We start from the raw sequence: 144,179 nt of genomic DNA on the forward strand, positions 1-144,179 counted from the left end.
CATCCAGTTTATGATCATTTGCCCTTTTAAGAAACCGTAGGAATTAAGGGAATAAGACTTAACCTTAACAGAAAATTCTCAGCACTCACACCAACCACATTTCCCAGAATTCTTGGAAATATAAAACTCTCTATCAAGTTGGTAAACTAGTCTCCTTGATTAGGTGTTGCGTACTTTCCATCCACACAGAATAGGCTATGCTCTAAAAGGCAATCCATCAGTACTAAGACCGTGGAGGGAAAAAAAACCTTGCATTTTTTTCTCTACTAGCTCCTATCCAATTTGGTGAAAGAGAAATTGCTTTTAAAATTGAATGGATTCTCACAGATGGAGAATGGTGGTCTCGCACTTATGACCAGCTGACAAGAGGTGAATGAAAACATCCTGTCTTCTACTGTACCATTATCTCTCCAGCAGTTTGTAGGTCTTCTGACTTCCCATTCTATTATATTCCATAGGAAGACATAATGAGGAGGTCCCTTCAATGGGATATTTCCCCACTGAGAAATGAGCCCAGCCAGGGAAGCTTCAGAGCAGTGGAAAAATACATTACAGAAAACACCTGCCACATCAGTAGCGTTCCTTCCCGTTCCAACAAAAAAGCACAACGTTGCTAAGATAAATCTTGAAGGAATCCTCATGCACCCAGAGAGTAGGATGGAAAGGCAAGATGCCTCTTTTTCAAGGGAAGAAAAGGAAAAGAAAAATGGCCAAACAGATATCTGCATAGCATTAATAAATACTTGACCACAAAACCAAACACCAAGGCTCAAAATCAGTCCCAATCCATTCAGTTTGGAAGACAGATTTTCCAAGATGATTTAAATTCCCACATTTCCTTTTGCACATTATACCATCATATCCATATATTATATATTATAGATGTGTGTGTGTGTATGTGCAGAAATAACACCCACACCCACATCTATGACTTTTGCAGAAATTTATCGTGAGCAAACCGGTTGCGGGATGTACCTCCAGATGCCTTAATATAAGCACGATAGGCTTCCCATGGAATCGAACCTTCTGCCTTCTCTTCATTTTGAACAAGTTGGTGTGTAGAAGCTGTCGCAGAAACCATCAAGCATTTATTCATACCACAATGTTACCCGGGGCTGACAAATCTCATGCATTTCAAGCAAAACTGGATGTCAGTTGAGCCTATCTACTACAAAAAATAGAATAAAAACATTTGAAACGTCATGGGGGCCTCAGCACAATGCACTCCCGCTGCCAGTCCCCCTGGATGAAGCCATATGGAAAATGTTCCTTTTGTTTTCCTAATGGCTGCTGAATGAATTGAAGTCCGTGACAAGAATGAAATTGAAGAGGACGTTGATTTACCTGAAGTGATCAATACTGCCAAGCACTGGGATGTGAAACCCAATTGATTTTCTTATTCTCCCTTTTGATTATGAACAAAGTATATGCAGGTCAGAAGGAAAACTGCCCAAGGGGTTGATTTAGCTTGGGGTTGAGTTGTTTCATTTCTTCCCTCTGAATTGTTTATGCATAGAATTCACTAGGTCTCTCTGTTGTATTTCATTTAATTTTTAATTCTGTTTCTTTTTTCTTTTTTTAATTCCTGAATTTCGTGCCATTCCCATCACTTCAGTCCAGTTTGGAAAGCGTATCTGGCATGCCTTTTCCTTAACCGTATTTGAGGAAATATGACAAGCCTTAAAGATGATTTGTTTCTAGCCCCCTGGAGCCTCTTAGCTGGCTCATGGCATTCTTTTCTTATAGTCCCAGAAAAAGGTCGGATAAGTTCCATCCAGGTGGATAAAGGACCCCTGAAGGAGAGTAGAGGAAGTGGCTTCTGGAAAGGGAAGGGGACTCCCCTCCTTATATCCGATTCCCTGGTAATCACTTTGATTCTGGGAAATAGATTCCAGTCCACATTTTTAGTTCCTCATCCCTACCATGGGCAGTAATGGGCTAGATTAACTTGAATAGGGAAGGGTTCTGTCTAGACTCCATCCACATTGTTATATCAGATAATAACATCTAACAGAAGAAAGAAACACCATGGAAGACCAACTGGTCAAGGATACAGAGCAAGTGAGGAATCTGTCATACAAATTTCTCCTGCAGAGAACATCCTACAGCCCTACCTTCTACTTTAACGCAATTGAACCAAGTGGCATTTCTTTGTCAGACAGTGTGAGACAGTGTGGGAAGCACACAGGGGGAAAGGGAGGAGTTCATGTGAGAAAAGGTCACACAGCCCAGGTATGGGTGGGTGAGTGGGAAGGAAACTCTACCTTAATATGCTCACTAATTGGCCAATTAAGGGAATTTACTCTTGGGAATATATTCTTATGGTTTTTGAGATTAGTTTTTTTTAACCTCAAACTAGCATTAAATATATTTTTCTGAAATCTGTGGGGTTCTCGCTTCTTCGACTTGCCAGCTACAGGGGCTGTGTTTATATATCATGTTACATTAAGCTAAAATGGGGTTGAATCGCTTGCATTCAGCATGTTCCGTGATCCAGAAGCTGTAATATTTTTCATTTGTTTGAACATCCATGACATGCTAACCCAGCAACTGTTCTGCTAAACCAAGTGTAGAACCCAGCTATAAGGTTCCCAGGCTAGAACACCCTTAGCATGAATAATGATGTCTACCAAGGAGAGGTTGTCCAGCCAAAATAAGTTACAGTAATTTGTTTCTAGGATTATAACACAGATGGATATGAAATAGGTTCTTCTTCTACTCCTTCTTCAGCATCCTAAATCTCTTGCTTAAGCAAATAGACTATTTAGTGTGTAATAACATTCTGATGAGGGAAAAAAAGTCTTCTTATTTAACATTGACTTTACAACATTACTTTCACCACAAAAGTAGCAAGGCCACCTTGAAGCAGTTATCTAAGCAAGGCTGGGTGCTTCTGCACTGAGGTTGACAGTGAGATTTTGTGATTTAATCATGCATGGACACAAAATGAAATATACCTCTGATCATTCCTATTTCAAGGTCTTTCATGGTCCCTGTCTCATCAGGCTTATCAAATGCTAGGGATATGGAAAGGAAAAAATAAAGGTCAAGCTAATACTTGTGGTCATTAAAAATGAATAAATAAATAAATAAATGAGGATATGAATTGATTTTACCAGGTATTTCTACTCCTTTGAAAGAAACATCTGAACTGTGGTCCTGAACTTCCGCCCCAGCCTTATCAAATGCTAGGGATATGGAAGGGAAAAAATAAAGGTCAAGCTAATACTTGTGGTCATTAAAAAAAAAAAAAATAAATAAAGGAGGATATGAATTGATTTTACCAGGTTTTACAACTCCTTTGAAAGAAACATCTGAACCATAGTCTTGAACTTCTGCCCCAGCCTTATCAAATGCTAGGGATATGGAAAGGAAAAAAAAAGTCAAGCTAATACTTGTGGTCATTAAAAAAATAAATAAACAAAGGGGGATATGAATTGATTTTACCAGGATTTTCTACTCCTTTGAAAGAAACATCTGAACCGTGGTCCTGAACTTCCGCCCCAGCCTTATCAAATGCTAGGGATATGGAAGGGAAAAAATAAAGGTCAAGCTAATACTTGTGGTCATTAAAAAAATAAATAAAGGAGGATATGAATTGATTTTACCAGGATTTTCCACTCCTTTGAAAGAGACATCTGAACCACGGTCCTGAACTTGTGCCCTTTTCATTGATTCATTTGAATAAAGAACTTTTTTGTCAGGAATCTAAAGTAAACAAATTCAGAATTTTTCATTTGAGAATGAAAAAGCCCAGCTAGATCAACTACAACATCTGTCTATCCCATAGGACAGCCCATAAACAGGTCATGAGGATAATAACCTTCCAACCTTCCTTCCTTCCTTCCTTCCTTCCTTCCTTCCTTCCTTCCTTCCTTCCTTCCTTCCTTCCTTCCTTCCTTCCTTCCTCATATTTATATAGCTGCCCGTCACACGTAAAAGTGACTCTTGCTTTTCCCCAGCATCTGATACTGGAAGGAACAGTGTCCCTGACCAAGGGACGTTATTTTAGCTATTGCTTCTAAAGACCATTGACTGTTCTGAGTTCTGAGTTCATCTGTTAAGAACCTAAAAATACCCTTGCTTGTTCAGCCCCAAGCTGGTTTAGTTCAGCAGCTTTCTTCCTACAGTGCCTAAGCAGATGTCTCCTGGAAGCCCATAAGCTCAGCATGGCTGTTACTTCCTGATATTGTTCTCCAGCCATTGTTCTCATTGCCTTTTTCATCCAGGGTCTACCCTAAAACTATCATGATCACTGTGCCATAAATGCCATGAATTCGACTGCAGCAGAGATGGGCAACATATAGCCATCCAGATATTGTTAAGATTACAATTCCTATCACACATTGCTATTAGCCGTACTAGCTAGGGCTTCTGGAAGTTGGGATTAAACAGTAAGTGGACTTGTTACTCACATTACTATGTGCACTTCTTTTGCACATGATTATCTCTAAAGCCATGCCTTTCTGCACACACTTCTCTTTTTGTCATTTCTGCATGCACCAGAGGTGTCTGCAATATCTTGAAGCATTGTGGTGTTGTGCCATAAACTGTCCTTTTGGGACATGCCTGGGATATCACAATGCATGCAGAAGAGAGTTGGGGCTTGCATCGCAATGCTGTGATACTGGCTGCATCAGTCTGACCCCCCTTGCCTACACGCAGATGCTGCTGCTGCTGTGAACTTTCTCCTCATCTATGTTTGCATACTTTGTGAGATGCAGATTGAATTAGAAATCTCAGAAAAGTGCCAATGTTGGTGCATAAACCACATTCTTAAATGCACGCATGTTTGGGAAGTATGAATTACACATTAAAATATGAACCCTACCAATGAATTTCTATATCCTACAGAATGGGTTGTTAGAAATCACAGAGCTTCAGTTATATGCTGGATCAGACCAAAGTTCTTCTTAGAACCAGCTTCCAGTAGTGCAGGATCCAAGAGAACTAATTTTGGGATGGTAATGGGCAGCAACACTACATAAGGACTAAGGACTAAAACCCACAATTGTGTCTTCTGTGTGCGGACTATGAAAGAGGTGAGCGTAACGGCCCTGGGCTTCCATCAGCTCTGCATGGGTACCACTTTCACGTATCTCCCCATCTTCTAGTAAGACGATGTTATCACAAAACCGTAGATACTGTTGGTATTAAGGAAAGAGAAAAGAATCAGTAAACTAATTAGCAGGTTGTGGGATTTATATTTCAGGCCCTTGCAAAGGATTCCACGTTTACATGTTCTTGTTTGGTGGATAACAGTTTAGAGCTTATTATAGGCAAATTATGAATCTGTGCAAGAGGCTAAGGAAGAAAAGGAACACGTCTTCCTTTGGCCACCCTTGTTAAATCAGAGATATCTCAAGACAGCAATGTTTGGGGAACGCTAAAATTAAAACGATTCTTTGAATCTGATACAAACTAAGAGGTGTCAGCAGGTCATCTCTCTCAAATTAGTGCTGCTTCTATATGCAGTCCAAAAACATGGATGGATTCACTTCATCCTTTGGAAACCCCCCCCCCCCACCCTTTCATCATCCCTGCAGAGGGTCTATGGACTCAGTCTTTCCTTTCTCTTTTGAAATGAGGCAAAAACCTATGTCTTTATACTCCTGGATTTGATGTGCATGTTAAGCAAGCCATTTTTAAAACTCTTGTTCTGCTTATTCTCATACACACTTTCAGTTGTCTTGCTGCTCCTAGTTGGAGAGTTTGTTCAGATTGTTGGTTCTGAAATATATATATGGATTCAGACAGCAATTAAAAAATAGAAATAGATGGATAGATATAGCGTGTGTGTGTATGTTGTATCATAGCAGCATAGGAGTATTCAGTTTAGAAATTTGATTTGAATTTCAGTTCAGAGAATTGCATCTCTGAATCGAACCAGATTTCTGAACTGAATCAGCAAGTCAAGTTGCAATCATCCAATCAAGTCGATACCACTGAATTGATCTGGATCAGTTGAAAGACTTCTGTGTATGCACAGAAGCCTTTAGTCTAATCAAATTTGGAAGTTTGAATCAAACTGGCTGAATCACTTAGACATTCAAAGTGAACTGAAACAATTTTTGAAATCAAATTGGAAGCCTGAACTGAATCGGATCACAAATTTCAATCAAATCAACAAAATGGATTTTGCTTGATTTATACGTACTTCAGTCTTTCTTTCTCTCACACACACAATGGGAAAGAGACAGAGACAGACAGACAGACAGTGTTGGTTATATAAAGATATAGAGACAGAGAAGAGTCCTGTTCAACAGAAAAAGGGAGTGAACTTTAGGAAACATGTTTATACGGCATAGTCTGATTTCTTAGATCTGGCTGAAACAGCAGCACTATTGTAGAAAGAGATCTCAACAAATTGCTATCACTTTGGGAAGAGCATAAAATTTCTAAGCCCCAAAGGCTGTGTTTAGGTCAAACAATACAATTTCTCCCCGTTCTTTAGAATGAGTATCTTTGTTTCTGTTCTTCTGTGCTATATATCGGTATTAAATGGATCAATGACTCTAAAGAGAATTTCATGCCTTCTGTGCCCCCTGCTGGTGCGGTGATGTTATTTTATTTTTCAAGAGGGGAGGAGGAAAGAACCAAAGGGAAAGAGCCAAAAAGACCTACAGGAACAGTTTTGGAGAAGTCTTTTCACAATGAAAAATATGATCTGGGCAATGCAAACTCAGAACAGACCTGCCAACATTGCATCTACTATGAATAGGATGGATCATCATTGACCTCAATTCTCCAACCAACAATCACTGCCTGAGAACCAAACCATGCTGCCCCCACTGTTATAATACATTGCCAAATGCTCTGATTCATTTTCTGTATGTTAGACTTACTGTGCAATTGCCTCTCTCCAGAGGCATAAAAACCAGAATGCTTGTTACTTCTAAAGTAATAGCACACTTACTCTCCAAGTGTAGGTCATTATGGAGTGAATGTTCTCACACAAGAGGAAAATACTAGCAGCTCTGAAGAGTCTCTAATGGTTTGCAAGAATTAAAAAAAAAATGGGGGGGAGATTGAGGGGGTGGTGGAAAACTGCTCAGTGATGAGTAACACTGAACAGGGTCAGTATTCAAGAAATACTGACTGAGAAAGAGGAAAAAATTAGGGTGGGGGGAGAGAGAATGGAATGGAATATTCTGGGGAAAAAATGAGAGACTGTCTGCAATAATACTAAAAATGTATTATAGGCCCCAGTGCAATAAAGGCTTTAAAATTATTTTTAAAAAACCCAAAAGCATCTTATAAACCATAAAAAGGTTTTTAAAAAAACGTTTAAAAACTTCTAAAAAAAATCAGAATCCATCTTGTAAAACTGATTATTGAAGGTGTTTCACCCCAAACAGGCCAATCCTAGGTGTGTTTCTGATTTATGGCTCCATTCCTCATAGTTGTTTCCTATTCAAATTGTTTCCCACCACTTTCAGCTCTTCGTTACCTGCAGCTGATGAGTTACAAGGAGTATGGTTTTCTCTCTAAGAGCTTCTTTAATGCATTCTTCAAAAATATACTTTCCAACTTGAGCATCGACCGCTGACAAAGGATCATCCAATAAATAAATATCTCTGTTAGCATACACAGCACGAGCTAAGCTGATTCTCTGCTTCTGACCTCCAGAAAGGTTCACACCCCTTTCTCCTATCTTTAAAAGACAGAAGTGATTCATGAGTCAAAGGATAACCCAAATATATCATGTTTATAATAACAGCTATATAAGTTGTATATAAACCCAAATATATTTTTATATAATAGCTTCCTGTTTAATAAAAGCTTTACATCCTTATTAGAATGTAAAAATTGTGTTACATTCCATTGTCGGATCATGAAATCTTCCTGCTTTTATGAAAAACGTTCATATCACTGATTCTTTATCCCATAGACCGTAATGTCCTTTTTAGTTAAAACAGATATGGCGGCTACAGTGTTCATCCCAGGGAACTGTAGATTCAATCTAATTTTCTGAAAAACATTTTGGCCAACTATTCAGCAGAAAGAAACAGACATCTCAGAATGCAAAAAGAAGAATGTTAGGCCCCAAGTACTGATAAATTATGAAGAGAACAAGGGCATTCATGCGTGTGAGGGGGAGGGTGTCATCTATCACACAACCGTGACTGCCTTGTTGATGATGGGGCTTTAATCACACAGTGATGGCTTTTTAAAAGCCCATCCTGTCTTTTTAGACCTCTCCTCATGGGTGCCTCTGGAAGAAAGGTTTATTTGTAAGACCTACATCAGCCTTCCCCAAACTGGCACCCTGCAGCTGCACGGAGGCTGTGGAATTCTGGGAAATGTCATACCTGCACACCAGGAAATCAACATTTGGGGGAATGCTTTTGCCAACAAAAGGCCTACCCCAGGGCAGTTTTCACAAACCTGTCATAAAGGTGTCATAAAATAACCACATATTAATCAGGCGACATAGACAATCAACAAAGCTCCACGCTGTTGGTTTTTGTGTCTGTTTGTGTGTACAAATATTCAAGGGCCTCCATGAATGTTAACAAATGAAGTTCTTGGACCAACATGCGTATCACACTACACCGATAATGCCATCAGCCTATCTAAGCCAGCCTGCTGACTTCAAAGATGTGATCTCAGTTGGATGTTCTGTTAGGATATTCTCATGGGAAGAAGAACAAATCGCTTATCTCCAAACATATTGTTATGGCTGCAAAAGTCAGGCCACCTGCATTTGTTTTTTTAGTTTGCATGTATACTATTTATTGCCACCTATTGGCATCTGTATGCTAGTTACCCAAGGGGAGGTGCATAGTGTCAATAAACTGTGGGTGATTATATGCCTCACTGCTTAGTAGGATTTTAGTCATCATGTAATCAGTTTTATAGGTTATGTAGTTGTAACTAATAACTAAGTAGTGTACCTCTTCTCTGAGAGTTTTTTGGCTAGAGACTTTGTTAAACTTGTGTATTGGATAAGTCTTGGATGCCACATATATAAGAAGAAGTGATTTTTTCTATGTTTTGCATGAAACTTGTATTTTATGTAGTTTTTTATTTTTCTCAATAAACAACCAGATATGTTCTATAACTTCTGGCTGGATTTCTTTGGAGAACAAGATAAAGACATTGCATTCTTTAAATCTCTCTAATGCTGGTGTGTATTTTTTGGCATGAACTGTGGTTATATCTGCACTCTGCCTAACATGTTCAACTAAGATGTGCCCTGATCAGTAGGGTTCTGTTACATGGAAGATAGGTCTAACCCTTTGCATCAGCCAATAGTACCTGACTGGTCAACACTTCCAAGGTCCCCTTTCAGCCATTGTTTTTAGAATTGCTCAGGAGAGCAAGTTTTTGCTTAAAATTGGGAATTGAAAGCGGATGGAATAAATCCAAGGAGGATCAAGTTAGGGAGGCTTACTAATCATGATACTAAATATTACTAGCAATATCAGAGGTATTAAGTCTTTGGCAGTAGTTGCTGGAGAAAGTTCTACTGTCCTTTGCATGGCTTTTTGCTTTGTGAAGCCATCTGGTTGACCACTGGGGAACTAGAATGTCACCTTGAAATGCCTTTGTTCTGATTCAAAAGGATTTTCTATGGAAGCTTCCCAGTTTGACCAACCACCAAACTGCAGGTAGCAGTTGCTTAGTGAGGTATCTTCACACCCATGGATAACTCTACCCATCCTTCCTATCGCTTCCTCCAAAGGGAGGGATATGAGTTGTGGCTGACCCCTGCTTGAATTACATGGAAGAGTATGGAGATGGCCTTGAAGAAGGCCACAGCCCTCAGGCAAACACCATCTTAGCCTTGGAAGAGAGGAGAGACTGAGAAAGAAACTCAAGATTGCCCTGCCATGATTCTCTTTGGTATAAGATGAGGGAGAGAATCTCAGTCAGGCTTTCAAGTTCTGTTATTTTACCCTGCAACAGTAGTTTACAGCAGTCCTGGTGGTGTCTGTTTCCTGACTTGGTTGACCTCAAAGGGCGGACAAATTACGAGATTTTCCTGACCTCTGATCTTTTCATCCTTTCTTAGTTATTTTTTATTTATTATTAAATTTGTATGCTATTTTGTATGAGTTATTGATCCGAGCATCTGGCCAGCTCTTCAAACTTGCCTTGTGGTTAGCCCTCTGATTCTGATTTGCTTTCTGGTCCTAGCTCTTGTGTGGTCCCACGATAATTGGCTCACGAGGGTTCCTTTGATATGTCTCATATTTCAAGCCCAGCATGTTTGGGTCTCTCTTTTTCACTTTTCCTAAGAACAGCTGCAGAGTGGCTGATTTGACATAGATTTGATGTAAAAGTAGAAGAGTCTAATTCTTTCCCTTTGGGAATATTTTATGGTGAACTACTATTAGTTCCAGGGATGGGGTTGTGGATTATGTAGGAACTCTTGTTTCCACGTGGTTCCCCCTCCTTCCGTAACTAACGGTAATCCTGTCCCCTCGCCATGTATGTTATTTACAATAGCAATCCAATTATATGGCATATGTGTTTACAGGGAATTCCTAAAATATATGTTCAGATTTTTCTCCTGGGGATCTATCAATGTGTCAGAAACTCAGAAATCATCTGCAGATATATGAATTCCAGTGAGGCAACTAGTGCCATTTTCACAACATCCACAGATGTTGAGCAGGATAGTCAGGGCAAAAGTACTTTGCAACTATGAGTCCCAAGCTAGATCATGTTGCAAGCTATAGCGCCTAGAATGAAAATGTAAGCTGACAAGATAGCTTAGAGGGACAAACTGCCAAATCTTGTTATAATAGATTTTTTCCCCTAGAGCTCACACTTGCCTGTATTCCAGCCATTCCCAGGAAAATACAGCCCGTAAGTCAGATAATAAAATAGGAATATTTAAAGCATTTTTTTTCCCTTTCAGATCCACTAATCCTTTAGTGATAAAAATGGACTGTGGCCTAGTTCAGGCTCAACACATTAAGGCAAATGCTGGGTTTATACAACGCATCAAAACTAAATTAGCATAACATGATTGACCTAACATCTTGGCCTAGCTCTTACTATAGGCTGAAAGAAAATGAGTTGCCACAACAAGTTGGATCCAGTCCCATTTTACCTTAGCTTACTGTGCTATTTGAAGCCAGCAGTGTATTAGCCATGCTTTATGGCTTAGTATATTGTGCACAACACATTGTGGTTTATTCAATAACCCATCGCTAAGCCAAGTATAGCTTATTGTTCTAGAAACTCAGTCTAATTCTGAAGCAGCCCTGAAATCAGAATCATAGCACCCCTAAATCTTCCCTGCAAAGTACAGGAAACCCATTTGTATCACTAGTTCACAAGTCTGATGTAACATCAGAAGATGCTTAACATGAAGTAACATTATGGTTCAGGTTTTGTACTCTTCATACAAGGAAGAATGTCCAGGGCTAGTTTGGCCAATGGGTTTCAGGCCCACTCATGTATTTTCCTGTGAAATAAGAGCAAATGTAATGTTGTAGTTGGAGAACTGATTAACCAATTGATCAAGGAACTCAGTGGGTGATTTGGGGTCAGTCATTCTCTCTCCATCCAATGTACCTCACAGGGTTGTTGTGTATATAAAATCAGGGGAGATCTCCACATATGTTCCCCTGACTTCTGAGGTGAGATATAAATGCACTAAATAAGCAACAGGAAGTTGGCAGCTTAATTTAGCTGCCTTAAATTAAGTAAATTGTACTTACTTCAGTCATATCTCCATATGATAAGAGTTCCAGATCTGATTTGAGACTGCAAACATCGATGGTATGATTGTACCTAAAATATTAAAACTGAACTGAACTCCAAGCAAAGATCCTCAGCAAATTTCTTTCATTTCTATGAATGAGCCCTATATAATTACTGTGACTGTTACTGGAGAAGCCTCCTTGAATGTATAGTATTGCCAGCTGTCTGGTCTTCGCTTTCTCATGACCTACACTTAAAATGAAATTGAAAACTTATCATTTATCATACAATTTCAGACTTCATTGGATCTGCCATTACAAAAACCTAAGTTATTGTGTTCAAACAGGTTAACAACCACGGAAGGGTTTCCTGAAAAACACCTGTGCTGCGTCCTCCTCCATCACAAATTCAGGCATATGACGACTTAGCCATGATGATAAGATGTAACAAAGGTAGAACCTCTCCGGGTAAGGAGAGGACGGAAGATTGCCCATTCATGCTTTGGATGGCTTCTCCTCATGAGGAGACCACAGGACACCGGTTTCCTGTGGGTTGGAGTGCCTGGAGAAGGGATCAACATGCTCTCAACCACTGCGCAGCTTTTTAAAGCACTGTGATGGAATGGAATTATGAAGGCCACACTCAGGGAGGCAAGCATCCTCTTTCGTCTCCTGAAGGGTGAGGAAGAGATAAGAGGATGAGGCTGGCACATCCCTGAGGAATTCACTCTGTTTTCACAGCTACTGTGGGAACAGAGTTTCAGTCTGGGAAGATTCCTGATAGAGGTTGTAGCTAATAAACATTGCTGAACAGAATTTGCATGGTCTCCTGGAGTTCCTCGGGCTAGGCCTGACAAGCACATTGAATTCGCTAACCTCACTTTCTAATCACTTTTGGAAATTATCTACTTAACCTATTTAAAGGATATTAGACATCTTCAAAATGACAAGTTTGAAAAGCTACCTGGTGGGTTTACCTTTGTTTTTGAATAAAAGAAAAATTAACTATAAGCTTAAGAACTTAAAGAATTAGAAATAAGTTGGGGAGGGAAGAGAAAACAGTTTAACTCAGACACTACTTTTTAAAGCTGTAAAGCTCTTACAATAACCAGCTGAGATGGAAATAAGTCAGACAAGAAGGAACCCAATAACTGGGCCTTGTCAATTATTTTGGCCTTAGATAGTTTATGCAATATTTGGGCTGAAGTTTCCTTTTCCATTTCATATCATTTCAGCAAAGCTTAATGCCTCCCTGCCACATCCAATGGCTCATGACGTACTAGTAATACTCCCTGAAGCCATTTTGAAGATGTGATAAATCGAGCTCCTGGGAGATTTGCTTGCTTGTTTGTTTGCTCCTGCTAAGCTGGAATGGAAAACACCTTCCTTCCTTCCTTCCTTCCTTCCTTCCTTCCTTCCTTCCTTCCTTCCTTCCTTCCTTCCTTCCTTCCCTCCCTCCCTCTCTCTTTCTTTCCTTCTCTCTCTCTCTCTGATCCACTCTGATATAATTTGAGGAAATGACAGAAGTGATATTTAGCAACCATTTACTCTCACAGCTGAGTACACTGGTAGAGTATAATATTCAGTAAACTAATAAGAAAAAGCAGCTTCCTTGGTTTCATTAAAAGCAAAGGACTTGCTGGGGAATATATAAACTCTAGAGAAGATGAGAAGCTAAGACATTTCCTGCCTTTCCTGCATTATTATAATGCAGACTATGCAACTGAGGCCCCTGAGCTACCTGTGGCCCTCAGAATCCTTGGGTGAAGCCCCCAAAGACCTTCAAAAGTGGCCAAACCAATTGTAATTTTTGATTTGACACATTTTAAAAAAGCACTAAATATATGAGGAGTATTTAGATTAACTGTATTTAATTAGCTTGATCTTACTAAAATTTCAACTACATTTCAATTCATTTCAATTCTTTTGTCTTGGCACCACCTCTTTGTTGGAGTGCAGCCTCTGACATGCTACTGAAAGGCTAAGGTCGACCTTAATTTTCGCAGAATGAAGACCCAGCAACTGTTTTCTCTTAACGTAGGGTCTGTCATGGAGGAGCTATAGGTAACTGAAGTGAATCAGTAGCTGAGTCACTCAAGAAAGCTCAGCCTAGAGAATTAGAGATGAGAATCACTTCAACACCAGGAAGGTTAAATTTGTTCTGGAAAGGACTTCTTCTAAAGAGAAGGACTTATATAGCCCTTTCAGTCTAGGAGAAATGGATAGAAGCTGCCATTTGCCAGTAACTACTGAGAATATTGGGCAATATCCATCTTCCCCAATCCATTACACTAAGCTATAATTCCCAATATATGCCACTGGCTATTTGGAAATGATGGGGTTGTGGTCCCACTAAACAAACCAGTGAAGCAATCCACTGTAAGACAGCTTCCTGTTTACCAAAGCAGGGCTTCATTCATGTGCCTTAGCTATAGGAAGCTGAAAGAAAGCAATAATTGGGACACAAGGACTGTAGACTGGCTCTCCAGAGATAAAAAACACCACTTGAGAAGGCCGCCATTAAGAAGCATTAGAAATGTGTTCTCCAAGCAAATTTCCTCCCTCCCAAGATTCTTTCAACTAATAACTAAGTACTGAATAAATTATAAAGGAAAAGAATGAAGTTCCTTTTTGACCTATTTCCCAGCACAACCTACACATTTCTTCCAGGCCAGTAGCTGTAGACAGATAGATAGACAGATGATAGATAGATAGATTCATATTCTTCATTTTCCCTCAACTTTGCCAGACAGAGTCATTTTAGAGAGTATGCATCTCATGCAACTGTAAATGGGAGTACCCCTGCATTGCTTCCATGAAGCTACAACATCAGTTTGGAAGCTGTTCAGTCAGATAAGATCATCCAGTACTGTTTGTGCTGATCCACACTGGCTCTCCAAGTTTCAGGCCTGGATTCTTCCAGCCCTGCCAGGAGACGCTAGGAATTGATCTAGGACCTTCTAGATGCAATGTTACTTTGCTATAGGCTTTTGGAAGAACCACAATATAAATGGAGAAGGCCTGATGCTCTCTGTCCTCAAATGAACTTCTTCAAACATTCAGGCAACTTCTGAAGCCTTACTTCAGTTCCCATCACTCACTCAGGTAAGATGGCTACAGAAATGGTCTTTGGTTTATGACACCTTGCCTGCAGAACTCTTCCTGCAATGTCAGAATCTGAAAACCTTAAAGTAGCTGATATTTTATGCCACCATTGCATTTCACATTGCAGAGTTATGTTTTGATTTAATGTGTTTTTTATTTGATTTACAGTTTTGAAAATTTCATTTTGTTATTTTCATTTTCTGTCCCCAGAGCATTTCTCATAAATATGCTAAGAGAAGTAAGTAGTTGTTTCCATAAATAAGTACGATAACAGTTATTTAACTGTACAACATCCTAGCATTTGAGTAGAATTTTTACCCTTTTGTTTATATATCTAAAAATAAAAGGATTAAAGACTGAATTCCTTTTTTAAAAACAGAGCCAAGGATCAGTAAAGGGAATGTGATAATTCTGAAAGACGGAGCAGCCTCCCTACCAGTGCTATAATCTTATTCTCTTTTATTACTTATTTTTATAGTTACCTTTGTTCATCATAGACTTCTCCAAACAGTATATTTTCCCTGACACTTCCATGAAATATCCATGCTTGCTGTGACACATATGCCAAAGTGCCATCCACAGTGACTGTCCCATGATACAGATACATCTGAAGTGGGTAGAAGGAATGGTTGGATATCAAATCTGCTTCACTTGGTTTCCCTGTTATCTGTTAATCCATGCATAGTAAATCACAAATTATTAGATACATATTTTGCTTCTAATGGAGAACTTGAAAATGATGGAAAGTTAGGGAAGGGAAGAGAAAACTAGGCATGCCAAGACCAGCCCTCCCATCAGGGCCAAATGAGACATCAACTCCAGCCTCTAATTCTGGGTATTACGTAATGTTGTATTTTTATTGTATTTTTAGTATCATAATTGGGGAAGAGTTCACTGTGTCTCATACACCAAGAATTATTTGATTGCCTGAATATTCTGCACCTTGACTTAGTCTGTGCAGTGCAGATGAATCCAGTTCCTCCCACAATTCATAATTAAACAAACATTTAATTCTACAAACTTTCCTACATCTTCTCAGCGAAGCTTAAGGAATCTGATCTTTGTCAACACTGTCTGATCAGGACCTATTACACTTATATGCAAAAGAAATTTACTATCCATTGGATTAGCCATTCTTCCAAATGTTCCAAGGCTCCATCGTGGACATTTTAATGTATCTAAATGCAATTTATATACAGATTTGGAAATTTGTATTTTTGAGATCTGCTTCCTCTATTTAAATAAATAATAAAACTCCTGCAAACAAAGATACTGTTGATATGCATTAACCATATGAGTTGAGAGGGTCAACGTATTAGCAGAATGGTGTATGGTTCATGCAGCATAGGCCTATCTCTGGCAAGCACGAGTTTGGACTTGTCGAAGTTTGGACTTGATCAGCATAGCCATAGTTAGGAAAAAAAACATTTTGTTGTAAAGTATTGTAAAACATTACATTAGAGCTGAACTGAGAAAAGTGTAAACATTTATGTACCTGTCCTAATATTGCTGTGATGACCGAGGTCTTTCCACTTCCAACATTTCCACAAATCCCCAAAACCTTGCCCTAGGAAGGAAATCTATTCTGAATATAATGTATACAAAGCAGTAAGGGATCTTTCCCATCAGTGTGCTGGCTATTTAAACCCAGAGTAAATCTTAAATCTTAACATGAGTTAGCACCAGGTTGACTTTGGTTTAAATATTATTCTTCCCATATACTTACTTTCTCTACTATAAAACTTATATTCTGCAGGATAAAGCTACTGTAGCTGTCATTCCCAGCAGTTGATAACTGAGAGAGAGAAATGGCTGAATCTACCCTCGGTGGGTATTTGCAGTCACTTTTCCTATTCAGAAGAGTTTCCTTGCTATTTTTGGTGTGGTGTTCACCCGAAGCACATTCCCAAGACAATGTGGCGTCTTTCAGCACCACAGCATTTTTGGAGTCCTTCAGGGTCGTCACATATGCAGGAGGAATTTTCGTAGTGAGAATTTTCTACAAGACAAAAAGCAGGATCTAAGATGATGCCAAATACTGTGAGAATGAGATAGGCCCAGCAGAACAGTCTTAACTGTTTATACAGAAGGTCCTGGATTCAGTTTCAAGTATCACCTCTCAAGAGAACTGTTTTGGAGCTGGAAAGAAGCATGAAGGACTAATAGTCTCTCTTCGTACAGAGCTATGAAGATGTTCCTGAAGGGCATGTTCAGAAGTTGTTACGCAAACAAGGGCAGAAGCAGGAAAAGCACAATCAGACTTGCAAGATTGATGTCATTCCTATGAAGTAGACCAGATCAGGAAATTGACTCCACAGGACGACTAGAACTAAGCTTTACTGAGATAGGCTATAGTAACAGAATCTTGCAAGTCTACTTGTGTTTTACCTTCCCTACCTCTTATACCCCACTGAATCAGGGAAGAACCACCCTGAGCCTCTTCCTAATATTTTCCCAGAGCTTAAGGAATGCTTCTGGCCTTCTTGTTTTTGTAACTGCTTCTAAATCTTCCCTTCCAGGCCATCTCCATGGCTCTTTACAGTCTGACAGGATTAATCAGGTTCCTATTTTCATAAGACAGTTGGGCTGTGAAGCTGCCACAGTAAATTGCCTTGGAAATCTAAGACTGAAAGGTGACCAAGGAATTCTTTTGAGAAAATAATGTAGTAGTTGGTCTCCATTCTACAGCCACAGAACACTGAACTAGAGTCTTTAGTCCAGTGTGGCTCCAGTTGAAGCCACAGAGGTGTGGACTTCAACTCCCAGAATTCCCCAGCCAGCTTGCTTGTTAAAGTTGCTAAGGTTGAGAAACACTGCTTTAGTCTGATCTTGAAGGATTCTTCTTAGGCTTTGATACTGTGAGTTTATGTTCAAATTTGTTTTATTCCTTTTTTATATATGTTACTTAATATATATTTGACATATCAATGTACAGTAGCTGTGTGCGCACCTGAATTTGTGTGTATATACATATATATACTGGCTATCTTGTGTATGACTACTCAAAAATCACTCATGTACATTTAGAAATAATCATGGTTAAAATAGATATTGGAAAATGAATTTTATTGCAGAGTCAAGTGAAAATAGCTTCAGAGCCATTCCCTGTTGTTGCAAAGGCAAATAACAAAATATGATTGATAGTATAATACTATAGAGAGCCAGTTTGGTGTAGTGGTTAAGGTAGCATGAGAATGTGAGTTCTAGTCCCACCTTAGGCACAAAGCCAGCTGGGTGACCTTGGGCCAGTCCCTCCCTCTCAGGCCTAGGAAGATGGCAAGGGCAAACCACTTTTGAAATCTTGCCAAGAAAACTACAGGGACTAGTCCAGGCAGTCATCAGGAGTCAACACTGACTCGAAGGCACAAAATAATGATGATGATGATGATGATGATGATGATGATGATGATGATGATGATGCAGATCACCTAGTTAGCTGCTGCAAGAAGGTCACACAGACTGATTACAAACAATGGCATGACAAAGTAGCAAAAATGGTGCATTGGAATATCTGCAAGAAATACCAGTTGCTTGCAAGCAAGAACTGGTGGGACCATAAAACAGACAATGTCATAGAAAATGAAGAAGCTAAACTGCTCTGGGACTTTAGAATTCAAACAAACAAGCATCTGCTACACAACACCCCAGACTTAAAAATCGTTGATATGAAAGACAAAAAAATCTGGATAGTGGACATTGCAATACCTGGAGACAGCAGAATAGAAGAGAAAGAACTGGAGAAAATCATAAAATATGAAGACCTGCAAATAGAAGTAGAACGACTATGGCAAAAGAAAGCAAAGAGTAACAAAAGTAATAGGCACCTTGGGTGCAATCCCAAAACATCTGGAGGACCACTTGAACACCATCAGCATTGACAAAATCACCCTAAGTCAATTGCAAAAGGCAGCTTTACTTGGAACAGCTTACATCCTACGACGATACGTTTAATATTATTAAACAACATCTGCCTATCCCAGGTCCTTGGGAAGTACTTGATAGGTAGACAAAAATGCCACATCCAGTCTAAACATATGGTTGACTGTGTGACTAACCGTAATAATATAATGCATGGATGATTTCTACAAAAGACTGAGGGGAAAGTGGATAAAGATAAAACCTGGCAATGGCTTACAACTGGAACATTAAAAAAAGAAACTGAAGGCTTGATTTTGGCTGCTCAGGAGCAAGCTATTCGAACAAATGCAATCAAGGTCAGAATTGAAATACCATCAAATGATTCAAAGTGTAAATTGTGCAAAGAAGCAGAAGAAACAATAGATCATATACTCAGCTCGTGCAAGATCGCACAAACTGACTATAAACAATGACAGTACACAGTCACCAAAATGATTCACTGGAACATCTGTAAAAATGATCATTTGCAAGTAATGAAAAATTGGTGGGAACATATAGTTGAAAATGTAGTTGAAAATGAGCAGGTTAAAATATTGTGGAATTTCTGAATACAAGCTGATAAAGCCTTGGTGCATAACACACCAGATATAACTGTGGTTGAGAAGAAGAAAGTGTGGATAGTTGATGTGACAATACCAGGGGATAGCAGAATAGAAGAAAAAGAACTGGAGAAGATCATAAAGTATCAAGATCTGAAAATTGAAGTAGAAAAGTTACGGCATAAACTGGCAGTGGTGGTCCCAGTGGTTATCGTCACACTGGGTGCGATTCCAAAAAACCTTGGATGCCACTTAGAAAATATGCGCATTGACAACATTTCCATCTGTCAATTACAGAAGGTTACATTGCTTGGATCCATACATACAGTATACTACGCTGATACTTTAGGACATCCTAATTCTTGGGAAGAACTCGATGCGAATGAAGACCAACACCAGCTAAAGAACTGCCAGCTGTGATTTCATGTCGTGTATAATAATAATATAATTTTACAATAATATATTAGGGGACATTGACAGTAAAACAGATACGACGTAATATAGGAATCTGGTTGTATTGTACCTAACACAGGATATTCTTTTTTATGCATTTGGTTAATAAGCCCAAAATATCTGCAATGGATTCCCCCCCCCCCCAAAACTAATTTCTACCTTCAGTCTTTTTAAGGAGACACTGGCTTCTGCAGCTGATTTCACCGCAAATGGCAAAATGGCAATTGAAAACCTCATTATATTAAATACTGAAATCACACTGAAGGCCTGTAAAAGAGAAGGACTTAAAGGATTCTTAGTATCAAATGGGGGAGGGGGGTACATGCAAGTGAGGCATGTCTTTCAAGGGTTTCTAACTTTCAAGCCCCGGCTTTCTATTTACTATTTTGGTGTAATAGACTAACCCAACCTGATGCCCCTAAATGTGTTGGGCAATGACTCTCCATATTGCAAGCTATTCAGTCTTAAAGTAGTCTCAGAAGTCATCTGGAATTTGCAAAACAACTGAGACATTATCTCTTTTACAGACTACTTGTCTGTATGTGTAACAGTATGTGGGAACGATTCCCAAAACTCCAAGCAGGGTCTCCTACTCTCTTCCTAAGAGAGGTGGAAGATCCTGGTTGGAGTTTTAGGAATGGCCTCCTGTCTCCCAAGGTCATTCCCACATACCATTACAGTATTCCCATATTCCCATATTCCAGTGTGGACTCTGACTATGATATTTCTCTGGTGAAAAGGCAGTCATCCCTGGATCTCAGCTAAGTCCTTTGATCCATCCTGCATTTCTAACTGCTGCCTGGTGCACCAAAAATTTAGCTCACCACCAAAGGTGGGTGGATCAAAGGTCTGGAGAAGAAAAGAAGAAGCTGCTGCCATTGTGCCTCTTGCCTCTGGAAGCTGGACAATAGCTTGAAGTATTTTAAAGCACATAGGCCACTTACATACTTGCATGCCGTTATGGCGATACAAGCAACAAAGGATGGAGCTTGCATGCTGACGCTGATTCTGTCATTTTGGCATCATCTTGATTAGGAATTGATGGCTATGACAAAGACAATGGGGCAACTAAGAAACAGAAATATCATCTTACGACAGCAGCTGTTAGTTCATGCTTTAAGAGGGTATGGAAGGAAAATAGCATAACAATTGCCAGCGTGGAAACAACTGGGGTAAGAGCAGAATTCACACTCTGGACATAGCCTGCTTTTTCCAGTGTTTTTCTTTCTGCTTTCCTGATGCCTGCAAAGGGTAAAAAACATCATCCTATTATGATGTGGAGCAAAGTGATAAATCATACATCTTTCTAGACAACGGTATATAATTTTGCAAATTATACCCTAGCATCTTCAATTAAAGGTGAATCATAGATTGGGTAGAGAATGATCTAGTTAAAGCATTCCATTGAAATATGAAAGAACAATTCTTCTTCCCACTCCAGATACCTGTGATAACGTTTGCAAATGATTTTTCCCAGGCATACATTTTGATCAGCTTAATGCACGTCAAAATCTCACTCATTATTCGCACACGTTTGTCAGTCATCAAAAGAGCCGTTCTTCGGAAAACAGAAGTTAATTTGGCCATGAGCATCTGTAGGGAATGGGCAAAATGTCATAAACAGCACAGACTTCATGCAGGGATGAATGCTAAACCCATGTTTAAAAAAACAGTCTTCCTAATCATAGCTATCCCCTCTGTTGCTCAAATTCAGGCTGTGAGTGTTATTGCTTAAATATTCACAACAGCATTGCTCACATATTGGAAGAGGGAGGTATCAACAAATTTGGACTATAAAGTTTGCAGAAGTACAAGGGATTTAGAAAAATCTCGATAGGAAGTAACCTGCAGTGAGATCTATAGGAGGAAGAAAAAGCATTAAAACCAAGACAGAGTGGGAACAGACTAGAATATCCTCTATACTCCCCACTCTCCATATTTAATCGCATGTCCAGGTTGCCAATAACTTACTTTCTTAAAATGGGGGTCGGGGGGAGGGAATCCCTTATTTTAATAACAAAGAGAGAGAGAGAGTAAGAGAGATCTTCTGGTATAAATATATATGATTTTTTAGAAAAGGATAACATTTTACCTGTAAGGGTATGAACATAACATAAATGAATGTTCCTATGAGTGCTGTGGGACCAAGGAGAATGCAAGAATAGATGGTGCAAACAACAATCAACAGAGGTGTAGTCATGGGCATTGGGCCGAACAAGGCAGCTTCAAATATTCGATAACTATCATTGGCTAAGAAATTAATCATCTGAAAGACAATGAAGAAACTGGTCAGAAGTGATCTTGCATTGAAAGATTTCCAAATCATTGTCAATCAATGTTTAATGTCAGGATCAGATGGCTGATTCATACCTCTAGGATGCCAACCTTAAAGACAAGAGATGAAGATCTCCATTAATCATCCCTTGGATAACAAGAATGATGGTTAAAGCTGTAAGTATCGGAGTGTCTCCAGATTGTTGGGCTTTGGTTCCATTGAAATCAATGGAATATGTCATTAATGACTTAGCTCTATGTTGATTTCAATGGGAAAAGTTCAGTTGGTAACCTGGATTTGGTTTGCTCTACTTACAAAAATGAGGTGACCATGGGTTTACAGATATTGTTAACATGTCAAAGAGGATATGAAAGCCCACATAATAAACAGTTGCTGGTTTTCTATTTCATCCTTATCCACTGACTGGGGTCAAAGCGGGTCTAAGTTGAAAAAGAGATTTGCCATGCATGCTTCAGTTTTGCTTGAGATGTTGTTGGTTCAAACAAGCAAAACACCACAATTTCACATTTTATTTTTGGCATTCTTGGTTTGTTTTTTTAATGCTTGGATCATGGGATGGCAAAAATATCCTATATTAATACATAAATCAATATGTTATTACTTATAACATATAAGTAATATGCCCTTGACTGTGTGAAGTACAGGTCACTCATATTTATTTCTGTTCTCTTGGCTTGGGTTTCATGACTTGGAGTCATGCTTTATTTGCTGTCAGCCCCAGTAGTTAGACCAGACCAGGAAATAAACTCCAGAGGATGGCTAAAATTACTCTTATTGAGATAGGCTATAACAACAAAATCTTGCAAGTCTGGTTGTGCTGGACTTCCTCCTCCTTCTTATAGTTTAGTGAATTAGGGAGGCATCTGCCTCAGCCACTTCTGAACGTTCTCTCATTTTTCTGGACTTAAAAAATGCTTTAGCCCCCTTTGCCTAGGTTCTTGCATGTTTGTCTCAAGCTCATCTTCCTTATACTCTATATATGTCACAAGTCACTTGCAAACTCCAATATGCTAATATTCCACGTAACTGTGTGTGTGAATGCTACATCTAATAGACAGGGACAACTCAATGGGTCTTTCCATCTGATCAGTACCTTTTCTATAACCTGCTGAGGTGGTCAATCAGATGGGAATCCTTATAGTTGTCCCTCTCTGTGAGTTTGTAGTATTCAGAAATATATATGGCTACTTAGAGAAGGGCTCCAAAACAGCTTAATGTCAGACTGGATACCATGAGAACACAAGAATCCGGGAGAATCAGAACAAAGGGCTTTCTGGTCCATCATTTTTTCAGTTCTGCACAATGGCCAAGAAGATGACTCTTGGGAGGTTCTGAAGGAGGACATGAAATCCATTGCATTGTCCTCTTGCAGCTGTTATTTCTTATGTCAGATTCTAGAGATACCATATTGCATCATGATTAACAGCCATTAATGACTTTACCCATTAATCAGAAGTTCACAATATCCCTTTTGGGGAAAAAAACAAAACCTGAAGACATTTGCAAATTAAATATTTCTAGGAAATCAGATGAGGATATGATCCTGAAGACTTACTTCGCCCAAAGATGTCTGTGTCAAAGACTTAAAGGACAGCAGGTTCTCAAAAGCAACAGTTGTTACTGCAACTTTTACCCTGATAGCAGTGCGGTAGTTGACAGCCCATGTCAATGACCAGAACACAACTTTTGAAAATTCAGTGAAAAAAAGGGCTACACAGAGGCCAATTCCCTTCATCGAGTCTCTTGAGCCCCTTTCACTGTACTGAAGAATGTTGTGGATGATCACTGTCTGCCAAAAACAAAAAACCCAAAATCTAAATTATTTGGGGGAAGGAAAAGTGTATTGTTGATATATTTTTGAAGTAGTCAATATTATTCAATACAGCCTCATTTATTTGACCCCCATACTTTACAATCTGTGTGAAAAATTTATAGGCTACTCAGGCAGTAGAGATGAAAAAACCACTTGGCCAGCACAAAATAATCTTCAGACTATTGGATCATCTAGTCTAGTATTATTTACAACATAAATTCTTCAACTTCATTTTTTGTAGATCCCTTTTGAGTGTTTTTCTATAAATCAAAGCATTTGGAGAAGACATGTTTTAGTAATATTTGTGTCACTGGCATTGTTATCATCATCGAAACAGTACTTTGTTATGAAAATCACAAGCTCCAGTTGTTGTTCTAGATCACTCATTACTTCGGGATTATGATGCCAACGTCAATGTGCTTCTTAGCCTAAGAAAAGATTCATATCTTGTTCATGCCAAGAATGAAACTGGGATCTTTTGCATGTAGTATGAGTGTTTCTCCACTGAAATAAGACCTCTCTTTTTAAATTTGTTTATAAATGCAATAGCAGTAGGCAGAGAAGTTCTCCAGTGGTTTGTCTATTGATTCTCATTCAATTTGGTGAAAGAGAATTTGCTTTTGAAATTTCTTTCAGAGCAGATCTCAGTTGCAATGAATGTCTTAAAAGTGGAGTGGGTTTCTGTCTGTCTATCTCTCTCTCTGTGCTCTTAGTGACAAAGCAACCAGGGAGATAGGTCTACAGCCAGGTCTACAGTCTTTCTGGCTTCCCACATTTTCTTTCAATCCCAAAGAAAAACATCAGAAACTACTCCCATGAAGCCTTTTCAGTGGGGGTGGGTTTTATCAAAGGTTCTGCCTTGAGCAATTGATGGAAATGTTCTCCTTCCCCTGGAGAAATTTTGAGAAATCACCCAATCAAATTTTCTATCCAAAATATTTTGAAAGGTTATTTGTGCTCAGCTCTCAAAGTATTGTTCCAGGTTACTCACTGGCCCTAAAGCACTGAAAATGACATAAAAGGTATTAGCTATTAGGTCGATCAAAATTCTTGTCCTTTGAAATTTAAAGACCACTTTGCCTAAAGAAGCTTTCTCAGGTCCAACTTTGGCCACCTCAGCTTCCCAAAGGAATCGAAATCTGTAAAAAAGCAAACAACTCACATTACATATTTCTTCCATGTGCATGCCTGTTAAAGGAAACTTGGCTGCTGTCAATTAATTATTACAGAGGATAGAGAGAAAATTGAGGAGATGGAATGGGGTATCTTGCTTTCAGCAGACATTCAGTCTAGAGTTGCATAAACGTGAATCAAGGCTTTGCCAATGCCTTATCTGAAAGTTACTATCTCACTCCATTGTTTGCTTCACTTGTCTTGCGTTCTCCTTCCCATCCTTGGTGTTACTCGGAGTTTTAAGTAGCACCAAGAATTTTCACCAGCAAGAATTTTCATAGGGACAGGAATTGTGTGTCCCCGCTTTTTTTTCCAGAGAATTTTCTGCTTAAAATGACTGCCTTATATTAATTCCCCAAAATGCTAACCCTCTGCTACATGCTCTGCTTTCCCCAAGCAAAGGTGGCAAATTGTAATGGGCAGTAAAAATAACCTTGAAGAAGAGCTGCAACTGAGACAATGGTCAGGCAAAAGAAATTTGAGTCCAAGGCAGAAATGTAATTTCAGAAAGTGTCTGAGGCTTGACCCTCCCTAGTTGTCTTGAACATAAACGGGAGGAAGGGGGAAGTGCATTTAGACGTGCAAGACTCTGTAACTGTAACCTTATAATAAAATTAGTATTAGCATTCATAGCATTGGTTTCCTAGTCTGGTCTACCTCAAAGGGCTGCCACAAATACATAGGGTTGATTCCAAGTTTCAGGACGCCCAGACAGAATGAGCTCTGCTGGCGTTCATCTTCTATCAATGGGCAGTGGCTGCTGAGAAGTGCTACAGGCCCTTTTTGGCATCTGAGCTTACTGAATTGTAATTCAAAACGAGCACAGAAAATTGGTTGGATTTGGACAGGGGATCTGGTTGGATCTGGACAGGGGAGATTCACCTGTAGGTACAAGGAGGCCATGTAGGGCATTATAGGTTAAAACCAGCAACTCAAGCTGCACCTAGAACGCTATCAGCAGCCAATACAGTGACTAAACTGCTGGTGTGATGCTCTAAACTGACCTCTCTCTGTTAGTAGCCAATTGCCAACTTTGTGTCAAGTGCCACTTCCAAATAGCTTTCAAAAGTAGCCCTACGCGAAGTGTGTTGAGTAGTCTGACCACAGGGTGATCAGGGCTGGTTGTTTTTGCATAAATGTAAGATTTTTTAACAGTTGCAGGAAAATGCATATGTATTTTTCTGCTAGCATGTCCTAAGATGCAGAATTTGCACACCTGCGTATTTTAGCAAGCAGGTCCCTAATATGATCTATTTGCATATTATTTTCAGTATTATATCCATTTCTGGTGCCCTTTTCTCCACTGAATGCATATTGTTCACTTTTAAAAAAAAATTGGAGTACTGTAACACCAAATTTGGAGATGGAGACGTTTAAGGAGAACAAAGCTTCGCCTGGGTATACTGTTCCAAAAGTTCAACATTTAAATGCAAACCAATTTCTCTATCACTTTCAAACCAAGTTATAGCATTGCTGGGATGCTGACATGCCCAGGAGCACCAGGTGCTGCTATCAACCCTGTTAATGCACACCTTCCCCAAAGAATTTCTGTGAAGAAGACTTAAATCAGGATGATAGCGTTCCATGTGCAGCCCAAATTATCTAGAAATTACAGTGCTACACTTGGCCTACCGCCCTGCTTTCCTTCTCCTTTCAGGAATGGAACAGCAGGATGCCACATGCACTATTATTTTCTTACGAACAACTGCCTATTAGGTTTGTTATCCTCAAGGTCCAGTGAATGCAGATGAGTGCAACCTTCCTGTTCCCACGTTGGTTCTTGCAGAGAGGTTGGGGTGGGTAGAGAGAGATTTTAAAATAATAGCTGTGTCACCACAGCTGTACCTTTTGGCATTTGGCTTGGCACTATCATGGTAAGAGAGAGGGGGCAAGGTAGCCGAACTGACATTGTGCCTGTATCCCTGGAGCATTATATAGGATAACCAAGAAAACGTTGCAAATGAGAAAAGTCCAGCATTGTCCAGTGGATTCTCTGAAGATCTGCAAATGGGAGAGAAAGAGGGAATAAACAATTGAGGGAGGGGGAAGATCTTACAGGAATCAAAAGCTGCTTTCCACATTGGACTGTTGCCCATTCAATCCCCCTAATCATCTCTTTGATTGACAGTTGTTCATCAGCAAGACCTTTTACTCATCCCTGGCAACCACTGCCTTTTAGCAAGAGTTCTCTAATCTTTTCACTAGATATTGAATAGCTGTCTCAAAGAAGTCAGCCGACTTGGTTGTCTTTTCAGCAGCAGGCAAAGTACGTTTTTATTCTCTCCAGCCTTTATTTCTCACAGTTCTCCTGTGTTTGCCAATCATTTAATTTCCATGATAAATGTAAATCGGGCTGTGTGTGTGTGTGTGTGTGAAGGAATGTAAAGCTGGCGTTGGGAATGGGGAAGGCATGAGCAAACAAGGAGGAATTTTCTGAAAAGATTACTTAGTCCCAAGAAAGAGGAAAGCATCAGAAAGAAACTCAAAATAGCCCCACTTTGATTTTGTTTAATATAAAATGGGTCAGATTCTGTATTCTCTCTTACAACAGTAATTATTCCTGAAATCCTGGCCATGCCTGTTTCTTGATTACCTTGAAGGCTAACAACAATCTTGAAAGTCTATCAGTTTCTCTCTGCCCCATCTCATACCAAATAAAATCAAAGTGGAGATATTTTGAGTTTCTTTCTCATGCTTTTTCCTTTCCCAGGACTGAGTTGTTTTTTTTTTAAAGTCCCCTCCTTAATGGTTCAGCCATGCTTTCCCCATTCCGAAGACCAGCTGTATATTCTTTCACAGGGTGGCACAACCCAGGAGCCCAGACCAACGTGCTAGTCTGTTTCCCCCAAAAAGTTTGAGGAGGCACCAAAAGCTTATCAGTTAACAGGAAATCATAATTTTTAATGGAAACAAAGGGGAAAGCTATCCATAAGGCTACTTTTTAGAATGCATCTTCCTTGTGTAACACTCAGAATTAAGGTGTGGCCAGCAGCCAGAAAAATGCTGCGTGCCAAAGGTTTAGAATGGGGTGAGTAATCTTCTTACTGTTAAGGGAAATCAGTTGAAGACCTCATGCTCATGATGGGTGGAGACAATGCAAACAGAAGGTAGGGACTGAAAGTGAGGAAGACCTCCCTTTCCATCTTTGATATCCTTCTTTCTTCCTTTCTATCATCTCTTCCTTCTGCCTCGTAGGTTCCCAAGGAAGAGGCAGATTGCCCTTCTTACAAATCTAAATTTGAAGCATGTAGAGACCTTTGGAAATTAGGTCAAGGGTCAATTAAATTAAGTTCAGAACTTGTGACCCCTTGTCTGCAGGTTGACCACCTATGATGTTTTTAAAGAATTGTCTGTCAATTTATGAGGCTAATTTAAGGACTCTACCCATCCACTACATCTCAGCATATGAGGATAAGTAAAATCAGGCCTCTGATGGTCATAAATGAGATGATTGACTCATTCAGGAGTTGTGGTGCCAATCATAGACATCTTATTCAATGCTATATTCTGAGTATGAGAACATGCAACTTGCCTTTCTCTTAAGCGGATGGGAATCATAGTTTTTAAGCTTGATGAATATTTCTGGTAGAAGGTCTTTTCACTATTCCTTTGGTTGAGATCAGGAGGAGACAGATAATGCTTCATCATCATCCTGTCAGTCTGAAGGTACCACAGCTTGCTGTCCTCAGCCATATTTCTCTTCGATGGTGAAAAGAGAAGGTGGTTAATTTGAATGACCATTTCTTTTCATTTGCTTTTTTGTAAAAAAAATTAAAAGCTGGAAGTTTTGGAGTCAGAAGACTAACAGAAATCTCTGGCAGTCAATGATAAAGGCAAATATGCCTGCACAGACCATTTTTACAAAGCCATTTTAATTCTGGAGGCATTAAGAGGGGTCAATTTTTCAGCAGGTTAAGAAGGATAACCAAATACTTATTAATAGGGCATAGCTGATTGACTCTGTTTGGCAACCATCCTCTTCTTCTCAAGAACACAGCAACTAGGTACCCAGGAGTTCATAGCTTAATGAAAGCCCAAACAAGCCTGTCCTCTTATTCGGTATGGCCTTGTCTTTCTTAGTCATCTCCTCCCCTCCCCAACTCTGCATATGTTCCTCTTCTAAAGAACAGCTTAGATCAAAATGCACTAGATTTTGAGGTAAGGAGGAGAAGCCTCAAAATTATGCCTCAGTTTGTGTTGATTCTTTCACCAACAAAGTTTGATGGGGCTTTATTCAGGCATTAACTCATGTTTTGCATGCATATCTAGTGTCAGACAAAAGAACCTGCATTTTATCCTGCCAATTCTCATTCTTTGAGATGAAGGAGAATATGCTTAAGGTTGGGATATGTAAAACTTATTATTCTTTTGTTGCTGGATCATATTGATTCACTCATTCTGGGGGAGATCTGGCCATTTTCTGGAGGCAAAATGATGGTACCTGGTCTTCTGGACATGATCTAGCCCCACTACTGTTCCAAAAGGAAGAGAAGGAAACGGAAAATAGTGATAAGCACTGAAGGCTGGAGAAGGCCTTCAAAGCTGGCGCTAACGCTGTGTAAAAAGAATGGATTTTCAGCTGAACCATTTGTTACCCTGCCCAATTTACTGAGATGAAAGAAATATGAAATGGAAGGGAGAGCATATGGATGTGGAGGGGAGGTTTAACATGCACGTTATAGGTAATGAACCCTTATCTCACATTGAAACATTATCTTTTGCAAATTTCCCCTCTTCTGAAATGAGTTCCCCTCCACAAGCTGAACTCAGATGAAAGAAAATCTGTCATTAGCCTTGTGTGGCCATTTACTGTAATGGATTGGCCAGCAGGAGAAAAGTTTAGCAGAAAGATATGAAAATGCTCCAAAACTCCTGAGTTAACATTACAAATCTGAGAACTTCATTCCTCCTCTTGATAAGCCTGTTTTTGCCCTTCTATATAGTGGCTACACTGCTTAATTCTTTCTTCCATGTGCCACTGCTTTCAGAAATTACCGACAGACTGGATATATAATGTCCCCTTCTCCCTTCATGATGCTACTCCTTCAGTTTGCTTCTACCTGGGAGTTTTTTGTCTGATTTTCCAAATTGGCACAGCTTCCACCTCTCTGCAACTGCCTGACTCAACTGTCACTCCGGACTCGTAAAGAACATTCTGGAATCCTTCCTGCTTTCCCTCCTGACGTCTGTTGAACTTTCTAAAGGTTCTGACCAGTGAGTGGATTACAAGAGGGATGGGAAGAATTCAGGCTTCTGAGATCTGTTTCATTTTGTAGTAGAACCCTGAGACTCATCAGCTTGTGATGGATGTACAAGATTCTGGCATTATTTAAAGAGATGCAAGGCTAGCCATGTGGCACATGGCTTTCTCCTCCAGCATCTAGCTGTTACTTCCCAAGTACCAGTAGAAATAGAGAATAAAGAAGATGGCCTTGACAGAGATGTGCAGGATCTGTTGCCTAGGCAAAAGGGCTGAAATTTTTTTTTTGAAGTCCAGAACAAGATACACATTCAGAAATGGCTCAGGCAGATGGCTTCCTAATTCACTGAACTATAAGAAGATGGAGGAGATACAGTATAATCAGACCGGCAAGATTCTGTTATTATAGCCAATCTCAATCAAAGTAGTTTTAGCCATCCTCTGGAGTTGATTTCCTGGCCTGGTTTGTTTAATGGGGCTGACATCACGATTCATTCATTAAGAGCATAAGCGGTGTCCTGCTGGATTGGACCTCTGGCCCATCTAGCCCAGCAGTCTGTTCTCACAGTGGCCAACCAACTGCACAAGGAAGCCCATGAGATGACCATCCCAGCAGATGACCTTCAGAGGCAGTCACACTGCTTCCATATGCAGAAGGAATTACAGCAAGTTTTCATAGCAAGGAAGCAAAGTATGGTTTCTCCACTTCTTTTCTCTGGAGAAGTGTCACACTGCAATTTCATGACCATCATCTAATTTCCCCTGGATGCACAGAAGAACAATCCTAGAACAGGATTTAATGCTCATATCCCTATAATTCTTGACAAATATGTCGACATCAATTCAAAATGCCCACCTTTGGAATTGGAACGACACATTTATACAAAAGACAGGCAAAGGTGGATAAATTGTACTGATTATCCCAACTGAAATGAAGTGTGTTTTTTGACAATGGGTGTATGGTGTGCCGATCAGCAAACGAGCATGAAATTAGCATTATTAGTCATTCTTTCTTATTATTGATTTGGGAAATTATACACTGTCTTCTTCATTCTGGTCATTAACGTGGAGGATATTTATCTAAAGTATCTTGAAGGCAAGTAATAAAGAAGAGTGGAAGAAAGAAGCAAGCAGCTTCAGGAGGCTTGAGTTATGTATGGTCCACTGAGAATTACAACACTATGTGCAGATGTGTTCATGAAATTGGCAATTTAACTCTTGACCGTACACTTTTTCTAAATATCAAGGAATCTAACTTACACCCCAGTCTGTGAACAGTGGGAACTGCAATTGCTGATGTGTAGTGAACATCTGTTGTGTAATCCCCACTGCCATGAATGGATGCAGTGCAACTCTAGAGTGTATCCTAGATACTATAGGTGAAATGATTACCTTTTATTGCCAAAATTGCACTATCCCCCAACTCAAGAATAATATTTACAGGCTCAAGGGGCCCTTAACGTCTGCAGAAATGGAAAAACAAAATGAAACGCCTTGGGGAAGAGGGAAAACTGAATGTAGACTGCCCATTTTTAACAGATACAGTATGCTGGCTGTAAGATGTGCAGGGAAATGAAAAAGAACATGGGAACAGCTAGGATTCTGAACGTGAACAGCATGTGACATTGTGATGCAAGATTCCACTGCCACAAAACCCTGCTAATCAGAGCCAAAAATGGGACAAATACACCTACTTGTAGAAGGTAAGGAAGATGGTCTTGATGGAGATGTGCAGCTGTTACCTAGGCAAAAGGGGCTGAAGCAATTTTTAAGTCCAGAATGGCCAGATAACATTCAGAAGTGGCTCAGAGAGATACCTCCCTAATTCACTGAAGGAGAAGGAGGAGGTACAGCACAATCAGACTGTCAAGATAGCCAATCTCAGTAAAAGTAGGTTTAGCCTTCCTGTGGAGTTATTTCCTGGTCTAGTCTGCCTAATGGGGCTGACAAGACTTCATGAAATCATAGAATCAGTTGAAAGAGACAGTTTAGAACATCAATTTCTTGCTTGTACAGGAATCTAAATTAAGTTATTCCCATCAGATGGTTGTCAGCTTCTGTTTAGACACATCTTTGAAAAGGTACCCATCAGCCCCTAAGGAACTGGTTTCATTGTTGAACTACTGCATTGCTATACAAACATTTCATGCAGTCTCAGTTGAAGAAGTTTTAAGCTCTATGTAGAATGGCAGTTCATCACAATACTCCAGCTTCATGGTTGATTAATGTATTTCAGATCAAATTATCAATGAGAAAGTTAACTGCTGTATTTTTTGCTGCCTTTTTTTTTTTAGTGACCTCATTCTATCAATTCTAATGGGAAACCTTTGTAATTATTGACCTCACGTTTTGCAGTGTCAGAACCAAAGAATACGTTTGGTAATAGTAAAATGGAAGATGTTTCCTTAGGAAACGTATTTGTGGAAGTGGAGTTTCCCTGATTCCAAAGCACTTTTGAGAGTTGCAAGTAGGTGAGGGTGGAACCAGTAATGCTGTGGTGGTCAGTTAATTTGTGGTCATTTAAGAGAATTCTAGAGTTTGGTTCTTAAGATAAAATACCACAGAATCTTCAGCTGCTTCAAGTTACTCATTCAGCCTTCTTCAATCTGGGGAGTTCCAGGTACATTGAGATTGCAAACATTTCCAGCCCCATGGCCTTTAGAAAGGGCTTTGATGATTGGGAAGGAATTGCCGTGGTGGCTGACCAGTCCCAATGCTAATGTTTTTAGAAAGGTTGCATGGGTAGAGCACATTCCTTCATTTCAAGTACATTTCTAAAGTTGGCTTCACGTAATTAGTTAAACCACAGTGTGGATTGTTCCATTTTGGCTTAGCATGTTGTACAAACCTGCCATGATCTATAAAACATGGTTTATGGAGTTTTATGAACCCTAATTGTGGTTTATGCAATAAACCATGATTAAACAAACCCTAGTTTAGCACAATATATGAAACCAGTAAGTGATTAGGCTGGTGATAAAATTACATAAAACCACCATCTTTAAGTAATTAGTTACTGCCTTCCATAAAATAATGAAAACAACTTGATCCTAGGACTTCACTTTTATACAAGCTACAATTTGTTGTTTTTTAAATCTTAATGAATGCATTCAGTTGTACACAGAGTTTGTACTAGAAGTGCAAAATACCAATGAATTTAGAGAGCAAGGGAGGTGTCACTCACAGAACAGGTCTGGGCCAAAGCCTTGCACAGTGAGATGCCTAGAAAATTCTTTTTTTTTTTTTTTTAAAGATTTATACTCCACCAGGAGCATCCAATGCAAAAACAAACATAAAACAAAACAGGGTTTCGACATCTCAATCACCAACTTAATTTAGATACACTGCTGTAATGTTTATTTTAAACACACACGTGTATAATTTAATATCTTTTATTTTCTTGAGCTAGTTTTATATTAATATTTTATGGATATACTTTTAGTTTCTACAAATGTTACTCATTTATTCATTATCCTAGATATCTTTTTCTGATTACTAGCGTTGCTATATGAGTCTTAACATAGGCATAATGAAATCAATGGAACGCAAATTGATTTCAGTGGGCCTCCATAAAATATTTAAAATATTTATTTAAATGACTAAGTCATAGGACTGGTAACCCTTGTGCCATGTGCTGATAGTGTTTCTTAAATATCTCATTTATTAGAGCTCAGGAAATTAAATAATGTGTGATGCCCTGACATCTTGTGGACATAATTGATATACGCAAGAGGAGGGAGCCAGGAGTTGTTTCACAGTACAGTATATAGAATTGTTTCCAAATTAAAATAATTTCTTCCGTAAGAATACAGCTGTGTCTATTTCCTTCTGCAATTTGGAAGCCCAAACTTCATACATGGTTGTCAACTTTTTAATTGCTCCTTGCTACTCTGCATTTAGCAGTCACTTGACTGAAAGTCCTAAAATAGTGATCTTTCTCAGATCATGCAGGTTATTTTTTTTTCAGATGAAGTTACTATAGTACAGTCCCCAGTTTAAGAACAAGTTCCGTTCCCAAGGTCTGTCCTTAAGTTGAATTTATATATAAGCCGGAACAGTATTAGCATATGATACTGTACAAGTAGTATTGTGTAATGAACTCAAACCATTGTGTGTTTAACTCGAATTTTGCTACAATAGGCTCTGCTCTTCACTATGGGTCGTTTGTAAACCAGGCAACTTTGTAACCCGGGGACTACCTGTACCTTAAAGGCAGACAATCAGACCAAATAATTTATTTTCCCTGACTAATTAGCAATTATATTCTGCAATGAACAGGCCACTGAAAAGTTTTTCCTATGCAGTCCTTCCAGACATGAATAAGAAAAATGCAAGGTTCATCTAGGGACAACCCCTATTCATTTCATTAGGTAGTAGACAATCATAATGAAGCCAAAGAGGGTGGATCTGTCTCACCTCTCCTTCCATTAGCCCCAACAGTGTTCAGGATCTACCATTTGAAGTAGGTCTCTCTTCCATAGGGCCCCCTTTGTTTTCCTGCCACCTGATCCAAGCTCCAAAAGGAGAAGGATGTGAGAATGACCTAGTGTACGAAAGCTGGTTTCTAAAGACAAATGTTGAATTTTTCATTTCACTTCTGTTGTACTCCTGCAGGTGCGAGATTTTAGGGGAAATGAACAAGTAGATCATACTGTACCGAGTAGGTATTCCAGTGTTTTTTATCTCCTTTGGAGACCAAATACAAACTTAAATTGGGAGGTGGGAAGGAGAGTTTATTCCTTTGGTCCTCATCTGACTGAATTTCAGGGTTTCTGTAACAGTCAGAGCCAGGTGAAACAAGCACTTAACATTTAGGAAGACTCTCCTGAGAATCAGAATGGATCTAATGGGAGTGTATGATGCTTGTGAAGTGGAAAAAAATCACTGATCACATCTTTGGGGACTGGGTTATGATAATGGCACGGGCAGGGGTAAACTGGCAGGGACTCATTTGGGCAGCTAAGTATCTTGAGAACTTTTAGTGACACAGAAGTTCAAAAAGCTTGCTTTTGTAACCCTGGCAAGCTTCCTCGGAAATTCTTCCATCTTTTATTTTAACAGAAGGGGGAAAAGGGACATAGATAAAACATCTTTTAAGTCATGGTCCTAGGAGCTGCCTATCTCAAAGTATTGTTAAAACTATTCTTGCATAACTAACATTTCTTTAACTTGTAACTCATACAGTTAGATGCAAAGGGTCCAGCTTTCGGCAGTATGAGTCCCTCTAAACTGGGTTTTCTATCTCACCCTTTAGGAGTGTTGGTATGCAAACACACAACTTTCTTCAGCCAGATGTTCCTCCTAAGTTGGATGAAGGGGACGCTTTTGACGTAAAAGGCATCGGTTGTCGGCGGGAATAGCAGGGCCTTTGTTTGCAACAGGTCCCAAGATAAAGCAAGCTTGGTTCCACCTCAGCCCTTTCTCCCTTAAAATTTCAACCACCCTGTGAAGTAGCATCGGTGGCTGATTCGAGAGCATCCATTTGTTTGCACCAGGGCCTCTAAGTCAGAAAATCCTTGTCTTCCCTAACTTGACGAGGCCAAAAACTCTGGGAACTGCAGTCACTCAACAGCACAGGTGAGGGAGCAGCACTTCTAGCCCTCTGAGAACAGCTACTGCACCTTCCTGTGGAATCTAGCCTGGACCCTGGAGGGACCAACCAAAACACACCGGTTATATAGTGCTTCCCAAACCTTTGCCTTCATTACCCAAAACCCTAACTTCAAACTGTCGCTGAACAAAAGTCGTAACTCGAGGACTACCTGTATTACAAAAACAGTTTCACCGAATGATCTTTATGTCATTTCCACAAATTACCACTGGTAGTTTGATCAATTTTTGCCTTAATAGGAATACTCTGGGAGATTTTCCAATATATTTCAGTACACGTGGCAATCTTGAAGCCAACTTAAATGTCCCTGTCGTGATTGGGTAATGGGTTCATGTGTCATTACCCCCCCCCCCAAAAAACACTTTTACCCAATTTTGGGTAACTTACTCAGGTTTGGAAAGCACTGAATTAGAGGGCGAGTGAAGCTGTTGCTGTGTCTTAACCTGCCAAAGAAAAGGAGAGCTTGCTTCAATGTTGACTCTTGTTGGTGTTGTAACTAATAAAGCTGCAAATCCTGCCTGCACTTACAGGGGAGTAAGCCCCACTGAAAACAAGAGGAATTTACTTGTACAGCAAATACCGTTTTTAATGCTTCGGCTGGCTTAAACTCCCCTCATTCCTTTCCACGAAGCAAAGGCACTCAACGACATTGTTGCTTTTTTAAAAAAATAACTATTCTGGCGGTGTTCTTCCCGCTTCCACCAGGCCACGCAATGCTCTCCGCGGCCAGAGGGGGCGGTGGCGGGCACGCGCGCCTTGCGGTGTTTGGACCTCGCCGCCCGCCGTAGCGCGGCCTGCCCGCGACGCGCGGACTTTACCCGACACGCGCCGCAGCGGGCCTTGCGCCGGAGCCGAGCCCGAAGCCGCCAGTCTCCCGCCCCCAGCATGGCGTCGTCGGGCAGCGCCATCCAAATCCCGACCCGCCTGCCGCTGCTGCTGACGCCCGAAGCCGTGCTGCTGCCGGGCTCCACCATGCGGGCCAGCGTGGACTCTCCGCGGAACATGCAGCTGGTGCGGAGCCGGCTGCTGAAGGGCACGTCACTCAAGAGCACCATCCTCGGCGTCATTCCTGACACTAACGACCCGGCCAGCGACCTCGACGCGCTGCCGTCGCTTCACAGGTCCGGGACCCGGCCTTCCCCGCCACCGTCGCTATGGCAACCGGCGCCCCTGCCCCTTGCTCCCCCGTTGCCGTGACAGCAGCCCCTTTCGCGAGTCATGGCGCCTCGCCCCTCCCAACATGGCGGCCGTTACGTAAGGAAGCCACGCCCCTTCGTTTCCCCCGGCCGCCTGTCTTAGTCCCGAGCCATTTTCGCAGAGACCTTCCGTTGTGTTGCCATGGTCACCGTCCCTCTGGTCACCTAGGTCACACCTAGGTTCACGGTTGCCATGGCGACTGTAGCCCCTCGTTCCTGTCATTTCTTTCTGGCTGGGGATGTGCTTTGCTCCTCTGCTAATTGGAGCAAAGTAATTATTGCCTTATTATTGTTAAGACATTGAGCTTTATTCTTGATTTAAGCAATTTCTATAGCTGCCTATCTCATGGCAATAATTCTGGATTATCCCTTTATTTTTCTGTTGGCCAGCAACATGGATCAAAGGTCGCATTGCCTTGTGTATAGACGGTCCCATGTGTGAGATGGGCGGCTGTATAAATTTAATAAATAAATAAAATAGGTTATAAATTTGCCTGACAGTCCAATTCCATCCCATTCTTTTCTTTTTTCCCCTCTCTGTTTAACGTGGAGCACAATATGGATGAGGAGTTCCAGTTTCCTCTTCATTCAGTGATAGTAACTAGTAAAGGTTATAGAATTAGGTGTTAAAAAGGTTTGCTTGCTAGTTTTAGAAACATAGTTTTTGGAAATGGATCTAGATCAGGGTTCCTCAACCTTGGCGACTTGAAGATGTGTGGACTTCAACTCCCAGAATTCCCCAGCCAGGCTGGCTGGGGAAATCTGGGAGTTGAAGTCCACACATCTTCAAGTCGCCAAGGTTGAGGAACCCTGATCTAAACGAAATGGTGTGGGAAAACGAGTGTGGGAGAGTCACGTGTTCTGTGCCTGAAAGTGGCTTGAGAAGATGGGTGTGGGCATTTATCTAGGCCAGGCTCTTAAGGAGCAACATATGGATGTAAGGAGAACACTCCATACAACTAAAGTTGCCACTGATGAGAAGGCAACTAATTGATGGGTTTAAAAAACAGCTTTCTTCTTCAGCAAAAAGGTGGCTGTAGAAACACAGTGAAGAAAGGCTTCCCTACTTTGAATTCTTCCCTGCACGTTTGTGTTGCTTCTTTTGATGCTTGAGTTTTGGCTTATAAATGGTCAAGTGCCTCATCTGTTCAAATGGTTGAAAGAATTCTCTGTGCAAAATGTTCCATGCTCCGTCCCAGGCATCTCTAAGTAGGGATAAGCAAAAATGCCTGCCTGAAACAGGAATCCAGTCATCTGGTTCTCTTTTTCAAAGGATTTTGGTCTTTCCTTAGGTCTTTCCTAAGGTTAGGACTAACTTTGCTAACGTAATAATGTTAGCCCCATTACCAAGGACAACATCTTACAGAACAGCTCCATGGATATTTAACTCCTGTTCAAGCAGTTCCCTATTGTGGTGTGGCAAATAACACCTGCTTTCTTGGTACTTTCAGGATTGGCACAGCTGCACTGGCTATACAGGTGGTTGGCAGCAACTGGCCCAAGCCCCATTATACTTTGCTGTTAACTGGCCTCTGCAGGTTCCAGATTTTGCAGCTGGTGAAGGAGAAACCTTATCCCGTTGCTGATGTTGAACAGTTGGATCGGCTAGAACAATTTACCAACAAGTCTTCATCTGAGGAGGAGCTGGGAGAGCTGTCGGAGCAATTCTATAAATATGCAGTGCAGGTTAAGTGCCTTGAAATGGGAGTTATAGATCTAAATATCTGTTGGGGAAATTACCATGATCGCTGCATCTAAAGGAATTGTGGCTCAGTAGCAAAGCCCGTGCTTTGTTGCTGACGCAGTGTTAGTTGTTCACTTTTCCCGTTGAAATATTCTCATGCATTTGGGCTGAGGAGGACACGTTCGTCTGAGCTGCAGAAAGAGGTCAGGTCATGCCAGAGTGGTTGGGTCCAAAACAAATGTTGACTTAAACTAATTAATTATTATTTCTGTTGATTAAATAATTTTGACAAGTATACCCACAACCCTATTGTAGTGATAATCATCTCATTCCAGTTTTAGAACAATAAGTATACAAGGAAAGAATTCAACAGTCCTATCATACATGCATTCTTCCATACATTCACATTAAAATACATAGCACACATGCAAAGGGAGTTTCATGTTTGTATGCACAGATGCACAATTTTATGCCAGCTTACTCAGAATCTCATGTAAACATACACATTCTTATATGCCTTCAGAGCACCTGTAGGGTATATAGAATAATGGTCTAGGTCAGCATGTTAGCTCTAGTATGTGTGTGTCTACTTTCCAACTGCAAAGCACCCTTCAAATGATCATTTTGTGGATGTCAAAAATCAACTGTTGTTTAATGTGTGCATATTTGACCTTTGCAAAATTTATTAGAAAAAAACTTGACCTGATAATGCATTATAAAATGATCTAGTTAGGCATGATTGCAAAATTCAGTACACAGTTTTTTCACTGTGTGTTCTGTATATGGAAAGAAGGCGTAGAGGTTCTCATAACTTTATGTTGACAGCCCTCTGGGCATTCAACTGCTTGCTTTTCTGACTAATGGCATAAGAGGTTTATCTCTTTATTTTGCTGATAAAGCTGTTTGAAGATGTGGTTTCGATCATCATGCTCAAACAGCTGCTGCTTGCCCTTAGGAGGAAGATGTTTACTGATGCAAAGAGCATGAATTCTGCGGATAGTTGTGTCTGAAAGGTGTTCAAACGATGTAGAAAGAAGTCCTTCAGATCTTGAGACAGCAGAGCTTACAGACTTCTTGACCATTCTTCTCTTGGTTAGGGCAGATCCCTTCAGAACAAATGACCTTGGCACAACTAAAATTCAGGAAACAGATGGGTCCTTTGGTGTCCTACCCAGTAGTTTTGGTTTATAGTGCTGAGTGATCTGAATGAATACCAGTATTAAAATGTTGCTATATATTCTTTTTCCCACCCTTGACAAAGCTGGTTGAGATGCTGGATATGTCGATCCCTGCAGTGGCAAAACTGAGACGCTTGTTGGACAATCTACCCAGGGAAGCTCTACCAGATATAGTCACTTCGATCATCCGTACCAGCAATCAGGAGAAGCTTCAGGTATCAAGCACTGCTTTCATTCAGGCTTCACAAAGGAAAGGGGGCCTCCCTTTTCAGCTAGCCATTTAAATTTTGAATGTTTATATCTACCAAAACACTAAGAACTGCCAAGCTGGAACAAAAACAGTCTTCTTGTCAGCCCTTCAACACTTGTGATTCCCTGAAAGATTAAAAAATATATTATCCAAGCATTTGGCGTAAGTGGTCCTTCATCCATGAAAGTTTATATGACGATAAATATATGAGCAGTTAAGGGATCACAGCATTGCTTTTGTTGCAAGCTATATCTCTGGTAATGGTTTCCACTTTATCATTTTCCAGTGATGTCATATGCTATGTTCTGTATGGTGACAGTGTGCTTCCATTCTAATCTTTGTATCTTCAACACCCACGCCCTTTATCTCTAAAAGTGGTGCAGTTAACCACAGCACGCTTTCCCTGATGTCAGAGATTATTCTTTGCTTGCCTAAAGGAAACCCCACTGGCGTTTGTCTAGAATACCTAACAAATGATTAAGAATTCTCAGGGCGCCATGACCAACCTTCAGTAAAAGCATCTTGGTGGCTTGATCGGGGGTGGGGGTGCCATACCAAGGGCCTGGAAGTAATGCTGCAGTCCTGGCTTCTGTCATCTTCCAGAATGATGGAAACTGTCCTCCAGCACATCTTGGTGGCACCAGATTAAGGAAAATTTGGTACAGAACAAGATAGGCCATATCAGACAGGCTTTTCTCTTGTCTTAAACCTGATTTCTTGTACTTGTCTGGTTTCCATTAATACCTTTTTCCAACCCCTGCACTTTTATTCTTCCTCTCCAGTTCCACATCTGGAGACAAAAGGTTCCCCTGCTATCAGGGACTTGCAATCTTTTCCAACCTTCCTAAGGAGGAATAGTATTGTTATTTATTTTTCAATGTTTGTGTCCCATTTTCCTTTCACTACAGCCTAACAATGCACATACACAGGTATCAATAACACTATAAAATACTGCGAAAACAGCAGACAGAACAGATTATTTGTTCAGCAAATCCCTATTATGGGACATCTCCAGTTTGCTCTTTTTTTCCTCATGAATAGAGATGCAGCAAAAGCTCAGACAGGATGGATTCTGATAGCTTATGATATCTTAATTTTCTCAGACGCATTTCAGATTAGGCAAGTATATTTTGTGGTGAGACATGGGGTATTCTAGAAATCTGAGAAAAACTCAAAGAATACCCACTTAATATTTTTGTACTTTTCTATTAGATCTTGGATGCTGTTGGTTTGGAGGAACGATTCAAAATGACCATACCCTTGCTGGTTAGACAGATTGAAGGTTTGAAGCTTCTACAGAAGACCAGAAAACACAAGCAGGATGATGACAAAAGGGTATTTTTGTAATTAAGCTATTTACTTCAAGGCGTATGTATATACTTGTGTGGGTATATTTATTCGGCATAGGATAAGTATTAGCAACAGGACTGATTTAACAATAACAAAAGGCAATAAGGAGGTGAATTAAATTTGGGCTGTAACTCAGCAGTAAAATACATGCTTTGTTGGCAAAAGGTCCTAAATTCAGCTTCCTGCATCATCAAACAAGGCTAGGGAAGACTCTGGCTGAAACTGAAGAACTGCAAGCAGGCAGTAGAGACGTGATTGGGCTAGATGGATGATGGTCTGACATGATATAAGGAACTTGTTTTCCACTTTTTAATATAGGATGTGGGTTTTAGATTTCCAGTATTTTGTATTCTGTAGCAATTTTTAGAGGATTGTGAGCTCATTTGATACCTAGTTGCCTGAAGGTTTTATTCTCCCACCTTTCAATTACTTAGATTGTAGCAATACGTCCTGTGCGACGGATTGGCCACATTCCAGGTGCTATGGAAGAGGAGGAGGAGGATGAAGATCATGATGATATTATTATTCTTGAAAAAAAAATCCGAGCCTCTCGCATGCCCGAGCAAGCTCTCAAAGTGTGTGTCAAGGAAGTTAAAAGGTCCAGTGAGTTCTTTCATCGCTTTCTTGTGAATCCCCTTCTGCTATGAAGCATGTGTTATTTACTGATGGCAAAAACCATACCTTTTTAGTTTATGGATGTTTTCATCTTTGGTTTTTCTATTTGCTCAGAAGATAATTCCACTTTGTTCCATGTGATATTTTAAAGAGGTAGTCCTTGAGTTACGACCATTTGTTCAGTAACTGTTCGAACTTATGATGGTGCTGAAAATAATTGACTTATGACTGGTCTTGGAAGTTACAGCTGTTGCAGAGCCCCTGTGGTCACATGACTGTGATTTGGGTGCTTGGCAACCCGTTCGAATTAAAGAGGGAAGGAGGGCACGGTGCGTGCATGTGTGTGAAAGGGTAAGGAGGGTGCGGTGCATGCAAGCGAGTGAAGGGGGAAGGAAGGCCAAGAAGTCTCTGAGCTGCAGCATGCAAGCAGCCCGAGAGCTGCATGGGTCTGGGGCTACTTGCCGCCCTGCAAGGCAGGGTGCAGGGCAGTCAAAAGGGCAGAGATGGTGGGGAGATAGGTGGGTGGGGGGAGTTGGAGGCAGCCTCTTACCTTACTGAGGCTCAAGGCTAGGAGGGACCAAGCCCGTAATGGCTTGGATTGGGGTGGGTCCTCGACTAACGACCAGTGGAATTTGCTTAACGATGGTGATGGAGAGTGCAGGGATTGCCATTGCTAAGCAATGAGGCCACATGATATCTTGCTTTATGACTGCATTGCTTAGTGATGGAAATTCTGGTCCCAATTGTGGTCCTAAGTCTGGGACTACCTGTATAATCTGGAGCTCCTGAAGGATGGGTGGGATAAAAATCTAATGAATAACAAATAAGCATGCATCAAAGGGCAGCTCTGCTCAGAAGACATTCCCATTAAGTTCAATAAAGCTTTTTTCCAAATATGCACTCTTAGGATTATAGTCTTAGTTGCGTAATACTGCTCCTGAGTTGTGGTTTTTATGCTATGGTTTCACATACATTATACGTACAAGAACTGGGTATTGTGAATAAATTAAATGTTTCTAATTTATTTGTTTAAGTATAGAAGAGGCCTCCTGTTCAGATACGTTAAAGACCTGTGCCTGTTTAGCAGGGTTAGGAGCCCTTAGATTGTAACCTTTGACCATCATTCTGAACGTTGAGCCAGATTGAATATCAACCTAATATTGGTGCCAGCTAGGATGCTATCAAGTGTTCCAGTATTGTGCTGGTTGTATTTTCATTTCTTTGCAGTTACATCTATAGACCTGGATTTGGATTCTTCAGTTAACAGGTTTATCTGCTTTTCTAGGTTAAAGAAGATGCCTCAATCCATGCCAGAATATGCCTTAACCCGAAATTATTTGGAACTGATGGTGGAACTACCATGGAGCAAAAGTACAAAAGGTCAACGGATATTTTCTTAAGATGAGAATGTCGTTAAAAAAAAAGAACACAGAGACATCCTCTGTTTAAATAGTGGTATTCTTGTGGTTGTCTGAAGAACTGTTTTAGCTCAGTCTGTAAAAAGATGTTATGTTTGGGTTAATAGATTGCCTGGATATTCGTGCAGCCAGAATTCTTCTGGACAATGACCACTATGCTATGGAGAAACTGAAGAAGAGAGTGTTGGAGTATTTGGCTGTCCGGCAACTAAAGAACAATTTAAAGGGGCCCATCCTTTGCTTCGTAGGCCCCCCTGGAGTTGGCAAAACAAGCGTGGGCCGATCTGTGGCAAAGACTTTGGGCCGAGAGTTCCACCGGATCGCGCTAGGTGGAGTGTGTGACCAGTCTGACATCCGAGGTCACAGGTATTTTAAGTCTTTTTTTCTTTTTTTGGTTACCTGGTGAATTACAGGCTGTGGAAGAACACTCACCTTGTTTTCCCACTTCCATCCCAGCTTCTTCACACTGATGTATGGATTGTCCTTACAGAGAAAGATACCCAATTGTTTATACACATGCACATTTTTTTTCTGCCGTGGAGAGCAGGCTTCAGAAGGAAGATGCAGAAAAAAGTGCAATAGCTTTCAGTCTCTTTTCAGAATTTATTTATGTTGTTGCTGTACTAGGAAGTACAGCCTACTGAGTACGGTCATGTACTCCCTCTTAAGTGTGTTTATAATTACAGCTTAGGTTTACACATCTTAAACCTATATAGAGAAGAATACGTTGTATTGAACTTCATAAAACTTTAATGTAAGTATGTAAATTATTTTCATTTATCAGCTTTGAGCATAATTCTGAAATCTATTAGTTTGTGTGTGGTCAGATCAGACCCTTGCATTGAAGTGAGGCTCTCTCTAGGGGCAGATTGGCGCCACTGAGATGCCTCACAAGGCCTACCATGCTGCCTTCAATCCTCTTTGAGTGCTGATTAGAAAGCGGATTTATTTGGATGCCTAAATAAAAGGTTGCATTCTTGTTCATCATGTCAGTAGTGTTGTTTTAAAGGATCAGTTGCAAGAATTATCTGTAGGGGCATTTTACAGGGTCTTATATAACTAACCCCATACATGGGGACATGTCATAAAGTAACACCTGCCTCTGTCTGCTCTGACAGCTAAAGCGAAGGTGGGCTGTATATACCATTCTGATATATAGATTTTATGTATCCCATCCTGCCACTTCTGAGTGCCAGGACCTAGATACTTCTAAAGCTGAATGTAGTCTGTACGTAGTCATGTAGAGCACAAATGTCGATGAATTCAATTTATGGTAGAGGGTTTCAACCACATAGAATAACTTCTGGCAAGTAGGTCTGACAGATGTCCCCAGTAGGAAAAACTGGTCCCTGAGTCACTGGTGTAAATGTAGTGAAAGCAAAAGGTTATTATTTAAAGGAATACTATAGAGGAAGTCTAAGGAGTACATGTAGTACCCAGGATCAAGTCATAGTTGGAGCAATCACAGTGGAATGGACTTTGGAGCTGTTTAAGTGAGGGACATTAAAAAGATCAGTTGGAATCACCATTAAAAAGACTAATTACAGAAGCTCTGAAGGGGATGAAATACAGCAGTAAGAGGCTGAGCTAGTTTTGACAGTTGCCATTTTGTGCTTAGCTGGAATAGGATGTGCTGACTGGGGAAGAAGTAAATGTGTTGCCAAAATTATCTGGTACATTGAAATTTATGAAATTTACAGCAAGTTGGAAGAGCATAAATCAAAGTGCAGGCTTCCTATGTAAGGCAATATATAAGGACTTATTAGGGTGATGTAAAGATTTGAATTTAGTACATGTGATCCCTTGGGAAAAGAAATGTGTGTTTATGCAAGGAGAGATGGCAACTTTGGCCAAGTGAAGCAAGGTTTTGCTCTTCTCTGTGCAAGGAGGCCCCTTCTGTTTACATTTCGTGCAGCTTTAATTTGCATTGCTTATCATAACCTGGGTGAAAGTCTCCTTTTCATGTTGTTGTATGAAACTACTGTGTCTTAGTAATGATTGTATATCAGTCTGTTTCAGGTTAGTTTGTTAGAACTCTTGCGCTGCTTCTATTAACTATTCTAATCACATGAATGTTACATACTTGTTCAGGCCAATGCTTCTTTATCAGGTTTCCCAATGTGTGCATTTTATCAAAGACACATATAATTCCTCTACAGATTCCTGTACCCAGTGCAGGAAAGTTGGGATCTGGGACAATGAGGCTGACAGCACTACAGACTTTTGTTGCCACCTGAAACCTGCTGGAATTTATGGGAAGGACTTCCAAGTGTTGATGTTCCTAGTGTCCCTATAATAGACGTCAGATATATTATAAATACAGTACATGCCCCATCACCATTTGCTCAGTTCAAATTGTGTCGCATTCTAACATATGCTGATGACTGGTGTAGGGTGTAAGCAGGTAAGTTTGTTTACCCATCCTTCATCTGTTGACTGGGCTTCTGAAAAGTAGAACATGCCTTGCTGTTCAAATGGGAACCACTAGAGGTTGTTATATGCCTTTCATTGAAGAACCTGAAGAGAAGCGTTTTTTTGAAGAGAGCAACTGTTTGGTAAATCTTGGTAGAATGTAATGTCTCAGAGAATGGCTAGGGCACAGTATTTTGCCAGTGCAACTAGTTTAGGGCTAATGTAATGCTAGCTCTATAGCCACAGCTTTTTTTTTTCCCTTTCTTTGCTTTTTGCTTTTTGCTTTTTCTTTCTTTTTCCTTTGTAAAGTTTTGTTCAAAGATCTTGTGTCTGTCTGTGAGCGCATTAAGGGAAAATAAACCATTAGAATACCTTTTGACAATAAAACTTCCAAAGATTTTAAGGGGTGCAGCAGTGTCTCCTCACCACCGCTCATAAAGTAACAGGAGACATATGCTGTGGAGATGTATACAGAAACTTAGGAGAGCGGGCAGGGCCTCTTGAGATCAGCAAAGGGTAGCAGAACTAACTGAGACACCTTTCTCCAGTTCTCTAAAGGCCAGAGAGAAAACTGGCTTCTGCTTCCTACCTGGCTATGGGACCAACTAAGTGGCATGAGAGCTGATCCCCAGATGTGCTTTTTCCTTGGAAAGAACTACTGGCCCCATAAGAACAAACAGGACTGGCACGAGGAGCAGTAGTGAAGGATGAGGTGTTGTGTCAGAAGGCCAGCATATTGTTCTTTACAATTTCAGAAGCCCTTTGCTACTTAACAAGTCCTCACCTGCTTTTTTTGATCCCTACCTTCATTTGCTGCTCTACACATCTTTGCTTTCTCTTTTGCTCACACCGTTCAGTGAAAAGCTGCTTGGATCTTTATGTTGTTGATACATCGAAACGGTGGCATGGCAAGTAGAAATACACTCTAAACCAGTGTTTCTCAACCTTGGCAGCTTGAAGATGGGTGGACTTCTGGGCTGGCTGGGAATTCTGGGAGTTGAGGTCCACCCAGCTTCAAGTTGCCAAGGTTGAGAAACCCTGCTCTAAACGAAAGCATCAGTGAATGCTGGAGGGGATTTTGATGTATTATTCAGGTATGAGAAGAGAGCAACACCAGGGCAGGGAAGGGCAGCTCATGTGCTTGGAGTTGCTGGTCTGTGTGGATCCGACCCAGGTTTCAGTTTGGAGAAGTCACTGCTGGTTCCCAGCCTGCAAATCCAGAATGTTGAACGCAAGCTTTGCTGTTTCCAGCTGTCTTCTCCTTTCGCTGAGCAATTGCTCCCTTTGTAAAAAAAAAAATGGTCTTATTTCAATTTAGGGCAGACTTCTTTAGAAAAATAATACTGCTTCAGGATTTCAGCTCCATTCTTCATATTTAGGTTCTCTATAAAAAGAGGCATTTTGTGGGCAAATCCTGGCTCTTTGGAAGAAGAAAACAGTTCACTTGAACCAACCTCTTATTTGAACTGTGAAAAGTGACATCCTCATGTTGTGTATATCTGTTTTACAGATACACAGATATTCTGTTTTGTCATGCTTTTGACACATTTTGTTTATGTGTATCAAGCAGGATGTGCTTTGGATTTAATTAGAGGTTAACCTTGCCACAGTTTAAAGTCTCTGACTCTGTAAGTGAGATTTGCAGAAATGTTATTAATAATTCATTTACTATCCTCTTCCAAGGAGCTCCAAGTGTTATACATTGAGGTGAACTCTTTCCCCTCCTCCATGGCGAAATTTCTCTCACCACAATAACTCTGAGCTAAATTAGAGAGAGGGAGAGAAGCGCAGAGTGGTTTTGTGGCTTAGCGGGACTTTGAACGTTGCTCTCCCCAGTCCAAATGCAATGTATATCTGCTGCATCAGGCTAACTTCCTAGGAATGTTAAAATTAATCACTTTAAAGTCTTGTTGATTTGTTTCAGTGAGATAGATTTAAAGGAATGTTTGTCTTTGAACTCCAGGCAGCTTTGCAATGTCCACTGTTCTCTTGTGCCCTTCCCTAAAAATCCTTTTATCCACACCAAGACTTAATAGGTGTGGGTTTGGGTATGTGAAAAGTAGGGGAAGTCTTTCAGGGCATGTACATTTATAATAATTTCCTCCTCCTGACTTTCCCAGGCCCAATAATTGTCTGATTTCTTGTGCACTCAGTTTGAACTGCTTACAGATTTTCAGAGAAGTATCTGTTTTAGCTGGAAAAGATTGGTTGGGTTCAGATATCACAGCTAAGCCAGAATTCTGTTTGTTTAATTCTGTTTTAGCGTGATGTGTGAGCCCAAACATTGCAAATTAGAATCCGTGCTTTACGTCCTAGCTTCATTTTGTGATCTCAGGCTCTTTGGCTTGTTCAACAAACCATGGCTTGAAAATGGCGACTTAGCACAATGCCTCCTGTCCTTTTTAAGACTCCTGACATCTTTAAACAAACTGTAAGTGCTGGGATCCAGTGCCAGTTAAGTCTGGGCTTAGCACATTCTATTCTTCTATGATCCCACTGCTTACGGTGCTTTTGTTTATTAATGTCATGCTTCTGATGAAAACATAGTAATGTTTAGCTCCCTATAGTAGCTTTGGTTTTACTCCTTTCTCTTTTTTACCAGATATAAATTAGACTAATGGAAGGAGGAGGAGGACTTTGCTCTTGGTCTCTGAGCTCGGCCCTAGATTAGCCAATTTCTGGTTGTTGGCCAGTGGAATGTTATATACCTTTGTAACCACCAGAACATAATTATTCTTGTACACATCCCAGGCAGCAGTCAAAAAGACCCTTTGCAACTAGTCACATACTTGCAGAGTTTCTGGGGTTTTATTCGTTTTATGAAAAGCTGATTGGTTCCATTGACATGAATGACTGATCACCCTCAAGTAGTAGTTGAGGCTGAGCCAGTTTTTTAAGGTGTTTTGTACAGAGAATTGCTGCTAAGAAAGTATCAGTATTAACTCAGTGAGCTTGAAAAGCACTTTTTAAAATCTGATTTTTTATTTATTTTTCTTTCTGTAGAAAATATTATCTGTAGATACTTTTATTCCATACTGTGAAAATGTTACCATGCTATATTTATTTTTGGGGCTGCTTTTAGTTGACAGAGTTTATAAAGTCTTCCTTTGATAAAACAGCAGTTGGACGATATATTCTTTTGCGGGGCAGGTGAGCCATTTGGTTCAACCACATGCTGGGGATAGTGGACTAGAAGTACACTTTCTGACCATTAGAAATCTTTTAGAGTAGACTGATCATTAGAAATTTCCTCCTTCTCTGTGCACCCCATTTCTCTTTTTCACTGCCTGATTCATATAACCACATTTGGTCATAACATCCAAATTAGGCAAACCTGTAACAGTCAGTGGCAAGAGTTTGATCCAGACCATAGTTTCAAGTGGGTTTCCAGTTCTTATTTAAAGGAAAATATTGGTTAACATGATCAGTGCTCTGCTCAGTTTGGATGCCCTGACAATCAAACTATGGCTACTGTTAACTAAGAAGCGGAGATGAAATTGCCAAAGACCGGGGGTGAATATATCCATATTAGCCAGCACATCTGAATCAGGTCACCAAGTTATTCATGGTTCTTTCATGAGATTTATATAGTACATAAGGAGGATCCTTACATTTTCTTGGTGCTACTCAGTATTATTTCTGGCAAATAAAAAAGACAAAATCTCACCGGTTACTTAAGTCTGATTCTATGCATGGTTCACTTTAGAGGAATGCTCTTCCACCCCTTTTGTGGAAGCAGACACTAAATGATTTTGCCCTGAGCTTAGAAAGTTTCTTATCATTTATTCTTTTGAAACAACATACACTTATTGAATTCCTCTAGTTTTGCTGGAGAGACAGTGGAAATCTTAGTCTTGGATACTGTCTGGGAGAAGTTTTGTTTTGCTTTGTTTTATGTTTTAATCCTGGGATGGAGCTAACAAAGATCTCAAGGACAAGATTCTTTGTAGTCATAACCAGCCATGCCTGTGCTGGGCCAAGAAAAAGAAAATGACTCCTTTACTGCCTACATTCCTGAGGTCTAATAATAGTGCAGTGCGAGGAACTTGTTTGCATGGAGTAGCCTACACACCCTCTGAGCCATTTGGGCAGACTGCTCTGATGCTACAGAGTGTTCATAAACATGAACTTTTGAGGGGGGAAAGCAAATCACAGGACAACACAAACAAGTCAGCTGCTTTGAAGAACCATTTTCCTGTTCCACGCGGGAGGAGAGTCTTTCCCTGGCTCGCTGAGCTGTAGCCTATGCAGAAGCAACCAGATTTGGGGTGGAGCTTGGCTGATACCCTGCCCTCTGACATCATTTGGGTCCTGGGAAGGAGCCTGGCAAAACATTCCACCCCAGCTGGATTTTATTAGCTACCCCATTATATAACACAATATTTTCTCCATCAATTTAGCTAAATGAAGTGCATAAGGTTTCTAATCATACGCCACATTACTTGATTTATTTGTGTGTGTGTGTATTTAGTTGCGGGAAGTTCAGGAACTCATTGCTAGAGTTTCGCCATGTAAAGTTATTGGGTATTGTTTAGTGATAATATAGGTGAACTGCAAGTAAGAATAGGTAACTATAAATATATATACACATACACACAAACTTTTTATTATAAATAAAAACATACTTGTACGAAGCCTAAAGAGAGACTCGATTTGTCCCTGCCATAATAAAATATGGTTTATCATCAGGCTTGAACATAACTCTTGTTATATCCAGGTCTGCTCTCCAACTACCTAATTTTTTTGGTTCAGATTTGAGATGGTCCTCTTACTGTTTAATTGAATTAGAAATGTGAGATAGATAGATATATAGATATAGATATAGATATAGATATAGATATAGATATAGATATAGATATAGATATAGATATAGATATATATGTAGCACCATCAGTTGGCATTCAAGAACTTATATGATTATTTGAATGTCCAGTTTCACCTGCAATTACTGTTGATAGCACTTAAAGGAAAAATCAGTTTGGGGCATTTTACTTTTTGTGCCCTTATTAAGTGATTTTTTGAAATTATAGGCCCTTTCACAAAGATGCCTGATTGACCCCTTTGCTGAGATCCTGAAAAATTACTGTCAGGCAGATAAAGCTAGACTAGCTGAATTGATCTGATTCTCTAAAATATGTTTTCATATCTCTGATCATACCATTATTTCATTTGTATAAGTTGTTTTCAAAATCACAACATACTCCATATATTTCTGTTGAGGAAATTTTTCACTCTTGCTGATGTGCACGCATAACTTGAGCCAAGCTTGCATCTTCATTTTTTCAGTACTCTTATTGTCTGCATTTCAGTCTCTCCATTTTCTCCTTACAAGGCGCACGTATGTTGGCAGCATGCCTGGACGTATCATCAATGGCTTGAAGACTGTTGGAGTTAACAATCCTGTCTTCCTGCTAGATGAGGTTGATAAACTTGGAAAGAGCTTGCAAGGGGATCCTGCAGCTGCGTTACTTGAGGTAAGAATTGGAATGCATCAAACAAGGACTTGGATTCTGACCTCATGCTCTTCAGTTGGTTTGGGACCTCAATTTCCAAAGTTCTCAGCCAAAATTCTGGAAGTTGCACACCCACCGTATTTGGAGTACACTAAGTAGGGAAGACATGAAATATATTTTCTGATCAAAACACAAGACTTTAGGAGGTGGAGACGTCATTCAATGAGAGTAAGAAATGACAGTGGTAAATTAGATGCCTCTAGGAAATGCATGGCTAGGATACAAGGGCATTAGGGTTCTGTACAGTTCTGATATTCATAATATTTACAAATAATATTCTATGGTAGAGTTGGCATTTTATTTGTTTACTTGTTTCCCATTTCCATGTACAATGGGGGATGATGAGAAGCCACACTGTGATTCAGATGGTCCTGGCAGTGGCTGGTATCTTCTCTCCCCATTTTGCATTCATTCTCATGCATGCAAATACAGACCCATACTTTCTTTTCTTTTTGGCCTCTGTGCTGGTCAACTTATCTAACAGGCTATGATACACTGCCAAGAGTAGAGTTGGGACTAATACCAATCTTGTCTAAGTTCAGAAGCCAAGCAGAATCAGACCTCGTTAAGACTTAAATGAGAGACTATTAAAGAATATCGGGGCTGTCATCTAGATTTTGATACTGACGCTCAAGCTCAGATACTTTGGTCACCTAATGCGAGGAGAGGACTCTTTGGAAAAGACCCTGATGCTGGGAAAGATGGAAGGCAAAAGGAGAAGGGGACAGCAGAGGATGAGATGGTTAGATAGCATCACTGAAGCAATGAACATGAAATTGGGCAAACTCCGGGAGGCAGTGAAGGACAGGAAGACCTGGTGTGATATGGTTCGTGGGGTCACGAAGAGTTGGACACGACTTAACAACCGAACAACAACAGCAATCTAGACTGGGAATTTGAAGAGCCACTTCTACATTGTTGCTAATAAAATTATATAAATACCTCAATAAAGGCACCAGGAATTGAGCTTGACTCAAAGATAGCTTTACTGGAAAGACCTTCTAGAGCACCGTCCTGTTTTTTTCATGGGAGACCATGATTTGCTCAACTTACAGTTGAGAACAGATGCAATACAAACTTGATGGTGGTTTGCCAGCTGTGAATTGTCCATAGTAACTCTACTTTTTAAGGGCATAAGCACTTAGAAGTTTGATGTAAATTTCACTTCTTAGGGAAGGCATGTTATTAAGAATATTAATTTCTGGATACTTGATGCCTGTTTCAATTCTCAGGTCAAGAGAATCTCTGGTTTATCATGGGACTGTTAAAACAAGGAGTGAACAGCTTTTTTACTATGAAGTGAATAGCATACTGGTTTTAGTCCATTGATCAAATTTAGCATCCTATTGCATCCATACTGACTTTCTGTGGTGGAGGAATGAAACTGGAGAATGTTTATTATTTTAAAAAATGTTCAATTAAGTTAATATTGGAGAGACTTGTTAAGAACAATAGCTGTTTTGGATCATAAGCACGTGATAGTAAGCACTTTAACACATGGGATTGATATTCGTAAAGAAAGGCATTTTTATTTTTAACAGGAATAGAAAGGGAGAATGGATCAACTGCATTGGTGCAAGTACGTTGTGCTGGACAAAGTTACAAGTAGTCATTTGTAATTAGCCAGGTTTTTTTTCCCCATGAAGTACTTCTCAAGTGCTATAATTGCATCATATTAGGAAACCATTGCTTTCACTGTGATCGGAAGCAAGAGATGGATGGCTTGGTACAACTTGACTTCGCTATGGTGTTAAGGATGATTATAATTAGATGTAAAAAGCCATTCTATTTACTTTCTCAATGTGCTATATCACAAGGTTGCTTCTGTTGGGACAAGGGAATTTCTCTAAAGTTTTTTAGTCTTTTGTAGCCAGAGTGGAGAGATTGTACATTGAGATCTTTCATGTTATTTGAAGTAGACTGCTAAGGCCTCTGACTCCTAGTTGTTTAATAGTATCTGAAACAAATGATTTATCCCATCTTTATAGTGCTAAAATGAAAAAGGTTTGTGGGGGATGGGTAACCAGGATTGTATTCGTGTGGGGAAGAATTGTGATTGCTGTGAGTTTCATTTTGGCTTTCAAAGCAAATTCCCTAGCTCATCATTCTTCTGAGTAATTCCAAGTAAACGCATTTTTGTATTATGCTCTGATTTGTGGATCATACAGTTCTATTAAAAATAAACCATAGTCTGCTCACCCCTATTTTATAGGAGGCATCCCTAGGTTAATTTATTTCATATTTCTGCGGCTGCTTAAGATGGGTAAAGCACTTTCATAAGTGTTTGGCAACAATTTGCAGTTATACAGGTGAGAAAATATTTTTGTTTCCTAGACACCAGCACTGAGCATTTAGTCATAAGTCCTCAGCTATGTTATTTCAGAATGCAGTAACACGCCTGAAGAATTCAGGAAAATGACACTACAATCCTTGGGGTTCAGTTTGTTTCAATATTAAGTAAATATTTTCTGCCATATGTAGCTGGAGGAAAGGGCTGGAGTTTTTAAATGTGTTGATAGTCTATGGTTAGGGTCAAGGTGCATTTGTTGCTTGACCAGAGTGGAATGTCTTCCTATTTCCAGTTATGTTCATCAACAAGGGAACATTCGTTCTATATTTAGATGTCCTCTCTTGAAGGTCAGAGTGGACAGAAAGGGATCCAAGTGTTTCTTAATGGGGAGCATTTGTAGACAAGAGAAATCATGCAGAAAGAAGAGGCCAGCCACCAAATGCTTGCAGAGATTATTCTGCCTGTTATAGGAGTAAGAATTTTGAATGCACGTAAGCTTCTTTTTTGTCCCCTTTACATATAAAAAACAAAAGAATGCACTTTCTGTTGTTTCAATTTCTAATTCATCTTTGGTGTTTGAGAGAGTAAGGATTGTATTTAACGATTTTGTGTCACAAATACATCATCCAAAAAGTCTGAAGATCATATTTTATCTTTCTTTCTTGCTCAGGTGCTATGGGTCACAACAGCCACCTGAATGTTTTCCTATTTGAAAACAGTATCTTGATACTAAAACCAATGGGCAGACTGCTACCTTCACACCCTCTTTATGAGTTCTGTGAAGGTCTCCACTGTGACTGAAAATGGAATGTCATGCTGAATAAAACTTAATTTAACAGCAGTACTGTTCTTAGAAAAGGCAACTTTTCTCTAGGGGATTCACTTGTATGCCATGAACCACTATTCAGTACAAGTCTAGTGATTCTGTGATGGATAATTGTCTTGGCTCCTGTGAATGAAAGCCTATTTCTGTGAGAAGGGAAGCTATTGGGAATTTCAAATAACTGTAATGTTCCTTGATAGCTAGAAATTAATTTCAGGTCTTTGTAACGTAAAAGTCTGATTTCTATTATAAGGACTGGGTAGGAAGAACTGTTTGGTGCCTCTTCTGCTATTTTGAATTGCCACAGAACAAGCTTTGAAGTAGGACACAGACTGGGATTTGGCTGAAACATTAGTTCCCTGGAAGAAGAGACAGCAGAACTTCTGACCCATCTCTGTTGAGTCTCCCTCAACTCTTTCAGTGTATTATACTTATTTAGAAAGTTATAGTAAGAAAAGCTAATTGAGATGGCTTTCTGTCTTTGACAAATGTTCAAACTCTGCATGTCCATGTATGATATATAATTTTAATTAGCAGCACTCTTCTAGGCCATAATTCAAGCTGATAAGCAAAAAGGATGTGTTCATGCCATAATGGAAAGGATAAATTATGTTGACAGCCACACGCAATTGTTCAGGCATTGTGGAGGTTCCATCATATAATACGTGAAAATTGTTCATATTAACGTAGCATTGCTTGCTTAATACACTTCAAGTGAGAGCTTTAGAGGAGCGGGATATACCAAAATGGTGAGGCATGAATCACAGAATGCGGGTAGGCTGGGGTTAAGGAAACTAATGAACAAAGAAAAATTGAGGGAGCCTCAATATGCATAAGCATAAGTTTCAACATTTGTTTCTGTGTTATATTTTATATAGTTTTCCATATACATTTTCTTGAAGTAGTACACAGAATACAAATCATTATGATGCACCAATAAAATTCAAGTAAATTAAAATGAGTTAATATAAAAATATGCATGAAAAGGTAGGACTGGGGAAGGAGGAAAAAGAAAAAAGCTTAACTTTTTCAATAGAGGTCTTCTTATGTCAAATCTTCAGTGGGTACCTAAAATTTACGAGAATAACTGTCTCTCAAACATCAGTATACAAAAGTGAGATTTTGGCTAGTTTCCTGGCTATCATCCATGTTTTGTAGATTGTGTGTAAAATCTGTATACTCATATATACATGTTATATATAGAGAGAGAGATTTATGTATGTGTAATACACACTAATCTCCGATAAATGTGGATAGCAAAAAATAATGTTGCATAATATGAAGTCTATTCACTAACCAGGGGACTACATCCATTGATGCATATTTCCTACTTACCTTAAGTTTTGTATGCATTTGATTTGTCCATTTGAATATTGCTGACTTTGCTAGCTACCATGTATGTTTATGGGTCATAAGATACACATACAATATTTGGCTAGTAAGTGTGATAAACTTTGAGTTGAGAATCCATTCTGAAAAGCAGCTTTCCTTGTGTTGGATTCAAATTTATAGTCCCAACAAACCCAGAGTTATGGGAGTTTACTGTAGATCTTAGAATAGGCTCTGAAAGCTATGAGAGTTTCTGCTCTCTTTCCATGTATAGAAGGTAACCCTTTGTGGTCCTTCTATGATCCATTGGGTGTCTTCCCTTGCCCTTGCCCTATTTTGTTGATGTCAAGTTCTGTGGATTTGTGGATTGAATGCCTTATTCCAGAGCGAAGTTGCAGGTGTGAAGTCTTGTCTTTCCATTGGGATCCCAAGAGGATCTTGTTCATAATGTCTTAATGCAACAGAGTGTATCCCTGAGCTCATACAGAACTTTGGAGGGTCAAAAAACATGGTTACTGTATATCCATATCCTAATTTTACATGGCTGTATCTTCTGCACTGGAACTGTTTCACGAATAGGAGAGTTGAAATGCTCATATTTGTTGTCTTCTCAGTGTTACAGAATTGAAGGGTACAGGTTTCTGGCTAATAGGATCTGGACTGTGCATGCAAGCAACTGGTTTGTAGCATGAATAACCTGGAACTGGTCTTTTCCATTTTTATTTGAAAGTAACTTCCAGTACATGCAATTTGTACGAATTCCAGAGTTTTGTAAAAGACTCAAAGGCTTCCTGAAATTAGGGAATTTGCCTTTGGAGAAGAGAAGGGCTTATGCTTCAGTGGAGTTGAAACCTCTCCTTAACAGAGCCATGCCCATTAATTTTATTTTTTTTTATCATGAAAATGATAAGGTACTGAAACATGTTACATGTTAATTTTGAACATCAGTCCTGCTCCTTTTGGTTAAATTAGTTGAAATTCCCTTGGCCCTGTAACAAGTACAGCAGCCTCCTTTTTGAAAAGGCGGCTCGCTTTAAAGATTGCCGTACCATAACTTAGCTTGTTTACTTCAGAGTCCCACTATTTCCTCTGAGTTCTGTTTGTTGGCTTTTGCTTGCTGCCTTAGCAACAAAGGCGCACAAGAGAGCTTAGAAATTATTGGAAATAATTTGCACGCCTACAGATTGGAGAGAATGACGGCGGCTTAGTATACATTTGATACATAGCAGGTTGCCACTCATGCATTATCAAACAAAAGAAAATATATCATCCCCCAAAAGGAAAAATTGGACACAGATCTGAATAATGTATAAATTTAAATGTAACTTTAGAAACAAATACTAAAACTTCATAGAAATGGAGTATCTCCCGTCTTGGTTTGGAGACTGGGATCAAGGGGATTGTGGGTTTTCTCTGCCTCCTGGTTCCATGTTAACTGTTAATGGGCAACTTCAATTCCACCCCCCTCCCCATGTTCTTCTGGTTATTTATCTTTCAACTAAACTTGGAGCGGTAGCCCTTCAACTAGAGGAATGTCTCCGTAAAGTTGGATGCATTGTCATCCTATGAACCTTTTTATTTCAGGTTTCTTGGTCAATCAGTGTGTCCTACCAAAATGAGTTGTTATCAAAAATACATTTAGGACCTTTTTATCTTAGTACTTGAAGCCTAAAGTTCTTCCAGCTGTTTCTAAACATTTCCAAAGTTCGGTGGAATTCTGTATCACATCAGTCAATGATGTGGGTGTGTGTCTATAGAGTGGTGTGCTATGTAGAAAATGTACTTATATTTACTATATAAGTATTTACTATATATGTTAGGGAAAGGGCCTGTCTCTGGACTAAAGCGATATGGTCCACATTTCTGCCATCTTAGCCTTTTTACAAGGGTCCATTTAAACTACATTTCCCTGACCCAGTTGCCTTCTCTGAAGTCACTCTATTTCCATCCCTGAAGCATATTTTCTTCCAAAGAGGTTAAACTACCAACAGAGTTTGAGAAATACTACATATCTAGAAATAAAGAGAAGCCATTGCTGTGGCCAGCCTCCTGCTCACCTTGGTCTCCAACTCCTTAGCCAAGTGGCCCTTAGAAAACCAATGATGTAGGCTGGTGCTGGCAACTCTGACGTTCACCTTGAAATGCAACACAAATCAGGATGGCATTTTCATTTAATTTAGCTTTAATTAGCACCCCGTTATTCAAGGGACAGTGACGTATTTCCTGGGTGGGTGTTTGACAGGTGCTTGGGTCCAAATGTTTGTATCTCTGGCATTTGCTCATCTTCTGATGGTGGGTGGATTATCCTCATGTATTCATCTTAATGGTCTAAACATGGTTCCTGGCAAAAACAGCCTGCAGTTGAGCTGCATGTAACCAAAGTAGCTGGTTGCATTTGGTGTCCTGTCCTTGCCGTGATTCTCACATATACCTGTTTCAGCCACCTTTTAAAACATGAGTATTGGTGTTTGAACCCTCTTCTCTGGTTGTTTTTAATCCATCCACTAAGACATCCCACTGATTTTGCTAACCAAATAGGGTGGGGCGCATTTCTTGCATGCACAGATACCAAAGAGTTTTGCCTCTGCCTGCTCGTAGGTTCTGTTCCTGTACTTCGATCTGCGAGGAGATTATAACACTGTTAGATCCAGAAATTACTACGGCATGTAATATTTATGAGGACTGACTTTACAGAGATTTTCATGTGCAAGGATTTTTTTAAGATGGGTTAATGTTTATATAGTAGCATTTACAGTCATGGTAGCCTTTCCAGTATGTTCCTTCCTAGTGGTGTGACACAGAAAAGTCTCCCTGTACAGCACTGGGGTGCTCCAAAACATAAATCCTCACCCTTTTCATTGCTAGGATCTGACTTCAACCTTTTAGTTTTTTAAAATGGAGATGATCTTCTTCCCCTTGCTTTTCTTGGATCAGCTTTATACCCAGATGCAACTGGGAACAAAGAGAAACGGAGCTATACCATATCAGACTGTTTATTGATCTAGCCCGATATTTATTTACAGAAAGTGACAGTGGCTGTCCAAGCTGTCGGGCAGAACTTTTTCCTGTCATATACTATCTGAACCTATTTAATTGGTTCTGGCAGGAATGAAATGTGGGACCTCTTGCATGGGAAGCCTCCAATCGATTCTCTCTCTGTCATTTTGTATTCCCATGGAGCCCTGGGAACTGTAGTTCAAGGGGTAGAACTTGAAGGTGCCTAGAAGAATTTTAGCTAAAAACTGCAATAACAAGGCCTCTTTTTTAAGCAGGAGGTCAGAGTTCATACACAGTTCTCTGTTCAGCTTTTCAGCACTCCCAATCATATCTACACACTTTCCTCATATTTTTAAGGATTGCAAAGAGATTTTTTTTAAAAAGATCTTTCTTGCCGCTGTTTAGAAATTATCCTAAAATTATAACTGCATTTTTGTACTGCATGACCTAAAAGAATGTAACAATACAAATTTAGCTCTTTGACTAAATGAGGGTAATTAAATATGCAGTGTAATTTTTTTAAAAAAAACTCATTTGTTTCTGCTTTACAAGGTCTTGGATCCTGAGCAAAACCATAGCTTCACAGACCATTACTTAAATGTAGCATTTGATTTGTCTCAAGTCCTCTTCATAGCCACTGCTAACACTACTGCCACCATCCCAGCTGCTTTATTGGACAGAATGGAGATAATTCAGGTTCCAGGTAACACAGAAATGAATTGCATTTGTGCATATTGTGTGTGTGCACAGGTATGTGTGTCAGAGAGAGGGGATGTGGGGAAATGGTAGTTGCTTGTAATACAAAAATGGTTTCATTGCCACAGGACTGTGATTTGCTATTGTTCCTTGCAGGCAGATGCCATTAGGCAGTTCAGAAGTAGGACATGGAATTTTTGTCCTTGCTTTTAAATGAGGTTGCTACTCCACTTAATAAGTGGGCACTTCATAATATAATTTTGAGCATTATGTTTCCCCCCTTCACTTTTTGTATCCATGAACAGCCTTACCTGAAACAGCTTACAGTATTTCTGAACTTGCAGTTTCCAAATTTGTTTGAATATCCAAATGGTTTCTCCCAGTTTAATTCGCAGAGAAGCTGGGTTGCACATTGCGTAGTCAGTGGTTGGAGCAGACCATGAAAGATCCCAGGACCTACCTTGAATCCTGTCCAGATGACCTCCACAGAGTGGTCCTGCCATGATTAGGTGTAACAGCTGATGGCCAGGATAGTTGTCCATCTCAGCTTTGGTGTCCTGTCTGTGAAATATTTGCCCAAGGAGGTTCCCCTTTTTCTGTATTTCTTCAGAGATGAATACAATAGGAGATGTAAAGTATATCATCTTCACAGGCTGAACATATCCAGAATTTCGGCCTTCCATTTCTTGGTACCGTTTGCCATGCTTCATAATAAAGTTACCTTAATAAGGCATCTGGAACACCCTGTCCCATCGTTCTCTCTCACTTTCAAATTAAGGTTGCAGTATCGCTCTCTTTAAAATGGTATTTCTGAATGTCATTTCCTATCTCTTATAAATAACATGTTCTGTTTCAAAGGATACACGCAAGAAGAAAAGATAGAAATTGCACATCGACATTTGATTCCAAAACAGCTGGAACAGCATGGGCTGACTCCTCAACAGATTCAGATTCCCCAAGAAGCGACACTGGTGATTATCACCCGGTAATGATTTACTACATTTTAAATTCTGTACCACGTTTTTGCTTGTGGGAAATGAGTAGTTTTAAATTTGGAGTCCTTTAATATCAAAGAACTTTTGAAGAGCAGGATTTTGCAACATAAATGTCTCTGCTTATTAATTCAAGGTTCTAATTCTTAATAATTTTAAATCTGTACACCACCCAGTGTCCCTGGGAGTTTAGACAGTATAACAATAACAGCAATAATAATAGTAATAATAATATTGAACTTATCAGTTACCTATTATTACTAGTTAAACGATTAGCTGAAAAGACAGGCAGTGTTAAAAACACTCCAAGGTAACAATAATGACTTTTACATCCTGAGTCTGTGAAGGGCCCTCCTCTGTTTGGGTTTCAGGAAAGGGAAAAGAGATTTGCAAAGGAGAGAAGCAACACCATAGTAGCTGGAAGAGGACAGAAGTAGGCGGGGGGACAATATTTGTTAGAAGAAGCAGACTTCAGGGCTGATCAATGGTGTTGGCCTATCATTTCCAGATTGCAAGTTTCCTATTATCTAATGCAGGGTTCCTCAACCTTGGCGACTTGAAAATGTGTGGACTTCAACTTCCAGAATTCCCCAGCCAGCATGGCTGGCTGGGGAATTCTGGGAGTTAAAGTCCACACATCTTCAAGTCACCAAGGTTGAGGAACCCTGATCTAATGGTTTCCTTTGTGTTACTTTGAGAGCCAAATTCTGCCATGAGTTTTGGCTCTACCACTGCAGTGACATAATCAGCATCCCCTGCAGATGTACCGAGGCACGGATCCTACTTTATTGCAACTCTTGGCCTATATTGTTTTGCATTTTAGATAATTTGCAGATACCTCCTCACCAAAGTCAGAAATGCAGCATAGTTAGTAACATCTGTAGCCACATTCAGGATTCCTAGATGGTGTCTGCTTCTGTTCACACACTGAAAGGGCATCCTTGGCTCCTGCTTTTTGCTAGCTACACCCGAGAGGCAGGAGTTCGCTCTTTGGATCGCAAACTTGGAGCCATTTGCCGAGCAGTTGCCGTGAAAGTAGCCGAAAGCCAGCACAAGGAGACGAGGCCAGATCGCTCTGAAGGGACAGAAGGAGGTTTGTGAGCGTTTTTCCTGTTCCTTTTTAGAAAATTCGGCCAATCTCGGGCTCTTGCCAGCTTCCTGGCTTGGAGGGTTTGCCAAAAAGGGGCCTTGCCATGTTTGAGTTTTAGATTTGCATATGTTTTGTCCTTCACTGAAATAAAAATGCAGAGTTTTTGGTTTTGGGCATTCCTCTCTCATAGCGAGCAATACAATTATCTGCCCCCCATCTGCTGGCCAAGGGAAATCTTAGCCACGTTTGTAGCTGAGAGGTTAATGCATGATTGAACCAGTTGCTCGGCTCACAACTTGATTTCTGAGGCTATGGATGGCTTGCATCTTCCATGTGTTATGAGTTGCTACCTTCATGTCCCCCTTCGTGTGTTACTCCTCAAAGGCTGCGCTTTCAGCCAATCAGCTGCTACCCAGGGGTGGGGGGAAATACTAATCTTTGACAGCCTCCCAGTCATCATGAGTTAGGCAGTTAACCATTTTTTGGGAAAAAAATGAAGAAAAAAAATATCTGGTTTGACTGAGGCTAAAGTTACTGTGGGGAGACTTCCCCATACCTTTCTTCCCATATTCATTCTGCCTTCCACTTATTGTCTGTGCTCACAAGGTAAAAGCTTGTTTGGGGCTAAAAGTAACACCTTCCAACTCCAATTCTGACTAATTCGGGGGTTTGACCCCAGCAGCGCTGCTGGAAATTTGTCTATATTTGTTCCATTGAAAAGATCTCTGGATTGCTATACAAACAGAAAGTTATCTGTCATAGCAGGTATTTTATCTATGGGCTCTAATTCTTATGATATTTGCATTCAGAAATTCTTACAAGCTTACCTGAAAAATGTGCACGTCTTCATTATGATCAAAACCTTGAGCGTATGTGTTTCCCACATATTAATATAACCTGAGATTTAAAACTCACTGATTATTCAGACATATTTATGTAGGCTGCAGACCATTATTATAGAGCAGTAATTTTTATGTCTGGCTGAAAGCAAGTTAGACATTGCAGAGAACGTATTCTGTCACCATATGGAGGTTTGGAGGAATATTTTTACAGTCTCATGCAATGTGAGAAAATCTTAACCTCTTGAACTTGTACCTCAAATCTTTTTTTTTTTTTAAAATGGGACTCTTTTGAGTGGCAGCAAAGATGTTGATAGAGTTAGCTAGCCATAAGTTTGTGTGATGTGATACACGCGCACATACACACACACACATGAGAGAAACAGATATCAGCCTGAGTCTTTCACAATTATTTTTATTGGCATATTCCTCTGTTTTCTTACTGACTTTGCCTACATTAATGTCTAATAATTGTTAATATATATTTCAAAGGCAACTTGTAAGTATTTTAATCATTTATGTCATATTTCTGTTCCCACCCCACCTTTCTTCTAAAGGAGAAAGAATGGAGCAATTAAAAACAGTTGAAATTATTCTTAGCCTTAGTCAAAAGGCCTAGCTGAAAAAGAAAGCTTGAAACTCCTTCCTGAAAGCAGGAGTGGTAAATCAAACTATCCGCCAATGGAGGACTTCCCATAATGTGGGAATGGTCAGAAAAAATCCCACATGCATATGTTTAAAGTTGTTTTTTGAATCCAGGCTTTACATACAAAGCATTGAGATGATCACCACTGGTTGCCCTGTGCGGTGGCGCTCTTGTTTCGAGAAGATGCCGTGCTGCATCCACCATTCCCTTCTCTTTGAAATCTATGGATTTCATCCCATAGATAGTATGAGGCTAAAGGATAGGTTCACTGATAAGATAGGTTCTTCTTTTTTAAGAAGGCAGAATGCCATTTTTGGGATGTAGACTGGCAGCCCTGAAGAACCTCAGAAGGGTCTCCTAGGAAAAACTCTTGTCACCAGCAGTCATGTTGACTTGTTAATATATATTTGAAATATATATTAACAATTATTAGACAAAGCCAGCCTTGCAGTGAGGCACCAGCTCACTTAGAACTCTCTGTAGTAGAGCTTTGGAGAGCATGTTGACATTGCCCATGGTGATCTTTTCTTTGCCTAGATGTCTGAGCAAACATTACAGTCTGGACCTTGTGGCTTAGAACCGTATATGTAGACTTCCTTCTCATACCTCACAGTTGGATTTTCCACTCTTAAGCTAGACTCCAGAAGGGATCATGGCTCAAGAGTGGATCACAGGCCCACGTGAGGAGGTTTCATATTCAACCCCCAACATTTCAAGTTGGAAGATCAAGCTGCAGCCAGTGAGAAGGACCTCTACCTGAGTCTCTAGGATATCAATACAAGTCAGAGTAAGCATCAATACTAGCTTAGGTAGACAGATACTCTGACCTGGTATTCTCTGCCTTCCATCATTATATCATCTTTTTTCACTCAATAACTTATGAGGTTTAAGGTCAACATGACTGCTGGTGACAAGAGTTTTTCCTAGGAGAACCTTCGGAGGCTCTTCGGGGCTGCCGGACTACGTCCCAAAAATGGCAATCTGCCTTCTTAAAAAAGAAGAACCTATCTTATCAGTGAACCTATCCTTTAGCCTCATACTATCTATGGGATGAAATACAGAGCAGCAGTAAGTTCCCTTGTGATAGTTTAGAGGGGAGGACAGAAGTGAATTGTCCTTCCTACTCAAGGACATGGAATATAGCAGGATGTAAATACACACACATACATGGCACTTCACTTGGAGCAGAACAGTGATGATTTTGTAGCAGGAGGAGATGCCCAGATCATAACATCCTGCAGTGTTTTTGCCTCTAATGCTAATAGCCCATTTATAGTATTCAACTCCCATCCCCTTTCAAAGCCTCACAGGCCACAGATGCATTTTTTTAGGTTTCTAGGGTTACTAGTGGAAGAGTCTGAAAGCTCCTCCCTTCCAACATTAGAGCGACTTGTTTACCATTAAACTCTGAACAAAAAGACAGCCTTGTCTTCTTCGTCCCCCCTAATTCAGCAAAGGAGTTATTTACAGTGTTGAAACTAGAGCTGGAAATTGCTGCCAGCAAGGAAAGGAACAGCAAGCTGAATGTTTCCAAATGGTGTAAAATTCAAGGGTTTTTTTTTTTTTCTTTTTTGGTCTTTGTTTTTGACCATTCGGAGGAAACCCCACAGCACAATGCTGCGACCAGTTGTCTTTGTGTGGTCTGAGATGGCAGCAGGCAAAACAGAGTAATCAAAGAGAGGCTGACAAAATGGGCAGGGAAAGGACTTGCCCTTTGCCTGGTGCTGGCATTTGAATTGCACCCTCCTGTTTTCAAAAAAGCAAGGGGTTTTCCTTTGTTAAAAAAATGAGAGAGGAGGAGGGCAAGTGCCTCAGAGCATGCAGGCTGCGGTTGTCCAATGCCAGAGCGAATCAAGTGGTCTTGAACAGTCAAATGGGGACCTGCTCTGCTCCAACCCCCAAGCTGAATCCTGCTCATCAGCCATGGATTGTGGTTTGTCAAGGCTTCATTCAATTCCAGTTGGGCAGACAGCAAATATAAGAGAGTCCCCCCCCCCCATAGCTTGTCCTGTGGGGCTGGTGGGGAACATTCATCTTGGGTTTTAGGTTGCAGAGGCCTCATCTAATGGTTTTATGCACAACATTCACAACCTGAAACCCCAAATTATCTGCTGGCCTCAAGGTTTTGAGTGTGTTCCCAGAGGCACTCTGCAACTTGTTCCCCAGTTGTAAAGCTTAATGTGAGAGAGAGGATAATTATAAAGTAGATGGGTAGTGATATTAAGAAATTTAAATAAATTTAATTGAGTTTTGCTTTGTCTTAGCCCCAAATCTGTTTTTTTTTTAAAGTGGGGCCACTCAATAGATATCTGTGGGCTCCAGCTCTAACATGTTACATGTTGGCTTATATGTAGAATGCAGTCTCTCAAAATACCATCTTATAGCAGAGAAGGATAATAAGCTGATCTTGAAGCATGCTCTGAAGTCATGTTTTTGACCTGATTTTAAAGGAAATATGAAACATGTGAATCTTCCTTCAAAGGAACATTGTTTTATGAGTTGTGCTTGATAACTTGTGCTACATATACAATTTGGAGGGTGGGGGAGAATGGTCAACCTAAGATTTGTTTTCAGCAAAATCTGATTTTTATGAACAACGTATACAATCCCAGGGTGATTTCTGGTTTTTGTTTTTGTTTTTTCATTTCATTTGTGTCTATAGCTAGCATGAGACTTTAAAAACATCTGGAGTTCTAGCTAGTCTCTCTCACTTGCATTTTATTTTTGTGCCAATTCCTTCTTAAAAAGTCAGAGTTCAGCTTCAGCCCATCTTGCTGCAGGACCATTAATGAAAATCTGATGAGAGCAAATCCCAAGGTAAAATGTCTGCAGGCAACTGTAAGCTTTGAATAAAGCTGCACTCTGGTTAACACACTTACAGGAATGTTGGCAAAAATGCAGCACTTGGACGGGGACTTAGATCTCTTGCACCTGCCCTGCATCTAATCCCATCACCAGAAAGATCTCAAAACCTGGCACAATCCATCAAAAAATCCTTCCACGAGGGATTAATTCAAGTGTCAGAACTGAACAAGAGCAGAACTGGAAAGTGAATTTTCTCCCCATTTGCCCATCATGTTATGCCAAAAATAATAAAGGAAATTGTATTATAGCCAAGATACTGTTTGAACCTAGTTTGAAGCTTGGCCTACTGTGGTTTTGTGCATAGCATAATGTGCAAACAAGGCTTGGGGAAGAAATAATAGTGTGTATTAAGGCAATAAATCAGGTTGAAACCAGAGTTTATTGTTGGTTTACTAACTGAAGCTATAGTTTAGGGCAATGTGTGAAGTAGGCTGCATAGCTTATTCATGTTTTTTTTAATGTGTTCCTGGCTTGTTCCAATCTACAAAACTGCAAACCCTGTGCAAAGAGGGAGAACAAATCAGAAATTGACCAAGGAATCCATGGTTACTTTGCTTTGATTGAAAGACATAACCCTGGCTTATTCAACAAACCATGGCTTCATGTGGTATCTGAATCCAGTGTCTTCAACTTGCATCCCAGCCTGAAACCGAACTCGGTTTAGGTGAATTCATTTTTATACAGCACCACCTTTTGTACCAAGATTAGATTCTGCAGGGTTTTAGACAGTGTTTGCTTGTCCAGATGGGCTGTGTGCATGTATGACCCAATGTCTTAGTCATATTTTGGCTTATTAAATTGAACTTCATTCACTGGAATATGGTCATTGTCTTTAGAAGCTGCCATCAAAGTGTTTTTCCATGTTCAATTTTGAAAGTGATAGGTTGTTTTTTTTTAACTACCTTCCAGACTGGAAAGAGCATATCACAGAAGATACAAAATCTGATACTATCAATGACACATCTGACCTGGCTCTGCCACCTGAAATGCCAATTCTAATTGACTTCCATGCCTTGAAAGACATCCTCGGGCCACCTATGTATGAACTCGAAGTATGAATTCTTAATTTCTTTTATTGTTTTGGTTGTGGTTTTTTTGCCGGGGGGGCGGGAATCTGTGGCTTGCACAAATCAATTGTTGTCTTGTGGAGAGTCTTTGCAAAGGTGGAGCCTCCCCCTCACTGGCATCTTAGAATCTGAAGGTTTTGAAAGATATTAGCACATCCAATTCAAACAGCTTAAACAACCTGCAAACAAAAGGTGTTTGATTGTGGAGCTCCCCAGTCACACAGAGCAGTTTGGCAAGAATTTAAGATCCAGCATTAATTGACACTGGGCCATTTCTGTTCATGTTCCACCAAAAGGAAGGCTGCCTCTATTCTTGGTCTGTGAACTTATTTGCAGATGCTGTCTTTTTATATTTGGCTCTGGATTTTTGGATATGAATATATCCTCTGTCTTTGTTTAAGTGCATCAGGATGAGTCCCTGCTCTCTTTGTATATACATGTATGCTTTCATCTTTGACAGTGTTTATCACTAGGATCCCAGGATAGGAGCCAACTTGAACTCCCAAAATCACTCTTCTCCAGCCTGGTGTCCTCTAGATCAGTGTTCCTCAACCTTAGCAACTTTAAGATCTGTGGACTTCAACTCCCCATGCTGGCTGGGGAATTCTGGGAGTTGAAGTCCACAGATCTTAAAGTTGCTAAGGTTGAGGAACACTGATCTAGATAGGTTGGGCTAACTCTCATAAATGTTATGCTGGTGGGTAATTTTGAGAGTCAAGGGCCATCAGATTGGGAGGGTAGTTGGAGAGCCTATTTTCTCCCTTTTATACTATTATAGGACTCATGATTAGTCCACATCATATCACCCTACTGCCAAAATGAGATGCTTGCTTACTTACTTAAGATGATAGTGTAGCAAAATGATCGAAATTGGCTTTGCCATTTTTCTTCTTTTCTTATCAATGTTTGCCTATTGTAGCAATTTAGGGGTGAGGGGGTGGAAAAAATATTGTTTTAATATACAAAAAAATAGTTTATCCAGGAAACTTCTATTGTTTGATGTTCAGTTACAGTCCTAAAGCAGAGGCTTGCAATTTGCTAGCTTCATCCGGACCCTGAAAGCCTTAGGTGCAAGCCTCCCAAATCTTCCAGCAGTTACTAAATTGTTGTTTTTAAAATGTAAGGAACTAATTAAATACATGACCGTATTTCATGTTCATTATTTCACTAAGTGTATGTGTTTCATTAAATGTGGTGTTTGACCTGTACTTCCTATAACTTTTGAGAGTACAGCCCCCATCACTCAGAAATTAAATATAGCCCCCAGCCTGGGAGAAGCTCCCTTTCTATTTGTAGCTTTGTTCTGCCAGCCATTTTTTCCCTGTGAGTATTGCAAGAATTCAGTGTAATTGGATTCTGTGTCTTAGGGAATAGAATAGGTAGACAATCTGTAGCCCTAATTTCATGGGGTCGTTTGTCTAATTTCAAAAGTTCTTGGCCAGAAATGAGGTGAGTTTTAGGGCAAAAGTAATCTGCTCTTACCTCTGTTCCAGAGGTAATGGCTCAGAAGGTAACCCCCCTACCCAACAAAAGTTGTCTGACAAGAGCAAAAGATCCTCCCCAATGATGTGACCATGAAGTCAGAAAAGCTCTTCAAAAGTCAAATAAATTGTATTCTGGCTGCATTGGAAATAAAAGCAATTCAAGTCTCATCTGAAAGACGGGAGTGGGAACTACTATATTGATGTATGATTTGTAGTAATAGCTTCCATTAAAGTGTAGGTCTAAGGCTGGAGAGGTACAGTGGCTTTGGAACCAAAGATCAAGTCTTCAAGGACTATATGTGCCTCCTGAACTAGTGCAGAGTTAACTTAGAAGTTCTGAAAGCAGCTCCAGATGGACATCATCTGAATGTGGCCATTGGCCAAAGTTACTAGGTAGTAGCCTCGAACAATGTGTGCTTGAAACAGCTTCCTTTGCCTTAACTGCCATTGCCTTTCTTTTTGGTCTCAGTGGAAAACATTCCACATTGGTTCCATTTGTTTTTCTTTTCTCCAGCTTGCAGTGGGCCTCTCACTCTTTTTTCTCCTTGGCTCTGAGAGTTTCACCTCTGACCCTCTCTCTGCCATCAATAACTAGTTGGAAATCTAGCCCTCACCAGGGCAATTCGCCTGTCAGCGCTTGGCTCAAGCAAGCATCCTGAGGAGAAACTGAAAACCTAAATTAATTGAATCGATTAGCCTTCTGAAAGGGGAAAACCTTTTTTTCCAAATGAAATAGTTTAAAATGAATACATTAGGCCTGTAACCTTACAATTGCCAGTGCTCTGTGCAGCTCCTGCAAAGAAACTGGACACTTCAGAATCAAAATCTGCTCATTTAGGGAAGTAAAGTCTGGATATGTATTATTGAGCAGAATTCTGAAATATAACCTGAAAAGAATCTGGATTTGAAACACCATTTTGTAAAGTTGGCAGAGTTTGGGCCGGTGTTATTTAAGCCATATTAAGAGATAAAGATTCTCTCAAGCTGAGCTTACCTTCTGGCAACTACATGGGTACATCCATGTGGAGAGGTTGGGTGGGGGTGGCACTGTCTTCTTCCCTCTTACTTCCATTACTGCAACCTTGGGATTCCCTGGTGAGCTTGCAACCACATTATAACTAGATTGACTCTAAGCACAGTTAAAGTATTACCACTGAAAAGGTACTTTTTAGTTGCTATTTTCATCTCAAAATGAGGTTGTAGCATCTGGAAAAGGACCGTTAAATATGGCTGCAGTTGGGTTGGATTATATGAGTGTATATGCTGTCTTTTATAGCCTATATCCCAAACTGCACAGCGCTTTAAAGTTTAAAACCAGAATAAATTGTATTCAAAACTACATCGGTTGCCCGTGATACCATTAAGAACAAGTGAGATGTATTCTGCCCAACTTGTCCCACCCAACCGTGGAAGAGCTGTATTTTGGACCAGTTTGAATGTAATGGTGTGTCAAAGCAATTAGTTTAGCATTTCAAATTTCAGTCTACTTCTGTACCCAAGGATTGCGTTCAGGCTTAGCTCTAGGTGCAGGTCAGATGAAGGATGGCTTGTAAACCTCTTGTCTCTCTTTTCTTTCAGGTGTCTGAGCGACTGAATCAACCAGGCGTAGCAATAGGCTTGGCTTGGACACCATTAGGGGGAGAGATCATGTTCGTAGAAGCAAGTCGGATGGATGGAGAAGGCCAGTTGATTCTGACCGGGCAGTTGGGTGATGTCATGAAGGAATCGGCCCATCTTGCCATCAGCTGGCTGCGCAGCAATGCCAAGAGATACCAGCTGACAAACGGTAGAGACGGCTGATGCGAGCCTGATGTGTCTTTTTCAGTGGTGTCTTGCTGTAGATCTGTAGACCAACCCCAGCAGTCACACTTTCTTTTTGGGATGCAGCAGCATCAGTTGTGGGAAAAGGTTGCAGCTTATGTGGGCAAAGAACATGCAGAAGGTCTTCTGTTCAGTCAGCATAAATGTACTTATCAGCAAAGAAGCAGTAATCTAGTGATTTTGAAGGGTAAAGAATATTTTCATGGTTCATTAGCATGCCTCATCACATGAGAAAGGCATTACCTTCCTTCTGCCATTAATCTAATCTGTTTCATCTAGGGAAGGTTTTTTTTTTTTCCTAAAGGCTGAAAGTGTATATTGATGCAGGTGTTCTCTCCCCACCTACCCCCTTCTCCCATCCCCTTTGCTGGCACTGACTCTGCTTTCAAACACATTTCTTCCAAATGGAAGCATGTTAGGAATTCAAGTCCACCAGTGATGGGGGGGGGGGGCCGGGGAGGGGGTTATTTATTTATTTTTAGAACAAAGACCAGCATACCACCAATCTGAAAATCCCTTTCTCTTTCTTAAAGCTTCTGGAAGTTTTGATCTCCTTGACAACACAGACATCCATCTGCACTTCCCAGCTGGAGCTGTCACAAAAGATGGACCATCTGCTGGTGTTACCATAGTAACCTGCCTTGCCTCCCTCTTCAGTGGGCGGCTTGTGCGTTCAGATGTAGCCATGACTGGGGAAATTACACTAAGAGGACTTGTTCTTCCAGTAAGTATTGTTTAGAGATAATGATTGTTAAACCTTTTACCCGCCCCCATATGAGCTTTGATTCTCCCTTCTTTATTCTAAGACACCTATCCAGGCAATGTTCATTTCCTAGAGAGCCTTTTGAAATCTTCTGTTATTAGCTCTCTGTTTTACAGGGCTGTGCCACCTACTGCAGACGAGATTTTGTACAGCTCCTTTGCATTAGAGTAAACTGGCAATCGGATGGCAATTGCAAGATAATGGAAGAGCAGTGATTTCTCGCAACACTAGGGTTAAATTTGTCAGCTGATGCTTAATTGGAAACTCTGGCTACATCATTACTTTAAGCTCAGGAGACTGTTAAGGAAGGAATTCCTTACCAGATTGAAATCTTTCCCCCCTCCAATCTTGATGATACCGAGGAATGTTCTAAATCTTGAGAAGCATTCAGGCTGAAAATTTGGGGTTATGGATAAACATCTAGATTTCCTTAATTAAAATATATCTCCTTTCAGAATGAGAATGCATTGTGTTTACTGCAAACCTGAATTGGGGAAAGGAAAAATATCAAGATTTTTTTTAGAGATGTGTGGCACATGGTGTGCGTCTTAACTAGAGTGGAAACCCTGGGCATGGATATGGATTACAACTAGCCAGCCAGTAACTTGATACAGGCCCAGAGAAACACTTGCTTAGACACCGGCAGATGATTGCTTCTTTCTTAACTGTTGCCCTCTTGGAACATTTAGCCAGCCATAAACCATAACCCTGGGCAACCTGTAACTGATAAAGCTGAAGGCAGCTCCCAGCCAGCAGTGGGCCGGTTATGAAATGTTTTAGTTATTTAGTATATTAAGGCATAAGCTTGTTAGTTTTGGCTTTCTGTGTCATATGAACTCTGCCAGTTGTGATTCCTTCAAACATGGCCTAGCACAATAACTGAACACAGTGAATATGTTTGGAAAGCTAAAGGTAGTGGCTTGTACTAGCTTAACTTGCTTACTGGCAGTTTCTCCCACTCTGAAATTAATACTGCTTATCAGAGCTTTTATTATCAAAGAACAAGCAAAGCAGCCTTCGTTTAACCTCCACTCTAATCCAGTATAAGTAACTCGAAATGGCCCCATGCAAAAGGACTACAGCTCAGGGCTAGAGGCTGTGCTTTGCATCCCAAAAGCGTCTCACTCAATTCCTGGCCTCGCTATTTGAAAGGATAAAGACGTCTGTGCCGTGCCAGCAATGCTGCAGAACTGCTTCCAGTCAAGAGTCAATAGTACCTTGTTTGCTATAGAAAGAGCCTGATGTGGTCTGTTGTGTCTTCCTGTGTCCCTAATGAACAAACCAAAGAGGTTATTTCGTGTAAATAACAGCATGTTTATCTGGGGACTGAATGTTTTCTAAAATAACCCGGCTAAGCGAGGTGTTTAAAACCTTGGCATTTCGCAAAGAAATTGTTCCTTAGGGTGGGAGAAGGAAGATTTCTCTGAATATCCAGAATTATATTCTTTAGTGCCGTTACACACTAAAATGATCTCTCTCCAATTAGCCAAGCCCATTATGAACTGAAACGTGGCCTTAAATACGGAGAGTGTTCCCTAATATTACTATATACTATAAAGTCCTATTTCAGACCTCCTCAGCCTGGAGGTTCCAGAAAATCCAGCTGACACGTTAGCTGAGAATTCTGCAACTTGCAGCTTATGTGGAGGGTATCATGCTGGGGATGAGTCTGTGATGTAAACTGCTGCCCAGACTGAAAAGAACAAGTTCTTTCTGGTGCAGAAACTGACCAATCTCAGAACAGTCTGTGGGTGCACCTTCCCCATTTAGGTTAAGGGTCAGCCCTGGAAAGGTTCTCGTTGGCTGACTAAAGGCGAAAAATTATGATGAGCTTTCTTTCATTATGTGGTTGGTCAGTCCCTTCCAGCTCTTGTATAATCCTGTATTTGTACACAGGATTTAAATGTAAGCTCATATGCTGGAACCAAATAGCCACTCCAGTTCCTTCACCCTAATCCAACTTGCCCTCCCCATAAAACTCTACAAAGGAACTTCACTTAACGCTCGTGTATGCCAGCATACAATTTGCTCATACGTAACACTACATAATCACCCCAGAGCATGAGGCAGCACCTATTCAGTGCCTGTGATAAATCGTCTAGGAACACCATTTGTGCTGCTTGGAGGTTAAGGATGGAGGAGAAAACAGGATATATTAGCTTTACACGCACGTATCATGCGTATGTATCTCCTCAGCAACAAAATTCACCTTTGCGTATGGGACACCCAAATTAAGCAAGTTTTCATCTATATGTTACATTTCTCTCCTTAACCTAAAAGCTTTGAAAGGAGTCTAAGGAACTAACGTGGGTGTTCTTTTTATATTTTTACTTTGCAAAGAGGGTAGCATCTTCATGGCATCTTCTTGCAAGAGTTAGTTCTTACACAGTCTGACAAAAACAGTATGGTGGCAGGTCCAACTGTTGCCCAAACATGGAACAGTGGAAACTGGGACTCCCAACCATTACATAGGATGTGCAAGAGAAAAGGGCACGAAAGGATTTGTGTACTGTATTGATTTGATATATACAGCTTCCTATCGAAACATGAGAGTTGCTGGAGTTCCTTTGTTATGCATCCTAACTTTTCTTCGGTAAGAATGGTTTCTCACAAGTTCTTGGATTCTTGTGACCCTGCCTGGTGGGTTCCAGTCCTGCTTCCTGCTTGAAGACTAACAGTAGGAGCCTGCAATGCTTTCTCTGTTGAGTTAAAATAAGGTCGCAGCTGCTGCGCTGAACCTAATTTATAATAGTTAACACAAAAGTATTATCAAGATTGGGTATACAGCATGCACCCTACTGACGTACTGTAAGTTACCAAACAGCTCCTTTCTTGCTGAAAGCCCTCCGTTTTCTCTTGCTCTGATTCTCCCTATTTTATGTATTTAATAGGTTGGCGGAATAAAGGACAAAGTTCTAGCAGTGCATAGAGCTGGCCTGAAGAGAGTCATCATTCCTCAAAGGAACGAAAAGGATCTTGAAGAAATCCCAGCAAATGTACGGCAGGATCTCAATTTTGTGATGGCAAGCACCCTGGATGATGTTCTTAATGCAGCTTTTGATGGGGGATTTTCCACAAAGGCCAGACACGATCACTTGAATAGTAAACTCTAAGCAGGTGGATTAAGTTCGCCGAAAAAACAAAATACAAAGCTGATATTTACCTAGGAACCTGTAAAATGCAAGTGTGTGTTAAAAAGGGCAATAGTAGGCCACCTGACATTAGATTTTTTTTTTTTTAAGAGGTAAAGGATTCTTTTTTAATGGAACAGCTACAACTCTTGCTCTTGCTTCTGATTGGCCCTGCTCTGCATTAGCAGGGATATTCTGCAGAGATAGATTTGAATGCTTAAACTCTTAATGATGGCTAATTCCCCCATGCTATTAAGGGATAGATTTGTACATGCACAGAATAGCAGTATCAAATCACCCGAGCCTTTAAAAAAGTTTTCCCCCCCGTTAAATTCAGTGAATGAATGTTGAGATTTACTTTGCTGGAATGCCGGAGTTCTAGTCAAATTTTTGTTGTTGCCAGGCAGGGCTTTCTCCTTTCCCCAGTAAGCGGGCATAAATGAAGCATTGCAGGCATAAGCTTCAGAGGCACCCCTGCCCCCAGCTCTAGTGCCAGTGCAGAGAAAATGTTCGTCTGAATGTGCCATAACGGACAGGCCAATGCCAAACACCCCAGATTAGACAGTGGCTGGTGAGGCCACCACAAAGCATTAAGTTCTTTAAAACTGTGTCTGAACTGAATTCATAGTTCCTGCCGCCGCTGCTGCTAAGTTCCTGAAAATAATTGTGGTGGACAAAGAAGCAAGTTGTTTCAGGTGGATTTGTAATGGTGCTATATGATGCTTAATTGGAACCTTAATTTTGTCAACATTTTATGTATTAACAATACAATATTTTATTTGCTGAAGTTGCACTGTTTAAGTTCAGGTGCATTAAAATGTAAGAAACAGCTTCCTTTTCATGATAGTTGAAAGGTTTCCCTTGTGGGACAGACACACATCCTGCAACAGTGCACGGAGAGCCACAGGAACATTTAGCCCATCAGACAATTAGACACTGATTGTTTTTAATGTTGTCAATGCAGATAGCCTCCACTATCTCAACATGCTGGCTGGCTGATAGAGGCATCCATGAACACAAGTCTTTTTCCTGAACTAGCAGCTGTTTTGTGAATGTAAAATGTGACATAGAGAACAGTGAAGTCTTCTTTGTAATGCATAAGCAAATGTATTGTTAGAACGTATGAGCAAATGCATTCTTCCTATGTGAACATTTAGTTTTGACCTAATTTTATTTAATAATCGTATTTTTCTTTTCAAGGAGAAAATTGATGTGGCTGCTAAAAGTCGACACCGGCTTGATGGCACATCATCGTTTTTCTTTAGGGCACATTTTCGGAGAACATATTCATCTGTAGAAAGCTCACTTTTCCAAGATTTAGATACATTTTTAGGATGCTTTTATATATGTGGGGAATCTAGCCAAAACAGAGGAGTATGACATGGCTTAATAAAATACATTATGATGTTACATGGTTTGAGGTACCATCTCCATGAAAGACACACTGGTTGTCTTCCATGAGGTACAAATTGGATATACACAACAGAGAAGCAGCCGTTGCCCATGAGGACTCCATGTACTGTAAGGGGGGTGGGGGGTTGTAATTAGTTTAAATCAGATCTTGTCCTAACACACAGTTACTTAAGATTGCAAATCCAAGCAACTAAGTCAATCTTGCAAGGCTGTAAGCTATCATTCAAATAAAGCAAGTAGACCGGTGTTTCTCAACCTCGGCAATTTTAAGCTGGGGAATTCTGGGAGTTGAAGTCCACACAGCTTAAAGTTGCCGAGGTTGAGAAACACTGAAGTAGACACAGAAACAGCATTACATTTAATTATGCTATTAACTGTGTGTATAACTAGAATTGTATGTATTCTTCTAACATACCATACAATCAATCTGCTCTAACTGCTGGATCATTTTCCACTGCATTTTATTTATTGCTCTTTCAGCTGTTCATACCCCATGCCAGCCCTGCAAGTCTATTCTGGTCCCGAACAGCCTTCCAGCATCTTTACCTCCTCCTATCAGATGGTACTTGATCAATGCTGGATTCAAGTGGCACTGGTTGGGTCAGTATGCGTGTGAACCATTTGGCACACCCTTTATTTTGTCAATATATCAACACCTACATAAAAATGCTCTGGCTTGCAAAATAAGACGTATTTAAGTAGGCCAGCTGCTGTTCATTTTCACCCACTCTCCAAAATAAAAGTTGTCAAAAATCTTTACACCAAAAAAACAAATGAGCTGCCAAACGTTTTTAAAGTCTGAATTGTAGGAGAACTGTTTAAAATGAATTTGAAGATTCATTGAGAACATGTCAAAGCTTCAATCCAGAGCATTTACATAGAAATAAAGTCCCTGGCCTTGAGCAGGACTTGCCTGCGTAGGCCTAAATGAAGAGCCTGTTGTAGGCTTACCACAAAATCATCTCCATGTATTATGCTATTATAATATATATACAACTATTAACACATGACACTAAACACTTCTTTACCAATTCCTACTCCAGTAGAAACAGGGTTCTTCTTTTTATTAAAAGCACGACCTGTAACAAAATGTTGTAGCATTGCGGAGCTTCTCTGATGGAGGGTTGCCTTCAGGACCGAATAAGATGGGGGAGGCAACCATTTTGTAGCTGGAAGCTACCAACTCTTGCTTATTTTCCCCCTCAGCAACTAACACTCAGAGGCTGTTGCAGAGGATACGGCCTGGATGTTCATAATAGGGTCTGCCCTTACTAAAATGGATGTGCCAGGCCTCCATCTGGCTTTACAGATTCATTTAACCATCTTTTTTCAAAGTGAAAACTCAGGTACCATTTCCATTTGGCAGAAAGATCTGGGAGCCCACATACAGCCCCCTCTTGGTTGCAGCTGCAAGAGTTGAGTAAACAAGGCAGTTTACTCCCACTCCTCCCATTGTTTTCCACTCTTTTCTTACTGACCTGACCACAACGCATGTCTGCTAGTCATATTTGTTCCCATTCTCGGGTTTTCAAAAAGTTTTCTTCTTCCTCAGGGGCCCCACTTTGATTCCAATCCTGTTAGCATTCCCCACTTGAGCTTGCGATTAGAGGGAAGATTTATTGCCACTTGGAAAATATTCTCACAGGGCAGTTTTTACATTAAAAAGTCATGAAAATGTAAGCATGAGAGCGTGCAGCCAATAGTTTAGAAAAAGGTAGTGTATCTTGGGAAAGACCGGCTTGAAGGATACACATTTGCAGGACTCGCTTTAAAATGCAGAAAGACTCCATTTTGCTGGAGCGTTCCTTGGGGGAGGATTCCAGAACGGAGGTTTTGCTGTGCAAGATGCATTATTTCAGGCTCTTTTAAAGCAGCCCGTATTTTAGAGGCGGTAACTTCCTGTTGATTGCCGTAGTCCTAAATTTCCTTTTTATCAGACTTTAGAGAGGAGGCATATTATTAAATACAGCAGTAGCCTATCTCTCAGACGTACCTCTCCTGCCTTTTCTGTTATCATTCTTAAATCCTACTTAACTGGTGTTTGCTGAGAGTAGACTTTCCTGGTTCAGCAATGGCCTGTTCCACAGCAGATCTTCTCCTCCCTTCGCTCCTGCAGTGCAAGCCTTGTGGGAATTTATATCCTCCCACTGTCACTGCTAAGGAATGCAACCTTTTGTCCTCCGACTAGCTCGTTTGATGACATCTGAGAAAATCCTGCAAATACCCCGGGCTCTGCTGGAATGGGAAGCCATGCAGCTTATCTTTCCATAACATTTTACTTGTGAAAGAAAATGACTGGGGAAACATGTTGAGGGGGAATGCTGGGAGAGCAGGATGTGTTTTTTTTCTCCCAACTGCACAGTAACCTTTCCTTGCCAATACACATGTGGTTAAACTTCAGAGCTAGAACCTGGAAGAAACCACAGGAGGAGAAAACAAGGGAGAGAAGACGACAAGCCCAGTAAGGCATACAAAAGTCCGAGGCATGTATATGGCAGCCTGTCACAGAGTATTCCTTCTGCCTTCAGGCTGCTTAAAATACAAGCCAAGTGACTGTGGAACAGACTTTATTACTAAGGAATGCATGCATTTCCTAAGTTCAAGAACCATCAGGATTAGTTATCAGGCAAAGAAATTTGCATCTGAGATTTTCCCTCCAAAACGTATTGCAAGTCAAGCCATAAAACTTGCACCCAGTTATTTCTCTCAAGTGGCTGGGAAACAGGAACTATATTTTTTCCCTTAGTGTCACAATCTTCTTGTCACTTATTTGGTATCTGAAGATCTGGGCAGTTCATTGCTGTTGAGGGCTCAAGCTGGTAAGTAACTATTTCCTTTTTCACATAATCTTATTAGAGTTACTGCCTAGAATAAACCAAATCAGAATGAAGAAATATTTCACTCCTACACAGATATCTACACCGAGGTCCTTCAAGGACAGGCCATGGAGACCCACCCACAAGACTGCACCTAAATGAAACCATCTGGCCTTGAGAATGAACCACGTTTCTAGATTAATCTACTACTCTCATTATACATTTGGCTCCAATAATCCTCACACACCTTTATGGTAATACAGTACTTCCAAACTCCATTCTTGAACTTAGCCTGACAAATACAAAGAACAAAGGAAAAACAAACCAGATCAAAGCCAATCAACCATGCTGAAAAGTAATTTGTTTTGCTCTTTCATATAAATGAATTCCAAAATTGGCTAAAATGCGCATTGCTTTTATTTTCTAACATGGGTTTCCGAATACAATTACAGCCCTCCCAAATAATTTGAAATAACCCACATTAAAATTATCAGGTCTTATTTCCAAGCAAACACATGAAGGAAGCTGCATCAGGAATTCAGTAGGAAGCGTGCACTTTAAAAAAAGGATGCATAAGGACAACCAGGATTCTGTGTTTTGTTCCTTTTTTTAATACAGAGATTCACTCTAAGTGGGATTTAAAAAGAAAAAAAAACTGGCAAATTTCCCACTGCCCTATCAGAGGCAACCCATTCAAGATGCATGCAATGGAGAGATTGGCAATACTGTTCTGCTTCATTACGCATGGATGGCGCTCCATTAATCTTTGTGCCATTTACCCAGGAATATTAAAGCTCTGTGCATATCATCTCTCTGTCTCAAGTGGGTGATAGTGGCCACTTTTATTTTTTTGAATACCAACTGAAATAATTGCCACAAGGCAACCAAAGTATGAAAGAATGGGACAAAATCGTGGAGTACTGACATACTAGGTGTCTTTACAGAACTTGCATCAAGAATAAAATTGTGTGGAAAGAAGGCTTTCACTCAGGCTGAAAAGGCTTTCTATCAGATCTCACTGGCTGTTGAACTAACTAGGCCATAGTGGCTCAATGGGACCTACAGCAACTTCTTTTATCTAGGGTTACAGGTTTGAAGACAGACAATGCAACCAGCTTGCTAAAGGTAAGCAAGTTTTTTATCTATCTCTGGACAATTCACCACCTAGAATTCCACTTACATAGATAAGTACAGACATATATCATGTGAAAAGGCAGAACAACAATCTATAATTCAAATGAAATTACTCGTCAAAACAAAAAAAGCAGAAGAGTTCAATAGTTTTGTTATTATTGCTGCTAGAGCCAGCATAATTAGTTATACTGTGTGACTCAAGGTGGTTCTCAAGTATCATCTGCAAAAACAGCCAAAATTTTTGTTATGCATCCAACTGCCGTTTCACTGCTGCCCTGAGATAATCGCTGCCTCAAAGAATGATTCAAATAAGTTTGTGAAATCGTCCCAATCCCACAGTACTTCTTTAAAAAATGGACAAGTTTCCTCTAGAGATGTACCCTTGGACAGCATTCAGGAGGCAACTAAAAATACCTAAGACACTTTTGCTCTACTTTGTGCAGTTTCATGTATAAAAAAGGGAAAATAATCAAAATCAAATGATATAAAAATCATTTGAGCATATCTCAGACATACGCGCATTGTATCTCATTGAGCAAAACGCTTAATTGCAAGCATATGTACTTTAATGCAGCTGCTCCTTTGAAGTCAAAACTGGTTAGTACTACTGTCACATGTCATGTAGCCCATCTTAATCTATGCAACTCATTTACAATGGTGTTATGTACCTGGAGCACAGAATACATGGACATGGTATCCCTCGCAGCCAAGGCATGACAGGAACTGCAAATAAAACCTAACACTGACAGTCCTAATAAAGGTTTCACATGCCTTGCTAATCTATCTAGTAGCCTAGAACCCGTAAACAGCACCACTGCCATTCACTCCTTGATCCTCCCCCCTTTGCTGCTTCAAATCTTGTTTGCTGTTAAAAGAATAATTGATGATTACTTAAGTCACCCAGAATTTCCTTCATCTTAGGTAACTTTAAAAACAATGTACTGGCATAATCTGTGCAAAAATGCATGACTTCCAGGAACAAATACAAAATGTGAGAGATAACACACTTCTAAACTCACATTTCCCCTGGATGTTGAATCCCATCTACAAATGCCCCGAAGGAAGTTAGGTAGATAAGCATTCACAGAATAGCCTGCTGCAAGAAAGGCATTTCATTCCATTAATGCAAAAGCAAAACAAAACAGCCAACATCACTTAAGATGTTTCAGTTTGCCAGAAATTCTTTTAATGACAGAATTTTAAAAAGACCAAAACATCTTATTTCAACTGTCTCCTTTAAACAAATTGCCTGCATTTATAGTTACAAATACTGTAAACTATGCCTTCTTGTATTGCACAACTAATTAATACAAGAATGACCTCAAAATGTCTCAAGATCTTTCAATTCATTTGAAAATGGGCCTGAATTTCCCACTAATTTAAAATAAATTAGAACATTATTGAACAAATTATTCAAAATTAAGTTTGAAATCAAAATAAAATGGCATCTACAATCTAAAAGAAGCCTTTTTTGGAATTTGTTTAATGGTGTCTCTATTCTTCAAGTCATATGCATAACTGTACCATCCTCAGTGGCAGAAAAGCACCCCAAAAATATTGCTAATATATGGAAGTCTACCCTTTACCATAAGCAATTTTGCTGCATATCAGAAGATGACACCAGTAATTTATTTCAAAAGGTCCCCTTCCAAAAAAAGGAAAAAGAAAAAAACCTGAAGCACAGGAAAGAAAAGTCATTTATTTAATGAAAAACTAGAAGTTAATAAAAATTAGCAAATACACAGAAAATTTATACAAGAACAGCAGCAATACTATGTAGTGACTTGGGAAGAAAAGAAGCAAGGGAGAAGGAAGAGGAAGAGGGGAGAAATGGCGGTCAAACCCCAGACCACCTTGCATGGCTTGTCAGTCAAAAGAAACACAAATGAAACACAAAACAGTATCCTTTTCAAAAGTACAATTAATCTACAAAGAAGTTTAGAATTATTTTACAGCACTTTTCATAGAATCAATTCTTAATACAAAAGGATGCCCATTTTGGGTATATATATAATATAATATAATATAATATAATAATTATATATATATATATATATATATACACACACACATATATATATATATTCTCAGTGGTTTACTGCTGACTCACTTTAAATATATTAGTGTTATTACATGCAACTGTTATCTGCACTTGAACAGTCTTCCCATTAATTTACCTTCATTTATGCTAGCCTCTCCCTCCCAATTGTTCACATCTAGCAGTCAGATGTTTACCACGGTTTCTGTGAAACTGAATGCAGGTTGAGGTTTTTTTTTTCTTTTTTTCCAGACACTGGCCCTGAAAATGTCAGACTGGGGTTTCAGCACATTGAAATTGTCACATTAATACCTAAATTGCCATTCTCTGCAAAAAGCTGTGCAATGCTGGTGTCAAAGACTAAACAGTCACTATTCATAATGGCAGTTGCTATCCCCTCATGAATTGATCGTGGAGTTGCTTCCCAAGTCAATCGCCGCCTATGACCGTTTAGCTCAAGGCGGTAAGCAAAATTTTCAGCTTGTTTCCGCGTTCCTATCAACTGTACAATTGCAAAGAACTGCTGGTGACCATCGTATTTTTCCTGTTTCTCCAGTACTAACATGAAGTGAAAGCCAAAGCAAGACTGCATCATAACCCAGTCAACAGCTCCCGGAAGATTAATGTCTGTTGCAAGGAAAACAATATCTTCTCCCTGTAGTGTTGTTATTGATTTATGTTGGTGCATGAGGTGTGGCATGACAGCATCCAGAGAGCCTTGCCACTTACAAGAAGCACCAGGGCATGGACAAGAATAAGGCCTAAATTCACAAAGCTCTTCGTGGTCAGCTTTCTCGGTATGCGGCAAAGTTATCTCACAGCCAGAGGAAGCATATTTACAAGGAAACAGTACGGAGTTGGCAACTTTTTCCATAGCCAAATTACGAATAGAACCCAATGGCCCTCGGCAGGTCGGACAACACGTGAGCTTGGGGCGACAATTGCTACAAACAAGGTGGCCACTTTGGCACTGGAGGATAGGTGGCAGTACATAGTCAAAACAGACAGGACACTCAAAGAGGCTGGCCAAGTCATTGTTGGAAGCAGTGGTGCCCGTCAAGGCAGGTACCCTCTGGGACGGTGTACACTTGGAGGTACCCGTAGGAAGTGCTGTGGCAGTCTGACGACTCATTTCTGCAAGGAAAACAAAAACAAAGTGAGCTCCTTTTAACTAGCAACAATAATCTCAAACGTATTTTTACAGGAGAAAGTTCTCATATATAACCAAATGCAAGAATGGCCTGATCCACAGAACCTGCAGTGCATTTACTCCAGCAAGTATTTCTCACAGTGGCTTCCAGATGCTGACACAGAGAACATAAAAGCTATACCCCTCTCTGAGCAACTGGTATATAGATGTGTACAGCCTCTGAAACGTTCCATGGCCACTAGCTGCTAAAGGAGTTATCCTCTAGTGAGGTCTCAAATCTGCTCTGAAGGACCTCTTAGGGGAGGTTCTGATAACAGCAACAGGTTTTACCCGAAACGGAATCACTATATGAGCATTTTCCCCACTTTTTCCTCAAGCATTATGATCATCAGAAAGTTAATATTTAAAAAGAATGCTCATTTAAATATTGACTCTAGTAAGCTGAATTTTTTTTTAATGCCTTCCTTAAGCCAGTGGATATCATCACTGAGTATGAATTCCACATATTTAATACTGTGTTAAGAGATAATATCTTTTGTCAAGGCTGAATGTATTTGCTAATCAATTTCACTAGGTGACCCATTAATACAAAATGTTATTCTATTTAATAATATCTGGGAACAGTGCCAACCTCATGCTGTTCCTTAAAACATAAAGTATGCATTGAGGCATGCTTTTATGTCTCACTGAAAACAACAATGCAAATATATTTAAGTAAGCCTGCATTTCAGCCCAAGTATCTATGAGGTTTATAAAGCAACGAATTAAGGTATCAATAAGTAACTCAAAAAATTATATTGTATAGCTAAATATTGATTATAATTTGCTTGACTAAAAAGGATCTGTGAGTAATGCCCCCCCCCCGGAATTGGGGTTAAGAAAGCTTTTTTACAGAGGTTCCAAACTTGTGATTGTGGCCACACCCTAGACAGCACAGAAACCAAATAATGTAACCATAACTCTTTTGCCAAAATTGTAAGCAAAATCTAGCAGTGTTTGTAATCAAAACTGGCTTGTTTTGCGGCATCTTTCTACCCCCAATAGGAAATCCTTAACTGACAGAAATTGCCCATTCCTAACAATGTACAGTAATGGAGATCAGTCAAGATTTCCCAACATCACCAAATTAGCTGCTAGTTAAAAATAAAAAGCTTCCCTGGGTAGCTGTGCGCTGCTGAAGAAACCTACTTCTGGAGACGTCGAGACCTTTCCTCAAGACACCCCGGGTGATCATTAGCCATTCTGCCAGGCCACTTGCACGGCAGAAATTGCCATCACCTTAGTGACAAACACCTAGGAGGCAAGCAATGGCATTATGCACAGGAGGAGCAGCAGCAGCACCCTTAGCCAACATTTCAGGATATTATGCTTTGCAGGGATTTAAATAGAAATAGAAAAGCAGTTTCTTCTTAAACACGAGGGACCAAAATATCAATATTTTGAAGGTGCCACATTTCAAACCACATGACAGTTTACAATTGTTTTTCATACTAATCAGAATATTTTCATAAAATACTTCCCTGGCCATCTGGCTACATTTTTTGTGTGTGGCTGAAATGCAATTAAATACCTATATCTAAATATAGCTAACCTCAGTGGGCTGCTAAAAGTCTCCCTGTGCATACCAAGAAGCATGTGCAAGCTCCAGAAAACTATGGTGAAAATACTTAAGCCAACTAATGGGAAGGATTCAGCAGTTAAAAGTATTCAAATTAAAACAATGCCCTAATTTATTTGGCAGCAAGTTCCTCTAGGAATCTGAGAAAACATGGTTAAAACAGAGTACTGCTATGTTTCAGCTGTAATTAAAAAAGCAAGGGCAGCATATTCCATCTTGAGAAGATCTTTTTTCTTAAAGAAGAGGAAATGCCTCTTGCGTATGTATTAAACTCAAAATAAATTTCCTCCAGAACTGTTTTATGACCAAGAAGACATTCCTTAAATCAAATGTATTATAATGAGGGAACAGTCAAACATATATTTGGATACCCCATTGTGTAAAGCACCCACACCCAAAAAGCTGGGCATTACACACATACAACCACACTCAACCAGGCCACATATTTCAAAATACAGGTGCGAGAACCTCTCAATCCTGTACAATGATTTAGAAATCACATTTCCACACCCTTTAATCGTACAGCAACTGGTCCCAACTATTTTATCAAGTCTATCAAAGCTCAACCCTAACTAATTATTTAGTACACTAAGAGATTATCATTTGAGTTTTATACTATAGTAACAATTCCCACACTATTTTTATAGGAACAGAGTTTATTTTTATTTATTTATTTATTATTAAATTTGTATGCCACCCATCCCCCCCCCCCAACGGGTGACTCTGGGAGGCTCACAATTAAAATCAGAAACCCCATCAACAAAGTTACAGAATCCATCAAGAATCTAATAACACCGACTCTTGAAAAGTGAGGAAGGCAACTCTTTCTCATACAAATTTTCTGTATCTATATATTTTTAAAGCTTTTTTTAAATCCCGCCTTTATTATTTTTATAAATAATTCAAGGAGGTGAACATACCCAGTACTCCTTCCTCCTCCTATTTTCCCCACAACAACCACCCTGTGAGGTGAGCTGGGCTGAGAGAGAGGGACTGGCCCAAAGTCACCCAGCCGGCTTTCATGCCCAAGGCAGGACCAGAACTCACCGTCTCCTGGTTTCTAGCCTGGTGCCTTAACCATACAGGAGCATGCTTTAGAAAAGTTTTCTAACCAGATTCTCTGCCAATTATAAACATTTTATTTGGGTGGAACAGAATATATAAAATTGTATTCTATATTAAACATATTAGTACAAATGTTTTACAAGCTATTTTATTGAGCTTGCTTAAAATAACTTTTTAGCTTTCCATTTTGCCAATCTTTTGCCAGAAGAGAAAGCCCTTGAGTGATGAAATCTTATCACTTTGGATGATGATGATCATCAGAGTCATCTAGCCAGTCAGGTGCAAGACTCTATTTATTCATTTAACTTCTTTCCTGCCATATATAGTACTTTCTCCAGTTTTATCCTCACAATATCCTGTTAAGTATAATGGGCAAAGAGACTGTGAGTTTCCATGGCTCAGTGTGGACTTGAACCTAATCTTGAGTCATAGTCTAACATCTCAACCAGTATATCATGTTGGCTCTTTCTTTAAACTAAACTGCCTTTACTAAAAACATGTTTTGCGAACTTCAATATCTAGCTTACTTGAGATGATTTTTCATTCCTAGAGGATGCAATATCTGGGCATGTTATTAAAGTACTAAATTCTTACTTGACTTAATGAAAAACTAATTTCCCATTTTTTAAAGTATAATTGTGCTCACTTTAGCAGCTTATTGGTTGATAGGCAGAGTTAGCCCCACTATTGTAGGTCTCATGCTTTATTATTAAATATTTTTAAAGCACTTCTGGGTCCAAAACAGTACAATTCCAAGTATAAATTACTGTCAAACAGTTATATGAAGTACTACATGAAAAAAATCTGAAATTCCAATTACCTTTCCTTACTGCCTTTATCTATAGGCCAGATTTAATGCCATGTTATATTAATTAGAGTATTAACACGCAAATTACCAGTTTTTAACAGCTGGAATTGCAAACCTGTCCATTTTTATCCCCCCACTCCAAATCTTTAAATCTTCAAAAACAAAATGCATCCATATCAGATGGAAATATATGCAAAAGCCTGCTGTGTTGGGAGTAGAGAATTGAAGCTAATCTTTATCCAGCAAGAGAATCAGCCAGTGACTCACCACTTTTAAGTATTTTGTATACCTTCTCAAAATACAAATGACAGGGTGTGGATAAATGTGGGATCCTGCCTCATTATCATGGGGCTTGTCAGATCATGCCCAGTTGTAAAGGAGATCTCAAACCTTACACAATGCACATACATCTGTTTTCTGACCACATCAAAACTTTACTTGGTACCTATACTAAAAGCCTCTAGTTCTCAACAGTCAGCAATTATGTGAGAACACCATCTGCTTGTAAGATTCCAAAATTCTATTGTGCACAGTATTTTTAGGGCTTCTGCTCTAGCAGGAAGGGGGAACACTTGGGAATCTGCTGTGTTTTGGTACTAGAAAAAAAAATCAGGTACAATCAGTCAGGAAACGATGAGCACATTCTTCTCCAAAATATTCTGACCATATGAAAGATAACGATTTTAAATTAGATCAATCCTTGGAAGGGCTTCAAGAATTCAAATACAAATTGCCAAATTATATTTCTTTAGCATACTGTATCAGGGCATGCTAAATTCCAAACTGATGGAGTTACTTGATAATGCAGAGAACATAAACATATTACATAGTGATTCCTCTCTTTCTTTGTCACATTTCAGACATATAGTGAATTTTAAGCTAAAGGAATGATTCTATTTTCATTTAAAGCATGTGAAGATTTTATTTGTGATATGCGGTTCTACTGCTTAAAGCAAGGATTAATTCAACTAAATTACCATCTGCTGAAAACCTACAGGTGTTTCTCACATGTTCTTAAAACAAATACAAGGAACGCCTGTGATATGCCAGGCAACAGCAGACTTCTACAACTCTTGGATATGAGGCTCCGAACAATGCCAATTTAAAAATGTGCTACCTTTTCTTTTGCTGCTTTTACTTCCTGGCAGGCATGTATCGAGGACTCCTTTCCACGCATACAAAAAACTGAAGGCGGATTTCCCCGTCATCAGGAGTAAAACAGCTCATTGCGTTTCTCCATAGAAACAAAAACAATCCACAACAGAGGCCCCTCCTGGAAATTCCTAGGCCTGCAGACAGCCGGCGCAAACACAATACCCAGAAGGGGGCACAAATCCATGAAAGGCAGGCAGTTTCCCGAACATGGCCAGGGCGTGGAAACCCAACACTTCTTTTCAGTGAAGTTTCCGAAGTAATCCTGAGTGCAAGCCAACTGGGAAAAGGAAGGGGGGAAAGGCGAGCCACGAAGTTGCAAATCCGGCCAGTCTCCAGTTAGATCCACTCTGATCAGAAACGCTTCTTATAATGGTTCCTGCATTTCCACTTCCACCACCCAGCCTATTTGTTATCTTGTGTGATCTCCAGAGTCTGATCTAGCGACAGCACAAATCCAAAAGCAGCAGCAGCAGCAGCAGCAGCTCCTCCAGAATTCAGTCCAGTGCCTTGTGCAGCAAAGCCATTGGCTGCTGAAGGAACCCTGAGTTTGCTATTCTTCGGCTCCTAGTACACATCAGGGAGGGAGCCACGGAACGGAGGCGGTGCCTCACCTCGGCCTAGGAAAGGAAGAGGCTGGCTGGCCAGCCAACGGGCGTATCAGTCTCACATGACCAGCCGGACTCTGCAGGCAGCCAACTAATGCAGGCATCCATCAAAGCAGAGTGTGCTTAGTGCAGGAAAGGAAACGCTGGGAAAAGGAGCCCTGGGCCCTTCCCCAGCCACAGCTAGGCTAGAAGATGAGCTCAAGGCAAAATGCAAACTACAGCCCTGGACTCCTCCCGCCCCCTCCAACAACCAGACTGTCTCCAAAAGCAGCTGGTGAGTTTAATTAGTGGCCTTCCAGCAAAGACGGTTTAATATGGAACAGAAAGAGTAGCAAAGCCAGCAGTCTTCTGTGAAGTCAATGAGGCTCTTTATCCAGCAGCTAAGTTGTGTCTTCTCCTTTTCTACAACAGTCCCGTACTTCCCAGAAAGGCCCAGCAGGTGGCAGACTATCTGGGCTCAGAAGCTAAGCATGCTCACACCTGATTAATACCTGGAGGGGAGACCACCAGAAAATCCCAGGATTGCAGGCTAGAGTGAAAAATCAAAACAATATTCTCAAAGAGATAGCGGCAAATCTCTTGCATGCCATAGCAAGGAAACTGCATGGATGTCTCTATGCCGGTCACTAGCTAAGTTCAACTCACTAAACTATAATATGGACGTTATTTTGGAATAAATAATCCCTTTTATAATTAGTCAGACCACTGGTCCCTCTATGCTGTCCATAGACTGAGTTACAGAAGAGTCCCCGCCATACCTGGAAATGCCAAGAATGGAATACAGTACAAGACATTTTATACAGACTAAGGAGACTTCCCATGAAAATTACTATTTATACTTGGGTGTATTTAAAACACACACACACACACGCACACACACACAGATCTGAGGTAGGCGAACAGTAATTTCTACTGAGATTGTACAGATAAAGACAAGCAAGACAAATCTCAGTAGATCAACTTATCCTAACAAAATTCCAGGATTCCTTAATGTAAAGAAGAGAGAACAACACACTCTGCAGTCAATATAGGCAGACAAAAGGAGATGCATACCCCTGGTCCAAGAGCCACAGATGCCCTTTGAAAGCCGGGAGTAGGCTTCCAAGGATCTCCCCAAAAGTTATTAAATGCTTATGTGACATAAAGGAATGATTAAATATATGATTATAGAATAATAGTAATTGTATTTAATTTTACTTAAGTCTATGTGAAATCAAAACAAATTTGGTTTTTGTCTTGGCCCTATCACTAACTTTTAGTATGCAGTCTTCAAAAAAAGTTTGTTCCTCTGATGTACTGAATGCCAGGAATAGCACCAGATATAACACGACTTATCTAGTGACGCATGGAGCAAACAGCTGCAAATTCCTAGGGTTCCTACAGCTTTATACCTAAAGGCATATGCATTTGTATATTGTATATAGATTTATATAACTAAATTGCCATTTTTTTTAATGGTTAGCTGATACAAATAAACCTTTAAAAACAGCACTGTGAGACTAGGGGTCAAGGAGACTGACTGAAAGTGCATTTCTGGTTGGAAGGCCATTTCAGGCTGTGTAACAATTATTACTATGTGCACTGGAGGCTCCAGAAAACCAGCTAACAGGAAGGTCATCGCATGGCAACGGTGGCTTAAAATTTCACCTCCTTCAAACCTACATTTTTTCTGTGTCAGGCCAGATCCAAAATTGCATTCTCATTTCCTGCCTTGATCCCCTGTTTTGAGAAACTCTTATGTGATGATGGGTCATGCAGACAACATTTTCAGGTCTTTTGAGGTTTTTCCTGAAGAAACACCATTCTATAACACATTCTGTAAAATTCTGTTGGAAGATTCCATGGGGGCTTCACAAGTCAGAATGTGACAGCTACTTGTCCTTTAGGAGGAATATTACCCTTAGTAATGGTTTTACTATTTCAAGTATCAAAAATAGCTTTTACAGGTAGTAAAGAATGAAATTTTAAAAATCTAAAATACAATTATGATGATTATAGGAGTGGGGACATCAATTAAAACATATTAGGAATATTTTAATAATATATCTAAACATGAGGAGCACAACAATGAATACAGCTATTAAAATTATGTAGGGATTTGATGATTATAATATTTTAGTTTTACTCAAAACTGCAATCTCTAAACTCTTTACTGGAAAAATGCTTGCTGAAAATCAAAATCAAAATGCTAACTCTTAAATCTTAACTCATTTCAGACCTACATATCAAGGGGTTTGTTATTATACAAAATAAAGGTGGGAAACAATAACAATAATAATAATAATACCACAGCATTTGTTTATTAGTATTTTGGGCTATCTTACCATTTTGGAATCATTTTAAATAGTCCTTATTTCAGTAAAAAGAATTATCCTGGTAAAAGATTTTGAAACACAGCCTCCACTTTCATACCATACCCAGGTACAACCTGGCAAATGATATTCATGGGTACCATATTGTTAATCCCATTTCTTAACACAGCGGAAAGATATTCAAGTATTTCTCAACACATTACAATAAAAGTTGAGAAAAAAAAGAAGTTGGCCCAAGTAGTAGGGATTTCTTTGCACCTTCTCTGAAAAGGCAGACCTAAATTGATGTGGATCACTGTTATGTTATGCAGTGTTACCAATGCTGGAATTACTTGTCTTACTTAAGACAATATGTACTATTTTTTTCCTTTCAGAGTCCTAATGTAATCAATATGTTAATGAATCAATGAGGTTCAGTTATTTTTGAACTGCATAAACAAAGTCTCAGCTGGCATTAGCCCTTGTGACCTTATCTGGATTCAGAAGTTAACCAGGATAGGGTCTGGTTAGTATGTGAATGGGATACCTTTAGGAAATACCAATGCTATAAGCTAAATTAAGAAACTGACAAAGCATTGAAGGAAAAAACAAGGAAGCCACTTTCTTGTTATCAAGAAAATCACATATAAGTCACCAGGAATCTTGTTCAACTCAAAGAAGATTTCACTTACAAACATGAAGTCTGAAAAGTAATGTTTAAGAGTTTTCTTGAATCCTATCTCTGTACAAATGTTGCATAAACCTTTAGTATGTATGGGGGAGAGAAAATGAATAAGAACTTTGGAATTAACAATTGGCCATTTAATGACGACAGAGAGAGCACCATCCACATATATCTGTAATACAACCTAATAAAATATTTCAATTTCTCATACAAAAACCTGTAAGACACTTCTAGGTTCATAAGAAAACCTATTTTCACACACTTCCAATGTTAAGGCGCTTCATAAATAAAATAAGTCAAGTCTCCTTGGAGTTGTATTCAACTTATGGTGACCTCATGAGCATGTCCTTGACGTTTTCCTGGCAATACAAAAATGGCAACTTCTGCCTTTTTCCAGGAAGCTTTTCCAATTTCCCAGTCTAACCTACAGCCCTGATATTTCCTGGTGGTTTCCCATCCAGTACTAACAAGGTTAACAATGCATAGTTTTCCAAGTTCAGCCACATTTGGCGACAAGCTGCTACCCAGGTGGGCTATAAATAAATGCATTTCAATGTTACTGAAATCCTCCTTTAAAAAGATGTTTTTGGATAGAAATAACTTGAAATATAGTTCTCAGTACAAATCCTAATATATCAAGTGCTTACAAACTAGAATAACAGAACTAATTTAGCAAGCTACAAAATGTAAGAGATATATCACAACTAAATTGATGAAACTTAACAATAATAGATAGAACATGGATTCAGGTTGAAGAACTAGTGACAATTCCTGAAGTCCAAATTGTGGCCAGCATCCATCCCAACTTTAGGACATTTTTCTCAAACTGATGCTGTGTGTCTGACAGTAGGATATAAAACTTAATACCTAAGTACCTGTCTCTGTTATTTTTAGGGGGGTGGGGGTGGGGCAGTTTATATTCCAATTAACTATAAAAAGGCTCACCTACACTTAATTTTGTTTCAGTGTAACATTATCTCCCTGGAATCCTGGAACTCTTTGTGAGTTTTAAATGAACTTTTAATGCTTTTCATTACCTACTTACAAACTGTAATCACTGGGAGCCTGAAAGTGATGTTTGGTCTGCAATTTATACATGCATAGTTTTGAAGATCCTATCTGCATTAATTTCAAAGCAATTCAATAAGCAAGTTCCAATGAGGAATGAATTTGTCTTCAAATTCCAAAGTTAGAACTGTGGAAGTTTCAAGTTGCTTGCATTTTTTTTCTTTCAGTAAGTTATTATTTATATCTAGAAAAGAAATGAACTATCTTTATATATGATTAACATCAAAAATCAGTGTGTGGTGTAATTGATCAGGATTTTTAAAAATCAAAAACTAATCTCAATGCAAGATATACCTAGTAGCCTAACACTTGTTTTTAAAGTCTGGTACTGAGAAACTGCAGTATTCCTGCAGTACCCTTCATCTGTCAATCTAGTTTGGCTCCGTTCGGATATCACTACTCTCACTTTTGCAAGCATCAATACAAAATGTTTTAATACACAGACCAAACAAAACGACAGAGAGAAAAATTAGAAAATAACAATACAACAAACTCAGATTGGTGACTACTATTACCATTTAACACCATTCCATAATCTGCTCTCAAAAGAAGCCACTTTTTAATATGATTCAAAGATTCTTAAGAGTTACAAACATAAAACAAACATGTATACAATGTTTCAAAGGAGAAGCATAAGCTTTGAATTGAACAAGAGCTACTTTGCTCATCTGTAGTTAAAATAGAAAATGTGTCCATACATTCCACTGATTCCACAATAGTGAAGGACGCTGCTATCTTTAAAAGTGATGGCCAAGATCCAAATTATTCAAGTATCTTGTACAGCCCAAGGGATAGCTAGACTTCTATTTTACAAATGCAAGTTCCCTGGGACACACTGCAGGCCTTTCTTGGACATTTACAATTTTGTTTATTCAGGGAGGAAATGGAAAGTTTTCTAGATTTCAACACCTTCAGTTTCAGTACCTGTGGCACTTACCAAATGTTTCACAATGCAAATTTAGCCCTGAATTGTTCCTCCTTACTCTACAAAGATACATGAGATACAATTGCGTATGTACATCAAAGCAACATGCAGCAGTGTGTATCATAGACAGGCATGGCACAATGTAAGAACTGGGGAGCACAACAGAGAAGTGAACTAAGGTGGCAAGAGAGAAAGGAGACACAGAATGCCCTGGTCTTTGGGAATCTCTGGTAAGACAATCAGAGAGGGGACAGCCTGCAAAAATCCAGCAAAGCTTACAACCAGAGCTACAGTCCCAGGCTCACTTACCTGGGCGAAAGCTCTACTCAACCCAGCAGGATTTACTTCCAGGTAATCAGTCTACACAGTCAAGCTGCACTTCTGACCTCACTCCACCAAAGCGAAACCACCACTGAAAAGGACTGGGATTTACCTTAAGGCCAAAATGCAGAACTGCCATCCAGCAGTTGCAGCTTTTTATGGACACAGAAAAAGAGAAGCAAGCAAGCTTCCCTTGGCCCAGTCTTTCTGGGTTCATAAACTCTCCAAAGAGCAAACCTCTGGATCAAAGAAGCATCTTTTCTAAAGACGGGAATGAGAGGAAGAAAGGTTATCAACCCCCCCCCCCCCGATTTTGTTAAGACATGAATGAAGGCCGGGCCAAAGAAGAGAAAAAAAGGAGGAAGGTGCGAAAGGGCACCTCAGTACTTCTCAGCCATAAGGCCACGACCCTGAAGACAGAGATGGACAGATAGACAGATGCAGAGAGAGAGAGAAAGAGAGAGAGATATAAATGATACAAACATGCATCCATTTATATAGACATATGCTGTAAGTATGTGTACACACACACACAACCTTAGCTTCTGCTTCTCCGCCTCACAAAGACTGGCGTGTTGCAGCCAGTCCACCATCAAAACCTAGTTAACTATTAAACGGGGGGGGGGGGGGCGCAGGGGAGCCCCTCGCCGCTCTCTCCGTCCCAGCCGCGGCGCGCGAGCCGGTCTCGGCCGCCCCAAGGCTCGCCCTCCGGCGCGCAGCCCAGCTCGGGGCGACCCTTCTCCCTCCCCGCCGCCAGAGCGGTCGCTTTTGTTCCGCGGCCTGGTCCCTCCGCCGCCGCCCGCAGCCCTCCCGGCCGGCCTCCCGCCTCGTCCGGGCTCCCCTCGGCCGAGAGAGGGAGGCCCGGGCGGGCGGGTCGGCGGGGGCCGGCCCGGAGCGCCTCCGCCTCGCCAGGCCCGGCTGGCGTTGCCCTCAGAGCAGGGCCGCGCGCGCCGCTAGGCCGCGGCGAGGGGAGCGCCACCGTCGCGGGCCGGGCCGGGCCGAGAGGAGGACGGCGCGGCGGCCTCCTTCCTTCCTCACCTGCGAGCGCTGCGCTGGGCTGCGCTGGGCTGGGCTAGGCTGAGCCGCGGCCTGGCTCCCACCCGGAGAGACCGCGAGGAGCGAGCGGGCGTCGTTGAGGGCGAGGAGGAGGAGGAGGAGGAGAAAAGAGGCGGGAGGGAGGCAGCAAACACACAAACAAAAAGGGAATGAACGAGGGAGGGGGGAGGCGGGCCGGCCGGCGCGGCGCGGCGCGGCTCCTCGAGGCTCCGACGGGGATTCGCGCGCGGGCGGGCGGGCGCCGCGAAAGAACGAACCGACGAGGGTTAAAAAGAAAGAAGGAGAAGAATGAAAAAAAGACGACCGACCGAACGAGGCGACCCCGTCTCTCCGAAGCGCGGCCGAGGCAGGAGGGGGCGCGCGAGGAAGCTCTCCGCCGGCTGCGCGCGCACCCGCTTCGCGGGCACTGCCCTCCCAAGGCAGCTCCGAGGCCGCCGCCGCCTGCCCCCGCCCCTTTCACATGATGCGCATGCGCATTCGGGCCTGGATTGTCTGGCGGGCGGGCGGGAGGAGATGTTGGGGGGACGGAGGCCGCCCTGACGAAGAAACCATGGTTTATAATCCAGCAATGGTGGCTTAGTCTACCAACCCAGCAGGAGAACGCCCGGCTCAAAAAAAAAAAAAAAAAAATATTATACAAATTTATAGAGCCACCCATCTTATAATATATACAGTGACCATACACCCTTTCTTATAAAGGACAGTCCTTTCTTTCAGAAAGCGGTCCTTCAGATTTATTTATTTTTCCAAAACTCACTTTTGCCCTTCATTTTGGTCATTTAACTCTCACCGTACAAATGGTACCACCTAATGTGCCATCTTTCAACTGTGTGAAAAATAAGGAAATTGAATCGTCTTTTTAAAATAAATTTACATATGCAGTTCGATTTTAGGTATTTTTTATTGGAATACACATTTTCGTAAAGTTTTTCCTGGTTTGGCTCTTGAATTTTCCTTTGTGAAACGAAGTTTTAAACATATATATATATTTTTATCCTTATGTACCTCTTTCAGATTTGCCCCTTTTTCAGGTTTGTCCTTTACTTTTTCCCAAGAAAATGTGGTCACTGTACATATGTATGACTCTGGATGTTGGATACACACATAGCAACCAGTTGTAATGGGGCTTGTTTGGTTGGCCATGATGGTTTGTGCTAATCCAGCTATTGTGGCTTGTAAGCCATAGTTTACGACTTAGTGTCAGGCTTGTGGGAAAGGCATTCCGGGTGCAGGGGATTCTGCAAACCTGCAAATTCTGCAAATTCCTGGAGCAGCCAGACTGGCGGAATAAAATGGAATATTCTCTAAGTTGAACCGAGAGTTTTGCACACCCTCGTTGAATGAGACACGTGAACCCTCCCAGTTGTGGCTTATTCAACAAACTAGTTTACAGAATCATGGCTTAGAGCAGTGTCCCCCAGGACCCTCTCGGGGGTGCTTGAGGTCAAAATTATTTGCCAGCCTATGCTGAAAAAAATACAATGTTAAACCCCCATCAATTGTGAGAAGCGGCAGAGGATGAGTCGGTTTTAATTTTTAATATGGTAAATATCAATAAATAGGACCCCTACAAACGAAAGCTCTTTTGGGGTCCTCCATAAGTTTTCAAAGTGAGAAGGGCTCCTGAGAGAAAAAAGTTTAAGAAACACCGGCGTAGAGCAACGTGGGAACCCAGTTGTGGTGGAAAATGCTGACCTTGTAAAGCAGCATCGTCTCCTATGTGGGTGCTGCAGATGCATCAAAGGAGGCATCTGAGGAGGCATCCAAGTGAGATCTTCCCTTCTGACCATGGATCTCTCTTTGCAGGGAGGATCCAGCAGATTCCATGCCCCCTCCGACTCCCTCTCAGGAATTACAGAACTGTAATTTGAATTGTTTGTAGTGCTGTGGTACTTAATACACATATTAATACACATATTAATTTCTATATTTTATTAGCAGTCTTTGTTGTTTTTAAATCATATTTAGTGCTTCTTTGACAGCCGCTTCGATTACCTTTGGCCTGGGCAAGCAAATATTATACAATGGGTAGTAGAAATAAACAGTCCACTAACCTGTAACTCTTGGCTCTGGTTTTTTCCAGTCCCCATTCTCTTCTTAACCTCCTGGTTTATCCCCACAACAGATTTCTTGGTTGCTTGCCCAAAACCAGGCTGTCCCCAAAGGAACTGGGATACAAATAGCTGGCTAATTTAGCAGACCTGGTCTGCATATTCATCACCAGTCTGACCAATGGGACCCCCCCCCCCTTATTAGTGTGCTCCCCTTTTCTCACTTGCATTTAGGGGCCTTTGGGCACCGAGTGTAAAAATGAGAAAATATTTACAAAATTAGGCAGCGTTTCAGATGGCTCTGCTTGAGTCCAACAGCAATACCTTTTATCACGAGAGTACAACACTTCAGAAGTTGGCAAGCGAGGGAAGACAAATGAAAGCCTTTTTCCAACAGAGACTTGGCAGACTTAACTGCAAGTCCCTCCTTCAGCTTCGGGGGGGGGGGCGGTGGTGGGAAACTCCAAAGCAGTGTTTCTCAACCTTGGCAACTTTGAGATGTCTGGACTTCAACTCCCAGAATCCCCCAGCCAGCATGAGGTTGAAGTCCAGACATCTCAAAGTTGCCAAGGTTGAGAAACACTGCTCAAAAGGGTTTAATGATAAGAAGGACCTTGGAGGTCATCTAATCCTACCTGCTGATCTGAAATGGAGGGTACAATGGTCCATCAACGTCTGCATCAGGATCTCCAGCGAAGGAGAACTTGCTACTTCCAACAGTTGCAAGCTGTTGCATTGTTGAACGATTCTTACACTTTCTCCAGGTTTCCTATAGAGAAAGCAACCAGAGTTTCAAAACAGCAACTTCTGTTGTCCTTGAGCATACAACCATGCTGTCTGAAGTTTCAGCGGGGTTCTCGTTTAAAACAACTAGGCCACAAGATTACCTAAAGCAAAGATGAATACTGTACACTCCTTTTGTAGGATGGCCTTTGGGGTATTTGAAGGCACCTATCGCTGCCTTCCTCTTCATCTTCTCCACTTCAAAGACATCCAGCTGTTTCTCTGAATATGTTTTAGCAGGTAGGATTCAGGATAAACTTTATTGCTTGTAATCCCCTCTATCAAGACTGCTGAATATCTTTTTACATAGCGTTGAATTAATGAGACTCATAGTGTTTTCATTGCCATATTCTGAAGAACCACACGTTTGGAGCTTGGGGTGGGCTAATTTAACTGAAATAAGAATCCCAACTGTACTAAAATTCACCATTAACATAGAAAGAAAGGAGAACAACAGATTAGAAAAGACTACTAAGTCTAAGAGAATACCAGCATGGTTAAAAAGCAAAAGCAAAGGTTTTAAAAGCAGAAAGTGGGTGCTTTGCTAATGAGAACCAAAAAAACGAAAAACAGTATAAATGTGCATCAGAAACAGAAATGGGAACAGTTAATAACTGGTTAGGCTTAGTAGTAGCAGTAATATATATAAAAAATAACCATTCAAATGGCCACAAACAAGTTAGCAAATTAATCAAAGTTGTGGTAAATGCAAGATATGAAGATATCAGAGAAAAATGGGTTCTTTCCCTCTCATATGTTAGAAAAGACGAAGTGATGTTTTGAAATGTTTTGAGTCATCTGATAGAGGCATCCTATGGGATGAGACACCACCCTTAGGTGTCTGATTATTGAATTTCACTGGAGGAAAAACATCTGGATCACCTTTACTGGAGCTAGAAACAGTAACACCAAAGTACTTCTAGGAATTTAGACATAGAGACAGAGCCGCAGAATGGCCCCGTGTAATTGTGTTGTAACTGAGCTACATAAGAGGGAGGCCTGGTTCTTCATGTTGGTTAGCTTTTAAAAACTACCAGCTGGGTGAGTGTAAGGGTCTAAGAGGCTGGAATACAGAAGCTTGCAGCTTATAATAATCCAGTGTTGGAGGAGTTTAACAATTTGTTTAGCTTTGGTTTAGAGCTGTTTTCACGAATGATTGAATGCTGCTGTCTGGAACGTGAGTTCCTGATTGCTAATGAACAAAGTGATGGATCTTGTGGCAGTTAGTTTGCCTGAAGTAATATTCATCTTCCTCTCTTTGACTCCTAGATGGTTTTCTGACTGTACTATATGGAGTTACAAGTCTTCACAAGTTATTTGTAGAGGGATGACTGAAACAAGCTGGGGTTTCAAGTCATGAAATTCTAGGTCTTATATATAGAAATTGCTGGCTTCTGGTGTCATGCCCCTGGCTTACAAATTGTCCTTGAGCCAGGGAGAACAAGATGAGGAACCGTTCAATTGGATTCTGAAAAGGCAGGCCTTCACACTAGTTGCAAGGTATAATCATGCCCATTGCTCCTGCCTCTGTTCAGGGATGTCTGGAGGGAATAGTCAAATAAGTCAAAATGTGGACGCAGTGGTGCAGTTGAAGCTCTGCCCGTTTTTTATGTCTGGACCTTCAATCTCACCATTTCTGACCCTACTCTGCGGGCATCTCTGCCTTGCTTCCTGGAGACTGAAACCCTGAGCACTTAGCCCACAGGAATATATCAGCCATAGGCATCCGGAACAGATTTCACATGTGCCTTGACTTTATGACATGAATTGTATATTTTGTGCCACTTGTGTGATGATGTCATGAAATGTGTAACATCATCAGGGTTTCTACCAGGCACACATAAGTCCAACCTATAGGAGAAGAGGATAGCTCCTCTTATGGATCAGTAACTTCTTAAAAAAAATACAAGAGAAAATCAAAGCGGTAAATTTTTGTACCGGAGCATTGAGGAGACTCTAAAACAGACATATTTTGTCCATCCAAGTGCTGAAAAACCCTAGAGCATAATGTTCATTGGAATGAATAACTAGGAAGAAAAGACTTTGTCAGAAGGAAGCACCCCTCTTCCCTTTACTGCTATAGAAAAAAGCTTGCAGTGCACTAACTTCCTTATTCTCTGATAATCCATCATCCTTGTCATCTTAACCTGGTCTCCTGAGATACATCTGGCAAGCGCTGTCTGCTTAAAAGCAAGGATAATTTGAAGAAAGTTAATACAGTGGGATTATGTAAACCATCCAATTTACTATGGTAATATTGAGCATTGCTGGCAGTGTTCTCCTTATTAAAGTGTTGTTTTCTAGATAGCTACAGTGTCATATTACATTGTCCTCAGAGAGTTGGCTCTTTGACCATTGCCCTCCTTTGAAAGGATTTCTGTTTCCTGGAAAGATTCAGCATTACCCACCATGGAGGAATAGTTGGTGAAACTGAAAGAACTTGCTGAGATGGACAAATTGACTTCTTTGATTAGAGAGCAGTCATTATTGACATTTATCAACGACTGGAAACTCCTTATGGACTTCTTGCGTAAGAAAGAAAATGATTTTGTGACTTATGGTTTTGATGATTAGAAAGAATAGGTTATAGAAAGAAGGGAATTATGATGAAATCTTGGAGAGAGTGATTTGATTAGAACTGTATGTATAACTGCCAAGAGGGAGATTGGAAGACACACACACACACACACGAATATACATATTCATGTTTTCTGTTTTTTTTCTTTCTTTTTTCTATCTTCTTTTCTCTGCTTTTTCTATTCTTCTCTTTTCTTTTTTTCTTTCTCACATTTTGTTGTTGTTGTTTAGTCGTTAAGTCGTGTCCGATTGTTCGCACATTTACTTTACTATATTTTTTCTTTCTCTTTTGTTTTCTTTGAATGTATTTATTATCTATGTAAAATATTTTAATAAAATATAGGAGGGAGGGAGGGAGGGAGGGAGGGAAGGAAGGAAGGAAGGAAGGAAGGAAGGAAGGAAGGAAGGAAGGAAGGAAGGAAGGAAGGAAGGAAGGAAGGAAGGATTTCTGTTCCTGACTTCCAGTTCAAAAGTTTTTATCCATGCATGAATAAATATATATTCCAAAGTAAATAGAAAATTATATACAAACCTCTCTTAAGCTCATCTTTTCAAGGCAGTTATCAGGTCTTCCTTATCTTCTCTTTTCTGAACACATAATTCTTTTGGAAAATGCTCCATTGATAGCTCAGCCCAAGAGAAAATTGATCTTTCATCAACTGCATAAAAATATCTTCTTCCATCAAATGTTTTAATCTGTGTGCATGCATGGGAGTGAAAGACATGCCAATTGTGTCTGATGAAGCAATCAGTTATAATCCTTTGCCAACTCTGCCTGTGGTTTTCAGTGGAGATTGCTGGAAAGTGATTTTCTCCCGGTCTCCATATGAGCAAAGACAGGTGCCCTGGCATTGTCCGAACATCTGTGTAGAGGAAAATAAATATCCTGTTCAGTAAGGTATGGAGTAAATCTTGATCAAGCCCGAAGGGATGAGGAGAAACATTACATGGCCCATCCATAGCAAGAAAGTGGTGAGCTATAGGCCTCTCCTGCTTCCTAGCTGGCGATCAGAAGCATTGCCAGATTGGTACCCAGATTGAAATACTGGTCTACAACGCCTTGCCATCTCCATTAAGCATAGTTTGAGCGTGTTGGCTGGGGACGACAAGAACTGTGATGGTGATGATAATTTACAATTATTTATTGTCCTTTTCCACCCCAGTAACAGAAGATCAGCACATCTGGAAGCCACCAGAACAGGAGAAGGCTGTTACTTGTTAATGGATGGTTCCCAGGAGGAAGGAAGGCGGAGAGAAGTGGAAAGCATGTTTGGTGAATTAGCAAGCATTAACAAGAGGTGGATCTGATCAGGGAAATTAAAATGTCATTAGGCTGTGGCTTCGTCCTGTCAGCCTCTTGTAGGGAGAGAATTTCTGTGGGTGGTTCCAATTAAAAGATATGTGAGAAAGTTGTACTACTCTGGCAGAACAATATTCTGCAACAAAACAATATCACTTTGGTGCTTTTCTGAGGCAAGAAAAAGTGGGATGACGCCAGGCAACCTTGAAACTCAGTTCTCTTTTAAAAAAAAGCTTTCATGAACTGGAGCTTTTCATAAAATTTGCTAGTCAGAAAAGATGCTACCAGATGACTTTGGAACACGGCCGTAGACTAACATGGCTCTCTTACCATTTTTTTTTTTTTTAATGGGAACTGATGCCGTTTAAAGCCAGTTGAGCCATGGTTTGAAAGAGGGAAAACTGGTAAGGAGTTACTGCTGCTGTGACTTCCTGATTGAAAAGCTGTGCTACAAGAAGATTTTATAGAGGCCTATTCAATAGTAAGGTCCATTCTGTTTGACAGGGCTTTAATGCACTTGCCGTTAAAATGAGTTTTTCTACTCTTTAGTTTCTTAATAGACATTTAGAAGGTTCAGTTATGATTCCTGAGACTTTACAATGGTGATACGTGGGGTTTGCCCGCTTCAACGTGGACCCTTGGAATATGAAGTGTTGACATAAAAGAGGCCTTGCATGGATGCGCTGGGGAGACAAGGTGCCCCGCTTTTAAAATTGCCTTTCTAGCAGTGAGTTAAAGAGCATCCTGTCGTTCTTGCTCCTTCTCTGCCCACCAAAACATTTTTGCCCACCAGTGAATTTTTGGCCACTTAAGTAGATATCTTCGAATGCATTCTACATGATACATCTGTCCAACATTTATGTAACTGAGTTGATTAATAAAAGTTCACACAACCTGCCTGTTTGAATGTATCTGCCATTGGGCAAAAACGTTTTGGACATGAAATTTTGTCACTAATGGCAGTAAAGATAAGCAAGATAATTTTTTCCAATGTTTTATCTCCTTTTCAGGAAAACCTTCACCTGATGAATTTCTGCTTATCAGGCTGTTGTTAAAGGCACAGGAGCCAATACACTCGAGCAGTTAACAATCCTATGTATTACTTATTAAATCATCATCATCATCATCATCATCATCATCATCATCATCATCATCATCACAATACCTGGGGACAGCAGAATAGAAGAGAAAGAACTGGAGAAAATCAGAAGATACAAAGACCTGCAAATAGAAATAGAAGGACTGTGGTAAAAGAAAGCAAAGATAGTAGCAATAGTAATAGGCGCCTTGGGTGCAATCCCAAAACATCTGGAGCACCACTGGAAGACCATCGGCATTGACAAAATCATCATCAGTCAATTGCAAAAGCCAGCTTTATTTGGGAAAACTTATGTCCTGTGACAATAAACATTGAACACCATCCAGCAACAACATCTGCCTATCCCAGGTCCTTGGGAAGGACTCAATAGGTGGGTAAAAATGCCAAATCCAGTCTAAACATCTGGCTGACTGTGCAACCAACAATAATATAATAAGCATAAGATAAGTGGTGAAAGAATGAAAGGGAAGCTTACAAGCCATCGAGCCAGCTGCTAGTTTGAGTCACTGTACAGACAGGCAGCAAGACGTTTTTAATATAGTGTTTTAATGGGTCACTCTGCAAAAATCAGGCCTGACACAAGTAGCGATTGCAAGTGGGATGCTAGTCCTCAAGATTCCAGGCAAGCCACAGTCTCTCCCAGTTATCCATTTTCTTTCCTAACATATATTCCATGGCCATAGAGCAAAATCAATCTGCTTTAAGCTGCTTACGTGTTTCCTGGATGCCTCTTCAAGCGTAGGCAATAAAGTTTACATTTCATCTCAGAGATTCTCCCCCGCTCCAAAAAAAAGCCCTCCATCCACCAGAAAATGATTGCTCAAACTAGAGCTGTATAATTTTTTTTACTGCTGTTCAGCACAGTACTGTAAAAATATTTCTCTGGAACGTGAAGATGTCTAAAGGGAGGGAGGGAAACACCAACTATTTCTTTATAGGCACGATTTAAGAGGCCAACCATTACCATGCCTGGGACTGACTTGTAAGGGCCTTAGGCAAGACAGATGATAAATTGTGTGCGTGTGTGCTTAAACGTAACGATCGCATCATATTCTAAAATTAAGCTGCAAAGTAGGAAGATTGAATATGAATGTTTAAATGACCTTATAGCTCACATTTGAAAGCGTACCGGTCCGTCTACCAAATTCAGTGCAGGGGTGTCCGCAGGAGATGGTCAGAAACATCAGGATGGTGGCCACACTTGCATGATTGATGCCCGGCCCCTTTGTTATAGGATGCTTTGCTTCAGTGACTTTTGGGGATTTTAGCCTTTTTTTTCCCCTGGCCCATCTAGAGGTGCTCCAGATAGACCTGGGACTTTGATTCATGCTTATGACTGACGACTCAGCCTATGATCAAATGCTTCAACTGTTCTTAGATACCAAGGATGACTTCTACACCTGATCACTTTTCTTTAAGGCAGATATTTGGATTATGCGGAACAGGAAGAGGCGTAAGAGAAGAGAGGCTCAGTCGGGTTTACTGGAAGGAAGAATAAGGTAATGCCCTGGCTCAGAACAGAACATTTGACCTACTTCGCTTGTTAATGGCACATATGAGCCCACAGTTCTTGGCACATCTTGTGACTCTGTGAGTTCAACTGTTTGTGTCTGCCTGCAGGGAAGGGCTTTGCATTTTCAACCATAGTAAAGAGATTGATTGGGCGGTTTTAGTAAAGCCCAGTGGACAAAGTTGTATGGCCAGAAGATGTAGCTGCTGACTCAGCACCAGCAGAAATCGTAAAAGTGGAATAAGGCCCTGGAATGCCCAAGAAGTTGATTCTGGCTGAGCGGCAGTCCTTCCATGTAGGCACCTTCCTCTTTAAAGGCTTAGATATTTAAAAAGCAGGAACAATTTGTCTGTGATAAACAGGGCCACAGCCCAAACATAACTGGGCTTTGATATATTATGCTATCAGTTGAATTGACTGATAGCTGTGAAAGAGCAGACTTTTCCATCTTAGGGTCTTTTTCTTGAGAGTTTAGCACAATTGCATAGGTAAACAGAAAATAAACAATGAGAAGGAAGAACAAACATGCGTAGATGAAACTTAATGTACAGGTAATCCTTGCTTAATGACTGTTTAATGACAGTTTGAAGTTATGACAGCCTTGGAAAAACTGTGTTATGATCTGTACTTGCACTTACAACTGTGACCAACTATCGCACCACCCCTGTGGTCACGTGATCATGATTTGAGACCTTTTTCTGATGGTTGTTAAGTGAATCACCACAGTCATTAAGTGAATCACCACAGTTGTTAAGTGAATCACGTGGTCGTTAAGCAAATTCCAGCAAAACAAGTCTATTGGGGAAGCTGGATTCACTTAATGACTACCTGATTCACTTAATGACCATCGTAAAAATGGTCGTAAACTTGGGTCCAGTCTTGTGGTGACTCACTTAACAACCACCCCACTTAACAACCAATTTTCCAGTCCCTATTGTGGTCCTTAAGCAAGGACTACCTGTAACTGAAACAAGTTTAGAAATTAGATACCGATAATATATAGGATTAGATCCATCCTTAGAGTAGTCCCATTGATTTAAGTGGGTCTACTGTCATTATAACTTAGTTTGAATCTAACCCCTAATTTTATCATGTGTACCAGCATAAAGATAGCCTGGATATAATTTTTTTCATGGAATTTAAAGTTCATTATGTCATTAAAAAAAAACAACTAGAAATCTCTATGAAACTCTGAATATCAGAAATGAATAAAAAATAAAAGAGAAAGAAAAACAATACTGGAAAAGTACATCATTTTAAATTCCTTCCCATTGTATCTTCCCATCATATCAACATGCTTATTGAAATTATTTCTGATTATAGTCCTTACATCAATTATTCCCCCCCTTAAAAACAGTACTCTCAGTGTCTGAATTTGCCTTGTTGTTTAATGTGTGATGTATAGGGGAGCCAATCTTGCTTAAATTTGTAAGCAAGTATAATTTTTAAAGTAGTTCAGAAAAGAAGTATACGACTTTGTTTGCATGCTCTCCATCTTTCCCTTTAGATACAAAGAGAATTGTCAGAGTCAAGATTTTACTCTGGCTTTTTCTGACCTGTTGCTTTTCTTTGCAGGTTTAAGAAAGTTTTCCTCTCAGCTATTTATCATAGACAGGTATCGCCTAATAATTCTTTAATTCCACCTTAGAGGAATCCTACTTTTGAGTGAAGGTTTCATCTCCTTGTTGCCCCTAAGATGCTAACTGCTTGGAGGCAGGCATATGTCCTAAACAACTTGTGGCAAAACTAAATTGATAGTAATTTTATCTCCCAAGAATAAATGCAAATGGAGCATCTGAGTTGCCTGGAGTGGTTTGGCAAAGTGCCAGCTTAACTGCAAATGTTCCTTGGCTAAATTGGATCCAGATGTTTACATGGCATAAAATATTAACAAACATCTCCTGGGGCAGGCAATTGTTATTGAGCTAGGAAATTAATAAATGGAGCAAAGAGAAAAATCATTAGGAATCATTTTGGGCCAAACATCTACTCTTTATTTGTTTGTTCTAATAAAAGCAAGACATATTACTCTAACTTAATTAATTAGAGCCATTTTAAACTGGTGTTTGCCTGGATTATTACCTTGATCTGTCCAGTGTAACATCCTCCCTCCCCAACTTTCCTCACAATTCTTTATTTATTTCATTAGAAGGATAGGCCTGGATTAACTTTTCCATTAAAGATTGTACAAGTCAAATTTAGCATGTAAGTTTTCCATGGGCTCCTGGGGGGCTGTCACTGCATCTAGAGATTAATCTTGTCTTATTCTTCTAAACTAGAAATTCTTACTGCCACCCCAAGCTTAATCGAATTTTTGAAAGGACCTCACAGTGCATAATTGATTTATATCTGAGTAACACTGTTTTCCTCGGCATCCATGAAATTGTTAGGAAAATCGTGAATCACAGCATCGTCTGCTTTGCACCCCCACTTTTTAAAGATTTGGGCAGGTAAGCATGTGCCCCATAATTGAAGTCTCGGCCTTTTTCCCTTTTCAGCTGCCTTGAAGAGAGCTTTGTCTAGTATAATGTATAGGAAAGAAGAGCATCAACTGCCAAATCTCGCTCTTTGTTGCCAAACGGAGAATTGCTATCCGTCACCATCTGCCACTGTTCTTTGTCTGTATGTAATTTGATTCTTAACATTACTAAGATACTTAAGTAGGAAATTCTTTCAAAAGTGTTTAAAGGAACAGCGAAACTGGTTCTGTGGTTTGGAAGTGCATGACAAATCGATGACCTCAATGGAGCTGTCCCAAAGGTGCCTTATTCATTCGTCACATTTTTGCCCATTCAAGGTGGACAATCCTGCAGAACAATTCTTTTTTTGGATAAAATGTATGTTGGTTCAGAGAGGAGCAGAAATGTGACCAAAACAACTTGGTTTGCCTCAAATATTACGCCTGTTTTGAATATGCAGAATATGCATTTGAATAAGATTTGGGGGAACAGGTCCTGCTGAAAGAATTGAGATTCCCAAGTGATGGAAAATCCTTAAACTGTGATGCTCCTGGCAATTGCCTAGTTTGCCTGCATTCCCTGTTCCAACCTGCTGCCTTCCAAATATGTCGGAACTAAAATTCCCAGGCAACGTTGGGATTACCTGAAATGATGCATATATGCATTTGTGCCTTTGAGTCAGTATTGACTCCTGGAGACTGCCTGGACTAGTCTCTGCAGTTTTCTTGGAAAGATTTCAGAAGTAGTTCACCATTGTCTCCTTCCTAGGGCTAAGAGAGAGAGAGAGAGAGAGAGAGAGAGAGAGAGACAGGCCCAAGTTCACCCAGCTGGCTTCATGCCTAAGCCGGGACTAGAACTCACACTCTCTTGGTTTCCAGCTTGGTGCCTACACCAAACTGGCTCTCTACTTGAAATGAAGCAAGCTAAAATGATTATGACTAAGGACTGAAGAATAGAAGATATTAGGTTGGGGAAAGCTGGCCTGCATGAGGGAGCCAGTCCTGAGTCTTGGTCCTTGGAAGATCAGAAGAATAGGAGTGATGGAACTAGAGAGAATCAAAGAATTAAGAGGAGGGATGAGCTAGTACGTTGTGAAACAATATTTGTAACTAGAAAGTTAACAGACTGCTTGGGAAAAGTAAGGAAGTATTTCTAGCTAGCCAGTTTGAATAGGAGCCAAGATGGAGATCTGTAGAAAGGATGTCTTTCCACAAATTGCCCAACAAAGAAATGATACAGTAGAAAGGAAGATCTCAAGACTGCTTGTTTGGGACCCAGTTCTAATGGTGAGGTGCTTCAATCCAACTCTGGACTACATCCTTCTACTTGGCCAGCTGGAAACATCACTGGAAGACTGGTTCTTTCAGTTATTAAATCCACAAATGTATCAATAAAACACCCGGTACCACATGGTACTATTTTATGATATTATCTACAAATATAATTGTACTGTGAAACTTTGATTGTACTTTAATATGTTGTAGCTAGCACTAATCTAGAGGATTTATCAAGTGTGCAAACCTGAAAAAAAAATACGTTGAACTGCCCCACCCCACAAAAGAAGCCTTGGATGTGACATCTCAGAGGCCTCCTCAAACATTGCCACCCAAATGTCATTTTAATGTAACTGGAATAAATGCCTAAATACAGCACTTATCAAATAATTGTATTTAAATTTTGATTGGATAGAAGAATTAATATGTTGTCAATTTCATACATGCTCATGGTGGCTGACCAACAAAAAATTAAGAGATCCGTCCTCCAACATAAATATGTAAACACAATGTCATGGTAAAATATAAAATAATACTCATTTGCAGCAATAACATTGAAACATTCATGATAATAACCAAACTGGTTGATAATATCAGGTATCGCAATCAATTCATAAATTGTCAGCACTGTTCCAATCTCACAAGAACGATACAGGCCAATCCTAAATTTACCATCAACAATCACCAGCAAGACAACATTAAACCACCAAAGGACCTTCAGTTCAGTTGTTAATGCTTTTCAGAAGGCTGTCATGTAAACTGACCTCCCCACCCCTGCTTGCAATTTCTAGATCCTGACTTTTAAAACTCAGAACCAGAAACAACCAACCCTTGCTGTACTTCCAGGTCAAGTGTGGCCTTGGCCAGAAAGCCTAATTAAAAGGATGGTCCCATGCAGCCAAAGCTTTGTGGAATTCCTGCCACATGGAGGCCCACCAGACTGCATCCTGAATAAGGTTCAGACAGTTTTTGTAGAGGGACTTGGGAGCTGCAAAGAATTGGGTGTCCTTGGCTTTGTGTTGCCTGCCTGTGTTGCTAAAAATGTAGTGCTACACCTGTTTCCTTAGGAAGTAACCCCCACTTTCCCCCTGATCCAATCTTAAGTTGACTGCCAACCATCTTTCATTTGATGAATCATAATATTTTAATCATCATTGGCTCAGTCCTTCCCCTGAAGTTGGCTGAACATTAGACAACATCTGTGGAATGCAGCCAATTAAAACCTGCACTTCAGAAATACTCCTATGTTTTCTTTTACTCCTGAATCCTGGATTTCCTCCAGTTTATTTAGCTGGCACATTTATGTATTTATTTATTTGGGCATTGCCATAATAATAATTAATTAATATGGACATTCCTGGATTTCTCCCCACCCCGTTGGCACTTTTGCAATAGTTGCCCCCGTGAGCTTGATTTACAGCGTGAACTTACACCTGGGAAAGACCAGAAACTTAAGAAGTCCTTTTCTTTCATTTTACCAAAGGAAATATAGCTGTTTGCATAATGAGGAGAAGACGCTAGGTTGATTTCTGGCTGTTGACTTAGTAGCTGTATCTTAAATCTGTGTCAACATGAAGTTACACAGACTTGGCGAGAGGGAGAAAAGAGACATCTGAAGTTCATTAGCTCATTTTCCTCAATCTTCTTAAGAAAGAAAAGCCTAAAATATATTAGGGTGAAGGGGCAGAGGCTGTTTTGAGCTACCTAAATGAACAACTGCAGGGTTCATTCGGGAACAAGTACAGGCTATGGACATGTTACATTCATTTTGACTGTAAGCCCAGAACAGTCTTGAAGGATTTTGATTCCCATCTTTCCTTTACTGGCCAGATATCCATAATCCATCCATCCATTCAACCCATCCATCCATTCCCCATGCTGGCTAGGGAATTCTGGGAGTTGAAGTCCAGACCTCTTAAAGTTGGCAAACACTGCTCTAGAATGTGCAGATATCGCTGAAATGCTCTGACATCATAGCACCCAAACCAATGAATGCAAGGGGAGTCCAGTATGAAGCTTATGCACAATTGGCTCATTAGCCTAGGATTTATTAAAATGCTAACGGTTTCATATGTTCAGTGGCCCCTAGCCTTGTTCGGTCCCATCCTTCCAATTATCTGCAGTATCCAAGGCTGACCCGTTGACCCATACCAAATGCTCATCTAAAGTGGGAAACCAGTCCATGAATTCAACGATGAGCTGTGACACTTTTAAAAGAAGAAACGTTAAAAACAATATTATGCACCTTTACATGCCCTAAAATTGCTCACAGAAATACATCGGATATAATAGTTTCTTAGTTGCCAGTTTAAAAAAAACAAGAGAGATTAATCTCACATCTTCACATGAAACTAAAACTGATTTGCAAATAAAAATGAGAGTTATGTTAACTGTTGTGTGCTTGTAGAAACGGGGGAAAAAAAAACAATTTCCCTTTTCAATCCGGAAAATATTTAATTGGTTTTTAAACGATGCCTCCATTAACAGCCTTTATTGTTGCTACCAAATTGGGATTGTGTGAATTTACTAGTGTGTTGGGCTATTGGTCTGTTGCATGTAATCCATGAACAGGAGAGTGTCATCTGAGCTTTGCTTAGACCTCCCAGATCCATGGGACTTTTGTTTAAAGTTAGCTTTTGATACCTCGTTGTGAACGTTGTAAAATATTATGGCTTACAGTACTGAGAAAATTCATGACTGAAAATAGATTCTGACTCTGCCACTGTCAGCGGATCTGAAGGCCTGTCAGTACTGAAGTCCATGGAGATGACAACGCTTCCAGCAAAAGAATTTTACATTGCTGTAATCCTAGATCATCTGGCCACAGGTTCAGTTTGACAGTCTTCTGTTCAATGAGATATCAAGTGATCCTCTTTCATTGGAAGAACTTTCTGAGTCTTCTTTCTGGAAGCTATTTTTGCAGGACTTCTCTTTCTAGCAACTCCAAGGGGGTTCCCATGCCGGACTGGCCATACTTTGCTTGATCTTGGTTTGTTGAACAAGCTATCGTGCAAGATTGCCAGTTCTGGGTTCAAGGATTGTGTGAATTCAAAAGCAAACAAAAACGGGTTTATGACTTTATGTGACTCGTGCACTCCATTGGGCACGTTAAAGTGTCAACAGAAGCTAATATGCGTAGCTTGGGGTTGAACTGTGGAGTCCTTGGGGTTCTCTGAGCTTGGCTGTTTTCTTGCAAACGTTTCGTTACCCGGCTAGGTAACATCTTCAGTGCTACTGAAAAAAAAAAGTCAAGATGGTGTCAACTACACAATTGAAGCCCTGCCCCTTTCTTATATAGGATGCACACGAAAAAGGAAGGGGCTTCAATCATGCAGTCATGACCACTATCTTGACTTTTTTTTTAAACTATTCCCCCCTACTTAAAAGATAGGTCTCTTGTAAATGAGGCTTTCTATAAATCAGGAGTCTTCCCTCAGATATTGGAGCAGGATTCACACATTGCAACAAAGCGAGGAAGCCCAGGTGCTCAGTCCAAAACCAGACAAACCACATTACACTTCAACGTGCCCAACGGAGTGCACAAGTCACATAAAGTCATAAACCCGATTTTAGATTTTTTTGCCCCCGCCCCTGCCAAGACCCTTATGGGTAAGGGTTCTTTCTGCTGATAGACAACTCTAGGAAATTTCAGTAGGGTGGAGCATCTTTCCCAGACTGTTTTGAACATGAAACGCTTTTGAGAATGAATGATCTAGGATCATTTTGTATGTGGGGATTTTTTTAAAAAAAAAATCATAAGAACGAGAAACAGACTTTTAAAACTCAAAAGATGCAACTACCTGGCTGCTATTCGCTTAATATTGTGAGTGGCATGGAGTAAACAGCTGCCTGAACATGATAGACTGGCAGATACTCATTTGATTTGATTTGTTTTTTTTAATTGCTAGGACATTGTTGAAATCTTTAACAACCTGCTAATATTTTACTGCCATCACTCCCTTTACTTCTTAAGTTGCTCCTATCGCGTTAGCCCTTTCAAGCGCTCTTTTGTTCCGTATGGCTTAAATATCTTTTTGTTTAAAAAGAATGACAGGATATTTGGATGGCTATGAAAAGTGGCATTCTCTATACAGCCTTCTAGACTGCCACTGCAAAATTTATTTTTATTCTTCTGTCAGTCTCTGTGTTGCTTTTTTGGAACCGTCCAATAAAGGGAGTACTTGTATCCTAACCACTGAGCAATTACTCCTAATTGACTAGGTTATCTATGCACCCTTTGTTATCTTGGCATTTCCCGTGATAGCATGCATGCTACGAAGCTGGTCCCAGAATCAACTGACACTTTTACTTGTTCTTGTGCTGCACAGAAAGATCTTGGCCTCAGTTCATAATGCATGAGCTGCTAGCCTTAGTTACCAAGTAATGTAACGGAGCTGCCAATCTTCTAGCTAGACCTTTGCTATAGCTTATTTCAATTTCTTTTCAGCCATATTTTAAAATATAAAACCATGCCATTTTCGACCGCCGGTAAAAAACCCAATCGCCCGCATGGAAACCAACTTCAAACCTTATAGAATGTGCCTCGCAAAATTGTCAGTTAAGAGGTGAAATCAAGTCTTTATCCGTGTCTCCAAATGCCATGAATAGATAGGACAGAGACACGTTGGCACGCTGTGAAGGCAAGTTATGAAGTGCTATCCTCAGACGTTCTACCATGACATCTACCGTGATCGTCAGCCTTCCTCAATGTGGCAGCCTTTAAATTTCCTCGTCCCTGATGATTTCTGGAATAATGAAAATTTATTTATTTTTATTTATTTTATTTACCAAATTTCTCCCTCGCCCATCTTCCCCCAGTGGAGGAGCTCTGGGCGACTCACACAGAACATTAAAAACATAAATATATATAAATACATAAAACATCAATATATCTTGATATATTGAAAACTACATTGAGAAGCTCTGTGTGCTCAGTCAAGACCACAAGGATCTCTGAGAATGAGAAGATATCATCCTTGACCTCAACGGGGAGAGTCAGTAGCTCAGGCTGAAGTGCTTTGCGTGCAGAAGCTCCCAAGTGAATTAAAACTACAATATCTTTTTGTAGACTAGAGTATCTAGAAATGGACATCTGCAAAGCTCGATTAAAGCTTCTGGTATAGTCAGACTAAGAATAGGAGCAGCTGCCAAATTAACTAGACCCCATTTATTTTAATACCTATTTGGAAATTGGATTCTTTCAGATCAGTTTGAACAGTCCAAAATCTAGGTCTGATGTAGGCTTCTATCATCTCAGAATCTTCCAGGATGCAGCTCCTTGGGATTCCAGAAACTTAACACTTCTGCAGAATAATGGTTTGCTCCAAACTGGAGTCAGAAAACATCTTCTAGAGGCCTTCAGAGATTGGTCTGTGGCTCTAGTATTGTATTATGATAGATGTGATGTCATGCTACAAACATAGTAACTTGTCTTTTTCCAGGTGATGCTATTTGTTAATCAGGTGCAAGGATGTCCAGTCTAACAGGCATGAAGAGCTCTAGAGGTGAATATGTGTAGCTCAGGATTGAACTGTGGAGTCCTTGGGGTTCTCTGAGCTTGGTTCTTTTTTTGCAAACATTTCATTACCCGGCTAAGTAACATCTTCAGTGCTAAAATGGGATGGAGTTTGCTCTCTCCCAAGGGCTCCACGAAGAGCTCTTTTCCAGGGTTTCTGGCCAAGGTGTTCCCATCCCCTTCTGTGTGATCGTTCCAGTAGAAGATGCCAGGAATTCATTTGGGAGCTTCTGCATGCAAAGCACTTCAGCCTGAGCTACTGACTCTCCCCGTTGAGGTCAAGGATGATATCTTCTCATTCTCAGAGATCCTTGCAGTCTTGACTGAGCAGACAGAGCTTCTCAAATGGGAATATGCTGGATGTTCTGAAGGAGAGAATCCTGCTCAAATATAGTTCCATACGTAAACAGAGATCTCTGCATGCACAAACGTTGGCTGGATAAATTTCACTAAGCTATAATCTGATTTGTTTTGTTCTGGTTTAGCATCCTATGTAACCCAGCCAGTCATGTTTAGTATGTTTGATCGTTATCTTGGTCCACATCTCCAGGTGTGAACCTTCTACTGCCTTCAAAAGCCTCGGAGAAATTTAATCCCGTGAGGCTACATGATACTGACATCTAGTTTCATAAATTGCATTTTTGCACTGACTGAGGTACAGTGGTTGAATTGTACCCATGTTCTAGTTCCCCCTTGATTATGTAACTCGCTGGGCGATTTGGGGCCAGTCCCTCTCTCTCTCAGCCCAGCCTGGTTCACAGGGTTGCTGTTCTGAGAATAAAAAGAGGGGGTACTGTGCCACCCTGTGCCAGGGTGGGCCCCCTGAGCTTTCAAAGAAAAGGCAGGATATAAATACTGAGACGATTTTAAATGGAGATGTCAGGGGAAAAGCCTGAGGACCATCTCTGTCTGTCTAAATGGAAATCAGATTCTCTGACGCGGATCATGACGAAGGCTTTGAATTCAGCCTCCTAGGTGAAAATAGCAACGTTAGCAAAAAGAGCGCATGTCAATCCGTACAATCAATTCTTTTAAAAAGCAGGCCTCATTTCTTCTCCCTCTGTTCCTGTGAGTCACTAGCCAACACCTTTTAGCCTACTGCGGGAAGCACAGATGGAATGGGGCAGAAGCCAGAAAGAAAAAGTAAGATGGTGGCTGTGGGCGCATGAGTGAAGCCTTGTCCCTTTTGTGGGTGTGGACAAAAGGGTGGGGAGTTGATTGCGTGCCACAGCCACTATCTTGCTTCCCCCCAGACACCAATGGCAGGAAGGGTACCCTGTGGCCCCCATGTTGCCTTCTGCAGTCCTTAGAGCCACTCCCACCCCAAACTGCTGGAAACTGATAGTACTTCCCACCATTTTTGCTAAACTACATGAAAACTAGCCTTTAGCAGGTGACAGCACCTAGCTAATCCTGTCTGGGCTTAGAAGCTAACCAGGAACAGGTTGGATAGTACTTGGATGGGAAACTACCAGAAAATCTGAGCTGTAGGCTAGACTGGGAAGTTGAACAGACTTCCCAGAAGACAATAGCCAACTGTTTCTGCCTTGTTGCCAGCAAAATCTTCTGGATATGTCCTTTAAGTCAGCAGAAGTCACACTCAGCGGGAAGGACACTTTACTTTTAGCCCGAACTCTGAATTTAAAATAGGCATAGCCCTGTTAAACAAAGAGAACGACATTCCCAAACTTGCCCCCTTGCGTGTCTTTTGGCCCCACCCACCCAGCTGGCTTCCCAAATGCTGGTCAGCTTAGGGTTCAATGTGGGGTATGAACCCCCACTCACCCATTGTGTTAATTGGATAATTTGTTGAAACAAGCCCAGAACACAGCTTGTAAGTACTGTATGTAGATATATGTGTATGTTTATTTGCATGCAAGACAATCAAGCAGCAGTTGCTGTTTTCTTCTCAGTATGAAATATTCATCTTTGGAGGCTTCTTGTAAGCCAGCAAAGGCTTGATGCCACATTATGTAAGATACTCTCCAGAGAAACCCTGGGTTCCATCCTGCTGATGGTGTAACAAGGCAAGTATGAGCCAAGGACACTCTCCCCCCAGCGCAGCCACATAATGTTGGTTGGCTTTCTGACAACGTCTGCTGGCAGTTCTCTTTGGTCCTTTTAGAGTAAACAAAGCTTTCAAGTGCCTTCTATTATTTTATACATGCCAAATGCTTGTGGTTGGGTAATATCAAACCCTTCCAATTGTACAGACTGGCCTGAAAGATTAATTACACATCTCACCAAGGCCAGGGAGCCTGTGATCAAATGTCCTGAATGCTTGCTCCATCTGCTGTCCTCCAGCAGTGTGGATGGGCAACTTCAAAGCACTGGGTGCTCTTTTGTCTTAATTTGAGCTTGGATTGGACCACTGTTCTAAGAAAGGGTGCCTTTAGGTAGAGAAGAAGAGGATCCAGGAGTTCATAGTCCTGCTGTTCACTTACTTTTATCTTCTGCTTTGAGCCAAGGGTATGTCTCAGTCAGCAAGATCCAGTTTCTGTCCTGGTTTGAGTTATGCATACAATAAACTAAATAACAGTATATTGGAACTTCATCACAATTATTTTGAGACAGATAGATGGTAGGATGGATAGATGGATAGATGGATAGATAGATAGATAGATAGATAGATAGATAGATAGATAGATAGATGGTAGATAGAATAAAGAAAGGCCTATACAAGAGAAATATGAGATATGGAGTATGAACTAGATTTAAAAATGTAGAGACCATATTTTTTATTTTTCCAAGAGAAACTTTACAAAGTAGTTGGAAACTTTTGTGGTTTCAAGATCTCTTCACTGACCAAGATGATTAAAAATTTAGCAAAAAAAAAAAAAAAAGAGGAAGGGAAAGATTTGATCAATAAATACTGTTTTTAGCAGGTTACATTCTTCAGTGGAGTGGTGCAATCTCCAGATCTAAAAAGGGTTCATATGTGATATTAAGTTGCACATAGAACTTTCCCAAAACTCGCTGGGAAGAAATAAGAAAACGTTGGTTCCTCATTTTTAGACAACTTAAGGTCAAATGATAAAATTGAAATCTTTTCCTTTTTTTGCAAGATGCAACTATCTCTGAGCATGAAGAAAAGAACTCCCCTAGGCTGCCTTTATATTATGAAATACAAAGATAGCGTTTACGTTGTTGTACTACATGAGCAAATTAATATCACCACAAACTTCACAATTTAATTCTTGTGCCAATGGGAGTGCATAAAGGCTGGGTAAGAAAGCTTGTGCCTGGGTAAAAAAGGCATGTGCCTATTTTCTTTCTGCCTTCTTGCCTTCCCAAAGATTACAGGGGGTCCTTCAATGATGTGAAAGAGTCACCAGAAGAAGAAGCCTGAATTCTTCTCAACCTTTTTCATGTTTTTGAGACAGCTTAAAGGTGGATCTGAAGCAGGAAGTCCATGGGAGGCAAACTGCTCCCTTTTCCACCCATAATGTTGTTACCCCTACCTCTAAATCCCACCATCGATTTTTGATGCCAAGATCCCTGAATTATTTTGGTAGAATGTGTGTTTGCAGGATTTCTGGAGGTTTTAATGATGGACATGGGAACAAGTTTCTCCTCCTTCTGTTCCTTATATTTTAACCCTTCCCCAATATACAATCAGTTATATTACTGCCAAATTTGCAGTGCTGTTCAGGTACACAAGGCCCTTGCTTGCTTGTTGCTGCTTGAGTTTAGGCCAACTCTGCACTTACCCTTCCAAAGACATGGTGTTTTCAAGGTTCTACCTCCATCTGGTGGTAATAGTTTATATATGCTTTTTTCCCAGGCTCAGCTGCAGGAGAGTTTCCAAGCAAGCGAGAGGCTCACGCAGCCTACAGCGTTATCATCTAACTCAGGGTTTATCAACCTGGCAACTTTAAGACATGTGGACTTCAACTCCCAGAAATCCCCAGCCAGTGATCTAACTTTATCTAGGGCTTTCTCTAACCTGAGATGCAAGATCTCCACGCATTACGTTTCTGGGAAAGGAATAGATGCGAGACCCCTGAAACTAGTCTCTTGCAATAAGCGTCTGAAATCAGGATTCAAGACTAAATAAAGTTTGTCTATTTCTGATGAATGTCATTCTTTCCATATCCCAGATAAGTATCTAATGTCTTGTCGAAGGCCCGGAAGACCCACACCAGTCATAAGCATCTAATGTTAATGATTTTAGTAATTCAAGCACTAGTATACATTCTGGATCTGAGCTCAAATGAGTTAGGGTGCTTTCCCTGCTCCTTTCAAACATTTAAATGTTTGTAACATTGTACTGTAAATTTAAATATATCTTGAGAAGTCCCTAAAGCTGGGAAACATCGCAGAAAAGAGGACGACGTGTACAGCAGTAAGGTGGATGGACTTGATCACAGTGGTGATGGATCCACCATTGGAAGATCTCAATGGCCAGGTTGGGGGGTCAGATTTTCCTGCAGAAAATCTATATGGTTCCTAAGAATTCACACCAACCTGATGACTCATAATCAATCAAGTTTAAAGACATTTCTTTAAAAAACGCTCTATTCATATTCTTACAGTAATAATTCCTAACTATTAATTCATCAGTTAAGGTCCTTTAATCAGGTGAATTAATTTTAGCTGCCTGTTAGGCAACTAAAATTCTTCTTCCTCAAAAGAAGAAAACACTTGGATAGGGTCAAAATGTGATAGGTGCTATATAGGAATATCTTAAGGATATTTTGTCATAAAGTGAACGCCTTCTCGTTTAGGCAGGTATTAGTTTTATCAGAATATCTTTTTATCTGCTTAGTTTTATCTCCTACACCTTTCACTATTTTTTTCTTTTACACACAATATTTGGATTGCATTGTGTAGGGTTTAATTGCATTTTAGGGCTGGATTTAATTCTTAGGCAGACCATAGAAATTTATATAAACATATTTTTTTGTATAGTAGTCTCTGAAGATGACATCCCTAACATCCAAAGTATTAAAACAGCGGAACAATGAATGCTGAGAAAGCTTTAACATCTAAAGCAGTGTGAGCAATTAGACACTTCGTACCAAAATGTCGTTACATTTCTGTATTTTGTAAATTTTGTTTCATCAGACAGCTAGCCCAGGAGGCACGTGATTGGGTTTGTGGCTCACAGAGATCTAATATCTTGTCATTGTTCCCAATCTTCCAAGATTCACTGTTCTAGGCTGCAATGGCTTTTATCAGTGGATCCTACAGCCAAGCTTGAGTGTATTAAGCAAAATTTTCCAGACTCCTTGGCCATTTAGAATTAGTTGGGCAAGCTAAGAGAAACAGCTCAAGGTAGAATAACTTTCCCCAATTAGAAGAACATGTTCTTCAAAGACACACACACTTCTTGAGGATCCTTCTGCCTGACCAATAAGCAACATTTACTGGACGATTCATTATTTCATCATTAATATTTCCTGTTGAGGTATGTGTTCCCCTCATATTCCTCACATTTTAGCCCCTGATGGGACGGACAGGTTCTGGTAATTCCTACTCTGCTGTTATTATTTAAGCCTGGTGAATGGGCAATTACTTAATCTTAAATCCAGTCGCTACTGTATTTCTCCTGCCTGTTTTTTGTGTTTCGCTCCATGATTACTCCAAGACTCAGTTTGCTAACAAAACTTACAGCCTGGATGTGCATTCACAATATATAGGTGCCATTTCTTCATAACACTCTCCACTATACCCTAGAACTATATTATCTGCTAAAAAATGACCCTAGGATCTGGGAATCTTGCAATGGCTGTTTCAACTAGATGGCATGACAGAACCTGATCAGTGGGCAGAGGAAGCAGTGGTCAAAGCATGCCAATTGTAGGGCCCCCACACCAACATTCATAGGAGCATTTCAAAATCCAGGATCTGGTAGGATAAGCACCCAACATCAATACAAGACCCAGATGACCGTGTTACCAATTACCAGAACTTTTCATAATGGCGATTTCCAGCAATTTGACTTGCAAGCCCATTGAGTCAGAGGACTGGGGAAAAGGCCAGTTTAGACGGGTAGTTTGATCAAATAATTAACTAAGCTGCTTTGTAATCCACCTTGGATAAGATTCATGAAACAATGCAGGTCTTCCTTCTTGGAAAAGTGACTGGCCAAACTTTCAGCAGATGGGAGTCAACTAATTAGCAACATACCGAGTCTCTGTATAATTAGAGGGGAAGTTCCCAGCAGAACCTTGCTTGTATAATCCGACTGGACCACATTCAGTTGGCAAATTGTCATTCCAAGTCTCTTTATTTCTCATGGATAGTTTGTAGATAAATCTTGAGTACACTTCCTTGTTTTCTTTTAGCTAACTTGGCTGAAATGGTTTCATAAGACTGCTTCCTGTTGATTGGTTCAACGTTGCTTTGACTATTAGCAAAAGGATTCAAACATCTCGCCCCCGCCCCATTTTAGGGTGTGCATATGTGTAGACCAAACAGAAAACTTTTGTCCTGAGCTTCACAGCTTGAACTAATCAAAGGCTGCTAGCTCCGGCCATCCCCCGCCCTGAAAAAAAAAATTATCTTGTTCCCACCTAGAAAAAAAATGTTGCAAGCTTTTTTATCTTTCACAGGACATTTCAAAAACATGCTTGGCAATTGTTGAAAGGATTACCTTTTTAGCAATTCTTCTTGTGGTATGGAACTGAAATTAATTTTGCCCACAGCTTCTTCGAAGTAAAGAAAGCTAGCTCACATGACTTCAACCTTTTGTTTTTGACGTATTTGCCTTTCAGTGGGGACACAGAGTCAAGATCGAGGCCTTATTCACACCCTAGATGTGATCTCTGTTTGCTGGAATTCTAGTCAAGAAATTCAGATAACGCGAAAGAGTGAAACACCAATGGTCACAAATCAGGCTGAGAAAACCCAAGATGTGTGGTATCCATGGTTACCATGGAGACTCTGATAATGATGATGTTAATAATACGACAGCACAGTAAAGCTTCACCTGTATAAACCTTCACAGGGGGGTGTGAGTCACGGGCAGAAGGCTCAAAGGAAGTGAATTAGATACAGAACAAGAGCAGAGAGGAGGTTCAACAGTCCCTCTCGAGCTGAAGCAAATGAGAAGGCCACAATAGGGCTGGGGAACGTGCAGTTTTGCCCCAGATATTAGGGAACACAGCTAGCTTGAATTTTAAGAACATGCTCTCTATCCCACCTAACAGCTTCTATGTTCTTCTGTTGGTATGCATGTTATCAATGCTTTAGACCAATGTTCCTCAATCTTAGTGACTTTAAGATATGTGGACTTCAATTCCCAGAATTCCCCAGCCAGCATGGCTGGCTGGGGAATTCTGGGAGTTGAAGTTCACATATCCTAAAATCGCTACGGTTGAGGAACACCGCTTTAGACTATAGTCCAGAGAGAAGCAAAAAACAACAGCTAATCCATAGATGATCTTCCAATGGACTAACGGAAACTCACAAGGGCTGTTGCACAGAATATTAGATTAGAGGAAGCTTGCAAGACATTTGGCTTCTCAAGCAAAAGCACATACTCAGGATGACTTAATACAAATTACTGCTTGGTAAATTTAAAGCATCAATGGGCCATGACAGTTTTCATAAATAACAAAGTCAGCCCAATCCTGCTGTGAATAGACTCTGCTGGCAATTCAGCCCTTAATGACTATTTCATGGACCATTAAAAATTGGCTCCTGTATTCCACCATTAGCTGGAGCTTCTTAATTAACCGAGTCAATAGCTACTGCATAGTCCAAGAATCTCATATAGACATTTTCTGTACATGAGCAAATTGTGTGATCTACTCATGGTATTAGTTTCTTTGCAAAATCATTTTGTTTAGTGAAGGATGAGCAAACAAACACACAGCTGGTATATATGACTGCTGTATAAATAGACTGGTTAACCCCTCTGTCATTTTTTAAGCAGGGAGGAATTCCTGAGGAGCTGAAACACGTTGAAAGTCTTGCGCTAAAACGGTTGTTTTTCCTATGTGCTGGAGTAGAAGAAGCAGGCAAGAAAAAGAAAGAAAATTGTTCAGTCCTTTCTCTCTGATCCTCTAGCTCTCCAGATTTTCAGACATGGTTGTTCTCAGGCTTTATCTGGAGGCATCCAGTATGGATTTGAAATTTTTTGCATGCAAACTACCACTAAGCTACAGCCCATTTTTGGCTTGTTGTGAAGACCCAGATACCCACCTTACCAAAGATGGTTACATTTACAAGGAGCATCTTGTAAAAAACACAGGTGTCCTTCAAGTATGGCCCATTTTAAAATTTTGTGTTATGTGCAACTCAGCACTGCCCTTTTTCTTCCTCTTTCTTCTATACCTGACAGTCCACTGATATCCATTCCTAGGTTGAATAAAAATATGTTTGACTTCAGAACTCTAGATATCGCATAATGTTGAAATGGAACATTGTGATCAAGTGACATCCTTAGGGCCACACAAACAGACAAGGACCTATTTGTCTGGACCCATATAACTATCAGAGCTTCTAAAAGGCACAAATTGTCTGCAAATGCTATGTTTACGAGGTGTGCCACAGAACACCATATTTTTATTACCCTATATAAAAATCTGGGAATCAAATGCCTCTTTTGTTTTTAAAACCAAGGAAGAACACGGAACATAATAAAAGTTAGCATACAGAATCAGATCAAAGGTTCCTTTGGTACATCTGCCATTTGAACCTAGCCATTTCCTAACATACTCTACAAAGTCCTCCAAAACAGCAATTTGTCTTCCTAACAAGATTAGTTATAGAAGGCAAGATGCACCAATTCTCCTGCATCAATTCTTCAGAGGTTTCTCTATACCCACATTTTATTTCTGAACACAAGTCAAGTTGCTTGCATTCATTTAGGTTTGTTAAATGTACATAGTTTAATAAGGAATTACTCAACAACGAGAATCCAATATAAGAAATTAAATCCATTAATCACCTGTCATTTAGTCCAGAAGTGTGAATTTACTTTCAGTAGAATTTAGAGCTGCTTTCAGATCACTTCTCAAAAAACTTGCAGTAGCTTTTGTAAATGATTTAAAGCCAGCTCATTAATAAATACTTTTTCTTTCAAAAGTACGCAGTATAAATTTGTAAAAAAAAGAAAAAAAAGTGAACTTAAGTGAACAAAGAGGGCATCTCAAATCCTCTGAATATTCACATTTTTTATACAAAAGGATTACGTTTTGACTATTCACAGATGGCCTGACATCAACTCAGATGTATCTTTACATTAACAATCCAAACTGCAAAACTGAAAGGTTTGGGGGTTTTAGTTCATCAGCTTAAATCAAGTACCAATGCAGACAAAGCATTCATGTCTCTCATGTGGGGATGCTGGGCAAGGATTTCCTCAATCTTCTCCCCCTGCTCAGAAGTAGGGAATATTTTTTTCAAGGCTTCTTTTAAATGGGTTGTTTCTGTGGCAGATCTTGGAGACGGGGGGAGGCCTGAGTTTGCCAGAGGCGTTGTAGGAAACAGAGGCAAGGCAGGGGTGACAGCAGATACTGGGTTTTGGGGCAACTGTCCACTCCCTTCAGATTGCATGAGGAAAGGCGATATCCCCAAAGGAAGGTGACTTCCACTTGCAAGGCCATACTGGGTGGGCACAGCTCTGGAGAAGAAAGGAACAGCATTCAGTAAAGAGTCTTTGAATGGTAAACAAGCAAGCAACCGTGCCCATAGAAGAGGGCCTACTGCTGGTCATCACGAAGATAGTCTATATTTAGTAATCTTGCTGTTTGTTTTTTTTTAGTGCCTTTGAGTCAGTGTTGACTCCTAGCGACTGCCTGGACTAGTCCCTGCAGTTTTCTTGCCAAGATTTCAGAAGTGGTTTGCCACTGCCTGCTTCCCAGGGCTGAGAGAGAGTGACTGGCCCAAGGTCACCCAGCTGGCTTTGTGCCTAAGGGGGGACTAGAACTCATGGTCTCCTGGTTTCTAGCCTGGTACCTCACCACTCCACCAAACTGGCTCTCAGTCTTGCTCTTACTTAGCCTTAATGAACTTTCACATCTGCCATTTAAAATTATATTACTTTGTACTTGCTTTACCATTTGATATAAGCAGCCAAGAAAACTTTTTAAAGTTCTATTAGATCTTTGTGTCCTGGTACAATTTACTTCCAGCTTAAACTTCAACCTTTGAAATAACTGCATCACAGAGCCATCTGTGGCATGCTCCATGATACCAGGAATATCCTCATATTTACAAGGAATCTACTACATTTCTAAGTGCAAGAGGTTATTACTAAGATTATACGTGGCTTATCTTAATGATAGCAGTCTACGATGCAAATATACACCCACCATACTCAGTAATGGCAACAAAAACTGAATCTGACAGCAGGGGCCACTCCTACACAGGCTCCACCTTTCTTGCCTTTCTGTATCTCGTGAACCTTTCGGTGTTGTGCAGAACTCTTTTTTTATTTCCGCTTCCTCTTTTGAAAAAAAGGAAGATAGAGCTTGGGAAGCCCCTAAAACATTCTACCTGAAACTAGTTTCCTCCTGAAGGAAACGGTCCAATCCTGGTCCATTTCGTCCCATAGGATCATCAGGAACCATGAAAATGTCTCCAGCAAAAGTGTACTGCAGAAGCCTAACACAGCAAAAGAAAGGGAGGTTTGTAACAAGAAAGCAACTATCAAAAGGATAAAGAGATGTCATTATTTATACTGTGTACACATACACACACACACAATTTTTTATCACAAGGCAATAAAAAATGCAAGTACCTCCTCTGAATAATCTCCCTCCAGGTTGTGGATTCATCTACAAATTCTCTGAAGTTATCATTGGTAACAATAACACCTCCAGTTTTTTCAGCAAGGTGCAGCAAAAATCTACAACATATTTATGAGAATCAGTATCTGTGCCCTGAATAAATTCTTTTTTTGAAAAAAAAATTATTAAAACATTTAAAGGAGCAGAATAAATAGCCACATAAAAGAAAAAAGCCAGAAACAGACATAGTAGATAAAGAATGAAATTTTAAAATTTAAAATTGTAAACACTTTTATTTTCTTTATAAGTAAAGAGTTTAAAGTTACCGCAAAATTTCAAATTCCTTATTTCAATGATTAATTAAATTTATAGAACTAAGTTCATTATTTTTCTCTTTATTATTTTTCCCATTCTCCCCATTTTTTTCTTTTTCCTTTTCTTTTTCCTTTATATGATCACATGCTTCTATCTTTGGAACAATGACAAATATCAAGGATATCAATATTAATTCATGTTTAGAGTTTTATAGAGATTCCTAGTTATTTCTTAAGGTAACAAAATAACTATAATGAATGCAATGAATAAATTCTGATGAAAGCCTGATTAATATGCAGTGTCTGGGTAAGATGTCGGCCGTGTCCTATCATCAAACTGGTGATTTATCGCCACCACTGACCTCTGCAAGGGGAAGGAACAATTAGGATGATCTGCCCCAGGCATGCAATGGAACTACTTGGTTTACAGCTGGTACTTGGGGTTTTCTTTAGCACTATGGAGAGCAGGTATGCCAGAACCCTCACTGAACTCTGGAATACCGAGACCATGGGAACACTGGATGGCACTCCCTCCCTGCGCACTGCCTGTCCCTGTACACTGATTCCAGAGATCTCTTTGGTTTAGTGAGGAGCAAACATGGTTACAAGCCCAGGTTGGGCTTACATGTGGTGGGTAAGAGTGACAAAGAGACAATACTCTTTGTGCAGAAGACTGTCAGGCAGCGCTCTTCAGGGTGACTCCCTTCCTTTTGAAGAAACGCAGATGAGATGATTTCCCAACAGACCATAGTCAGCAAGAAAAACAGTGAAAGGGGTGAAAAAAAGAAAAAGGTACCCCCCCAAATCGTTAAGAAAATCACTAGTTTTCTATGACGTCATAGTATGATACTGCATTTATACAAACAATGACAACTGATTTTTAAATGTAGCTTTTCCCCTCCTACTGGTATCTTTACAGATCTCCTTCCAGTTGTAGTAGTTTCCAGGATAATTTTAGAGTTAAAAAAAAAAAGAAAGAGAAGGGAGTGGGAGGCTTGCTTTGAAATCATCCTGGGAACTAATACAGCTGGAAAGAGGTCTGTGAAAACATTAATGGGGGAAAAAACTATTTTTTTTAAAATCAGTATATTCATTTCTTGATGTACATTCATTATCTGACAACCAACACATGCGAACATATCTAACTTTTCTAATGGCATCTTCTAAGACAGAGAATTAGTCAGCTGGGTAGCTTCTCTTTCAAACCTCCAGGGGTCACAGAACCGGAGATCAGGAACAAACCCTCTTTACCTGTCATCATGAGATGCAATCCTAGCTCCACACACAATTCTTGCTGGGGTGAGGGCCAAAATGCCAACATCTTGGAGCTGGGTTAAGAAGTGCTGCTCTATGAAAAAAAGAGGAGGGAAAAGGTAGAGAATAAAATAGATATATTTTATTTTGGTAGGAAAGTACCAGATAGGCCATAATGCACATACTACTACTTTAAGTTCATCTAACCGTCAAAGTACTTCCTGCACCGCAATGCTTACAAAAAGCCAGTAAGAAACAGACATGGAGACACAAGGGCTGACAGCAGAACAGGTTCTTTGCTGTGTTCTGTAACCACAAAGCCTCTCTCTTCTGTTTAATTTCTTAGCTAAGCTTGTGAGTGACAGAATATTGGAAAAGTGAAGGTTGTGGTTCAGATAAGCAGAAGGTATGAGGTTGGAGAAGCCTGTCTTAAATCCACAGGTCCAAGAAACAGTTTTGTTTTATTCCTTACCTGTGATATTGGAATCTTTCCGCGTTCGCCACTGTGGGACAAAAACTGTAATCTTTCTATGGCCACGCTTCCAAAAGTAATCAACAGCAATCGCGATTCCTCGACAGGAAAAGAATTTTTGCAGGCCATGGCTGTAGGAAGAGAGAGAAAACAGTGCTATTTCTTAATCTACCATTTACCATCATTAACTATCAAATTCTTGAATGAGGGGTGGGTGGAGGTTAGAATCAGTAAAGACAAACTAAAAAACTATTCTGGCATCACCTTTAGGAAAGTAAAACATAAATGTATAGAATGAGTTTTATTAGCAGTAACTTTAGGCCTTCTGTAAAAAATGAAAGGTATCCTATGACTTTAAGCTGGCAGGCTTTCAGGATTTCCATTTCAATAAAGCTGCTCTGATGCTACAGCTGAAAATGGGCTGTTACTTCTCACAGAAAATTTAAGACTGAAAAACATATCGAAAAGTAGCACGACAAAGAAAAAGATGCTGAAAAGAGAGAGGGCATTTTAAGCATCACCAGGGATATCCGAAGAGGATAACCGTAGCAAGAGAGAAACAATAGGAAATATGACCTCCATATACATAAAAGGCTTAGGGTTAATGACGCTTAATGACGCTGAAAGTTGCTGGCCAGAAATGGTCGACGCTTCAGCGGTTCGAGTCCAGCCTTTGCGTTAAACAGGGTGAGCTCCTGTTTCCTCCCCAGTTCCTGTCAACCCAACAGGTCGAAAACTCACGTGAGTAGATAAATGGGGACTCTCACTCTGGTGGGAGGAAAAATGCTGGCGGCGCCTTGCAAAAGGAGATGGGAGCAGTTGCTGGTAGCGCGGAAACTGCACACGCCCCAAAAGGGCGCGAAGCAACGGAAACCCCGCCTCCTGCGCTCGCCAGCTGGGCTCTGCCCTAGGAAGGAGGCTCTGGCAAACCACTTCCGAAACACTTGCCTTGAAAACTGCAAGGACTCGTCCAAGCAGTCACTGCAGAGTCGGTAACGACTGAGCGCAGATTAAAAAAAAAAAAAAAAAACATAAATGCTGCAATAAGCACGCAAACTTTATAGACAGCAGTTCAGTTAATCAGCACAAAATTCTAGATGTAGCAAGAAATCACAAGTGGAAGATAAAATAGAAAAAAATATTAACTTGAGCAAAAGTATACCGTGGACCTCTACTCCAGCAGTCCCTAATATTCTTCCAAAGGTTAAGAACGCTTTGATAGTGAAAGTGATTACCAAAAGAGGTGGTGTTTCCCTTCAATGGGTACATTCAAGAAGAGGCCAGTCAGTTATTTTACTTTAATCTGGATTCCTGCACTGAGCAATGGGGACTCACTGATCTGCATGGCCCCTTCCTGATCAGATCAGGACTCACTGATCTGCATGGCCCCTTCCAAGATTCTAAACCAGTGTTTCTCAACCTTGGTCACTTGAAAATGTGTGGACTTCAACTCCCAGAATTCCTCAGCCAGCTATGCTGGCTGAGGAATTCTGGGAGTTGAAGTCCACACATCTTCAAGTGGCCAAGGTTGAGAAACACCGTTCTAAACCATTTGGTCAGAATCCAGACCAAAAACTAGACAGAACTAATTAAGAATACTCGTGTATAATATACAAAATCACTGTATCCTAACACTCCTAAAGCTGGCCACCCAGCACAGATTATTATGGAAATAGAAAAGGAAAGACAGATCAAACTGCTATTCCACAGGACTGCCTGAAATGTGTTTAAAAACTGCCGATGACATTCTTGCTTTAGACTGAGGGACACCAAGGTTTTCACCATCATCAGGCTAAATTTATTTATTAATTAAATTTATATGCCGCCCATCACCCCCAGAGGGTGACTAAATAGAGTAGAACATTCTAAACAGTAATAGAAAACTAGGGGATGCAGACTCCATAGTTCAACCCTTCTATGGAGGAGGTCAATTCTAGGAGTTGAAGTCCACACATCTTCAAATGGCCAAGATTGAAGATTGAATCTGGCCTGAGAGAAGCTCCCCACCAATTCAAATGTAAAACTGGTCAAGGTGAAAAGGGTTCAGTGATGTCATGGCTCATTTCCCATAGTAAGCATTAACCAGTTGCCTATGATGTGGTTTTAGCCACAGGCATTCAACTCCAAAGTTGAAAACTCAACTCATATGTTTCAGCTATATAATTCAGAATGCCAAACAATCTTCATTTAACTCTAGAAGAATACAAATACACTACTGTGGAGTACAATCACTTGGCCAGGTGGTCTTTCAGATTGTCTTAAGTTGTAAGAGTTATTTTCCATTGATACCTGGACAGTAATGACATCCTATTCATAATTATGGAGGGAGGTAGAAAAGTATTAAGCAGATTATGTCCATCTCAAAATATGACTTTCAACATGAGTATATTGGCAAACCTAAGTACTGGGGAGGGGTCAATCCCAATTCATAACTAAATACAAACTCTATGCAGTCACATGTTGGTATAAACCTCACTATCTTATTTATCTTCATTGTAGTCAAAATGCCACACCTGAACTGGATGTTTACCAGAACAGCCTCCCTACCTGGCAACTGCTTTTTGCTTTGTGAGAAATTATTTCCCCTTCCACAGAACCCCTCTCCAACCCGCCCCCCCAAACTTTGATTGTAACAGCATAAGAGCCATGCTTGTGATGGAATGGTTTGATGAAGGCCGTGCTCGGGGAGATAAGCATTCCCTTAGCCCCCAACAGGAACATGGGAAGGTTAAGAAGATGAGACTGGCACCACTCTAAGGAATTCAGAGTGTTTTGGCTTGCTGGCTTGGGAAGTTTAGATTCCGTCTGGAGAGATTTCTGTCTTTGAGATGGAAGCTAATAAATGCAACAGAACTGTATCTGTACTGTCTTGTGGAGTTCTCTGGGCTGAACCTGACAATGCTAAACCAAGCCAAAAGCTTATCTACTCCCTCATTCACCTGAAACACTAGCCAGTCAGAAGACATGGCAGTCACTATGGAGTAAAAAAAAAAAAAAGAGAGAGAGAGAGAGAGAGAGATGATTCTTCTTTGATTAGTGATTATACCTGGAACATCAATTTTAGTGAAAAAAGAAGAGATATATCCCTGACAGTGGCACCCATAAAAAGCTGTGATTATTCCAAAACGATTCCACTCATGATGACAGCATCATTAAATTGTAAGGCATGGCACTTTTGTGATGATGTTATAATGTACATCTGCACTCCCTTCTCCCCATCAAATGCCCAAGTCTGAGGCAAAATCTACAAAATAATGTGATTTGAACCTTGAAGGTTATCACTAAAGTTTTCTATTTTTTTTCCCTTACTGTAAGACTGTGTCCTTGCAAGAGAAGAGGGAGTACAAGCTTAGAAACTGGAAAGAACAAGATAAACCAGCAGCATGACTATATGCTTGATTTAGATTTCCTTCCTTGTATGGAAGACTTCCTTCACGGCTTCTGTTAGTCACCATCTATCCACACAGTCTCCTCACCTCCTTTATACTACTCCCTAGCAGAAAGGAAAATTAACAAGCAGAAGCTTGCCCAAGGCCAAGCCAAGAAATAACCAAGATATAAAAGCAGAGTATCTAAAATGGGTTCTAGGTTGAAGTTTGGGATTAATGCCAAGTCAGTGTGGTATAGGGATTATGGTGAGAACTAGGACGAGACTCAGTTCTGAGTCCTTCTCATTCAACTACAGATGAGTGCTATTACACTAGAATAGTCTGAGGTGTTAAAGAGATCATTCAAAAGCAGATATTGTAAAGTGTATTGATGACTGTATTGTCTTCTTGGAGTGCTCAAATAACATTACCAGCACTTCCTTCTAGTTCCTCTTTCTCCTTTCACTTTAAAACGTTTAGCCAGGTCAGACCTGTACTTCCCAAACTGCATACTGGGGCACCATTCTACAATTTAAACAATTAAATAATTAGTGGATTTGGTGAATTTAATTTGATGAGTCCATAGAGGAGGATGCCTGTATAAACAATTGCTCCAGACTTGTTTCCTTCTAAGTCAGTGTTACAGTACAGAAGATGAAACTGGATGATCCATTTGTTCCTGATGCACGAGAAGTATGTGCTTCAGAATGAACTGCCCTGTATTTCTCTGCATGAGTTGCTCAAGATTTGCCTCCTTCCCAGTCAGGCTGAGAAGACAGGAAAACTGTCAAACTGGACAAGGAAGGAAATCCATAGCTTCAGAGGAGTTTTCTGGGGTTCACCATTTAATCTCTCTCCTCCCCCAAATTGTAACCACAATTTCTATAGACATTATTTATTTATTGTGCCTGGACTATCTCAACTTTTGGCATATTTCAAAGTAGTTAAGAGAGGCTCTACTGGATCAAACCAAAGACTACTTTTGTCCAGGAGTGGCAAGTCAGACACCTTCCAGAGCCTCAGTTCTTTTCCACTATTGCTCTACGTAACTAAAAATTTGTGAATTTGTAGGAAGGAACAGAGTATCTCACAAGATGGCATAGATAGCTAACTAGATGTTTCACTGTGAATTTCATTTGTAACAGCTAATAGTTTTGATAATGCACATATTTCTCTGTGCTAAAGATGCTGGGAACAAAGGTGGTGAAAAATGTGGATGCTCTTCTTAGTGGCATATGAGGGAGAGACCTAACAGAAACTAAGAAACTAAACAGCTACCTCAGTGGGTACATATGCATTTGCGTGCATGTGTATGCACACATACATGTAACATACAGTACTGTGTAAAAGGTTTAGGCAGGTGTGAAAAAATGCTGTAAAGTAAAAATTCTTTCAAAAATATATATTGTAACTGTTTATCAATTTACAAAATGCAAAGTGAGTGAACAGAAGAAAAACCCAAATCAAATCAATATTTGGTGTGACTACCCTTTGGCTTCAGACCAGCATCAATTCTTACACTTGCACACTTTGTACACTTGCACAAAGTCAGGGATCTTGTAGGATTAGAGTCAGGGGTATGATTAACCAATGATACCAAGCAGGTGCTAATGATAATCAATTTCATATGTAGGTTGAAACACAGCATTAACTGAAACAGAAACAGCTATGTAGGAGGCTTAAAACTGGGTGAAGAATAGCCAAACTCTGCTACTAAGGTGAGGTTGTGGAAGACAGTTTCATGTCACAGGTCATACCCCATGGCAAGACTGAGCATAGCAACAAGGCACAAGGTAGTTATACTGCATCAGCAAGGTCTCTTCCAGGCAAAAATTGCAAAGCAGACTGGGGTTTCAAGATGTGTTCAAACTCTTTTGAAGAAGCACAAAGAAACAGGCAACATTGAGGACTGTAGATGCAGTGCTCAGCCAAGGAAACTTAATGCAGCAGATGGAAGACACATCATGCTTACTTCCCTCTGACATCGGAAGACGTCCAGCAGTGCCATCAGCACAGAAACCAGTGGGACCCACATAAACCCATCTACTGTCTGGAGAAGCCTGGCCAGAAGTGGCCTTCATGGAAGAATTGTGGCCAAAAAGCCATACCTCCGATGTGGAAAAAAGGCTATGCGACTCAACTATGCACGAAAACATAGGAACTGGGGTGCAGAAAAATGGCAGCAGGTGCTCTGGACTGATGAGTCAAAATTTGAAAGATTTGGCTGTAGCAGGAGGCAGTTTGTTCAGCGAAGGGCCGGAGAGCGGTACAATAATGAGTGTCGGTAGACAACAGTGAAGCATGGTGAAGGTTCCTTGCAAGTTCGCATCTGCATTTCTGCAAATGGAGTTGGAGATTTGGTCAGGATCAATGGTGTCCTCAATACTGAGAAATACAGGCAGATACTTATCCATCATGCCATACTATCAGGGAGGCGTGTGATTGGCCCCAAATTTATTCCGCAGCAGGACGACCCCAAACATACAGCCAATGTCATTAAGAACTATCTTCAGCATAAAGAAGAACAAGGAGTCCTGGAAGTGATGGTCTGGCCCCCCCAGAGCCCTGATCTCAACATCATCGAGTCTGTCTGGGATTACATGAAGAGACAGAAGGATGTGAGGCAGCCTACATCCACAGGAGATCTATGGTTAGTTCTCCAAGATGTTTGGAACAACCTACCTGCCGAGTTCCTTCAAAAACTGTGTGCAAGTGTACCTAGAAGAACTGGTGCTGTTTTGAAGCCAAAGGGTGGTCACACCAAATATTGATTTGATTGGGGTTTTTCTTTTGCTTGCTCACTTTGCATTTTGTAAATTGATAAATGTAAACAATTACAATATATATTTTTGAAAGCATTCTTACTTTACAGCATTTTTTCACACCTGCCTAAAACTTTCGCACAGTACTGTATATACAAAACAATGAACTGAAAGTTACAAACTATACATAGAGACAAAACCCACATCCAGTTTATATGTCACACAATATGGACCAAATTGGCCTTTTTTGGTACTGTTGCAACAGCCCAAAAAAACCCTTTAAAGACTATACTTCCTCTAACAAGATCACAATTAAATGTAATGCACAGAATTACACAGCTTCAACATTTGCATAGCTTTTCCCACTAGAGTCTCAATTTGGGGGAAGCCACCTGGAATTTAAAATGAATCATAAATGCAACTTTCATCTTACATCAGTATTTTATGAGCTTTCTCTCAAGTGAGACTATTCATAGTAGCAGCAGGTCTTTAATATACCATGAAAAAGAGAAGAGTGAGTGACAATTCAGTTGGGTATGCATTTTTAAGTAGGTGACAAGGCACCTCTTTAATTAATAGTGACAAGGTAGCTCTGTAAAGTTCTCTTTTTCACTCTCTTTTTAAAACCTGGGAAGTGACTTGGGATGAAAAAAACAACCTGATTTTCACATATCCAGCACCCTTATCCCAACTGGAGGGCGACTACCTCCTCTGAATTAAAGAGCCTTGCCTTACAATAGTAATAGAAGTCCTGTTTGTATTGCAGTTTTACTAACATATGCCCAATATATCTCAGCATTTATTTTAAGATTTCAATTTCTATGGCCTTGGTGTTGGGAATGACATGTACGTAACTTCAAACTACACTGAAAAGATTCCATAACTTTAGATGCTGGCACTGATCTTTGCAAGATAGGAAAAAGGCAAGGCTAGTAGCCAAGAAACTGGCTACTTAGGGATATGAAAGGCCATTTCATTCTCATTAAAAATTAAGTTGTTGCCTCTTACCCTTATTAACAGGGAGGCAGAATTATATGAACCCACTCACCAACACATTTTCTCTCCTTTTCCAATATTCCATCCCATCATTTTAAGGGCATCAGGACAGCTATAAGCAACTTAGGATAAGATTGCAATTTAATAAGAATTTTAAAATATTAGGCCACCTATGCTTAGGTTTTAGCTACTTTAAAATCTTCAAGAATCCTCAGAGGCGTCTTCAGAACATTTCCATGTGCCAGTTAAGGGATGTATTTTCCCACACAAGCTTCCTCGCTGACTAGGAATCAAAGACGTTCTGATCCAAGAGCAACATTTCCCTATCGTGTGAAAGTGACATGCAACAAAGCACCCACAACCTTGATAGTTATAGGCTCATTTGTCAAAGCTTGGAAGCTTATGGAAAATTCATTTAGCAATAAGTGTGGGGTTTTTTTTTTTTGGAAAACTCTGTAGAAGATACATCCAGGTCAGTGACAGAGAAAAGCAACTTTAGAAGGAGGATTCAGAGCAAAGGGAAAGGGTGCTATTGGTTTTCCATTAGCTGATTAGCAGCAGCACTTTGGAACGGTATGCATGAATGATTCACTGTATGCATGTGCATGCGCACGTGCACGCACACACGTACAGAGCCCCTGTGTTCTAACCTCCTTTCTCAGCTATCAGATTCTTGTTTTGCATATATCTCATGTGCCACAAAGTTCTACCTCTCATGCCATAGTTTTCAGAAGTGAGGAGAAGTCAGCCTCTAGGACTGGCTAGACATCTTCCTTTGAGCTACAGTTGATTTCTAGCACCTTATCTTATCTATCTCTGGTCTTACAATTTTCAAGTTTTACTTTTGGAACTGCAGTTTCACTTATAGCTAATGCAGTAATCCCTGAAGATAAAGAAGAAATCAAATATTGTTTCCTTCTGCAAATACGGTTTGCCTAACAGTGCAAACATGCTCTTGTGTAACTTCTATTTGTTTCAACTGTCGGTGGATTGAATCCAAACCTGGAACAACTGTTATCACAGTGCCTTCTTATACATTGAAAGAAGCTTCTGTAATACTAACCAAAGATTAGTCCCCAAGGACTCCACATAATCAAAGACTGTCATCCTGTTTCAAATTTTCATCTGAAAGCAAACCATCACCATCACCATTTACAAAATATACAGGCAGTCCTCACTTAACAGTGGTAATTGGGACTGGCAACTCTTGCCAAGCGATGCAGCTGCAAAGCATGATGTCATGTGACTGTATTGATTTATGACGGCAGTTCTGGTTGCCATCATTAAGCAAAACCTACATGGTTGTTTAACGCAATATCATGCGATCACCATTTGCGACCTCCTGCCAGCTTCTCCATTGATTTTGCTTGTTGGATGCTATCAATGAAGGTTGCAAATGGAGATCATGTGACTGTGTGATGCTGTGACATTGTAATTGTAAGCCAGCTGCCAAGCGCCTGAATTGCAATTGCATGACTATGGGGAGGCTGAGACGGCTGCAACTACGAGGACCCATTGTAAGTCCCCCTTGTTCAGCGCCATTGTAACTTTGAATGGTTGCTGAATGAGTGGTCGTTCAACAAGGACTACCTGTATAGGAAAAAAACTTCCATAATCCAGTTCAAAGACAGACTGAAAATGTGGAAGTAGAGCAGAAGAGAAATACAGTGCCTGTGATCTCATGCTATGCTTTAGTTTGGAATGCAAATTTCCATTTATTTTAAAAACCTTCTAATAATACTAAAATGTACTTGATAAGCATAATATTTAGACAAATATTTATGAAGTATGAAGATCTTGAGCATCCTGCCAGAGATTTCCCTTTTGCTTTCTATAAAAAAAAAAATACTCTACAATGTCATATAAAAACAATGAACAAAACCCTTTTGTTTCAAACTTTACTATTCATATACAAATGTTATTAGTTCATATTTCTTTAACCAAGCAAGAATTCCAGCTTGGTTTAAAGAAAATAAGAGAACGCAGAAACAATATTGCATTGATTTGAAAAGACCCTGAATTTAAGATTACCTCCTCCAAAGGGAAGAATTAGGTTGAAACAGTTTTGCCTCCATTACTGCATTGTAAGTTGCCTTCCTATTTAAAATATAATACTTCTGTTTAAATGTTTTTACATAAAATCATTAATCTTCCTTGTAGATACGGTATTTTCTCCCTCTCTTTTAATACCAGAACACAATCAATTATCAGATTCACCAATTCAAAGTGCAATATCAGATTATTCCAACAGTGCCTTGGAAAATTAAAACACTCCTGAGAAGAAATGTCTGGAGCAGTTAGGTATTTGCTATGCCCCTAACCCATAACTGGTAAAACCTCCCATCTTCACCACATAACTGGTTTCATCTTGCATGGGGTAGTTAAAAAGGTCAGAGATCCTGAGAGAATACCTTCTTTTTATATACCTTGCCTCTACTATTTAAGACTTTAAATGATTTTAATATGTGAGCTTGTGTTCCTGTATGCAACTGGAAGTCTCCAGTGCAAATCTTATTCAGAGCAGTGAATTTCCTAATGGCATCAGCAGCTCTTTCTTTTACCTTCATATTTCATTTAAGAGCACTAAGGCTCAGAAAATATTGACTCTCTTAATGTGTTTGTTTGTAAAGATTACCAAGGTAAAATATTTTAAATACTGTAATATACTATAAATAAGTATGGTCACATCTGAACAGTGACTCTCTCATGCTAGCTTAAACATGTATCATGGGGATTATTCAAGAGGCAAGATCAAGTAGGGAAAGGAAATAGCAGGGAATGTAAATATAAGCAACAAAGCATGGGCCAGTTGCAGCAAAAGTGTCGCAGATGCCAGCAGACCTGTGAACTTCATGGGATATTCCAACTCAGGCACGTGAGTACAGTAAAAAGGCCTTTCCTGTACATTTTTAATTATTCTCTGGTACTCTTCGGGAATGACACGTGAGCTACAGGATGCTGCTTTGGGCTTTAGAGCTACAGCTTCACTACTCAGTCTGAGAAACAGCTAGCTTTTTTTGCTTTTATATGATTTCTGGGTATTACTCAACTTGCTGAAGGAAATTCAGAAAGGCTATAATTTCAAACCCAATTTAAAGACAAAAACTCATCTAAGTTCCATTCTCCACAAGAAAAACTCCTCCAATCTCATCTTCTTCATTTCCCCTCCCTTCCCCATCCTCCTTCACTCTACATGCTTCTAGAAAGCTAATAGTCATCCATACTCACGAAATTGCAACATTGCTGCCATCTATTACTACGTATTTTAAGCGGGCTCTCCCCGGCTCGTTTTTCAGTTCCAGCTTGTACGGTGTTTTCAAAGACTCTAGAAATCTCTGAACCCCAGTGACTGAAGGATCTGCATGATGACAGTACAGCCCCCCTGTTTTCTTTTCTGGATAAGGAGTCCTTAATTGTAGAGGCAGTATGGTGTCTGCAAACTGCTTTGGTTTTTGGGAAGGGAATTGCTTGGTTCCAAGTTGCACAGGATTGCAGTTTTCCTGTTGGTCATGCTTCACAGATGATTGCTTGGGACACCCTCGAAGCACAGTTTCTTTCTGAATTGGTGGGTGTGTGCTCTCCCAGCCACCCCTTGCTACCAAGATCAGATCTTTGGGTTTCTTATCTTTGGTTGCCGTATGTGCATTACTACATGCGTTCATAAAACCATCACTTTCAACATCACTTGCGTGGGAATTACTACAATGTTCTGAACAATCTGAGCATATTTTGCTGATATCTTTATTCAATGAACTTTTGTTACCCAAAAGAGCAGTTCGGTTTTCAGTGTTTGACCCATGGATTTTGTCGTCAGTGATGCAGTGTGCTTGAGAAACAGAGACAATGTTTGCATTTTTTTGTGGCTCTAATTTACAGGCAAGATCTTGGTGGACACTGTTGCCAGAATTGCCTTTATTTTTCTCTACCCGTGTTTCGACATTCTGGGAGATAACTCTAAGCTTGTCTTCCTCTTCAACACCCATCTTGCTCTTTTTTTCAATTTCTTCTAGAAGTAGTAGTGGTTCAGCCAACGGTCCATGCTCGGCAATCACCATTTCTACAATTTCCTGAGAGTAGCCCATGCTTTTGAAAAAGTTTACCAAAATCTTATATTCCATCTCCTCACTTATTTCATCACCATCTTTAGTATTAAGTAACTCATTTGTATCTGTGACCAAATCTATCAACACTACATCATCATGAGTTTTACATGACGCCTGCTTACATTCCTGATTGTTTTCGAAAGAAAATTGTTTCTTTGGAAGCCTCTCATCATCATCTGATGACCTCCTTTTACATGACTGCCTTTCTTTGGATGAAGATGCCTCCAGAGAAGTTAGACCATTTATAGGTAAAAAATGTCCTTCTGAAGTATCAGGAAAAACGGTATCCATTTGTTTCGCTAATTCAGAGACTGGCGTACCTGCATTGTTTCTTGCTTCCTCTTGACCTATTTTGCCATCACTGTTTATTACAGATGGTTTCTGAATCTGAATTGAGTATTTCAACATCCCATCAGAACGGCCAGGATCTACAATTCTGCTTTCTGTCCTGCAGCCCTCATGCTGTGCAAGACTAAGCAGTTCTTTCTTCAATGAGCTTGGTAGGATCAACAAGTCCATTGTATATTTATCCGCATGAGCTTCAACAAGATGTTTAAACTGTTTCTTCACTTCTGATTCCCTGACAGTCAACACGTTTATGTTGGTTTTGAAGAGGTTCACGAACTGCTGAATTTGGCTCCTGGCCATGACAACAGGCTCAGTACGGCCCTTAATATTGAGTGTCCCTATCTCCACTACAGTAATATCAGCAGATGTGCCCTGAATAAGGGAATTCAAGAAGAGGCTTTGGGCTCCTACAAAAATACAATGCATGTCTTTGGGATAATATTCCCTCTCTTCCAATTCGGGTTCACAGATTCCTTTAATATATTCCTACAAAAAGGAAAAAAAAAAGCATAAATTAGGGCAAATGACAGTTCAGCTCCTTAAATTTGTGCCTTATTAAAGCTACAACTCTAAACTCTGTCAACATGATTATTTATTATTGTTTTTATTGCTCTTTCTCCTGGAGGACCCCGGAGCAGATTGCAAGAAAATGGTACAGGTGAAAACAATCTTAATAAAACCATCATCCTTCATTTTTACAAAAGGGGTGGGGAGGAGAAGAATCCCTTAAATTAGGCTGTTGCCAAGTGTGAAACCTCTAGGAGAAATATAAGGAAAAACACTTCTACACAATGAGTCAATCGGATCTGGTATGCAAGTGTCTCATCACTGCACCTTGAAGCATAATTTTCCCTTTTTTGTTTGTGTTGTTCTACGCTGACCTTGTGTTGAACTCTAAGAACATGAAAGAGCTTTCTAGCTCTAATTACCTGACATTTACCTTCAGGTTCAGAGAAAATACTAAGAAATGCAGTACCATGATAATTTGTTTATGCCCTGAAGAGATCTTCTTATAGGAGTTGCAAATACATGAAGGCAAACCACACAAGGTGCTTAAACTGAGGTTACTCAGGAAGGTGTGTTTTTCACAGTTTAAAGAAGGAAAATGTATAATGTCTCCCCATCTCATTCAGGAGAATACCAGTGAAAATAGTTATTCTCTTTATTTTCTAGAAGGGCCTATCATTATAGGCCCACATCACCTGGAAATAATGGTAACATACAGGATCATCTGTAGCTTCCCTGCTGTCAAGTAACTCGTTTCACAATGACATGTTTGCTAAACCAAAGATGTCTGCAGAGGAATATTACACAGAAAAGTGGACAACTGCAGACAAGCTGTCTTCAGAAACCCATGTTACTTAAAGAATCCTTGTTACTCATATTTATTATTTTATTCATGGAACCCCCCCCTTAACAATTTTGTATTGTTAAGGGTTAGGACATGGGAGAGAATAACTCAAGATCTCAATCACCAATGAGCCTGCTTACCAGAGTAGATATCTGCATTTCAAGATAGCCTATTTTTAGATTCCCTGGGATGGTGAATTTCATGAGAATAATGACTTAACCAAGGGCATTTCCATTCATGAATGAAGCTATCACGCACATGCAATCTCCAGCAGACTCTCATCACCCAACACATTATCCACAACCTCTATCCCTAATATACTACAGCCTGCATTATTTTCAGTCAGCATGGCCTCTGCTGGCTAGAGATTATAAAGTTTTAGTCCAATATATGGGAAAGGTTGTCTCATACACAGAAAACTCGTATCAGAGAAAAAGACAGCCAAGAACTCTTCTTCTTCCAAGCCTTAAAGTAGACTGATAATATTCATAGTAGCACATTACTTCCTCCTTGTTCCACCTTTTCCTAGTTAGCACCTATGGAAGAAAAACCAAGTCAACCCAGGTTTACCAGCAGGTGATGATTCAGAGCGGAAAAACTATACAGGCACCAAGTAATAATGTATTTGAATAAACCCTTTATTGTTCTGGAGGGTAAAGGAATGTAAATTTTCTAGTATAGAACACTTCCTTCAAATATTAAGATCTTGAAATTTATTTATTAATTTATTTACAATGCATCTAATCCACCCCAATCCTTGAGGACGCTAGACAGCATACAACAAAATACAATATAGAGATGCACATTAATAAAACCCAAAAATTAAATATAGAGAATGAAAGGCTCCATGCAGGACCACAAGGGACCCAATGGCTTGCTGAAACAATATTGTACAACCTTGGCTTGTTTACAGGATATTAACAAGGTAGAGGCTGCATGTACCTCCAATAGGAAAGTTCCACAAAGTGGGGGCTGCCACGGAAAAAGCCTGTGTCTAGCCCATACCTATTGAACCTCAAGAGATGGGGTGAAGTAGGGACTTTAAAAGACCTTCTTCTGATGACCAGATCAGATGGGGAAATTCAGGGCATTACTTGTTTTACTAAACTTAAATGGAATTTAAAAGAGCCCATGACTTGTAGACAATCAACAGGCTTAAAAAATAATTAAAAAAAATATGATACCTAAGTGTCCATACTGAGAGGAGAGGCAGGAAATGTTGTGATACACAGAAAATGAATGTACTTACATCATTTAAGATCTTATTTTCAAAAGGAGGTAGCATGCAAGCTAGACAGCTTGCGATCCAGAAACATATATTCAAGGGTCTCTTTAGCCATTGGAACCAATGATACATTTTAAAAAAAATCTGGACCATGTGTTTTCAATTTCAGAGTAGCAGCATTTAGAAACTTGCTGAATCTCAACTTTAAACACCTGAAGCAGTTAAAATAACTTCATTCGTCAAAATATTCCTTTTTACTTATAGTCAAGATTTTCCCCCTCTACCACCCAGGAGCTGATCCTACTACTACATCCCTAAACCTGATTCAAGATCCTTTCAATCAAAAAAGCATTTTTATAGCTGAAACTTTATAAAACAACATTTGAAGACTGAAACTCCCAACATGCAATGGGTAAATGAAGAAGAGTTTTTCTTCACCCCTGAAACATCCATTTGCAAAAGAGCTGCTCGCTTATTGTTATGAAGTATTCCATGCTTTTCGCCTTTAAGCACAATTGTAATCATGGTAAGATCTCTTCACTGTCCAAAGAAACTTGCTACTGCAACTCTAAATAAGGTGCCTTTTTGGGTTTGCTTCTACTTAGGATACATTGCCGAATCCTAACCCAAGCCAAAATACCAAGGATTCTCTATGCATATCTCATTTTTACTCTTGTAGTATCTAAACCATTTCCTATGGGACAGGAAAGAATGACTTGCGTTTTTATGCAGGACAAAAGTCTGGTTCAGCTATCAGTAGTTTCTTCCCATCCATCTTATACCATTTTAATACAGCTGATAGTATTTCAGATTTTAGTAGTAAAGAATATGGAAATAGAGGAAACATACAGGAAAATGTCTTCAATGTACAAACAGCAGAAGCAGTTACACTGGTCTTAAGATTCTGAAAAATAAATCACTCTACTGGCTTCAAAAATAGCTACAGTTCTCACAACTCTATCCTGACTATAGTTTCCAAAGAAATTATCTTTTATATTTACAACTGAAGCAATACACATTGCAACATTCTGGTTTTACCCTGAAAATAGGAAAGAGTTCCTAGTTAAAATTGTGTAAGCAGTTGTGCTTACACAATTTTAACTAGGAACTCTTTCCTATTTTCATATTCATGTGGGCAACTGATTGATAACAAAAGTCTGATGTTTCTAATTTACTGTTTGCTTGCATTCTTATTCCTGTTTTCAGAATGCTACTGAGCAGGAAAGGTGAATATCTAGTTTGGCCAAGAAAAAAGGCTCATCTTTCTTACTGTCAACCATAAACCATTCATGAGACTATCTTTGAAGATGACACGTTCAGAAACTTTAACTGATTTGAAATATGGGATGACCTGTCCAAATGATTACAACGTGCTGATGTTAGAATGTTGTTTACAGGTTCCTAGTTTATTTCTAGTCACAAATCAAAGTACCGGCTTTCATGTGCAAAGCCACAGAAGGCCAGGAGACCTGAAGGAGAGTCTGGAATAATTCTGCCTTCAAACGTTAGGTTAGTGGCAACTAGGAGAAGGCCCCTTCCTTTATAATCTTATTTACAGAATACTAGATTGTACCACTTTGATCTGAACAAATCTCTTGCTCTACCTGCTGTTGATTCATCAATTGGGAAAAGCAAAATAGGAGCTGTCCAAGAAGTTACCTCTATCACCTCTTTATGTAACCTATTTCTGGAATCCCTGAAGGTTAAAAAAATGGGGCAAAAATCCCAGTTAAGGAAAGCCCTCTGCCCAAGCTTGCCTACGCTGTAGTATTCAGGGTATTTTATTTTCTCAGGCTTAAAATCTCATGTATGATTTATAGCCCTCTGGATATGGTTTAAATTTCAAAACCTGAACAAGATTTGGTGCAACTTACCTCTGATGCACTGATTTCATATTCTTCTAGTGGTTTTATGTTGAAATAGATGCAATTTTTTAGATACACTTAATTTCAATTTTTAATTTTAAAAAAGTGCTCCCAATAAGCTGTTTAGATATAGAATGTAAATAAGATTTTCCTATCAGATAAATCTTGCTTGGATGGCTACATCATTTTGTTGCCAGCCTTAATGATTTTACATTTTAAAAGGATTGGATATTTTATTTTTAATTGCTTTAAGTTACCTTAAGGGTTGAAAGTGGAAAGCCAATGCACACATATTTAAAGGTAACGTTTGAGAATGACTGGGAGTAGGGGTGCAAAATTTCCATCTTGAAATGCTCCAGTCCACTTGGAATGGACCAGACTAGACGACTCCTAGAACTCACAGAACAGCCTGACTTGGGGCATATGAGTTTGTTTCCACCTAATGTGTGAAAGACACTGTTCAAGATCCAACGTGCTTTTTTTGAAGATGTGGATGAAATCAGTTTTGTTCTGAACTCAAACCCAGCAAGCATCCAAAAAAGCACAGGTCTCTCAGATAGAGGATTTTGTACTGTAAAACAGATGTGAGAGTCATGGCTTTTCAGAAGAGCTGCATGTGCCTATAAATATTATTCCTAATTGTGCTCATTATCACCTTTCCTATTTCCCACATTCTAGTCCCAGTATTAGAGCAGCTTATACAGAAACAGAAGCACATTGTGGTGCAAAGCTCTTTCTGTATTTTTTGCCAGGGTGAGAGGAATTTCTCCAAGTTGAATGACCCTGCAGGTGCTTTATAATTATTATACATTCAAACTCTTAGACAATAATATTAGCAATGGAGCTAAAAGGCCTTCATAAAATGGATATGCTAACCTTCCTCCTCATTTTGACTTTTAAGAGGGACTCTGTGTGACAGAGCAAAATGCATCTGAGGCATTAAGAGTGCAAGTTCCAGTGTCTGGATGAATGAAACGACTATAGCACTTTGGATCTCAAATACTTAGGTTCACAGGAAAATTAGGTACCCACTGATTGTCAAATCATGATTATAAAGCATATGCTAGTGGGTCCCGCCTTCCTGCCTCTCTGCCTTCCAGTTGAGGATTTCACAATACATAAACTGCTTCTAAGAAGGTTCCATAAATAACTGGTAGGATTCTGGTCCTAATCTTGGAAATCAATGACATGGCCACAATTTACAACTTAGCCATACAAAGAGATACAACTAAGCAATACTTTCATGTCTGTAACCTTCTCCCCTTTTCATCTGTTATACTTAGAGATGGATATTTTCCTGCAAGGCATCCCAAGTACTTGTTCTCCAGTTTCCAGCTCAAGCCTTTTTCGCTCTGAACATTGTTTTAAAGAAATCTCCTCCCTCCATTATCTATACTCAAATATTTGTATGAAACAGGTATTCCAAAAAAGGAAACACCTTGAGTCCTAGATAAAGTACTGACATTCTCTTTATAATATTAACATTAAATACCAAAAAAATTATGGACCACATTGAGACCAATTTAACTGTCAAAAAATCATGCAAGAGAACACTGTTTTGTGGTGATTTTATAAGACTCCATTAAAGAAGGCCTGCTTTCTTCCCCTGAAACCAAGTTCCATCACAGTTAAACTTCTTTTTCAAACAGCAGTGGAATCATACATTACAAAGAATGTGGTTAAGACCTAGAGAGAGCATGAGGAAGAAGAGGTGGTCAGGCATGAGAGGCAGTCTTGAACTCTCTCTGTTAAACCACATGCAGCTAGGAAAGTTCAAGGAAGAACTAGAGAGATTTTACTAAAATATCCTTAATGCTAGCCTGTGGTAAATAAGAAAACTTTCCCAGTCTCATTTACAGTGAGCGAATTAAAGTGGAATCTCTTTGAATGATTTGCAAAACTTCTTCCCAGATTTCTCTCCATCTGGACAAAGCTGCCATTTATGAGATAAGCTCCCAACTGGCTCACCCGCTATCTCTTGATTATGTCTCCTCTCTCTCCCATTCCTTTCCCAGCCTCCCCACAATCTCTCCCACTCTCTAGGTCACAGGTGTGAAATACACAGCCAACTAATATCCAAGTTCTACAGTTACAATGCAAGAGAAAACATGCAATTGTCCAAAGTTGGCATCTTAAATTCAAAGAATCTATAACATTTAAAGTCTCTAATTCAGAACCTAGAGAACTACCACCAGTTTGCATAGATAACACTGGGCTAAATGCACTTATTCTTCCTGTCTGCTCAGAACTATCTTTGCTATGGCAAAAGCAGACAAAACAGGAGATTCTTGATCAGCCCTAGCACACTACAATAGATTATGGCAACAACACTTTGCCGAGTGAGCCCCAGCCCTCAATAAACACAGTTGCTAACAGCATTACAACAATACATTCTGCCTCCTTCCTCAATGTTTTTCTGTTACAATGAACAAGTTCTGTGTTGTCCCTGTTTTGGCTGTGTGTTCAATGGATTGTCCAGGCTGGCGAGCAATTACAGGGAGATTTT

The 144,179-nt window shown here is 40.1% G+C and overlaps 4 protein-coding genes, 1 long non-coding RNA gene and 1 pseudogene across 12 annotated transcripts in view; 3 read left to right on the plus strand and 3 right to left on the minus strand.

The window, feature by feature from the left end:
- Positions 1-14,992: 14,992 nt before the first annotated feature.
- LOC103065696 (ATP-binding cassette sub-family C member 12) lies at positions 14,993-36,563 on the minus strand. Its single transcript, XM_088136111.1, has 12 exons — positions 36,156-36,563; positions 28,490-28,656; positions 26,803-26,958; positions 24,776-24,923; positions 23,527-23,760; positions 21,768-21,941; positions 21,121-21,268; positions 20,769-20,917; positions 19,835-19,942; positions 16,492-16,764; positions 16,261-16,332; positions 14,993-15,372 (listed from the first exon to the last, which is right to left on the minus strand). Exons 2-12 carry the CDS (start codon positions 28,648-28,650, stop codon positions 15,244-15,246), a joined length of 1,752 nt encoding a protein of 583 aa, XP_087992237.1. The 5' UTR covers positions 28,651-28,656; positions 36,156-36,563; the 3' UTR covers positions 14,993-15,243.
- LOC148216493 (uncharacterized) lies at positions 17,824-19,754 on the plus strand (annotated as a pseudogene).
- LONP2 (lon peptidase 2, peroxisomal) lies at positions 36,557-75,880 on the plus strand. 2 transcript variants are annotated; one of them, XM_007421857.3, is made up of 15 exons: positions 36,557-36,889; positions 38,416-38,650; positions 39,910-40,041; positions 41,289-41,411; positions 41,861-42,024; positions 43,327-43,421; positions 43,567-43,825; positions 51,204-51,345; positions 59,376-59,526; positions 60,378-60,504; positions 61,474-61,604; positions 66,861-67,003; positions 70,081-70,288; positions 70,857-71,047; positions 73,978-75,880. In XM_007421857.3, the coding sequence occupies exons 1-15, from the start codon at positions 36,654-36,656 to the stop codon at positions 74,197-74,199; spliced, it is 2,559 nt and encodes an 852-aa protein (XP_007421919.1). In that variant the 5' UTR covers positions 36,557-36,653; the 3' UTR covers positions 74,200-75,880. The 2 variants fall into 2 exon arrangements, with proteins under 2 accessions (XP_007421919.1, XP_087992231.1); XM_088136105.1 differs by having other exon boundaries at positions 38,503-38,650.
- A 5,379-nt stretch (positions 75,881-81,259) lies between these two features.
- SIAH1 (siah E3 ubiquitin protein ligase 1) lies at positions 81,260-94,829 on the minus strand. Of its 6 annotated transcripts, none has more exons than XM_088136109.1 (3): positions 94,674-94,779; positions 83,957-84,061; positions 81,260-82,752 (listed from the first exon to the last, which is right to left on the minus strand). In XM_088136109.1, exons 2-3 carry the CDS (start codon positions 84,000-84,002, stop codon positions 81,902-81,904), a joined length of 897 nt encoding a protein of 298 aa, XP_087992235.1. In that variant the 5' UTR covers positions 84,003-84,061; positions 94,674-94,779; the 3' UTR covers positions 81,260-81,901. The 6 variants fall into 6 exon arrangements, with proteins under 6 accessions (XP_087992235.1, XP_087992234.1, XP_007421916.1 ...); XM_088136108.1 differs by lacking the exon at positions 94,674-94,779 and adding an exon at positions 94,348-94,566; XM_007421854.4 differs by lacking the exon at positions 94,674-94,779 and adding an exon at positions 87,377-92,286.
- A 4,755-nt stretch (positions 94,830-99,584) lies between these two features.
- LOC112542254 (uncharacterized) lies at positions 99,585-107,785 on the plus strand. Of its 2 annotated transcripts, none has more exons than XR_003086062.2 (4): positions 99,585-99,729; positions 100,940-101,074; positions 102,087-102,545; positions 103,595-107,785. It is a non-coding gene; the product is annotated as an uncharacterized LOC112542254 (long non-coding RNA). The 2 variants fall into 2 exon arrangements; XR_015795281.1 differs by having other exon boundaries at positions 103,599-107,785.
- Positions 107,786-121,290: 13,505 nt separating this feature from the next.
- The window catches only part of N4BP1 (NEDD4 binding protein 1), a 24,861-nt gene continuing 1,972 nt past the window's right edge, over positions 121,291-144,179 (minus strand). Inside the window, exons 2-7 of the mRNA XM_088136112.1 lie at positions 136,010-137,718; positions 125,656-125,786; positions 125,181-125,277; positions 123,627-123,734; positions 123,383-123,490; positions 121,291-122,507 (exon numbers count right to left, since the gene is read on the minus strand). Of these exons, the coding sequence (XP_087992238.1) occupies positions 122,174-122,507; positions 123,383-123,490; positions 123,627-123,734; positions 125,181-125,277; positions 125,656-125,786; positions 136,010-137,718 (2,487 nt within the window). The 3' untranslated portion in view covers positions 121,291-122,173. The remainder of the gene's footprint in view (positions 122,508-123,382; positions 123,491-123,626; positions 123,735-125,180; positions 125,278-125,655; positions 125,787-136,009; positions 137,719-144,179) is intronic.

This window comes from Python bivittatus, unplaced genomic scaffold (genome assembly GCF_059951505.1).
Source record: "Python bivittatus isolate LINGU-HERP-01145 unplaced genomic scaffold, Pbiv_v1 ctg000190_np1212, whole genome shotgun sequence".
Taxonomy (NCBI): Eukaryota; Metazoa; Chordata; class Lepidosauria; order Squamata; family Pythonidae; genus Python; species Python bivittatus.

Coding starts and splice junctions, on each gene's coding strand:
- LOC103065696 (XM_088136111.1), bottom strand. CDS start 28,650: ATGGCTGAGGACAGCAAGCTGTGGTACCTTCAGACTGACAGGATGATG. Junction 21,942..23,526: donor CACAGACATCTTTGGGCGAA/GTAAGTCTTCAG, acceptor ATTGTCTTTCAG/ATGATTAATTTCTTAGCCAA. Junction 15,373..16,260: donor TCACAGCAATATTAGGACAG/GTACATAAATGT, acceptor TACCCACTTCAG/ATGTATCTGTATCATGGGAC.
- LONP2 (XM_007421857.3), top strand. CDS start 36,654: ATGGCGTCGTCGGGCAGCGCCATCCAAATCCCGACCCGCCTGCCGCTG. Junction 36,890..38,415: donor GCGCTGCCGTCGCTTCACAG/GTCCGGGACCCG, acceptor TGGTACTTTCAG/GATTGGCACAGCTGCACTGG. Junction 41,412..41,860: donor AGCAGGATGATGACAAAAGG/GTATTTTTGTAA, acceptor TCAATTACTTAG/ATTGTAGCAATACGTCCTGT.
- SIAH1 (XM_007421853.4), bottom strand. CDS start 87,467: ATGACGGGGAAATCCGCCTTCAGTTTTTTGTATGCGTGGAAAGGAGTC. Junction 82,753..87,376: donor TAAAAGCAGCAAAAGAAAAG/GTAGCACATTTT, acceptor TTTTCCTTGCAG/AAATGAGTCGTCAGACTGCC.